The sequence below is a fragment of the Herpailurus yagouaroundi genome, unplaced genomic scaffold, assembly GCF_014898765.1.
Source record: "Herpailurus yagouaroundi ecotype Mexico unplaced genomic scaffold, PumYag 160, whole genome shotgun sequence".
In the NCBI taxonomy this organism is placed as follows: Eukaryota; Metazoa; Chordata; class Mammalia; order Carnivora; family Felidae; genus Herpailurus; species Herpailurus yagouaroundi.
In genome coordinates, this window is record NW_024412401.1 from 21,156,237 (window position 1) to 21,287,250 (window position 131,014).

The 131,014-nt window shown below is 41.8% G+C and overlaps 3 protein-coding genes across 8 annotated transcripts in view; all 3 read left to right on the forward strand.

Annotated features, from left to right (window-relative positions):
• The first annotated feature begins 1,916 nt into the window (after positions 1-1,916).
• LOC121034416 (olfactory receptor 13C7-like) lies at positions 1,917-8,991 on the forward strand. 3 transcript variants are annotated; one of them, XM_040481218.1, is made up of 2 exons: positions 1,917-1,937; positions 3,426-4,525. In XM_040481218.1, exons 1-2 carry the CDS (start codon positions 1,917-1,919, stop codon positions 4,350-4,352), a joined length of 948 nt encoding a protein of 315 aa, XP_040337152.1. In that variant the 3' UTR covers positions 4,353-4,525. The 3 variants fall into 3 exon arrangements, with proteins under 3 accessions (XP_040337152.1, XP_040337153.1, XP_040337151.1); XM_040481217.1 differs by lacking the exon at positions 1,917-1,937 and adding an exon at positions 8,974-8,991 and having other exon boundaries at positions 3,408-4,340; XM_040481219.1 differs by lacking the exon at positions 1,917-1,937 and having other exon boundaries at positions 3,402-4,525.
• An 8,590-nt stretch (positions 8,992-17,581) lies between these two features.
• On the forward strand, positions 17,582-104,764 carry RECK (reversion inducing cysteine rich protein with kazal motifs). 3 transcript variants are annotated; one of them, XM_040481670.1, is made up of 21 exons: positions 17,583-17,758; positions 30,687-30,745; positions 33,545-33,619; positions 34,656-34,692; positions 37,418-37,503; positions 38,915-38,962; positions 51,963-51,996; positions 54,399-54,596; positions 56,486-56,753; positions 58,985-59,164; positions 65,142-65,354; positions 67,476-67,612; positions 69,560-69,700; positions 71,118-71,306; positions 74,082-74,204; positions 76,493-76,664; positions 98,078-98,270; positions 99,453-99,663; positions 101,226-101,299; positions 102,112-102,267; positions 103,155-104,764. In XM_040481670.1, exons 1-21 carry the CDS (start codon positions 17,659-17,661, stop codon positions 103,374-103,376), a joined length of 2,916 nt encoding a protein of 971 aa, XP_040337604.1. In that variant the 5' UTR covers positions 17,583-17,658; the 3' UTR covers positions 103,377-104,764. The 3 variants fall into 3 exon arrangements, with proteins under 3 accessions (XP_040337605.1, XP_040337604.1, XP_040337606.1); XM_040481671.1 differs by lacking the exon at positions 65,142-65,354 and having other exon boundaries at positions 17,582-17,758; XM_040481672.1 differs by lacking the exons at positions 17,583-17,758; positions 30,687-30,745; positions 33,545-33,619; ... (1 more) ...; positions 37,418-37,503; positions 38,915-38,962 and adding an exon at positions 40,212-40,291.
• Positions 104,765-123,485: 18,721 nt separating this feature from the next.
• The window catches only part of GLIPR2 (GLI pathogenesis related 2), a 19,991-nt gene continuing 12,462 nt past the window's right edge, over positions 123,486-131,014 (forward strand). The window contains exon 1 of one of the 2 annotated variants that reach the window (XM_040481674.1): positions 123,486-123,616. In XM_040481674.1, coding sequence (XP_040337608.1) covers positions 123,604-123,616 — 13 coding nt within the window. In that variant the 5' untranslated portion in view covers positions 123,486-123,603. The remainder of the gene's footprint in view (positions 123,617-131,014) is intronic. The other variant, XM_040481673.1, reaches the window with a different exon arrangement.

Sequence of the window (131,014 nt, forward strand, 5' to 3'; positions counted from 1 at the left end):
AAAGCTGAAAGGACAGTGATTTAAATGGATGCTTGGTGAGGACTGAGGAAGAACACAGCAGGTTGCTTAATCCTATGAGTTGAAAATTTAGAGGGAAAGTATAAGTCTTCCAGTCAGGCTCCTAAAAACCACTGCCAAAGCACAGACTTAGGGTGATGGTGCTTGGCCACCGCACAGCAGAAGAGACTTGGGGATCTGAATGAGTCCTGGAATCACTGCCCAGCAGGCGGTTGGACCCTATTAATGGAATTATGATGTTCAGGGGAAAGAAGGGAGGAGGGGTGGGAGGGAAAAAGGAAGCAGGCAGCAAACTTCCTTCCGTGCCTTCAGCATAATTGGATCTTGGGGATGTTATCCCAGAAGAATACAAAGTTTCTAGACTGAGTACAACTCACTTTCCAAACTTTAAATGACTTCAGGGACTAAAATGGTCCCAAAGAACAGCCTGTAATTTAAATTATCTTCTAAAGGCGATGGCCAGTCCTTTGGAAATTGTGCCCTGAGCGCAGGAGGCAGGTGGAGGGGGAAGGACTGACTGGACATTTCACCTGCCTTGTCACACGTTCTGAACTCACCCTGGCACTTCAGACCCAGTGTTGCTATTTCTGACATGTAGCCTTTTCCCAACCCTTAGGAAACAAAGGGATCATTTGTGTTCACCATGTTTCTGATCCAGGTAAGTGCAGGTTTTGATCACACCAAAATTTTCATTAGCAAACTTCATTTCTGCCCTCAGACTTGATTGTAACGGAATAGAGGCTCAAGAGGGAGAGAAGCCCCTTCGTTGGTATGGTGTTATTCCCATGGAGTCAAATAGACCCCACAAGTTGCAAAATTTTGTAAGAGAGATCATCTGTTCTCACCCCACTTTGTGCGGAGGGAATAGGGCTTGCCCAGGACCTCACAGCTCATAGTCTTGTGTCCACATTCAGGTGTCCCTTCTTGATTAAAACCAGGGTGGGGGAGGACTCTTCTTCTTCTGTAGTTAATGATTCAAAGGACAGTAATAATCACGAGCCATGTTTCTGGATCTGGTGATGATGGCATGAAGGGAATATTTTCTTCACACAATCCAGGTTCTTGGGAGAGGACTGGTCAACTCAGGCTGGGACTGATTTACTGCCCCAGCACATATGTCACAAGTAGTAGTGTGTCCTGGGCATCCGAGCCATCCCCACGCTGGGAGCCATTCTCAGTACTGAGTGGCCTTGTAGTCAATTCCTGGATGGTACCTTTGCTTCAAAGAGATATATCACTGTTTTTAAGATGCTGGCAGAAAAAGGGAGATTGTTGTTGATCTTCATGCTAAAGCCGAGGGATTTGTAGATATTTGGAGGGCTGGCATATGGAAGAGGGATTAAGGTTGCAAAGGAGCAGATTTCAGCTCAGTATCCAAGGAGAAACTTCAAAGGGAACGATCCTCATCAGGAAGCACAGAGTCCCACATCACTCAGGCCATCAAGCACAGGCTGGAGGGCCAGGAAGAAGGTGGTAGGGCTATCTGCACTGGAAAGGGAGCACATTGCTAAATAGATCCTAGAGCCCATCGTCAGTAGCCTTGGCGTGATTATTGTGGTTGCTGCTGCTGTAATTACTTGTTTGCATGACTATTTGCATATCTACTTCCCCCGCTAGATGTTGAGCTCTTTCTTTGAGGTCATGGGCTCTGCCTTTCATTGCTGTGTTCCCACCACCTAGGATTATGCCTGCCCCCAAAGCAGGTGCTCAGTAAATGTGTCAGCCTGAACTGAATTTTGATGGCACTTAATTCGGTCACAGCTACAATGTTAAGAACCACTGGAGGAGTGTCTCTGCACTCCCCAGGTAGATGTGCCCCTGCATAATCAAGGAAGGGCCTCGATTGCTGAGAGAACTTGGCAAGATGGGTGCCTGGGAAGTTCATGAATATTTTAGATATGGAGCACATAAAACTGAATGCCCAACACCCTCAGTGTTGCCTACAAGTGGGGTGTTTTTTTTAATTGGTTCAGAATAAATCCCAGCTTGGGGAGCTCTCAGAAGTCTGAGGAGAGAGTCAAGCTTTCCAGAAAGAAGAGCTGACAGAGTGGGATGTGGGGCTTTGTGAACAGTCTCGGGGAGAAGCCAGTGCCTCTGGTGCAGGCAGCTGGAGAATGAAGAAAAGAAGGGATATACAGTCTGAACTCTCCGTCAGTGTGGCCACTGCGTGCAAGGGGCCCATTTGCTGCCCCAAATGTACAAAAGGATCGACAAGATGTTAAGACCGTGGCACTGTGGTCTGAGCTAATCCTCTCAAAAGGTGACAGCAGGGCAGAGGAGCTGGTGGCTCTCATTTGCCCCAGGAAGAGGGATGCTCGATTTCCTGGGTTTTTTCCTGTTGGTTTTAATTTATGTTGTCTTGTCTCCTGCATGCCTTCTTCTTCTTCTTCTTTTTTTTTTTTAATGTGTGCCAGATGTTGTATTTGCAAAATTCTTTGTGGGAGTGATTCAGAAGACTGGGGTGACGTTACTTCCCTTCAGCCTGCATTTATATTTGCTTCTGATATTTGGAAGCACCAAAAATCTGGGACAACCTCGATCCAATTTCAGGGAAGATCCAACTTTTTGGGAAGATTTGAAGCTGAGCTAGAGCACCTGTAAACAAATGCTTCCCTCTGATTCTTTTACTCCTGTGGTCCTGCCCTTTGGGATCCCCTACCAATGGGAGGAGGTTTCGGTAGAGGCCCTTCACGGTGAGCCGTGGACTTCAAAACCTGGTCCCCTCCTTCAGGAGGCTGGAAGTAGTGCTTCTTAGCCTCTCAGTAGCCACCTCCAGATGCTGCACATGCCTCGGCTGAAACATAGCCTCAAATGCTGGACTTCTCTGAATCCCTGTTCTTTCCCAGAATCATGACCCTGTGGCTCTTTGTTGTTTTACAACCTCGCTCATGCTTAACACAGTGTTTTATATAGTTGTCTAGGTTTTTTTTTTTTTTAAGTTTATTTACTTATTTTGAGAGAGAGCACGTGTGTGTGAGCTGGAGAGGGGCAGAGGGAGAATCCCAAGCAGGCTCGGCACTGTCAGTGCAGAGCCTGATGAAGGGCTTGATCCCATGAATTAAATTTGAGATCACGACCTGAGCCAAAATCAAGAGTTGGATGCTTAACTGACTGAGTCACCAGGTGCCCCTAGCTTTTTTTTTTTTTTAATTGTCATATGCAGGAGAGTTAGTCCAAATTATCTCTTCATTCTTACTAGAAGCAGAAGTTAAATACTCTCCTCTACTACGTTTTTCCTAGAATTCTACGAAGATGACCAAATTGTCAGAGCTATTTTCCAGTTGATCAGCAGGGTTGGGATTTTTGCCCTGCTGCCCAGATGCTTTTGGAGTCAGAGAGAGCTGAAATTGACTTCAGAGAGTTCCTGCAGGTGACAGAGGAGATGTACGATGGACAGGTTCAATCAGACCTCCCCTGTGGTGGGGTTCATTCTCCTGGGACTCTCAGCCCATCCAAGGCTGGAGAAAACATTCTTTGTGCTCATTCTACTGATGTACCTGGTGATCCTGCTGGGCAATGGGGTCCTCATCCTGGTGACCATCCTTGACTCCCACCTGCACACGCCCATGTACTTCTTCCTGGGGAACCTCTCCTTCCTGGACATCTGCTACACAACCTCCTCTGTCCCTCTCATTCTCGACAGCTTCCTGACCCCCAGGAAAACCATCTCTTTCTCAGCCTGTTTTGGGCAGATGTTTCTCTCCTTTGCCATGGGAGCTACAGAGTGTGTGCTTCTGGGCATGATGGCATTTGATCGCTATGTGGCCATCTGTAACCCCCTGAGATACTCTATGGTCATGAACAAGGCTATATACATACCCATGGCTGCTGGCTCCTGGGCAGCTGGTATCACCAACTCTGTAGTTCAGACATCCCAGGCTATGAGGCTGCCCTTCTGTGGGGACAATGTCATCAATCACTTCACCTGTGAGATCCTGGCTGTCCTGAAGTTGGCCTGTGCTGACATTTCTATGAATGTGATCAGCATGGTTGTGGCTAATGTGATTTTCCTGGGGGTCCCAGTTCTGTTCATTTTTGTCTCCTATGTATTCATCATTGCTACCATCCTGAGGATCCCCTCAGCTGAGGGGAAGAAAAAGGCCTTCTCCACCTGCTCTGCCCACCTCACAGTTGTGGTCGTCTTCTATGGAACCATCCTCTTCATGTATGGGAAGCCCAAATCCAAGGACCCCCTGGGGGAAGATAAGCAGGACCTTTCAGATAAGCTCACCTCCCTTTTCTATGGGGTGGTGACCCCCATGCTCAACCCCATCATCTACAGCCTAAGGAACAAGGATGTGAAGGCTGCCGTGAAGAACCTGGTACATCAATAATACCTGATTGAGTGACTATCAAAGAATTCCAGACTGCCAGAATGCAAGACCTCCAAACTCCTCATTGTGTTCATGGGAAAATGGTAACCCAAAGTAGAGAAGGGAGTTTTGTAAGGTCCATGTTGTAGACCATGTGACTAAGGCTAAAAAGTAAACTGGTTCTCTATCTACTCACCCACCCACCCATTGTTCCATTGACTAATGGAAGCTTCTATCTATGAACATGGAAGGAAAGCACCTTCACAGTTCTAGAAATGTTGGCTAGTTTTTGGCTTTGTGCACAACCACAGTGACATACCAGAGCTGTTTTATGCTAGTGAAATCTTAGATTCTCTGGTGCTGGTGCATATCTGTGAGGCCTCATTGGTGTGTGCAAAATTAAGAGATAGACACAGAATCTGGTTTTAGTAGAACTGGGCTCTTGGAATATGCTGTGAGGCCCTGTGTAGAATTGTTCATCACTGTACATGTTTTGATATTATCCTAGAGGCCTGTGTTCAGTAAGAATAACATGAAAAATAAACTTTGTACCATTGGCTGATAGCACCCTTGGCAAGAATTCACCATAAGTCTTGGCCCCAGTAAAAAAGGGCTCTTACCTTCAGTATGGAACACTCTGAGGAAGCACAGAGAGATGTCTGCACTCCGCTACCCATACCCCAGGTCTAATCACACACTGGTACAGTCCTGCATGGCTGGGAGTCACAGCCATGTGACTGGGAGTCACTATATGACTCACAGCATCAGACACCATGGGGGTGCCCAGACAATAAGGAGGTCCAAAAAATGTTTTGGGGAAAGCAAAGGGTTATAATAATCCTCAGTTGCATGGCTATCATCAGCCATTAGTAAGAGTTGCTCTACATTGGTTATGGCACAGGTATGACGGGCTGTGGAGCTACAGGTTTGGACTCTTTGGGTTGCAGCCCTAACAGCATGGTGGTTGGAGGTCATTTTAGGTGGGAGATCTTCAACTGCACAGAAGACAGAATTCTACTCACCCTGGTTTAAGACTAATGTGGATTTATCCAAAAGTAGGGCCAACCTCAGGCAAAGTTAATCAGGCTCTAGCTCCTTTGCTCTGAGATTCTCTTGACTCTTCACTTTTCCATGTGTCAGCTTTATTCTCAGGCTGACTCTTCTCATGGTCACAAGATGGCTGCTGTAGTCCTGGACCTGCATTTTCCACATTCGTTTATGGGATAGAAACCACTGGTGCCTACAACCCGAGAACGAGTGTCCTGAAGTTTGCTCTGACCCAACCAATGGATGCAAACTGCAAACCAATCACAGTGGCAGGTGAGATAAGATTATGCAGATTAACTTAGACCAGCAGCCCCTGCTCTGAAACAGAAGGTGGGGTCAGTCTAACCTAAGTCTATGGCTGCTACACAAAGGAAAATCTGGAGTTGTTAAGAAAGTGGTAGAGGGGCAATGGACCCTGGAAGAGCAGCTGACAAATGTCCACCGTTTTCTGGGCCCTACGTGAGGCTTATTCTGGGAAACCCCTAGGAGGGTAGAATGCCTCTTATTGAATGTTGAAGCAGAATATTCCCAGCCTGGCCAAGTGGAGGCTCAATGTCAGACTAAATCTGATTAAAGAAAATGAATACAAGAATATTCCTGTACATCTGAGTTTTTGTCCTAGATTCACATCTGTCCCTGATATGTTTGTGTCATGTCTCAACTCTGCACCTGAGAAGTCCTCCTGATGGTCTGCCCTTTGAGGTGAATCTTACTCCTCCTTGGCTTTGTAATCTTATAATTTTTCTTTTAGTTTTCCTTTGCCCCATTTTCTCACCTGTTTGGCCTTGGGTGTAGTTTGGGGCTATCTCAGTCCTTTGTGGGATGATGCCAGGCATATATTGAAAGACCAACAAGCAAACAAAACAACAAATAGGCAAGCAAACAAGTAAACAAACAAAGCCCAGATGAACTAATGACAAAACATGACAGTGGGAGGGACACTGGTCTGGCTGTTGGAGAAGCAGCCCCTCCCAGCTCTTTTCTCTGGGCCTTGCAGTCTCTCTCCCCAGCCGTGCATTAATTTGGGACTGGATGGCCTTGAGGTCCTTCCAAAGCTGACCTTCCAAGGTAGTGATTTTAACCCCAGGCTACAAGCATGAGACTAGGGATGGTGAAATGCCACTCTGTGAAAGTCACCTTCCAGTATCATGGCCCCTAGGGCATACTTGCCCTCTGCTGCTTCCTCAACCCCCAGTCCCCTGTGTTTACTATATGTGGCACACGACACATACAGGAGATGGTGATTATCAGTATTTCCACGTGTGTACTTAGATTTCCCTGAACATAAGCCCCTGTGATCAGATCTCAGGTCCTTTGTCATGGACACTCCCAAAGGTACGTCTGTGCTATTTGCAATTGCACTTGAAAGTGTCTGCTCTTTCCCAGATTCTGGGTGGTGGCAGAGGTTCCTTTCATGGAGTATTGCCTATAAAATACCAACACTGCCTGCAGAGATTAGGACTTCTGGTGGGCTTTCTCACAGGAGAGAGGAAAGAGAACAGCCGTCTCTACTGAACTTCTCTTTGGGGTTGGGGACAGTGAGAGGGGATACCGTGGAACCTCTCTCCTTGGAAATCTGTAAAATGAGGATCCTACTCTCATTGAATGGACCACAGTCCTACCCTCCTCACCACCAGAGGTGAACAGAGATGCCAGCAAGTAGAGGAAAGTGGTTGCACCCCAGGAGAGGATGGGCAAGGGGACGCAGGGAGAGTCCGGGGTCCTGTGTTGGTGTCTCTGTTGATCTCTCATTCTCCATGCTGTCCGCCTCTGCATTTTCCTTGGTTTCGTGATCTCTACTTCATCTGACTCACTGCATTAACAATGTGGTTAGAGCAAGTCTTACTAACAGTTAATAAGAGGGATGGAATTGAGCATTATTATAACCCTTTGTTCCCCCACCCCATTTAAAACATTTTCCTTATAGTCTGGGAACACAATGTTCTGGCTCAGTCAGCCCCAACTCTATAAAAACTTCTGCTCATGAATTCTAGGTGATTTCCCTAAGCAACTCAAATACATTCTTAGGGGGAAAAATGGGAAAAAATTTACTGGAGCCTACGCAAGTGAGTATTTGTTCGTATAACTAAAAGAGCAAAACTAAACAGATGGAGATGAAAGTTCACCGAAGAGTCAGTGGCTCACAGCTGGTACTGGCTGTAGACTCAGGAACCATTAAGATTCCCAAGGGACCCTCTGAGGCCCAGGGCTGGTTCTGTTTGCTCCCAATTAAGGCTGATGCTTTGTTCCCCTGGGGCTTAACTCCAGGAACCTGAGTATTGTGGAAAGTCCATTAGTATCCCAAATTGAATCATTACAACAGCTGCTGCTAGCACTCCCAAAGAAAATGAGAGAGCAGTTGAAAGAGCAACCGGGTCGGAAGGATGGAGAGGTGGGCATGGAGGCTGCTCAGGTCAGCACACCCTGGGGCTGAGCCATCCTGCCAGGCCCCTCCAGAGGTGCTGTGAGCCCAGGCCAGGGAGCCTGAGACCTGCCTTCCAATTCTGCTTCCATTCGCCACTGGTGAGTTTCTTTCCCTCTCTGGGCCTCAGTTTCTTTGCCTGTTAAATGCGAGCGTATCCTCCCATCCCTCTCACTAGACAATGTATGAGAAAACACCTAGGGAGAGCCCAGAGGGCTCACAACCTGTCACTCATGGATTAGGGGTCCCCTCTGGGTTCCCCCCTCCACAGTTCATGGGCTATGGCTCCCAATTCCCAAGGCCACTTCGGGCACTGTTTGAAGGAGGCTTGGGTGGCTGATGTGTGGCCCTGGCTACCTGTGCCTGCTGCAAACCTGCCATCTGGTGGACATTCCTGCAAGCCTCGGGGATCAGTGCTTCTGGAATCTTAACGTGCTCAAGAGTCACCTAGGGCTGTTGTGAAGATGCAGATTTGGATTCAGTGAGTCTGAGGTGGGACCCGAGACTCTACATCTCTGAAACGTTCCTGGGTGCCTATGCTGCTGCTCTGCAGGCCACACTTTGAGTAGCGGCCCTCGAAGACTTGGGACCGGGACCAAGGGAGTGAAGGAAGAGGCCGGGAAGCAGCTCCCTCGTAGAGGTCTCCTGACATGCACCAAGTCCTTTGGCCTCAGCCACCGACTCTGGTCTCTCCAGTGCCAAGGGCAGCAGTTGCCCTGTGACCTCACTTCTCTTACGGATCTGAGAATTGGTGATATATCAGTTTGTTCAGCTTTTTACTTGTCAACAGAGTGTTGACAGCCAAGCTTCTTACACGTGAGACCAGAAACTAGCCATTCCCCATTTCAAATAGCTCCAAAGTGCAGTCAAGTGCAAACAGATCTACAACGTGGTCAAGGGCAGAACAAGAGGCATAAATACAGCAGAGGAAGAAATACATACCAACTTTTGCAGAAGACACAGTTATTATATTTCTAAAAATTAACCAGAAAGCTATTAGCAGTAATATGAGTTCAGAAAAGGTAAGGAGATAGAAATAGCTTCTCAAAAATCAATTGTATTCCTACATACCATCAATATACAAAAGGGAAAAAAAACAAGAATAATGTGCTATTTGCAATAGTAACAAATATCAAATGATTGGAAACAAACATAATTCCAAACATGACAGAGTTAAGAAAAAAAAATTGAGTGTTTGGGAGCACAGAGGAAGGCAAGGTGATTGACCAGGAATAACTCTAGGGAGAAGCAAGAGAGAAGAAATACATTAAAAATGACCTTAATTTTGAGGGTGGAAGCTCTCAAATTGTATCAACAGGAGACTCTCTTTAATATGTATACCCTGGGCTCTACCTCCAAATATTTCCATTTCTCTACATGTGGGTAAGGCCAATCGGAAAGCTGGGCTCAGAAATGTAGTTATTTAGTGTTTTTAAGTCCCTCAAAGACTCCACTGAGCTACATAAATTGTTAGCGAAGAACAATTGAACAATACAAAGATGTTTTGAAGGAAACAATGTTAGATTCTTCCTACCAGATTTGAACTTCTTACAAAGTAACAATTACTGAACTATATACCATTGTGCTTTTTTAAAGTTTATTTACTTATTTATTATTTATTTATTTTGAGAGAGTGTGTGTGCATGTGTACCAGTGCGCACATGCGAGATTGAGTGGGGGAAGTAGCAAGAGAGGGAGAGAGAGAATCTCAAGCAGGCTTCACGCTCAGCATGGAGCCCCACACGGGGCTCCATCCCACTACCCTGGGATCATGACCTGAGCTGGTATCAAGAGTTGGACACCTAACCGGTTGAGCTTCCCAGGCACCCCAATACCATTGCTTTTTAAAGGTTTATAAAACCAGTGGTGTCTGAGACACCAGAAAGTTCCAACTATAAGAACTAAATACTGGGAATGCAAGCTGGTGCAGCCACTCTGGAAAACAGGATGGAGGTTCCTCAAAAAACTAAAAATAGAACTACCCTAGACCCAGCAGTTGCACTACTAGGCATTTATCCAAGGGATACAGGTGTGCTGTTTCGAAGGGACAAATGCACCCCCCTGTTTATAGCAGCACTATCAACAATAGCCAAAGTATGGAAAGAGCCCAAATGTCCATCGATGGATGAATGGATAAAGAAGAAGTGGTATATACATACACAGTGAGTATTACTCGGCAATCAAAAAGAATGACGTCTTGCCATTGGCAACTATGTGGATGGAACTGGAGGGTATTATGCTAAGCAAAATTCGTCAGAGACAGACAAAAATCATATGACTTCACTCATATGAGAACTTTAAGAGACAAAATAGATGAACATAAAGGAAGGGAAATAAAAATAATATAAAAACAGGGAGGGGGACAAAACAGAAGAGACTCTTAAATATGGAAAACAAACTGAGGGTTACTGGAGGGGTTTGGGAGGAGGGATGGGCTAGATGGGTAAGGGGCATTAAGGAATCTACTCCTGAAATCATTGTTGCACTATACGCTAATTTCGACGTAAATTTTAAAAAATAAAATTAAAAAAAAGAAATACATATATTTCAGATCAAAATTCACAGCGTGAAGAAAAAAAAAATCACTCTTTAGTAGTGGGCAGCAACAACATTCAACTGGATGAAGGTTTGCCTACGATCCACACATCACACCATTTGTTGGATTCTGATGCATTCGAATTAAACATCAAATACCATTGTGATTACAAAAATCTAAAAAAGAACAGAATAGCATATTTATTCCAGCTGTGGAAAGGACTGTGATTCATTATTTTGGAAGAGAGAAGGTATCAGAATGAAAATAGACAAGTTCAAACATGCATCGTGCAAAACTCCTGAATAATATAGACTGATCAAGCAAGTATCAAACTACAACCAAATGGAAGTTTGTCAGACTCTACAAGTATTTCTTTAAAATATATATATTCCAAATAACTTTTAGTAGGTAGTAAGACAGTGGACACATGCAAACTTGAGATGTTTTGATTTTTTTTACACACTGGGCCCCCCTATCATGTTAGCATGGGTGCCATTGAGTTGACTTCCTTTTGTATAGACAGAATATGTCTTTTCCTGTCTTCTCTGTGTGTTTATTGTATCTTCTTTAAATGTGTCCTTGATTAGAAAAAGTGTAGTTCTGCACTGATCTTTTCTTTAATCTGGGTTGATGCACATCCGCCCGTGTATATATAATTGTACCAGAGAGTACACATAAGAACTGTTCTCAATTAAGTGCCGGGCAAGGCTCAGAATCATCTGCTCCTTGCGTGTTCTCATCATGGTGTCCTAGCTGAACGCACAATAACAAATGAACACGCAACTTGTTACACAGTAATAACATCACATCATAAATAGTTTGGGGATGAACCATAAATTTGAGGCGCTATTTTTCTGACCACATTTCTTTTCATTTTTAATATAATTTATTGTCAAGTTAACTAACATACAGTGTATACACTGCACTCTTGGCTTGAAGGAATAGATTCCCATGATTCATCGCTTACATACAACACCCAGTGCTCATCCCAACAAGTGCCCTCCTCAATGCCCATCACCCATTTTCCCTTCTTTCCCGTAACCCCCGCCCCATCAACCCTCAGTTTGTTCTCTGTATTTAAGAGTCTCTTAGGGTTTGCCTCCCTCTCTGTTTGAAACTATTTTTTACCCTTCCCTTCCCCCATGTCTGACCACATTTCTGATAAGGAATTGAACAGATATCCAACCTTATTGGTGAACCACTATTTTTTTCTGAATTTTAATGTCAAACTAGCATTTTTAAAATTAATAAACTTTGTCTTTTAGAGCAGTTTCAGGTTCACAGCAAAACTGAACAGAAAGTACAGAGTTCCCATATCCCCCATCGCCCCCCCCCCATTAGCAACCTCTCCCACCAGAGCGATTATCTTTGTTACAACCGATGAACCTACATGGACAATCATCACCCAGAGTTATAATTTACATTAGGATTCATTCTTGGTGTTGTACAGTCTGTGGGGTTGGACAAATATATAATGGCATGTGTTCAGCCCTATAGTTTTGTACAAAATAGCTTCACTGCCCTGAAAATCCTCTGTACTCTGCCTCTTCATCTCTCCCTCCCCTCTAATCCCCAGAAATCCCTAATCTTTTGTTTTTTAATGTTTATCTTTGATAGAAAGAGAGAGTGGGGGAGGGGCAGAGAGAAAGGGAGACAGTGGTTCCGAAACAAGCTCTGTGGTGACAGCAGAGAGCCCAATGTGGGGCGAGATCATGTGAGGTCATGACCATAGCCAAAGTCGAAGGCTTCACAGACTGAGCCACCCAGGCACCTGAATCTTTTTACCATCTCCATAATTTTGCCTTTTCCAGAATATTATATAGTTGGAACCATGCAGTATATAACTTTTTCAGATTGGCTTATTTCACTTAATAATATGCTTTTAAATTTCCTCCATGTCTTTTCATAGCTTGATAGCTCATTTCTTTGTACTGCTGAATAGTATTCCACAGTCTGGATGGACCACAGTTTATTTATCCATTCTTCTACTGAAGGGCATCTTGGTTGCTTCCACATTTTTGACAACTATGAATAAAGTGGCTCTAAACAGCCATGTGCAGATTTAAGTGTGCACATAAATTTTCATGAATCAATAGTGAAACAAAAAAATTTTCAAGGAACCAACCTAATGTAAATACAGAGTACTTTGAGATTGCAAAGCGAGCTATTTCAAAAACCATGATCCTTTGCAAACTACTCATCTGCATGAATGAGAATTTTCTCCACAGCAAACAACCAAAACAAAACATAAATTGGAGGCTGAAACTGGTACGAAGGCACTTATCGTCTATAATTCCAGATTTCAGGTTTTTTTGTGTTCATCATAATCTCATTATCTTTGAATTTTCATACATTATCTTTGAACCAAGCAATTGTTACAAATTTAAACTGATAAAAGAAATGTAACAATAAAACAGCACTTTTTTTTTTCTATTTTACATAGCAGGACTCTAAGATTTTGTTGGAAAAAAGATTCCAGTGCTGAAAAATAAAAATAATATTTCTTAACTTTGGAAATTACTGAAATAGGCTAGAAAATAAAAATAATATTTCTAAGTTTAGAAATTACTGAAATAAACAGACAAGGAAAGTGGGGATAGGGGACAATTTCATGCTCACAGTCTCCTATCTTTAGAGGATGTATCGGAGCCTGGCATGTATTTTATGAGCCACAGATTGAGGGTCACAATGCTGAATTTTATAGTGTTGGTGTTGGATGCCCTGGGGTAGGGCTTCTCTTCCTCCTGTGACATCTCAAGATAGGGACCAATGGAGATGTCAGATACACAGGTTCTCCTTTAAGGCACAGGCATCTCCTTTGATCTCTAAAGCCATATGCCCAGTTACTAAATTAGCAGTGAACATGACAACAGAAAACGTTTTCTCTGACTGGAAAGTTGCTTGTAAGCAACAACTTCTAAAAGGGCTGATGGACAGGTAGCTGTCTCTCCAAGTCCCCTTTCTGCTAAGTGACTAAAACTTAATCTTAGTCAATTCGGTGGGATCTCGGCTCAGGCAAGGCTTCTCAACACCCTTCCTAGTTTTCAGAAGCATATATAGAGCCGAACCCACCAGCTGGGACTGGGAAAGAAGGCAGGACATCTGGTCCTCAGTTGTCATCATCAGTTTCTGCTGACACCTGCACTCCCATCTGGCATCCAATTATATAGATCACTCAAAACAACAGCCACAGCCTTTCAGCTCTGATCTTGAGGCCTCTTCAGGCTCTCGGTGTGCTCTCCACTCCTGCTTGCTCCTCTCAGAGGGCACAGAAAACATTCAGCCACTCTTCTGTGGCACTCTAACTGGAGAGCAGGGAACAAGACGTACTTGCCTCCGTTTCCCGTCCACATTCCCATCATGCAGCGTGCAGGGGAATTCAGTGAAGTGTGCCATTTCCCTGAGCTCCATGGGAAGTGAGGAGTGAGGCTCGGATCCTCTCTTATCCCATATTCTCAAGCCTTTCTGGGGCTTTAGGTCCCACCCCAGTGCATCCCTCCCCACCCCCTCAGAGTGACTTGTTGGGGGCTGACAGGGGTGGGGGGAGTCAGGACTGTGTCTATCAGAATATTCTTCCAAGTCTGTGTTCATATAAATATTTTATGCCCTCAGCCTTTGGGGCCAGGTTCTAACATCTCAAAAGCTTTTACTCCAATGACCACTGTCTCTGCCTGGAATTTCAAAGGTCTATTTTTAAAACCAAAAAGTTAGGAATTGTCCTGTCTACTTTTCTACTCTAATAATCATCTCTGATGAGGTGACTGCCTTACCTGCATGTTTTAGTTCTAGAGAAGGCATTACTAGAAATAAAAATATGTTAATATTTTTAAAATTGGTGCACTGTATACGTATAAAGCCAGATATCATCAAGTCTTAAAGAATTCAAAACAGACCTCTTCCTTATCAAGATAGATCAGTTCATGATTGTAAAATGTATTTAGGTTAAACAAACCCAGAAAAATTATTTTCATTAAGGAGTAACTTCAGAAATTTACTGGGCATAAATTCCTAAAAACAAAGTATGGGATCCTAGCTAATTAAAACCAACAGAACCTGCCCTGTTCTTTGTTTTTTGTCTGTTTTTTTAAACCTGTTGTGTTCTTAATTAAAAAGTTTCTTTCCTCCAGATACCAGAGAAAAATTTGGATCTAAAATTTGAAAGAAGAGCATCAGAAATGCTTAATATGTAAGTAAATATAAAAGACATTGTTTCTTATTTTAAAATCTCATTTTATATAACCGGCTATTTAAAGCAAAACAGGGGTGTCTGGATGGCTCAGTCGGTTGAGTGTCTGACTCTTGATTTCGGCTCAGGTCCTGATCTCGAGGTTTGGTTCGTGGGTTCAAGCCCTGCATTGGGCTTCATGCTGACAGTGTAGAGCCTGTTTGGAATTCTCTCTCTCTCCTTCTCTCTGCCACTTCCCTGATTGTTCTCTCTCTCTCTCTCTCTCTCTCTCTCAAAATAAATAAATAAATAAAACTTTTTAAAAAGGCAAAATAATAACAGCGTGTGGAAGCAAAATGTATGACAACTTTAGCACAAAAGATAAGGGGAAAATGGACTCATATTGCTGTCATGTTCATACATTTTACGTGAAGTGATAATTATTATTTGCAGATAGACTGTAATAAGGGCGTCTGGGCAGCCCAGTCATTTAAGTGTTTGACTTCGGCTTAGGTCATGATCTCGTGGTTCGTGAGTTCAAGCCCCGCATCCAGCTCTGTGCTGACAGCTCAGAGCCTGGAACCTGCTTATGATTCTGTGTCTCCCTCTCTCTCTGCCTCTCCCACGCTTGTGCTCTGTATAGGATATAGTGGCCAGTCAGCTATCTTTTGGTGTGGGAGGACCTCAGCTTTGCTGCCATATCTCATAGGAACTACCTGGAAATAAAGTCATTTCTGATTCTATAGCTAAGAGATCTCCAAGTATTCAAGCCTTCTTTTTGTGCATAGACTCCAGGTATCACCTCTGTGAGTCAACAGAGGTGCGCCCAACCACTCCTATCCTTGGGAGACTTAGGATCTTTGAACGGCAACTGACCAGTCCTTTATCCTTTTCCCCCTTCTTCAGCCTCTCCTTCAGAGCCAATGATTTCTGATAGGACGAGTAGATGGTCTTTCCTTTAGGAAGTGCTATGGGTTGAACTGTGTGTCCCTGCCTCCCCTCAAATTTGTATGTTGAAGTCCTAACCCCTAGTACCTCAAAATGTGATCTTATTTAGAAACAGGGATTATTGCAGATGTTATTAGTTAAGATGAGGTCATACTGGAGTGGGGTGGGCCCCTAAATCAACATGACTGCTTTCCTTATAAAAAGGATAAATTTGGACACACACACAAGGAAAATTCCATGTGAAGATGAAGGCAGAGATGAAGGTGATGCTTCTGTTAGCCCAGGAGTGCCAAAGACTGCCAGTAACACAGCAGAAGCTAGGAGAGAAGCATGAGTCAGATTCTCCCTCACAGCTCCCAAAAGGAACCAACTCTGCCAACACTTTGATCTCAGACTTCTAGCCTCAAGAACTCTGAGACAATAAATTTCTGTTGCTTAAGCCACCCAGTTCATAGTACTCTGTTATGGCAGCCTAGGACTCTAATACAGGGACGCAGGGGTCTAATGACCCATCTGCATGGCTTATGACAGTCTACCTGTTGCATTATCTTGGGAGTGGTATCTATTACCTAAATGACTCCATTTTCCCATATGGAAACCTCCTTACAGGTCTTTCTATTACATTTTCTGAGGTGCACAGAACTACGGAGATCGATTGTCCCGTTTTGCCTGGGACTAAGGAGATTCCTGGGATATGAGACTTTCAGTTTTAAAATCAGGACAGTCCCAAGCCAAGCAAGATGTGTTGCTCACCTTATACAGAGCCCACTACCTGCTCAGGTCCTTCCAGGGCACAGCTGGGCCTAGAGCAACCGTCTTAGTTCCCTGGGCTGAGAGGGTTACCACAGGAACTGGGGAATTGTGTGCAGAGGAGGTAGGTGTTGTGACAGAGCCGTGAAAGCACCTCAAAGGTCTTGAACTAAAGGTAAGAGGTTCTGAAAGGATGGTGGCAGAAGTGCAGGGAAGGTGTGGAGATGAAGCTGGAAAAGGTGATTGGGTCCAATTGCTAAGACCCTCTGACACCATGTTAAATAACTGTACATCATTCTATCCTGTAAGAAAGACAGGGCCTCTCAGGGTTTGAAGCCAGGGAGTTGTCATCAGAACAAATGTCTTAGAAAGATCATCATGATTTCTTTATATTTTCCCTTTGTAAACTTAGAGTAGATATAAAGGGACTTAAAACACGTATAAATTAATTTCAATATATAGATTTTGTTTGGAACTTGAAAAACTGTAAAAGGAGATGATAAGACAACAGGGGAATCTAAATACTTACTGGATATTTGATAATATTAAGGAATTTTACATTCATACCTGTGGTTATGCTTTTTTTTAAAAAACAGGGGGGAAGGGAAAACAGAAGGTATTATTTCAGTAACAGAGACAGGGGAAAAGGTGAGGGAAAGAAAGAGAAAGAGAGGCACTTTGAAAACCAGTGGACCCTCTCAAACATTCCCCAAATTAGCTGTGGGGGTAAGGGGTGGAGTGGGGACCCACCTCCAAATTATATCTTAAACGAAATCTAAACTCAACCTGAGATTCAAGGCTCTCCGTATCTAGATACACAAGCATTCCAACCCTCACCTTTTCCTAATAGGAATTGGTACTTAAACTGTACATCAAAGACATATAGGGGCTACATGTGCTACATGAGCTTTGGTGGCGAATCTGTCCCTCGGTCCCCTGTTAGGGGACCATGTCTTGGTCAGTGCCCCTCAGATTTTAAGGGAGGTCGGGTTGACCCGGGTGCCTTCTTTGGATGTGAGGCAGAAAGGATATTAAGAAGCTCATTCAGGGTAAAGAGAAGTGAAAGGGAGAGGTCCCTTTGGTTCAGGCTTGGACTTGCAAGTCTTGGAAAGGTCCGTCTCCTTTCTGAGCCTCAGTGACCCCCAGCCGCTAAGTTCGGGTGGTGTTAGAGGCGTTGTAAGAGCCCTTCCAGCTCTGACATCGTCTGATTGGGGAACGCTGGCTGCGGGACTCCGCTACACAAGCCGTCACACAGCTGTGTCCTAACAAAGAGCCGGGGTCTCGGGAATGTTCCCGCCCCCAGCAGGTTTTGGAACCTCCCAGAGGCCGAGGGGCGGGGCCTGAGCGCGCCGCAGCCAATCACTAAAGGTCCAGGGCGCCGGGGCGGGGCCTCCGCGAGCAGCCGCGGCGGCCAGGCTGGGTCCGAGCATCCCGTGGCTCCGGACCCCCTGGCCCGGACATGGCGGTCGTCCCGGCCTCCCGGCGGGGCGCGCTGCTGCTTCTCCTGGCCGTGGCGGAGGTCGCGGAGGTGGCAGGGGGCCTGGCCCCGGGCAGTGCGGGTGAGTAACTGCTGGAGCAACGGTTCGGGGCGGTCCGGGGCGGCCGCCTCAGCTCTCCAAGATGGCGCGGAGCAGGGGGCGGGGGTGCGCGCGACCCCCAGACCTGGACCTAGTGCGGTGACCCAGGGTCCGGAGGTCCCAGCGGGCGGGAGGGGGCGTCGAGACGGGACGAGCGAGGAGCCCTCCTCACTCCCGCTCTGTCCGCCGCGGTCATCCGCTGCCCTGGGAACAGTGACCCGGGTTCGAGGCCTTGCTCTGTCACCCACAGGGCAGGGGCTCCCGTCTCGGCCCTCAACCCCACACCGGGCTCAGGTCTCTGTCAGAAGAGGGTGAAATGCCTTCGCCCGGAACGGTGGCGAGGGTTGGATGGGATTTCCGAGGTGCAGGCGCCTTACCGCCGCCCTGGCCAGTTGTAACTTGACCCTCGGTTCAGTAAGGCAGACCTCGGGCGGCGAGCGTTGATGGGGCCCACAGCCTGCCAGGTTCAAGTCTCTGAAGAGAATCGGCCCGAGCCTGCTAAATCCACTTCTGCTGCCACCCGCGGTGGGTGCACTGTGTGTCCAAGGCAGCGCTGGGCTCTGGCGGGAGACAGATTAAAAATCAGTAAACTCTGCTTTCAGGGTGGGGGGTGGGGGGCGGCTAGCAGGCTTAAGGAGAGCTGTGTTCTTGCTCTTGAGGAATTAAACCAAGAATGGATAAGAAGTTGTTCAGTGCTGGTAGGGTATCTCCCACGTGCCGGGCTTTAGGAGTTGATGCCAACTCCTGCCCTCTTCGAGCTCTCTGGCCAGGAGGTGGGGTGCCGCTGGAATTCAAGGCCAGAGTGTCCAGAGGAGATGGAAGGCTGTGGGTGCACAGAGGGAGAGAGATGACATCCATCGAGGGTAGGAGGAAAATTGAGGGATCCTCCAACTGCGCACACATTGAAAGATGGCTGGGATTTATACATGCAGAGTGGTGGGGATGTGCATTGCCTACAGGCAGAGACACGTAGAAAGAGCAAAATCAATCCCAACAAGGTTTTAAGGCAGTTTACAATGTTAAAAGTTTCTTTTTTGTTTTTGTTTTAAGAAAATAAAGTATTTAAAGGTGGGCGAGAATTGTGTCAGGAACTTGGGATTAGATAGTTAATTGTAATGGGGTTCCAAATTTAGCTGTCAGTTAGAAATCAAAGGAGAGGAAGAGAGAAAATAGGAATATGCTGTGTATTCTTGGCTAAGTCAGCTTACCTTTCTGGGCCCCATTTTTTCTCATTAAGTTGATCTAAAGCATTTCAAAGTTATGGCCCATAGAATACTAGTTGTCCATTCTCATCCCACAACCAGTTGATTCTGTGGGAAATATTAGAGTGGAGTAATTAAGAATATCTAAACAAGTTACTTAGCCTTAATCTTTCTGTGTGTTAATATCCACAGTTACTATATACGGTACCTTTTGGATTTTATTGTGAGAATTAATTGAAGTAATACATGTATAGAATTTAGAATAGCGTATAGTAAGCACTGAAATGTTACCTATTACATATGTTTGGGAAACACTGCACATTGTACCCTTCTCTTATAAATTCACAAAACATGTTAGAGTCACGATAAAGGGTCCAAAGATGCTATAGTAAAGAAACTTGTTTGCTGGGGGAATGGGAAAAAGACTGCTAATAGGTATGAAGTTTCTTTTAACAAAAATGAAAATGTTCTGAAATTAAGTAGTAGTGATGGTTGCACAACTCCATGAATATACTAAAAACAACTGAATTGTACACTTTACTTTAAGTTTGCTTATTTATTTAAATTTTTTAGATGTTTATTTATTTTTGACAGAGATAGAGAGACAGAGCATGAGTGGGGGAAGGAAGGGCAGGGAGAGAGGGAGACACAGCATCTGAAGCAGGCTCTAGACTCTGAGCTGTCAGCACACAGCCCGACCCGGGGCGCGAACTCACAGACCACGAGATCATGACCTGAGCTGAAGTCGGACGCTCAACCGACTGAGCCACCCAGGCGCCCCTAGTTTGTTTATTTATTTTGAGAAAGACAGAGACAGAGTAAGCCAAGAGTGGCAGAGAGAGAGAGGGAGAGAGAGAATCCAAAGCAGGCTCCGAGCTGCCAGCTGTGGAACCTGATGTGGGGCTCGAACCCATGAACCATGAGATTATGACCTGAGTGGAAACCAAGAGACTTAACCGATTGAGCTGCTCAGGTGCCCTGAATTGTGCGCTTTAAAAGGGTGAGTTTAGGGAGAGCCTGGCTGGCTCAGCTAGTAGAGCATGTGACTCTCCATCTCCAGTTGTAAGTTCAAGACCCAGGTTGGGTGTAGAGATTACTTAAAAGGATATCTTTAAAAAATAAATAAAAGTCAAAAGGTGAATTTAGTGGTCATGATTGTTAATGTATAAACTAAGGCATATTAAAATTTTTAAGAGTTTATTTGAGCAAAAATTGATTTGAATCCAGTAGCACTGAATGGGAAGTGACAGGAGCTGGAAGAAAGATTTTCATAGAGAAGATGTGGAAGCAAAGCAAGGAAATTATTTGATTGGCTATAGGTTAAGAAGTTGCCTTATCCAGAAAGCCCAGGTGGCTGTTTGTGATTGGTTGACCTTAGGTTTCGATTTCTTAATCTTGAGGTATTATAAACTTAGGTTTTGGCCTGTATAAATAGGCTACTGAGGCATTAAAACCACCTCAGTCTAATGGCCTTCTTGTTTAATTAATGTAACCTGATTTGTATCTCAACAATTATACAAAAAAAAGAGATTCGTTTGCTTATAGAGCTCTTTTTTTGTTCATGACACCTAAAGGATGCTTTAGAAAATGCTGGGCTAGGAGTGCCTGGGTGACTCAGTCGGTTGGGCGGCCGACTTCGGCTCAGGTCATGATCTCGCAGTCGGTGAGTTCGAGCCCCGCGTCGGGCTCTGTGCTGACAGCTCAGAGCCTGGAGCCTGTTTTGGATTCTGTGTCTCCCTCTCTCTGACCCTCCCCCATTCATGCTCTGTCTCTCTCTGTCTCAAAAATAAATAAATGTTAAAAAAAAAAAATTAAAAAAAAAAAAGAAGAAAAAAAAAGAAAATGCTGGGCTAGGGGCGCCTGGGTGGCGCAGTCGGTTAAGTGTCCGACTTCAGCCAGGTCACGATCTCGCGGTCCGTGAGTTCGAGCCCCGCGTCGGGCTCTGGGCTGATGGCTCAGAGCCTGGAGCCTGTTTCCGATTCTGTGTCTCCCTCTCTCTCTGCCCCTCCCCCGTTCATGCTCTGTCTCTCCCTGTCCCAAAAAAAAAAAAACTTTAAAAAAAAAAATTAAAAAAAAAAAAAAAAAGAAAATGCTGGGCTAGATAATTTCTAAAGACCCTTCCAGCTCTAAAAGTCCATGACAGCATAGAGTTTGCATTGTTTGATTAAAAAAAAAAAAAAATTCAACTTTGAGCTAAAAGTGAGATTTGTCCCTTGTACTAAATTCTAGGAAGCATGTATTGCCTGGTCCTTACATAAAAGATATTGAATAATACGATGGACAAAAGCTTCCACTGTGGATTTCAATCCTAAATAAAAATTGAGAACAAAATATTAAATTGTATTTCACTGAAGGCCTGCCTGGCTTTTATTCCTGATCAGTCTTCTTTTTTCTCTCCAAGACTGGGTACTCGTGTATCCTCTGGTATAAGGCTTTACAAGTATTATTTGTTCTTAGAGATATTTATTGCTATTCCTGGGGGTGGAGGTGAAGGAATGATATTACTTACTCAGTGATTATTCTGTCTTGTGAAGTTTGGCCACACCTCTACATTGGAGTAGTGCCACTCTTCCTATCCCAGTGTACTTTCCAATCTCAGCCCCACACGCTGCCCCCCTACCCCTGCCCATTTCTAATGCTCTCTTTGAAAGATGGGATGGGACCCTATGCTCAGATCTCAGGCTCTGTGTGTCATGGCACCTAATAGTAGCTCTGTTTCTATTTAAGATGTTTTGTAATGGTATGAAAGAAGGAAAGATGTAACATTAAGGGCTAAATTTCAGTAAATTGACATTTAAGGAATTATGTAATAGCCTAGAATCCTGAAAAAGAATGTAATGAATTTTAAGTTAGAAAAAAGCAAACACTATCTAGAGGAAAGTAATAAAAAACAGATTCTCTTCACAAAGTCATATCTTGGCCCACATTGTGGAAAGAGCTAGGATTGGTGATAGACCAGATATAACAGTTTATTCTGGTGTGCTGAAAAAAGTTGCTGTCTCATATCCCTAGATTTAAGCAGTTTCAATAATCATACTTTTCACCAAAAGTGTGCCTCTTCTAGACAAAAAGTGGGACAATGTCAAGGAGGTGGTTATTATATACTTGAAATGTAGTGTGTTTTTTTTTGTTTTTTTGTTTTTTTAAAAAAAATTTTTTTTAACGTTTATTTATTTTTGGGACAGAGAGAGACAGAGCATGAACGGGGGAGGGGCAGAGAGAGAGGGAGACACAGAATCGGAAACAGGCTCTAGGCTCTGAGCCATCAGCCCAGAGCCTGACACGGGGCTCGAACTCACGGACCGCGAGATCGTGACCTGGCTGAAGTCGGACGCTTAACCGACTGCACCACCCAGGCGCCCCGAAATGTAGTTTTTAAAAGAACAAAGCATACTGCACGAGTTTGTCCATTTGAAAAATACTTATTGAGTGTTTGCTACATGTCAGGTGCTGTTCTAGATACAGGTTTGCTGCTGTCAAGGAGTTTCCATTCTACCAGAGGAGAGATAGACAATCAACAGATAAATAAAATGATTTTTGATAGTGATAAGTATGCTATGAAGGAAACCAGCTGATAACAGAATTGTGTGAGTAGAGGGGGGAGTTCTTTACATAGTGATGAGAAGAGAGGCCTCTTTGAAAAGGTAAAGTTCAGCAGCAAAATCTGAAGACTAAAGGTCTTAAGAAAGACAGAGACAGAGACCAGAAAGTGCAGAGGCTCTAAGGCAAGAAGGAACTGTTTGGTTGCAGCATAGGGCGCAGGAGAGTAGGCTAGAGCTAATGATGCTGAGCCTTGCAAAAAGCCACATAAGGATTATTGTGCATTATTTTATTGTGCAGAAAGAAACTGGTAGACTATTATGTAAGAGATATAAGCTTTGATTTATATTTTAGATCACTCTAGCTGCTGAATGAAAAAAAATGTGATTATGGTAGGGTAGGAGTAAAAGCAGGTTGACTAGAAGACCTCTGTAGTAGTTGAAGCAGGAGATAATGGTGACTTAGAGTGAAGTGATGGTGGGGATAGAAGAGGAGAAGTTCGAGATATATTGCTGATGGATTGGATGTGGGAAGTGAGGGAAGGAAAAATTAAAGATTATTTGTAGATTTTTTACCTTGAGCAATTTTGTAAAACATGATGCCATTTACTGAAGTTGGGAAGATGGGTAGGAGCAGATTAGAGGAGAGTTGGCAGGTGAGCCAAGAGCATCAAAAGTTCTGTTTTTGTATATGTTTAAGATAGATATTAGGAATAACTGCCCTAGGTCTATTGCTCATTAAGCTAAATTTCATACCTGTCAGTAATCCATTAAGCAAATATTTGTTAAGCTGTTAATAGTGCCAGACACTGTGATAGGCACCAGATACAAAGTGATATGCAAAAACAGACATAATCTCTGCTTTCATGGGGTTTATCGTTTAGTAGGAAATTCAGACATTAAATATCACCAATATATGTATATCTACATTGCTAACATTATGTGATTATAGTAGTATGTATCAGTTTATATTCTAAATCTGGAGAGTATTTCTGAGGAAAAATGTGATTTAGTCAAATATATAGCACATAATGTGATGGGTGCTGTAAAGCACACAGATAACATGAAGACATCAAGAAAAGTATAGTATTAAGAGAAACTTTCTCATTATGGAATATACCACTGGGAGCCAGACTTTATACTTTTAGGTTCTTTGTTTTATAGATGGGAGGCCTGCAGCATAGAATGAGCAAAGGAGTTATCCAAGAATACTGGCTATTAGCATCCGTGAGGAGGACCTTAAGGAGAGTCATTTGCTTTAGTTGTTTCGTAATGATGAATGTCTAGGTTAAGGGTTTTTTGACCCCCTAAGGGAACAGAAACCAAGGTAGCTCAGGATTGGGGGCTAGTTGTGTAGCATCTAACAGGGAGACACAGGGAAATCCAAAGGTAGGAAATTCAGCAGAGCAGCCCTGAGGGCTGCTGTGGGAACTGGAAAGCTGCCAGGAGCTAAGACTGCTGTTAGGGACAGTCTCTCTCTACCTTTCATAGCTTCTCGGTGCATCTCTTGCATTTCCCACTCACTCTCCACCAACCAGCTTCTTCTTTTTACTCATCGTTTCTGTACTACCATAAAATTTCAGCTTCCCCTGCCCCAACTCTTCTTGACCTATGGCTGCAGGGCCCATCCCCAGCTGGCTGCATACTTCTGTGCCTGCGTATGTGATTGTCCAATTTATCTTTTGTTCTAGGCCAAAACCTCTTATGATATTGCTAAATTATGGGTTAGTCACCATATGAAATGTGGTACTAAAGTGTTATGGTGGGAGAAATAAAACTTTTTGTACCTTTTGCTGGTAAAAGTCTTTGTATAACTAGGAAATTGTTACTTATTAACCAGTGAATAACATTTTTTGAGCTGAACATTATGCTAAATGGATACAAGAAGTTTACAGTCAAACTGGGGATACCATAAGTACACACATGATATGGTTAGAGAAGATTGAAATGTTAAGGTTGCAAGTTCTGACTAGAATATCAGGGCCAAAAAATCAAACAGAGCTTGGAGTTATTGGTACTAAGAGTTGAGGTAGGATTTAAAAGTTGAAAGTATTTGGGATTTTGGGATTTAGGTCAGCAGGGAAAGAGCACTAAGCATTTCAGTCAGAAGGCAGTGTTCAAGGTAACTATAGGCTTTCCTTGTTGAAAAAAAATAAAAAATAATAGAAGGGAAGGGAAGGTTAAAGGAAGATTTGCAAAGTTTAGAATTGGAATCGCAAGAGGCCATTGTGGGCCCTTTATTAGAAGAGTGACATTATGAAAGGTCTATGTGGCAGTCATATTGGTAATTGGGAGGGGGAAGGGAGTTATTACCAGAAGACTTTGGGCTGCCCTCTGTAATCCCATATTGTCAGAATTATCAGAAGGTTTTTGAAAAGACTAGAAAGAAATATGTCAAAATGTCAACATAGGTTCTGGCAAGACAGTGGGACTATAGATCATTGTTCTTTTTACTTTCCAAAGCTTGGAGTTTCTTAGTGAAAAAAAAAGAATTATTTAAAAAATTTAAATGAATATAATTGGCTGTTTGGCAGGCAATGGAGAAGGATATCTGTAACTTGCCAATAATTCAGAAAAAAATACGTGTATCTTTCTAGATAAATAAAGCAGTATGACAGAATGTTAGCAATGTTGAATGCAGATAGTGCGTATATGTGTAATCACTTTACTGTTTGGCTCTTCCTTAGGTGATAATATATTTTGTATATAAACCCAAACATACACATATCTTTAAAGGAATAAGTATAATGATTGCAAGAATGTACTTATAAGTTGAAGATGTAGTTGTCATTTAAATGCGAGATGTAGTTGTCATTTAAATGCTTTAAAAGTGTCAATTTCCAGGCTGTTTTGAAAATAAAAATATGATTAAAAGTAAGATCAGAGGCACCTGGGTGGCTCAGTCGGTGGAGTGTCCAACTCGATTTCTGCTCAGGTCAAGATTCCAGGGTTGTAAGAATGAGCCTTACATCAGGCTCTGGCCTGAGCTTGGAGCCTACTTGAGATTCTCTCTCTCCCTCTGCCCCATGCCCCAGCTTACGCACATATGCACTCTCTCTGTCTCAAATTTTTTTAAAAAATGTTAAAAAAGAAAGATCAGCTTTTAAATGTTTTATTTATTTATTGCTTTAAATGTTTATTTATTTATTTTGAGAGAGAGAGTGAAAGAGTGCACATGCAGGCGAGTGAGTGCGAGCAGGGGAGGGGCAGAGAGAGAATCCCAAGCAGGCTTCAGGCTGTCAGCACTGAGCCCAAGGCGGGGCTCTGTCCCACCAACCCAACCATGAGATCATGACCTGAGCCTAAATCAAAAGTTGGTTGCTCAAACAACTCAGCCACCCAGGCGCCCCAAGATCAGTTTTTTGGTAACATGTCTTTTTTATTTAGAATGACCTTTTCTAGTATCAGCTCAGATTTAATTTTTTTCTCAACAGTGCGGGATGTATATATATGTGTATATATATATATATATATATATATACATATATATTTATATTCTGTTTTAGTAATTCTTTAGGAAGACATTAATTAGGAGGAATCTTTATTTTCTTTAGAAAAGAAAGCAAGAATAGCTTTTAATTAACTAAATTGAATTATAGCTTTTAGGAGGTTTTTGTGGCAAAATTCCTTTTAACTTCAAAAATCCTATAATTCTATGAATATTTTAGTTTTAGATTACGGTGTGTATTTGTTGTTTTAAGTGCTGGTTGGTCTTAGAAGTTGCATTTTTCCCTTGTGGCTGGAGCATGTGCTTCCTGCTTACTTGCCTATCTTTAGTACACATGTGACCCAAACTATTAGCCAAACCTTGATGTTTCTAATTATTAGGTAATTTTGCTTGCATGTTTCTAGATTGTACCTCCTTAAAGCCAATATATATGTCTTTTAGCAATCTGTTTGGGTTTTTGTTTTATTAATTTTATAATTACAGACTCTTGGAATAAGAGTGCAAAATATGATACTTGTCCTTATGTGTCGTTAATGAGGATAACACCTGAGCTTTGTATTTTCATAATGTGAATATCAAATTTTATTTTGAACTAATTTACCTTTATCTGTTCCATTCCATTTCATGCAAATAAGCAGGTTTTAAACTATTTTTCTTGAAGAATAAGAAATTAGTTTAAAAACAAATTATAAATACAAAGTATTTTTAGAATCCATTGCCATATAAAAACATAAGGCTTTGGAGAGTTTTTTTGGATTCTAATTGTTAAATGACCCAATTAACCCATTTTAATAGCTCTAAAAAAGACAAAGACCTTTAATTACCACGTTAATTGCATTTGAATCCCTTCTCCCCATTCTTAATGAAGGCATATGAATTGATGTCTATTTGAAGACATTTATTTCTTGAAAAATATGCAGTGTTAAAGATTCTAACAAGTTTCAAAGGAAGGAAATTGTGCGCCAATGTAATAATGGCTAAGGTTAAGAAGAGGGTACGGAAAATGTGATGGAGTTTAGGTCCCCTGAGCCTGTTCATGGAGGGTGGCAGCCCTCTCAAGGGAGGAAATGCACTATTACAGAGGAATGCTCCATTGGGAGGGGGAAGGGAGTTATTACCAGAAGACTTTGGGCTGCTCTCTGTAATCCCATATTGTCAGAATTATCAGAAGGCTTTTGAGTAGAAAGAAATATGTCAAAATGTCAACATAGGTTCTGGCAAGACAGTGGGACTATAGATCATTGTTCTTTTTATTTTTCCAAAGCTTGGAGTTTCTTAGTGAAAAAAAAGAATTATTTTAAAAATTTAACTTTGGGGGTCACTACATTGTAAATTTGACCTTAACTATTAAATAGGAAAAAAATAGGCTTTTATATTTATGTTTTTAATAAAACTTTCCATTGTTATTGGACTTTTAATTATAACACATTTTGTTTCTGTTCTGAAATAGACCTTTGCTCCAAGAAACTGTTTTTCAAAAATCCCCAGGCCCAAATCAGACTCTTGTCTGCCTGATTGTTTACTTTTTGCTAAGCTTGTGCTTATTGGGACCATATGTTATCCTGAGTTATCTTTGCTCACGATCAGCTGGATTTTTTACCCTCAAATGACCTTTGTGTTAGAGGCTGGTAGAAAGTGGCAATTTCTACAGGACTTCAAAAGAGTACATCATTATCACACAGGAGAGCCTTTTTTGTGTTTTGTTTTTCTTTTTCCTACCTGCCCTCCCCATTCTAATGAGTAATGAGGCTGGGGACATAACTAAATCTTAGAAGATGGGGGTGGGGGGAAGCTTAGCATGGCATGGCAGGGAAGAAAGGGTGTTTTGAGAAAGCCTCATGAGTGATTGCCCCCCTCTCCCCTCGAATTAAAGTTTCTAAGAAAGTAACTATAGCTTTACAAACAAGGGACTTTTTCTTCTTCTGATTTAGTGACGTTTTTATATTCTTCAGAATTTGTAAGTCAAGCGTTTAGAACTTGAAGCCACTTTTTTTTTCATAGAAATAATATTGGAAAGCCAGCCCCACAATCGTCTTCTGTGGAACAAAACTATAGTAATATGCCAGTAGTATCATATACTCTGACACTGTTTTATAGAGAACAATTTCCAGTTTTGAATGTAGAAGGCTTTCCTTGTAAGATCTAAAGAGGACTTATCTTATTCATCTATTTATTCTTTCCTTCCCCTCCATACAAATCCTACCTTCACTAAAAAAGCTCTTTTTTCATCTGCTTTGTGTAATGAAATTGTATAGATTGCATTTGAAGAGATTATGTTGCAAATTTCTGTTTTAAACTATTGTATCAGATCCAGCTGTCTGAAATATTTTCATCTTCTTGTCTCTTTTGACAGCCCCGATCAGTCCAGCTAGCTGTATCTTTTTTCCAGTCAGGTCCACTCTAGAATAATAACATGTCCCTGCTGATTATCTTTATAGTCAATTTATGCATTTCCTTAGGCTTGTAATTCTGCTTGGCAACATTTCTCCTTTCCTCTAATTTCATGTTTCTCAAATTGGTATTCTGAAATTTAGTAAGTGGCATGAAAAAAATGTTCTGTGCTCTGAGAAGTCTGTCTACTTGGATCCCTTTTTGGGAGATTAATAATATATAAACATATTAAAGGCTTTGGTCCTGCAGTAAGGAATTCTCTGTAACTTTTTTTAGTCCTTATTTCCCAGTTTATTTGAACATGAAATTTTTCTCCTGAGGGATAGATATTAAAAGTCATGAGTAGAATACAAGTTTGAGGGACCTATTTATAGTTGCCTTTCGCTATTCTCTGAAGTGACTGTTCCACACTTCTACAATTTCACCTCAAGCCCCCAACCCCATCTCAACCCTTTTTGTTTTCAAACCTAATCTGTGTTTCACTAAAAAAAAAATGGAGGCTGTCAGCTTTCCTCTTAATTTATTAGTGAGTGACCTTATATCCTACCCTCTTGTCTAGACTTTGTTCTACCATCAGACCGGATAAAGTCAGAGAACATAACATTTATTCACTGTTGTATCCCTAGCCCCAAACTCAGTGCCTTTTCTTTAACCCACATCCCTTTCCGGCAATCACCTCATTTCTCGAATCTCCTATTTCATCCACAACTGTGTGTATGACAGTTCAGTTCTGACACTAACCACCCAGAGTTAGAACAGACTCTACAGGTTAAAGGGCATGATGCCGAACAACACAACACTTAGCCCAGATACGAGCCGCCCTTAGGAGTCCCCAGGCCACCCACACTTCTGAACAACTGGCTATAAATCCGGGCTTCCCACAACCACCCCAGAATCAGTAATTCACTAGAATGATGCATAGAGCTCAGGGAAGCGTGATAGTTATGATCACAGTTTTATTATCAAGGATACAAATCAGGAAGACCAGCCAAATGAAGAGACATACACAGGATGAGGTCTGGGAGGAAATGCAGAGCTTCTGTGCCTTCTCCTCATAGAATCACCCTCCTGGCACACTAGCATCTTCACCAACTAGAAAAGGTCCCCTGAGCTTTGATATCTAGTATTCATTAGAATTCCATCATATAGATAGATATGGTTGATTGGATTATTGGCCATATGGTTGAACTTGATGTCCATTTCCCTCTCCTGCTGGAGGTTGGGCTGATGTCCTGTGGCTCAAAACCCCAGCCTTCTAAACATAAGGCTAGTGTTTCTGGCTAGGCCAGTCCCCATCCTGAAGCTATCTGAGGGGGGAGTCCACCTCACTAGCATAACAAAGATACAGCTATTACTCTAGAAATTCCCAGGATTTAGAGTCTTTCTCCAAGGAATCAGGGACCAAGGCCAACTAAAAAGGGGGAGGGAGGGTTTTCTTAACTTGATCCTGCTTCCTCCTGTAACTGCTACTCTCTTTTTCCCTCCCATTTCTGCCAGACTTCTTGAGAGCCTATATTTGTTGTTTATACTTCCACACCTCTGGTTTACTCCTTAGTATCATTCACGTCTTCTCCACAGCATACCTTTTGAGGATTACTAAGTGGCCATTTCCTTTTTTGATTCTTCAATCTAACTTGTATGTTTGGGTGCATGACACTACTCCCTCTTCTTAATGCTACTCTCTCGAGGCTGACCTACCCCTCTGACTGTTGCATCTCTGTCTCTTTCCTTGTTCCTTCCCGTGTCTCAGATTTTGTGTTTTTTGAATTTGGTGCTGTGGTCACTTCTCACTAGACCTCTCCCTAGACAATGTCACCCGTTTCCATGTACTGTACCTCCTTTATACTGATGACTTCCAAATTGGATCTTTAGGCTTGACTTTACCTGCAATCCAGGCTTGAATTTTCTGATTTTACTGGAATTTCCATCTGGGTGTCCGATAGGAACCTTATATTTAACATGTCCAAAACAAAATTCACTTCCTTTTTATCGCTTAGTCTTACATTATAGGCACAATAATAGAATCTAGCCTATAGAGTAATTATAAGGATTGAATGAGGTGTAATGCATAAAGCAAATTTAGTAAAATTCTGGCACACAGAAAGTATGTATGACCATCTCCCCTGTTAGCCTGCAAGCTTCTTTAGGGCAGGGACCATGTCCTCAAACCCAGCACTGGCCTTGGCTTGTGATAGGTATGTGGTAAAAGTTTGTTGAGTTAAAATGAATAATAATCTGTTGAATAAGTGTTTTGTGTAGCCATCTGATTTAGTTTAATCATCTTTTTAAATTAACAGTGGGCAACATCTGGTGTTTATTTTTTCTCCTAGGTGCACTGTGTTGTAATCATTCAAAGGATAACCAAATGTGCCATGACGTATGTGAACAGGTAAGCTTATGTAATAATTGTTAAGGCTATTGGTTATGTAACTGTTTATGTGAAGTATAATTGTTTCGGAGAAATCTGTTGGACAGCACCTTAACCAAGTGATCACAGTTCACATCACCAGTAGTGGAACAAATTAATGTGTGTCTGCTGACATGATGCACTGAAAAGGAGCACAGCATCTTTAGTAGGATTCCTGCGAAAAATGCATAACCTGAATCATTGAGGAAACAATAGGGCAAACCAAGATTGAGGGATATTCCTCAAAACAACAGCCTGAAGTCTTCAAAGTTATCAGTGTTAAGAAACTTCAAGATTAAAGGGAACTACAGAGATATGACACTAAATGCAATATGTGATCCTGGAATTAAAAAAAAATGCTATCAATAACGTTATTGGGATAAATTGGTGAAATTTGAATATGGGCTCTAGTAATAATGTATCAATGCTGTGATCCTAAATTTGGTGATTGTATTGCAGTGACATAGGACAGTATCCTTGCTCTTGGGAGATAACATGCTGGGATTTAGGAATAAATGATCATGTCTGTAATGAATTATAAAATGTTCCAAAATAGCAATAATATCTGTGTATGTAGAGAGAGTTAAAGCAAATGTTGCAAAATGTTAATAATGAGTAATCTACATGAAGACTGTGTGGGTGTTGTACTGCTCTTCAAACTTTACTGTGAATTTGAATTTTTCTGGTTGAACCTTTTAAGTAAAATTCCACTGAGACAATACCTGGTCATAAAGTCTGCCTTTCTTTCATCCCCTTGGTTGTGTAGTGCTGGCCTTGGCACTTGAGAATGAATGGCCTCAATTGCCTTTTAAAGAGTTTTCAATAATGTAGATTTTGTCACTGCCTAAAATTTAGAGAGCTACCTAACTGGGATTAAAACTTCTCTCAAACAATATTGTGAATTTAGAAAGATTTTGCAAGATACTCTCTAATTATAAAACAAGACAGTGACTCAGCTCATCTAGGTAACTGCTAGAGACTTCATGTCAAAACAATATAGCAAATTAGGTTTTCTGCAAATTTACTGCCAGAACAGTAGCTTTTAAAAGCAGAAATGGTCCCTAGATAGTGTCACCATAAGGGAGCTTTTAAAATAGTTCTGCTGCTTTTGGAAACACTGCTTTCCTAACTTTGCTTATTTAATGAATAAGTCTGGTCATTTATCCTGTAGAGTTTCTCACAATCTGAATTATGCTGTTTGTAACCCGTGATATCATTTAATGTGTTCCTCTTTCCTCTGTATGTCTTAGTAAGTGGTAGGTAGATTTAAAGCAGGGCTATCCAGAGAGCTTTCTGCAGTGATGAAAATATTCTGTATCTGTGTGATCCAATATAGTAGCCACAGCTATATGTGCCAGGTAAACATTTGAAATGTGTTTAAAGAAGTTGAGGAAAGGTGTGCCTAGGTGGCTCAGCCAGTTAAGCATCACTTTTGGTTTGGGCTCAGATCATGATCTCATCGTGGGTTCAAGCTCTGAGTCAGGCTCCTCACTGACAGTGTGGGGCCTGCTTGAGATTCTGTCTCTCCCTCCCTCTCTCTCTGCCCTACCCCACTTGTTTGCACTTACTCTCTCTGTCTCTCAAAATAAATAAATAAACTTAAAAAAAAAGAGATTGAAGAGAAAGAGAAGTTTGAGGAACTGAGTTTAAATTTTATTTGATTTTAACTGATTTGAGTTTGAATTTAGATGGTCACACATGGCTAGCAGTTACCTAATGAGACAAGTCCAGAGGCTTGATAAGATTCAGGTTAGGTTTTTGTTTTGTTTTGTTTGTTGAGCAGATCTTACTTATAATGTTTGTGTCTGGTTGTCTCTTTTTGTAATTAACATTACAGCCATTCTTGATAATTGCCTAAATGCATTAATTCACTAGGGGTTGCAAAATGGTGATATTCTGGCTCTTGTCACTTATTAATTATAGTTGATAGTTTGGGAGAAAAATGGCTATTAAAACTAACTGGAGATAAATCCTTTTTCATTGTCCTTAGCATTCATGGATTTCACAGTCTTGACTATTTGCAGGTAACCATGAAGTTCTGTCTGATACATGTAATGGTTTATAATTTACTGAGACATCAAATTGTAATCACATTAATTAATGTTCTATTCTGGAAGAGAGCCAGTTAGCCTGGTGAACAAACTTGTCAGCTCCTCAGGATCTTTATTAAAAATGACTTTGTGCCTCCTGAAATCACTGCTGCACTATATGATAACTAACTTGGATGTAAATTAAAAAAAATAAATTAAATAAAAATGAAAAAATAAAATAAAAGCCCCTACCCCCCCACCATGACTTTGTCTCTATTTAATGCCATTTTATGGAAGTTTGTGCCATAATGCTATTCACAAATTTGTTCGTCACTAATATCAAGGTTATGACATAATCTGTTTTACATTGTCATCAGTTAACTAAAAGCAGTTTATAGAACAGTTTAGAATGAACTTTTTTTTCCTTTTCTGTTTTCTTCTTTCTTTTTCTCCTTTGTTCTCCAACAGATTTGGTAGCCGGTTTTCTCCATTTTTGGTCATTAGAAAAGGGTCTAGACTTGCATATATGGACTTTCTTGATTATTTGCCAAACTAACCAACCTTTTAAGAGATGTTAGCTCAGCTTAATTTAGATCTTTCAAAAGGTTTTCCATTTATAAAAGGAAGTTGGAAAATATTCTAGACAACTGATAACTATAGAGGACAATAAATTTTGCCCATTCTTATTTCTTACCAAAAAAAAAATGCCACAAAAACCTTTTGTTTTGTTTTGTTTTGTTTTGTCAAATAGATATTCTCCTCAAAAAGTGAATCCCGACTAAAGCATCTGTTACAGAGAGCCCCAGATTATTGCCCTGAAACAATGGTAGGTCTTGTTTAACTTAACTATGGAAGCTTTTGTCTAAGTGAAGCCATCTAATGAGTTAACTCCTTGATTCAGGAAATTTTTTAAAATGGTTTGAAGTTGTGATCAGATTAAAATGTTCGATTTAGCAAGGTACTTTTAAAAGATCATCACACAGATTGCTCGGTAGATATTATCTTTCATCTTTTATCATTTATCCTATAATGTAGGTATAAAAATAATATTAAATGTACATGTATTGCAGTCTTTAAATTTCATTATAAAGTTTATCTGGAATTTGGAATTTTACTCATTATTTTGACAATTTTATGAAAACCATAGTAACTAAATCTTATATTTATTTTGATTTTCAAAAGTTCAATTTGGGGTAAGGGGAAATGTGTGACTTCTCATTATTCCTATCTTCCCATTTTTTGGTGTACTATAGATATATTGGCTTGCCTGTCTGAATCATGTAACTTAACATGTCTCCAGTGCTGGGGCCATTCTCAGTGTTCGGGATATTCACGGGCTAGGCTCAGGAAGTCTGAGCTTACATGAGACAGCCTTCTTAGATACGGTAGCTTGCATTATGTGAGGCGGGAAATGTTGATCAAACAATTCTGACTGACACATTTGCCTTTACTCGCTCTACAGACACTTTGTCTTTTGCTTAGAAACAGTGATTCCAGTAAGCATCCTGAGAACCCAGACTCCTCATTAGTGCTCTTAGATGGGAAGATGGGAAAAGAGCAAGCAATATTTTTGCATCTCAGTTTTATTTTTTCCCCCTGAATAGCTGCTTGATACTCATGTAGTCTTAGAACATTGATTAGAGACAAACATAATCAAATTAGCTGTACATAATTTCTGTATGAATTGTCATGTTTAGGAACTGGTTATATAAAAGCCTGAATAGCTGCTTGATACTCATGTAGTCTTAGAACATTGATTAAATAGAGACAAACATAATCAAATTAGCTGTACATAATTTCTGTATGAATTGTCATATTTAGGAACTGATTATATAAAAGCCTTTTGGTGATTGCAATTTTAGGTTGAAATTTGGAGTTGTATGAATTCATCTTTGCCAGGTAAGCAATAGCTAAATAACATTTGGCATTTTATCTTTAAAAACTTATTTTGGGGGCGCCTGGGTGGCGCAGTCGGTTAAGCATCCGACTTCAGCCAGGTCACGATCTCACGGTCCGTGAGTTCGAGCCCCGCGTCAGGCTCTGGGCTGATGGCTCAGAGCCTGGAGCCTGTTTCCGATTCTGTGTCTCCCTCTCTCTCTGCCCCTCCCCGTTCATGCTCTGTCTCTCTGTGTCCCAAAAATAAATAAAAAAAAAACGTTGAAAAAAAAATTAAAAAAAAAAAACAAAAAAACTTATTTTGTGATTGTAAAATCTGTGTCTTAGTCCTGTAACCTAATGTATCCCCTTGAGTTCCTATCTTCTCTTTTTGGTAGGCATCCAAATTTTCAAATGTATAATTTATTCTCATTCGCTCAGTAATTAATTGTGCTCTTGTCTCTACTTCTACCATTCTAGTGAAACTGGTCTTTGCAAGTTCACCGGGATCTCATGGTACCTAAATCTTATGGCCTTTTCTCAGTACTTATCACCTTTGACTGCCTTGCAGCACTGTTGACCATTACCTCCTTGTGACTCCACCTTGGCTTCATGACCTTATCCTCTCTTACCTCCCCTCTCCCCCCATAAGGACTTGGGTCATTCCTTCCCTTTTCCGTCCACACTTACCCTGATAATTGCTTTCCTTCCCAGAACTGTTAACTAATCAGCCCTGGGAAGACAACCTTCAAATCCAAGTTATAGCTCATGACTTCTAGACATGTCTACCTGGATCTCTGCATCCTGGTGACAACTGAAGTGCAAACCTAAAACCAGACTCATAACGGCCTGTCTTGTGAATGACACTAGACTGGAATCCCTCAAGTTACCTTTGATTGCTTTTTCTTTTTAGCTCTATTGACTCTCCCCTGGGAAAATCTTGCATCTGTCCTTTCTACGCCTACCATTATTGTTATGCTCTTGGAGTAGACTGTTGTAACAACCTTGTAGCTGGTATTTCAACATATCATAGCTGTCCTCCCCGGCTCCTTCAAAAAGAAGAAAATCTCTCCGGGGATATCCACTTCCATCAAAATAAAGCTCAGACTCCCTAGCCTGGCATTCACAGTCTTCCAGTTCTGGTTAAAGCCAGTGCCTTAAAAGGAAAAAAGGAAGTGTATTTTATGTATCTCTGAACTCTAAAGGCTTTCACACTGTTTGAAGTTTGTATTTCAAACAAGTTGGACTATTTGCCTTTTTGGAATTGGCCATATCCTTGCTTGTTCTCTCAATTATCCCGCTACCTAATGTTCTGGAATTATTTGTATATAATATATATCTAAGATAGTATACCTCCATATGTAATCTCCATAATTGGATAAATCATATATTTTATCTATTTCATAGCCCATACAATACCTAATGGAGTCCTTTGTACATAATATTATAAATGCTTATTGGACAATTTAATAGTTTCTAAGAGGCTACCAGGTGTATGGAAGCAGCAATATACTGCAGTAGGGTATAAAAGTTCACAGAATTTATGACCTACGTTGGTTCCGTTCAAAATAATGAAAATGTGAGTGATTCTGAAAGTAAGCACCAGAGATTTAGAGGAAACTGTACTAAGCAATGGGGCCAGATGCAAGTCTCTTGCCCTTTGTACCATTAAAACATGTAGGGATACAGAAGCTTACGATACTCAGTATTTCTAGCCAATTTTAAAAATTGGGGTGGTTTATAATTTTCAGAGCTTTGTCCATCTGCAGGCCATTTGTTTACTTTTGTTTTTTAGCGGAATGTTTCTATTTGTTGTGTTAAGTCCTAATTTCATTTGGAGAACTATGTTAGCTATTGCATTGAATTCTTTATACCTTCAATTTAATATATTATTATATTAAATAATAATATAACTTAGATGTGAATTTGCAGACATATGTATTACATGGAAGCAGTGTAAAATATTTCTGAAAATAGATAAGGTGAAATTTGCCACATGCCTATGAGCATATGTCTTTTCTCTTTTCATAATTACTACTTGTGTCTCCTAATTTTATCCTAGGAGTCATTCGTTGACATTTATACTTGCAAAAGTGGATGTAAAAAATTCATTAGAACACTTTTTATAATTGCATCACCTTTTGATATCACAGTAATTTGGTTGGAGAACAGCTGCTGAGTATAAACTGCAACAGAGTAGTCATTTTGCCCCATAATTAAGTGTACCCACCAAAGTCCATTCTTACCCACAGAAGATGTATTTTTCTGTTCAATAAGTATCAATTTCTAAACAGCATCATAGGTTTTACACCATTCTAGTTACTTAATATTTTGAGTACAATAATCCTTATGCCCTTTTTGTTTGCATGTTAAGTTAAATTGGAATCTTTGCCTCTGATTCACAGTCTTTGCCTCTGATTCACTCTCCTTATTTTCTTAACCTGTGTGTCCTGTAGAGATGCTGTTTACCCAAGAGGGAGAGTGATCTAAAGAGAGTTTAGGGTGGGCAGAGGGAAGAGAGAAAAAAACAGAGCACCTGGTAATTATGCTGTAAGGGCCTCTGAGAAGACTGGCAGCATTGGGAGTAAGCAGGGGAGGAGGGCCTTAATAATTTTGAGGCCTTGTTATCTGAGCTAGTTTTCCTGTAGACACCTGCTTTGACTTTTACTGGTATCCACGAACCAATTGGGCATGCCATTTGTGTTTCTTACTCCTTATGACTGAAACATTTGAACTTTTTGTTTTTAAGGTGTGTTTAAGAAGTCTGATGGCTGGGTTGGCTTAGGCTGCTGTGAACTGGCTATTACCTTGGAGTGTCGACAGGCATGCAAGCAGGTAACATGGCAATCAGGCTCGTGAGCAGCATGGGATACAGTTTGAGTATTAGCTGCGTCTATGTCTTGGACCTTGCCCACCTCATACCTTTGGAGGGGTGACCCATAAAAACTACAAATTTAGCATTTCTTACATAGACCACTGCCTTTTAGACTTGCTGCTTTCTCATTTGTGGCTGCTGCATGTAAGACACTCAACCTTCTCTTATTCTTTCTTAACTTTTCTCTGCCCTGCAAAGAAAGAACATTACAGGAGCTGAGGCCTTTTGTACTTTCCTGTGGTCATGCTTAGTCAGTGCTGAGTGACTCCGAATGGTTGTGTAAATTTAGAGTATGCTTGGATGAGAGCAGATGACACAGCTGGCTTATTTCACTTTCATCTTCCGTTCTCTCTTTCATCATGGGTTTACCCTGGGCATGTTCTTTTATCCCTTCTCTGCTCCTGAGGTGAGCATGACTCCTACGGTGAACTGTGACTTCTCTTTGATCTGATAGATCTCTGGTCCAATTCAAGTTGAGTTCTTCCTCACTGTGTATATTTTCATAGTGGTTCCTCAGAGTGCTGTGGGAGAACTGGTCTCCTAGCTCCTCATACTCCCAAGCGGTGAGAGTAGATTTAAGTGGGAATTTAGATGGACCTGAAATCACAGCTGGAGAGCCTTCTCTTACTTTCTTCTTCTAGTGACTGGTTTCTGGACCAGAGTACATGAGACATGGTGTCACCTTTACTTTCATACAGACCACTGTGCTGTTTAGCCTGAGCAACACTCTTTGAGCAGTGTACAGTCTAGTGATCTGCTGCTGTGCTCCAGCCATTGAGGTGAAGCTGAGTTGCAGAGGCTTGAACTGTAGTGGATGGGGGGTGGGAGGGTGCATAAAGAGAATTACATAAAAATTACTTTTGTTAATTGCCTGAAAAAGCCTTTTCCTCTTTAGTTGCCCCCTCCATTGCATATGGATCTTTGCTGAGGAAATTGGCTCGTAAGTCAGTAGGAGAATTTAGAATATGAAGGGTTAAAGAAAAAGCAAAATATAAATGCCCTGGCAGAGCTTCACAAGAAAATTTGCTACAGAGTGGATTTCAACTAAGAAAAAAAATTCTCTGATTTACATTTTCTTCAAAGTCATCTAGTTTCTGAAATAACAAAAGGACCCTGTTATTATGTGAGATTAAAGCCATAAAAGAGCAAAGCTTTAGCATATCGGGTAGGTTCTGGGGCTGATGTTTACTTTAAAGAACTTGCATGAAATTTGTTTGTTGTATTTTAGGAACTTTTAAATATTAGAGCATAAGGTTTTTCTTGATGAAATAAAGAATACCAAACCAAGTAACATATATTAATTTGTGTTCTTTTTGTCCTGTGTTGAATAGTATGTGTAATAAACTAATGGAGAAATTTGTTATCTTTTAGGCATCTTCAAAAAATGATATTTCCAAAGTTTGCAGAAAAGAATATGAGGTATGCATTTGATTTAACAACTTTGGATAGACCAATTCAGATATTATCAGAATTGATAAAAATCACTTAAATTTTCAAAATGAATTCATTCTTACATAAATTACCTTTTACTTTACAGAAAATATAGCCTTATTGACAAAATGTAGCCTTATCATTTACCTTGTTTAGAAATGTCATGACTTTAATTGACTTGTCAAAATTGAACATTAATTTTAAGGAAATGCCCTGTTAACTATACATGAGTTAAAAATAAAATCTTAAAGTTAAAAAAATATTTTTCAAGAAATGTCTAAATCACATAGACAGAGGCTTTAACCTATATTGTATTCATAACAGCAACTGGTTATACCCAAGTGTAAAATAGTTTTTCTAAAGTTCCATATCCTCTTTTGCCCCCTTTCCTATGCCTTGATCCATGCAGGTATCCAGCTTTATTAACTGTCTCTAATTGGAAGAAATGAAATCACACTGCCAGTGTGAGTAGCTTCAAACTTTTGCAGCTCTCGCATTTGGTGGAAAAAAGTAGTAAATTACAAAGGCTGTATTAAATCTGAAGGATTCTTGTCTCCCAATGGTGGTATTTCAAGCACTGTGGTATGTAGATGGGTCAGTTCCTAGGGAGGAGGTAGAGGAGGTATTTCATGTCATGCAAATATGTACAGAAGATTGTCCCTGATGTGAAAAAGCTCCTCATTGGACTACTTCCTTCAGTTTCTAGAAGTCCATTGTTAAATGTGACATTATTGTTTTACATAGCGTAAGACCATGCAGTTAAGGATACTTACATGCATATTCCTCATTCATCATTTTACCTATAAACATTGGGATTCCTATTGCTTTTAATAGTCTGTATTCTCTTGGAGAAGAAAGATAGAACAGGTCTCTTAACAGCTTCTAGATTATAGTTCTTTTTTTTCTTTTCTCAATGCCTATAATTGTATCTCTTGATTAATATTTTTAAATTGGAAAAATCTTACCATTTGTCCCTTTGTACTGTTTGCTAAGTTATATCTGTTTCTCTGAAGACAAATTTCCAAATTAATTGCAACTCTCCTCTGTTCTTATGAAAAGGAGCCTTGCTGCAAAGAAATAAAAGAGCTTTCTTTTTTTTTTCTTATCTCTCTACCTTTAAAATAACTAGTATTAGTTTCTCTTGAACAAAGTGGCTAACTGTGATAATTCCTTCTTTTCTCCCACATGATGTCTGACACTGTCCATCTTCTGTAGCCTGTCCTCCATTATTTTAGTGTGCTTCCTTCTCTTGTCTGGATTTCTGCATTGCCCTAGGAAGTCTGCCAGTATGTGTTGATGAAGGACGGGACAGGAAAGGTAAGAGAGATAAGTTCTGTCCTATGAGAGAAATACTAAGGATAGTTTACTTTTCCAGTCTATCCTCCCTTACTGGCCTAGAATTAAGCAACTATTTTCAAAAAATCTATGCCGAGAGGGTTCTTTTACACAAGTATATATATATAAAACATATATATATATATACATGTGTAAAATATATATGTAAAACACATATATGTACTATAATATATATAAGAAAAGAAATATACATATGTAATATAAATCCATTAAAAACTGACCCTATAAATTATTAAAGATAATTCAAGACAATTTGATTTCTTATGTATTACTTAGAAATAAAAGAGAGACAAGAGCACTTTAATGCAGAAGGAGGGTTCTGTATTATAAACCCCAAATAACAGTCACTCTCATGATTATTAAAATCTAGCCCAAAGATAATGACTATTTGTTATAAAGTGAATTGGGTAAGTTTGGTGTAGTGCAGCCTGTTTTAACAGGATTGGTTGTTTATCACCGCAAGAATAATTTATAAAATTAGGCTTTTAATATTTTTTCCTTGACACTGGAGTGGTCCTTGGAGTGAACTTCCGGATATGTGAGCTATTCCTTTAGGCTAACAATTTTAGGAGTTAGCATTTACCCTGAAGTAGGTTGTATAGTTTGATTAGAGAGATTCAGAGAATGAGTAATTTTATTTGAGCAGATTTCCTGAGAAATTTACTGATATGCATAAAGTTAAAAAAACTTTAATGCCATTTAAAATTCTGTTTTGTTCCAACCAAGCTAAGATAAACCAGTTAAATGTAAAGCATTGTGATGTCTGATTTTATAGCATCTAGTTTCTTATGCGAAACAACATTTATTGAATACTGAGGGGTAGTGCTATATATTAGAAAGAGCATAAACTTTGGAGTTATACCTAATTCTGAATTCTAGTTAAGCTACTTACTTATTACTAAAGAATTATATCTAACTGAGTGAAAAATTAAAATATATACTGTCCACACAAATCAGAAAGCAGAGTGAGCACATTTGGTATATTTTGGTAAAAAGACTGTGGATCAAAAGCATGGTAGCAAAAATGTACATGGCTTGTGCAGGGGACAGAAAGAAAACGGGCCTATTTAGGGCTGTGAATCTGTGCTTGGATAGGCAAAAATCAGACCAGATCCTGGAAAGATGATATTTTAGGGCTCAGGTCATCATGAAGTAGAGGGGGATGATGAAGATTCTGTAATAGGCCAAAGTAACAAGTCCATATTTTAGAAAGCTAAAGCCTTAGTTGTGTGCATGCTAAGTTTTAGATCCCCCAGACCCCTCTAACTTAGCTAAAAGTAGATAAGGCACAAAACTAAGATGATAACAGTAGAACCAAGTATTCAGGAATAACTAGAGATTTGAAGGCAGGATCCATCAGTAGCATTTGTTATGGTGGGTTGAATAGAGGAGATAATATTCAGGGAAATAGTAAAAAAAAAACAAAAACAAAACAATTATTTGTGAATTGGGAGGTAAACCCAAAGAAATTGTATGGACAGGCAGCATAGAAGGACAGACTGAAAGAGAGTTTAAGGGTTGTGGGAGATAAAATGTCCTAATTGGAATACTAGAAGAAAAGAGAATATGGGGCAGAGGCAATATTTAATGAAGCCCAACAAATCCCCAGCAGGATTAAAAGGGAAAAAAATGCATATATGACAGACATACCTCATAGCCAAAGATCTTAAACGCAGTCAGAAAAAAAAAAAAAAAAGACTTTGCCTTCAAAGGAGACTAACAGCTGATTTCTCAATAGCAACAGAGGAAGCCAGATGCAGTGGAATGACACCTAAACTGTTCTGAAAGAAAGTAATTAATCAACCTAGAATTCCATATCCAGTAAAAATATTTTTCAAGAAAGAGGGCAAAATGAAGGTCTTTTCAGACAGCAAAACAAAGAATTGCTATTACTGGATCCTTTCTAGAAGTCCTTCTCTAAAGGAAGTTGTAAAATGTCTTTTTTGAGATGCAAAAGATAATGGGAGAATGATGAAAATACAAAGTGGCTAAATTAAAATACAGATTATAAAAAACAATAATAAATGATGTATTCAGTTTTTAAATAAGTAACAAGTAACAGTAACAAGAGCCTATTATGTTGGGAAAGGAGTTTAAAGAAATGGAGGGATATTGAGTGTTAGGTGTTTTTAAATGTAAAAACCCGTATCTCAGAGGTAGTGAATACAAGACTAAAGAGAGGAAGAATGATCATGCCCAAATCAACCATGACGTAACCCTTGAATCTTGAGAGTGAAAAAAACCTCAATAAAAGAGAAAGTGTTCAAAAAAGTAGAGAGCTGCTTTTTGAAAATTATTTTTTTAGGGAACTGCAAGAGAAGGATCCAGAAATCCATTAGGAGGACCCTACCTGTATTAAATAAGAGTATTGGAATGAGATGTTCCAAGAAAAAGAGAACTAACTTCCTGTCAATGGAAATGTTCAAGCAAAGGCTTACTGGATTCACACACATATCATGGAAGGGATTTCTGCAATGGATGGGAGATTTGGCTAATCTCCCAACTCTGAAGTTCTCTTTCTGACCCAAACCTAACTAAGAAAGAGTACTTCTTTCAGTAATTAAGAGTACTATTTTCAGAATCACACATTTTATTAGAGCCACCAGTATCAACCAGTGGCTTGATAACTCTGACAAAGACATGTTCAAGTGTCATGGGCATGCTTACTTCTAGGTTTTCCATGCATTTTCACAGGCCTGGGCCTTTGGCTCACCTAGAAGTATTAGGCCACGTGGATTCATAGATGTGTGATACTAGAACCAGGGCTGACATTCAAAATATTCAACAACTGGAATGACCGAGGCACCAACAGAACAGATGCTGGCTGTAACCCATCGGTACAGCCGCACTAGTGCACACTGCCTCATTAGAACCAAATTACAGACTAATTCATGCTTTCTGCGAGATGTGAGACATCTAGTATATTTTTTTTACATGGTCTCTGTCTGCAAGTTGGTTGAAAATATTTTCTTCTAGCCACCAAAATGGTAATTAAAATTTTTTTGTCGTTCATAGTTTCTTTCTGGATTAAGATAAACATTAAGGTGATGTGTGGGTGATGAATTTCCAGAGAGTTGGCAATGGCTGTAGAGTGATGAGACAAACTTTAGTTTTGGGTTCATAAATCTATTTCATACCTTTATGGCAGGCTTTACTGCCATTCTTTTAACATAATGGTCATAAATATAAATACCTTTCCATTTGCTGCATGAGCCACTGAAATACAGTGATACAAATTTGTCATCAGACTTTCACATTTTTACTTGTTTCTTCCTTTCACAGATCCTTCTTTGTACTTTTCTTTATATTCTTTTTAGAAATATCATTTTCAATTCTCTCCTTTCTTTCTAGCTTTTTTTTTTTTGTCCATTATTTGATGTTACTTCATTAAGAAGGTGAAAAACTATGAAAGAAAGTAGGAGGTATTTTTGTGAGGACTCACTTTTGTTTTTTAACCTTAAGGCATTTAAGTTTTAAACTAAACAGTTGCTAAACAAAACTAAAATAATGTTCTGTCCTGGGGCTCTGGGTATATGAGAATGTGAAGATAAAATTAAGACTCTGAGGAGATATTAAAAAGAGGCTCTAAGAATCACAAAAACAAAGATGGCCAGCCTTGTGAGTTTCAGAGCCATTTCTGTCAGCACCATCCTGTCAACACACAACTCAGTGTGTAAGAGAAAGGTGCAGATATGTGTTAATTTTTATTTTTTGAATATTCACATGTTCAAAACTAAAAATGGTGTACAATAAAAAGTCTCATTGTAACTTCCTGTACTACAGCCACTCAGTTCCTAAAGTCACTAGAAATATTTGTGCTTATAAAAGTAAATATATATAGTTTTCCTCCATCTCCGTAGCACAAATGATAGTTTGTCACATCCCTGGATGCCAGTGTTTAGTACATATTTATGTTTGCCTACACAGACTGTACAGTGTATTCTCAGGAAATGTCACAATAAAATATCCTGCTTTAAAGATTTCTATGTATTAATTTTACTTTGTTCCTTTTTCTCTCAAATTAACCTTGATTCTAGATTTACTACCAGAAGCATAAAGGAAAGGGATGAAGAAATAGCCCTAAAAATTTAGAGATAAGGCAGGGATGTCAGGGCCACCAGGATTCTCTGGACAGCTTGAGGCCTGCCACGCCTTATGTGATTGGATCTGTTCTACAGTGCTTTAAGAATAGAGTAGACCATCTTGCATGGCAGACGACAGTCTAGGCTGTTGATAGTCAGCTTTGGGGGATTTAGCAAAAAGAATGTGGTACTTTGCCCCATCAAAGCCTTCAGGACCTAAATGTAAAGCTTCTTTTAGTTAGTTCTAAGGAAACCCCAAGAATTGGCAGAATATAGTAATAGAAGACTGTGAATGGGAGGCTTGTAAATGACGGAGTGCTGTACTGATACCCTGTATCAGAGTCAACATGAGCCGTTACCTGCAGCTGATGAGCTCCAAAAAGAGCGAAACCTATTAGGTCCTGCAGTACTGGCTTAAGATATATAAAACCTTCATTATGTTCCATTTGTATGTGGGGTTTTTTTTGGTCATATTTTGTATTAGAAGGGAATAACTCCTATTCAGTCTCTGTGCTAGAATATTTCCTCTCTTGTCCTTTCTTCTCAGAAGTCACATGAATGAGATCATCCCAAAGGGAAATCAGAGTTTGATTAGATTGTGACCTGGTCTAATCTAAATGGCCAGGTTTTTCTCCCTAGGCAATCTCATCTACTTCCATAGTTTTAATTGCCCCAATATGATGACAATTCTAGAATCTTCTTTGCTAACCTCTTTCTCTGAGTTCTTGAATCACTATTGGATATGGATACTTTTGATGTTCAACTAGCATTTCAAATCAGCCGAACTGATTGTTACTTTCCATCCTTCCCTCCACCACACTGCTACATAGCACACACGTGCATGTGTGCGCCCGTGCACATACACACACACACACACACGCATCCAGAACAAAAACTTACCATTTTTTTCTTACATTTCCTGTTTGGTTATTCCAGTATAGTGCTCCCAGACACATAAACTAAAAGCCTAAGAGGTATTGTCTACTCTTTCCTCTTTCTCACCACCTCCCACAAATAATTGGTTACCAAGCCCTGAAGATTTACCTCCAAAATACATCTTAAGTCGGTCTCCTTTCCAGATCCTCAGTTACTGCCTCAGCTCAGGCCCCTATACCACTTTTCTGGACTACAGTAGCTGCCAAACTAGCTTTCCTACCTAATTTCTCCTCTTATTTACTCTCTCCACTTCTCCTAAGATGATCTCTTTAAAGACCAGATATGGTCATGTCACTCCCTTACTTAAAACCCTTCAGTGGCTCACCTATGGGATATAGTTCATGTTCCTCAGCCTGGTAAACTAAGCTTTTCTCCATCTAACTGCTGACTCTTCTCCTTTACACTTCAGTAGTATGCTACTTGTGATTTCCCAGATTGTTACTTGTAGTTGTACAACCTGTTTGTGCTACCTAGGATTCCCTCTCCCTGAATCCATCCTATTACCCCCTCCAGTGGTATGCTGGAGCCAGCTCCTACTAGCTAGGGAAAACTGCTTGTTAAATATTCAGGAATTTTGCCAGCCAGTTTTTAATCCGAAATCAGCCATGATGGGGCGTATTTTCACCACAAACATCAGTAAATACTACAAATCAGGACTTTCCCTCCACCCCAAGCCCTGCAAAAGTTGGTCCTAGCACACCAGTACTCCCGTCTAACTGGCAACAACCTTTGCCTTAAATTCTGGCTTAGACGGTTCTTTAAAAACCTTCCCTACCCAGCCTTGTTACCTCAACACACATAAAATTGACTGCTACTTCCCCTTTACTTTACATGCTTGATTATAGCATTTGTCACCTTATAGTATAATTCTTTGTTTACAGGTCACTTTTTAATACTCAACCCTTGACTTCCTGGGGCAGAATCCACCTTTCAGTTGTCTTTGCGTCTGTCATTCATTCACTCAACCTTCACTGCACTGGTACACTTAATGTGTCTCAGGCACTGTTCTCAGGGCACAAGGTGAAAGGATTTAGCCACTGTCTGCAAGAAGCTCAGAGCCTAGTCCGTGGGAAGAGACAAATAGGTCATTACAATACAGTGAGACAAGTACATTGCCAAAAGTCTGTACAAGACACATTGGAGCGTGAAGAAAACAAACAGACAATGCCCAGTGTAATGGGAAAGTCTTCACAGAGCAGGTAAGGTTTAAAGGGTGAATAGAAATTTGTTGCCTGCGGATAGGTGCTATACAGTTAGTATTTTTATAGATAGAATTTTTTAATAGACATTTTGCCATTCTGGACAGCTGAGTTACACAAGGTTCTTTGTCTCAGAGTAAATAGCAATTTTATGTGGAAACCTTGTATAAATGTCAGTGAGTTAGGCAATCTCTGAATGAGTCCAGAAAACACTGAATACTCTGTCTGTTATCGCAATAATGTGAATCACACCATCCAAAAACTCCATAGCCTGAAACAATAACAGTTTATCATTTCTTATGACTCTACAGTCCAGGTAGGCAGTTCTGACCTGGCCAAGCAAGCTTAGCTGATTTGGGCTGGGCTCACTCATGCATCTACAATCAGCTTGCAGGTCAGCGTGAGCCTAGCTGACTTACGATGCTCTTAGCTAAGTCAGCTCAGCTCTCCTCCATGTGTGTCTTCTCGCCCTCTCAGTCATGTTTCCCGTGGTGATGACAGGGGCCCAGGAGAGGGAGTGGAAAGATGCAAGTGTCTGTGCACGCCTCTGCTTGCTTCAAGCTTGCTACTATCCACTTGACCAAAAAACCACATGGCTAAGTCCAAAGTTAATGTGAGAGAGAGAGAGATAGGGGGAAATGTGAAGAACTGGGGCTATCATTACAGTCACTCTACCACAAACACTCTGTGCTGAGTTCTGTTCTAGATCTTGTGTTACACTGCAGATATTACTTGCCCTTGAATTTGCTTCCAGTTGGTTGGATGCTCTGGTGATAATGAGCAAATTTCTTTGAGCAGTCTAGACCTATTAATCTTATTTTAGTTGTGGGTGTTTGTTTTTATCCAACTCTTAAAATGATATTTACTATTTGGGAGGGTGAAGAAATTGAAGAATCACTTGTTTAGCGATATCCATATCATGCTATTAAATCCTTTACATAATCTAGTCGCTTAAACTTTTTAACTAAAAAGCCATAGTGTCCACAACAAGGAAAAAACATCTTGTAGAGGTTTAAAAACATGTTTGTTTTTAAAGGGCAATTATGGAGGGGTGCCTGCCTAGCTCAGTGTGTAGAGCATGCAACCCTTGGTCTTGGGGTTGTGAGTTCAAGTCCCACATTGGGCATAGAGCTTACTTAAAATAAAATAAAGGTCACTTATTTAATATCTCCAACTTAGCATTTGATGAGCTAGATTCCTCATACGAAATGCAAAACTTCAAAGTGGGAGAAATTTCAGTCCATTTATGAAAAAGAAACATTTTATTTTTGAGGCCTTAGGAATAAAGCAGCTCCTTTACTTTTAACTAGTAGCCTTGGGAATAGGGAACATTAAATAACAGGTTATGTGTTTTTTTTAATATTTCTTTCTTTTTTTCTTTCTTTCTTTATTTTATATATGAAATTTACTGTCAAATTGGTTTCCATACAACACCCAGTGCTCATCCCAACAGGTGCCCCCCTCAATGCCCATCACCCACTTTCCCCTCCCTCCCAGAGACTCTTAAATAACAGTTTATAAAATGTTCTCTTTTGGGTCTTTGTGCAGAAGTAACTAAAACTTCTAAAGTCAAACTTTCTTTCTTTCTTTCTTTTCTTTTTTTTTTTTACAAGATTCATGTGGTCAGTGTTTGTTTTGTTTTGTTTTCATCATCCTCATCATTGGTGAGGATGGGGAGGGAGCTGGGAGAACCAGAAGCAGAAGGGTGGTGGCCAGGGAAAGGATTGAGATGAGTGGGCAAATGGAGAAATGTTAGAAAGGAGTCCCAGAAATGGAAAAGTGTGTGTGGCCGGGACAGAAAATAGATCCACGGACCCAACTTCTGAACAAGTGATTTGACCAGGAAAGTCTACCTCCCAGATGCACCCCGATGGCTCTTCACCTAAAGGAGCGTCAGTGTGGCTTGAAGGATCACATATGGTTCCCTTTACTTTGATTTTACTTTGTATTTTAGTTTTTCTGCCGGGTTTGCCCTCTGGGCAACCCAGCGCTGGGTGGAAGGGCTTGCTGCAGTTCTCTCAAAACCAGCAAGAGTAGGGCAGAGAACTGGAAGTAGCTACCCGAGGAAAGAGTTCATGATCAAGTATCTTTAAGGGAAATAATATTACCCTCAAGAAATGATTGTTTTCCCCGCAGTTTAATGTGTTGATTCTAAAAAAGGAGACTGTTGAAAAGATATTATTCTGTGGACATAAATGCAACCTTGCATTGGCCTCATTCAAAAAAAGAATCCAGTCTTCTTACGGTATAGTGTCATGAGAGAGCAGTCTGGGTTGTAGCCCTGGCTCTGCCCTTTGTTTGCTGTGTACATCTGTCTCCAGCTGGATAGTGAAGGCTCTTGGATTTGCAGATCTCTTGGGATCCGCCTGTGTTCTTGGGTCTCTGAGGTGTGGTAGATCTTCATCTTGGTAACACTGTAATTTTTATCTATTCTAGAGTAAGATGAACGGAGCGGGGGAGCTGATCTATGGAGGCACAGTGGGTATAGTATTGGTGGCAAAAGGTCAGAAGAGGCTCCATACTTTAGTATAAAGCCTCAGTTACCTCCTTTGCCACCAGATGGCGACCAGACATTTCCAGGAGTTAAGAAATGTCTTAAGAGATGAAGAAATTATAAGTTAATGGTGTAACTCATTATGTGTGTCTTAAGACCTGTCAAACTAATCAGCAATAGTTTAAGCAGTGAAAAGGTAGAGTTGCTTATAGTTCATATAATAGATATAGTTAGCTAAGGTATCCTAAGGTTAAGAATCCTTTATTAAAGAGAGGGATATGATCAGAGTTTGAAATCATGAGTATGAAGTAAGCAACAGAGAATTGATGAATTCTTCAAAAACTGGTATATTTAAATGAAGGACCATTCTTTAAAACCTTAAAATTAGTAAAGATAAAAATAGAGATGTAAAAATGGTATCAATACCAAAGGCACTGCCGCGTTGAAATATGAATGTTTTTAGTTTGATAAGTTAAGGTAAATCTATCCTTGAAAGATCTATCAATGAACATTAAGAGAAATGAGAGGTGCTTAGGGAACATTTCTGAAGTCTGGTTGTGCCATGGAGGGAGACAGTTGTGCCCTCCTACATCAGGGGTTGGCAAACTTTTTCTGTAAAGGGTCAGATCTCAAATATTTCAGGCTTGCAGTTTGTATGGCCTCTGTCTGTTCAACTCTACCATTGTAGTATCAAGTAGCCATATACAGTATGTAAACAAATGGGTGTGACTGTTCCAATAAAACTTCATTTACAAAAGTAGGCAGCAGGCAAGATTTGGCCTGTGTGCCATAGTCTGCCAACCCATTTGTGGGTAAAAGCTAGAGTTCTCCTTTTTAGGCCTCCATCACTGGCTTTGGTCAAATAAGGGGTTGAATTAGGTGATCGCTGACATTTTTCAGGTTTTGTGTCCTTCCTTTAGTATCTCTCTAAAGTGAAGTGATCTACACGTCAACTCAGAGTGATATTTCTTTTATTTGGAAGGTCAAATTTCCAAAATTCCAGCTTGAACAAATTTGGAAGTCTTTAGAACAGGGTGTCCGAACCTTGGCACTATTGATATTTTGGGCTGTTGTTTGTTATTGTTGTCAGGGAGCTGCCATGCGCACTGTAGGATGTTTACAGCATCTCTGGACTCCTCTACCCATTAGATCCCAATAGCACACGCTGCTTCTCCAGTTATGACAACGAAAAATGTCTCCAGATATTGCCAAATGTCCCCTGGGAAGCAAATCACCCTTAGTTGAGAACCACTGCTCTGGAGACTTGTATGAGTAATTGGAAGAATATCAAAACTGGAGATCAGGCCATGCGACTCAGGATGACCACCAAGATAATAAATGTACTCCTTCAAGTACAAGGTCAAAACAGCCAAACCCAAAAGAACAACCAGTTTATTAGAAAAAGAAAGACAATGAGAATCAAAGGGGGCTGGAAAGTCAGTAGCAGATTGCTTTTTAATATTGATTTAGATCATTTTATGGAAAGTGTTCCTAAAACCACGACCAAAATAGATGGCTATCTGTAACAGGTAGTTGAAAAGTCAAACAAAGAAAAATAGATGAAGAGAGATCTAGAAATGAGTATTAAAGAACACCAAGAATGTTTATTTCACCCCTCATATTGCTTGATGAGAGCCCTAGCAGAAAGAAGTCATACTGATCCAATTCATTAGCCCTTATCTGTGAGGCCTGGGTTTTTGGTTTTTTTTTTGTTTTAAATGGATAGAGTATGGTTTATTTCTACAGTAGAATATTATTTAGTGGAGAAAATGAATGTAGTACAGCTTCACACAACTACATAGATGGATCCTTGAAGGTAGATTTTAAATGTCAGTAAAGCTGGTCCTTTTAAAAGTCCAGATCACATAGCCAGCTTATGATTTAGCTACAACTAAAAGCCAAAGTCATCTCTATTCAACTGTAAGAGCACTTGATTTCCATCTACCTTTTATTTATGCCTATATTATTTCTTTTAGGAATTCATTCTTTTACTTGTAAGAGATATTAATCATAGCCCGTAGGCTCTAAATATCCAAATGGCTTTGAACAAGGAGTTTTTTGTTTTCGTCTTGTTTTACCTCTTATTTTCCTTACGGTGACTTTAACATAGTGTGATATTTTCTGAACAGTGATCTAAGAACTCTAGAAATACTAATTCTATTCTCATTATCTGCTTTTGACTTGCTCTGTAACCTGGGGCAGTTTCCCCTCTGATGAGGAAACGGTTTGTTCATCTTTAAAATGGTAGAGAGATACCCCAACATCCCAGGGTGACTATGTAAGAATCATCTTTTTATTTTTTATTTTAATTCTAGTAAAATTAACAAACAGTGTTAATATTAGTTTCAGGAGTACAATATAGTGATTCAATAATTACATAAGAATAATCTTGGAAGCCTTAATATGTAGATTTCTGTGGTTCATTCCCAGATTCTGATTCTGTAAGTGTAGAGTAAGGCCTAGGAAGCCCAGGTGATTCTAGTGCATGGCCATGTTTGAGAACAATTAGGGATGCTCTCTAAGCACGTTTCAACTCTAAAATGCAGCAGTTACATGAAATCACTGTTTCCCTAAATACCTTTTATTATATTATCTTCTGGGAGCCCTTTTATATACTGCAAGAGATAATTGAGATTAATACATTGTAGGTTACCCCCACATACACAGGTACAGCTTTACATAAACATGGTTTGCTATAACATGATCAGCTTATGGCTCAGGATGAGGATCTTGACCCCCAGTATGTGTTAGATAGTGGTTTCTTTTTTCACCAGGATGCCATCTCAGTTTCTTCATCCTCAGCTTTGGATTTGGAGAAGAATTAAATAGTTTGATATTCTGATTTCCATGTAACCATAAAGTGGAATAAAATTAGAAATTCTGCATGGTGGTTAATTTGTTTGTTTTTCTTTAATTTGCAGAATGCTCTTTTCAGTTGCATTAGCAGAAATGAAAGTAAGTATTTTGTCAATGGTTATATGAGCAGTCCAAGGAGCAAAACACAGTTTACAGAATACGATTTAGCTGTTATAAATATTGCCAAGACCTGGCATTATGATGTGGGCTGTTAGTAAGCTGCCTAAAAGCCCATCAGGGTTCTCATAGGCTCTTTCCTCTAGGGTGTCCAGGCCATTCATGAATTACGACAATTGCCATGTCTTAAATGCAGATTTACAAAGCAGATACTGCTGTTAGATGGGAATATCATGCTCTCCTTGAATAAATAGGATTACTTACAGAAATTAAGCATTCCCAGGTCATACAATGTAGCACTTGCTGAAGGCTTCCTCTCAGTTCACTCAGCAGATGTTTACTGACTGCTTGCTCTGTGCAGACATACATGCACGTGAGGACACAATCTGTGCACAAAAAAACTCTAGAACATGGAGGATATGGGATAGTGGCACTGATAAAATTGCTGCATGAGTTTAGAGGAAGGAGGGATCACATCCTGCCGGGGTTTAAAAAAAAATTTTTTTTATGTTTATTTACCTTTGAGACAGAGTGCCAGCGGGGGTAGGGTAGAGAGAGGGGGGGGGACACAATCCGAAGCAGGCTCCAGGCTCTGAGCTGTCAGCACAGAGCCCGACGCGGGGCTCAAACGAGCCGAGCCATGAGATCATGACCCAAGCCGAAATCAGCCGCCCAACCGACAGCCACCCAGGCACCCCCTGCCAGGGTTTTAGAGGTGGCTTCATGGAGTTGGTAGCTGAGCTGGGCCTTGAAGGATGGACAAGATATGAACAGTGCAGATGGGAAGAAGGGCATCACAGGTAAAGGGAGTAGTGAGAGCAGTTACAGCTGGGAAAACACAGCTGAGGAACAGAAGAGTTGTTTGGATTAGTTTGGCAGTTTGGTTTATCAAAGTATAATAAGAAACGCTAGCTGGCTGCACTTTATCTTCTAACCCTCGCACACTAGGGCTTAATTCACAGTTTCCCAGATAGTGTCGCACATAATCTTTGTCCTCCCACACTAGTGAGGAAGCCAGCCTCATGGAGGAATCAGAAGATGGGCATCCTTGGCTTATTCTCACCTATCTCTTCTGTCCTCAGTATTCCCCCATCCTCAGTTTATCCTCACTAAGGTTAACAGTGATAAATGTAGCCATTAATTATTCTTTGTGTTGAAATCGAACAGTTCAGCAGTGAGCACAGTAAGTAGTAATTACAAGTTAAAAACAGGTGGCACAGTAATTATGAAACTGTTTCCTGGTGCAGGAAACCAAGGCCTATCCTGCCATCAGTTCAGTCCTAGTTTAATTTGCGTATAGTTTTATCATTGTCATTATTTCTGGAAGTTGCTTGGATTCCCTGCTCATTCCCTGGTCTGTGGAATTCACCAGAAACCTGATTCTCGTTCCTCCACCACCTCTAATAATTATCAGAGATTTCCTACCTGCCTTTCTCTTACCTGTTTTCCTGCCATATCTCCATCTTGGTTCCCTTAAGCCCTCCACAGACCCCCTAACCTCTCCTGTGAGGGTCTTTTTTTCTTCTCCAGTTTAAATCCCACATCTGTACCCCTAGCCACTCATCCAGCTCTCCCCAGATACCTGAGATGGTTCCTCCTTGATTTCTAAAAATACATAAATCCATAAATGTATTTCAAATGCGGGGTTTTCAGTATTAAAGCAGCTCACATCAGTTGTGAGGTAAAGACTGTTTCAACTTAGGCATGTCCTTGGAGATGTTCAAATGGAACAGAATTTTTGAGATTTCTTTCAAGATATACAGTTATATAACTGTCAAATTTATGAAATGAGCCTGATATCTCTTAGTTTTTACTCGTCCTATTTTATAACCCCCCCCCCCCCCCGGAGGGGTCTTGTTTTATTTTGGCTTTGTTTGCCTTGCTTTGTTTATAAATCTCCACAAGTCTAACATGAAAAGAAATTGTGCCCGCAGTTCTCAGCATGGGCAGTATTAGCATTTTTGGAGACAGTTTTGGCGCTGTGAGAATGCCCTGTACATTGCAGAGTAAACAGCCCTGGTCCCCATGCACTAAATATTAGCAGTAGCTCCCCAAGTCATCATGAAAGCCAAAAATACTTCCACGTGTCTCCATAGTCTCCCACAGGGGTGTGCTGCTCCTGCCGAGACTCACTGGACTATATAGATTCTAAGTTGACAAATAAGACTTCCTTGTACCAGTGAGCACCTGAATGTCCTATTCCGAAATGTCTTATTTGGAGTATACTATTCTGAAAGTAGTGCTGATTTAAAGGAATTGTCTTCTCTGGCATGGTTTTATTCTCCAATTCAAAAAGTTGCGAATTGTTCTATCAATATTATGATGCTTTATTGTTACCAAATAGCTGTTTCCATTCCAACAACCTCTCCTTGTTTCCCCCTCAGTGGGCTCAGTTTGTTGCAGTTATGCAGGCCATCACACAAACTGCCGAGAATACTGTCAAGCCATCTTTCGAACAGACTCTTCTCCTGGCCCATCTCAGATCAAAGCAGTGGAAAACTATTGTGCCTCTATTAGTCCACAGTTAATACACTGTGTGAACAATTACACCCAATCTTATCCAATGAGGAACCCAACAGATAGTAAGTAAAATTGATATATTTCTCTTGTTTCAATCTTTGGTAAAATAATTTGTAAAAAGGAAGTAAATTCTTGTAGATATCTGTAGTCTCGGTCATTTGGGAAACACCAGACTTCCTTTGGTGTTTAGATATGGCAGATTGGATATTATGGTCACAGCTGAAAAGTACCAAGAAAGATAGAGCTGTCAACGGTATGAGGAAGCAAGCACTCTTTGTTCTGAGGATGGGAGAATTCATTGGTATGGATATTTTGATAGGAAATTGAGAATTTCAAATGACCATACCTTTTAATCTAAGAATCCCATTTCTTAGAATTTCTCCTTCAAGAAAACTCATAAATTTGCAAAAATATATCTACGCACGTGAAAGATGTTTGCTACAACACTGATGGTAATGGAGAAAAATTAGAAATAACTCAAATACCCATCAATAGGGTATTGATTAAAATTGATGAAATAAATTATATATCTGTATAATAAAAATACTATGTAATCCAAATAAAGAAAAAAGTATGTTTATATAGAAAGTCCAAGACATAATAAAAAAAAAGCAAGTTGTAGAACTAACTGTATAATATGGTTAGTTATATACCTATTCTACATTTATGTGTTTTTGTGATGCTTGAATTTTTATGGTGAGCAGTTATTACTTTTATAATAAAAGCATCATAAAAATGAGAAGAAATCCTGATACTTTTGAAAATCAGGGCCTCCTAATGAACCTGCACCTTACGGGTCTTCAAAGTCCCAGCTTTGTACATCCTATAATCCATCTTCTTTATTTAGAGATGAACAAACTTTAAACAATTGACTAATTAACCAAACTGACAAAAGACAAGATTTATAAGCTGGATGCCAGTGTTTTGATTTATACTGGGATACTGAAAGACTTGTTTTTGTAAACTCAGAAGCAGTGCTATGTGCCCTGTAAGTCCAGCATCTAAAGGAGAGCTCTAAAGCTTATGACGTACTGTGGTGTGGCTGCATGGTGAATATCAGAGGATGAAGCATTTGCCACAAATGATCTTCATTCATTTTAAAGGCAGAGTTATAGAAATTGACATTTAGGCTATACAGAGGTGCTGCTGGAGCTAAGGTGGTAGCAGCTCAAAGTATAAATAAACAAACAAAAACAAAAACCAGCAAGATGTTTTAAGGGTAGAAGAACAACCATTTCAAATGTCTATACTGATACATAGGAAATCTGGAAAAGAAAGCTATCCTGAATACGTTTCTTAAAAAGTCAAAGACACCTGAGAAAACTACTTCAAAGAACCCCTTCTGAAATCTGTAATCTGATTGGAAGTGCTTTTATTTTCTGATTCTTTGTAGAAAATTAAAAGCAGAAGGAAACTGACATTTTGTCACAGTTTGCTATTGTATTATTTAAATTACAACTTAGATTGATTAACTTGTATAGATATATAAGAGCTTTATATCCCAGAATGTCATGAAACATGGTGTTTGTGGTTTTTGCTATTGAAATTATTCCTCTCTCACTCTGCCAAGAACGTAATCCCTTTTAGGCAGTTGTTTCTAGGATGAAATAATTCCAGTTTAATGTATAGTACCTTTTCCAAGAACTTAAGATACTTTACATGTAAGGGCTTCTCAGGTGGAAGACGAGTGACCTTTCATTTATGTAGAATTGATGCCAAAGGTCCCATGACTGGGACAGTGGTGAATTCTGGAAATAGATACCTAGTCCACGTAGGTATCTATTTGCTATGCTGCAAAGTAATGGAGAGAAAATTTGGTAGGCCCTGTGTACTGCAGATATTGACATGTGATTGAGTGGTATTGTTTCCAGTACACCACCATGTTCTTCTGTTCTGAGCAGTGTGTGACATAAAATCAGCTAATTAAGCCACATGTATCCTGAAAACGTAGGTTTATATTGCTGTGACAGAGCTGAAGACCATGCTTGCCAAAATGCCTGCAAGAGAATTCTGATGTCTAAGAAAACAGAAATGGAGATTGTTGATGGCCTCATCGAGGGTTGTAAAACTCAGCCTTTGCCTCAGGATCCTCTTTGGCAGTGTTTTCTTGAAAGCTCACAATCTGTTCACCCTGGAGTCACTCTACATCCTCCTCCCTCTACGGGCCTTGATGGGGCTAAATTGCATTGTTGTTCTAAAGCAAACACTTCAACATGTAGGTCAGTATCTCATTTTCCTTTATTAAAACCAATAGAAAATAGCATTTTAATTCGTGATTTTAAGTGCTAGCAAATGTATGTTACATTCTCGCAGGAGTTGAGAAGATATAAACTCTTTCATCAGGAGTTGAGAAGATATAAACTCAGGAATTGAGAAGATACAAACTCTTTCATCTAGCAAATATTTATTGAGTGTTGTTTATAGAAAACATCGTTTTTGAACATCAAGTGCTAAAAGAACTGTGTTTGGGGGTATAGAGGATTAGCATTGGAAGGATAGTAAATATTTAAAGATGGTGCAATTTGGATTCTACCCTCAAGGCTATCATTAAGTAAGCTTACAGTTTAGAAGATGTTTTGATCTGACGTCTAAGGCATATTTCTCTTTGTTAAATTATGAAACTTTGAACATTAACCAACCTTTTGCATATATTGGTGAATGATCTGGATTGGCACTCATACACAAAGGTAGATAGCAGTGTATTAGCATTCATTTGGATGATACACTTAGGTATAAAAAATTAACACAAATATAAGATGGAAGAAACAATCTAGAGACAACAATAAATGGAGATTACTAAGGTCGTGGTAGAAATAGAAGTTTGCTTTATTAGGGAGAAATAGAAGTTTGCTTTATTAGAGAGATTTTAGGTGAAAAAGAAGTATATATTACTAGAACATCCTGAAATTAATATCATCTACCAGGAATGAAACAGTCTTTTCTGTGGTTTCTAAATGGAATGGACCTTTAGCAAAAATTGTGCCTAGAGTAGCTCATCAAACTTTACCAAAGATATTTTAAAAAACTGGAAAATATCCAAAGAAAATTAACAGAAGATCTTAAAGAGAAGTTAATTTGGTCCTGTAATTAAGGAAATTGGATTGCATTAATAAATATATTTATGACAGGGATGCTGAGTAATTCTTTGAATGTCTTTAAAAGAGTTTATGCCCTAAAGCCATTGGAGATTGGAATCTCTGTGTTATCCTAGAAGAACTTCACTGAAAAACACTTTGCCCTGCCTTACCTTGATGTAAGGTTTTGTGGTTTATTTCCATCTTATTTCCTCTTCGTGAAACATTATGATTGTATCACCTTATGATGTCAGTTTATGACATCTTACGGTGTCAGTTTGTGTAATTCTTGCTTATATATAGAAAACTAATTCTGAGATGTTATTAAACAGTCTGTCCAAGGTCATAGAGAAAGTTAAGGGCTAGAGAAAGGACTGGTTCCCAGCTCAAAGTACCTAATATAACTTGATCCCACCTTCTTTATCTCTATGATGTATAAGCTCCATTGAGAGCAGGGACCCGTCTCTCTTATTTACCACTGAATATCCAATGCCTTGAACAGGGTCTAACACAAAATAGGCACTCAGTAAAAATCAGTAGAATGAATGAACAAACTTATAAACGTAAAGACATCCTCCTCAAAGGTTTAATAATGAGAGTCAAATAAAATGTGGTAGGAGTGGAGAATTTTTACTTATGACTTTGTATTTTGGTAGTATTAAATTTTATATTATGTTTTTTTACATTTTTATTACATTTATAAATTTTAAAAATTAAACTAATTTGAAGGCACTTGAGAAATGGTACTGATATTATTTTAGTTATATGCATGTAGTCAAGTTGCTTTGTAATCATCAAGTACTACAAATAAGATTGTCATGTATTAACTACAATAGTATATAGAAGCTTTGGAATTCATAAGCCTTTGCATGTAGACTATCTGGGTGTATCTTAAGGAAGATAAATGACTTTGGGATAATTTTTCAGGGAGAAACTAGTGAACCCTAAGTCTGTAAAGCTTCTTAGGTCTGAGGACCTTGTCACAGTTTTACTACACAGTTTTACTTTATTTATAGGAAGTAAATAAATATAAATATAGGGGAATCTATCTTTGTGGAGGAAAAACTGTATGCCTTATCTTACGTGAAAGGTAAAAGAGGGATCAGAAATGGAAGAGATAATTGTGCCAAGAATAAAGATGTACAAATATAATTAAACATTACCTTTAGCACTGAGCTTTGTAGCAACCATGGCATAAAGGAAAGAGATGGGTAATAAAAGAAGGCTAACACTTTCATGGAAAAGTTCTGCTTATGGCTCTAAATTCTAGGGGATAAATTTTAGTCTTTTGGTTTTTGTACTTTTTTCTTGTTCATATTCTAAACTATGTATTCACTTGGCTCACCTGTGTTTCTATATTTGTGCCTTTGTTTTAGGGAACTGTGCACTAAACTTTATAGCATGAGCTGGGGCAATACACAGAGTTGGCAAGAGTTTGATCGCTTTTGTGAATACAATCCAGTGGAAGTGTCCATGTTGACCTGTTTAGCAGATGTCCGGGAACCTTGCCAGTTGGGCTGTAGAAATCTTACTTACTGTACTAATTTTAACAACAGGTAGGAGCAAATTACTATACATGGAATAGAAGTATTTTATCATTAATTATCTTGTTTTTAAGTAATTGAAAAGACCACTTTACTCTCATTTTTACTCGGATGCTAAGTTAAAAGGAAGTAGCATTTCTTTATTTCATCTTTAAATGCTATATAACCCGGGGCGCCTGGGTGGCGCAGTCGGTTAAGCGTCCGACTTCAGCCAGGTCACGATCTCGCGGTCCGTGAGTTCGAGCCCCGCGTCGGGCTCTGGGCTGATGGCTCAGAGCCTGGAGCCTGTTTCCGATTCTGTGTCTCCCTGTCTCTCTGCCCCTCCCCCGTTCATGCTCTGTCTCTCTCTGTCCCAAAAATAAATAAACGTTGAAAAAAAAATACTTTATAAATGCTATATAACCCATCTGATACATCACCTGTAAGAAAGGAAGCACTTCAAGACTAGACTAGACTAGACTAGAGATACTTAAAGCATCTAGAGTTCAAAGAATCTTCTTTGCCTTCAGTCTACCAATCTTACCCACTCCCTTCTACTACAAAACCAGTAGAAGCAATTTATTGCAGAATAAATCACTGTGAACAGTTTGGCCATCCAAATGCCCTCTTGTGAACAGTTTACTTTGAAGGACCTCCAGGGTGGTTGGTCTCCCTCAGTGAATTCCCTATTTCATGCAAAAATGTTTTCTTACCTACTTATATTTTCTTGGGTATCAAGTATGGTCAGAAAAACAAGGGCCCAAAACTGAATGGCTGAACAAGCAGTGAAGAAAACAAAAAGGCATCCAAAAGCCTAGAGAACACCATATCAGAGAAGCCAGAGAGAGTTTCTAAGCAAGAGGGGGCTGGTTCTGTGAGCTGCAGCCTGGAGATGAGGAGGGCAAAGAGGAAAAAGTCAATCATTTGGGCCAGAAGAAGGTTCAAACTAACACAAATCCCATTCTTTTAAAAGTATTCAGAATATTATTTTGAATAAGAAAATTGAGATATCTTTACAGCCGGTAATAGAGTGTTAGCCAATAAGGACTTGGCTTAGAGATTGAGGAAATTTGAAATCTATGAAATGTTTAAATTTAAACTTAGACACATAGTTCTAGCTTGTGGGGATGGTGGAATAGTTTGCATCAGACTAATACTTCTACAAGTACCAATTGTGAGCTCTGTACAAAATATTAAAAAACTATTGTTTTGAAGTCATTAGAGAAGGACCAAAAGCAGGAGGGTTAGAAACCACACTGCATGAGAGCCACATATCCAGTTTTCCCTTCATGGGCACTCTCTGTCTCTTTGCCTGGCATAAAGAGTTCATGCAAAAAGCAGCAGTCTTGGGCAGAGGAGTTGGAGATCAGAGCTTGGGACTGCTGGGAGTAGAAAACCCCAGAAAGGTGGGAACCACAAAAGGAAATGCCCCAAAATCTCCAAACAAACTCTCCTTAAATCCTTGAATTTAACAAAGTCACAGGATACAAGGTTAACATACAAAAGCCAATTATAGGGGCGCTTGGTGGCTCAGTCGGTTGAATGTCCGACTTCACCTCAGGTCATGATCTCGCAGTTTGTGGGTTCCAGCCCTGCGTCAGGCTCTGTGCTAACAGCGCGGAGCCTGGAGCCTGCTGCAGATCCTCTGTCCCCCTCTCTCCCTGCCCCTCCCCTACTCACTCTCTCTCAAAAATAAACATTTAAGAAAAAAAAAAGCCAATTGTATTCCTGTATGTTAACAACAAACAACTGGAAAATGAAATTTATTTTAAAAATACAAATTTATACAATTGCGTCAAAAAACATGAAATACTTAGGATAAATTTGACAAAAAAATATGTAGGAACTATACATTGAAAACCAGAAAACTTTGCAGAAAGAAATTAAAGACAGTAAATAAATGGAGAGAGCTACCATGTTCATGGATTAGAATCCTCAATATTGTTAATTCTCCTGAAACTGACATCTAGATTCAGTGCAATTCCAATCAAAATTCCAACAGGCTTTTTTTTTTTTTAATTTTTTAAGTATTTTTTTTAATGTTTATTTACGTTTGAGAGAGAGACAGAGTGCTAGCAGGGGAGAAGCAGAAAGAGAGAGAGACAGAATCTGAGGCAGGCTCCAGGCTCTGAGCTGTTAGCACAGAGCCTGACATGGGGCTCATACTCGTGAACCGAAAGATCATGACCTGAGGCGATGTCAGATGCTTAACCGACTGAGCCACCCAGGTGCCCCCCAAGAGGCTTTTTAAAATAGAAATTTCCGGGCTAATTCTGAAATTCAAATAAAAATACGAAGGACCTAGAATAGCTAAAAGAAGTTTCAAAAAAATAACAGATTTGGAGAACTTATAGTACCTGACTTCAAGACTTATTATAAAGCAACAAAAATTAAAGCAATGTAAATTGGCATAAGTTTGGGCAAATAGATCAGTAGGACAAAACAGAGAATCAAGAATAGACTCACACACAGTAAATTGATTTTCAACAAAGGCAGCAAGGCAATTCAATGCAAAGAGAAACATCTCTTCAACAAACAATGCTGGAACAGTTGAATATGTTTATGAAAAAAAAAGAACCTCAACCTCTATCTCACACTGTACACAAAAATTAATTTAAGATGGGGTCATAGAATACAACATAAAAGCTGAAAATACAAAATTTCTAAAAGAAAACATAGGAGATTATTTTAACAATCTGGCTGCAGGCAAAGATTTTATAGACAGGAGACAAAATATACCAATTATAAAAGAAAAAAATTAATGAGTTAAGGTTCAACTGTAAACACTTGTTCACCAAAACACACCATTTAAAATTTGAAAAGGCAAGCCACAATCTGAGAGAAGATATTCAGTGTATCACATGTACACACTCACACACATTTGACAAAGGACTTGTAACCAAAATATATAAATAACTCCTACAACCTCATAATAAAAAATCAAATAACCCAATTTGAAAAATGGGCAAAAAAATGTCAAGGGTCTTTCACCAAAAAAGACATCAAAATAGCCATTTAAGTATATGAAAAAGTTCTTTGTCACTATTTATGCAAAATGCAAATTAAAACCTCAGTGAGATGCCTCCTCATACCCACTAGAATAGCTAAAATTAAAAGATTAACAGTTGGGGCACCTGGGTGGCAGTTAAGTGTCTGACTTCAGCTCAGGTCATGATCTCACAGTTTGTGAGTTTGAGCCCTGGGTCGGGCTCTGCCCTGTCAGCTTGGAGCCTGGAGCCTGCTTTGGATTGTGTCTCCCTTTCTCTTTGCCCCTACCCCGCTCTCTCGTTCTCTCGCTCTCTCTCAAAAATAAATAAACATTTAAAAAAAGGGGTTTTTTTGAGTGACAATATATGAAGCAGGTGGAGCTCTCATACTTCCCTGCTTGGAGTATAAGATGGTTTAAGACCTTTGAAGAGTTTCCTTGCAGTGTCAAGTCCATGACTCAGCAATCCCATTCTAAAGCATTTACCCAAGAGACATGAAAATCTAATTCCAAAAAAGACTTATATAGCAACCTTATTCATAAGAACCCAGAATTTGGGGAAAAATAAATAAAATGTACATCAGGAAGGGAATGAAAACACATGGTGTATCCGAACAATGGAATAGTACACAGCAAGGGAAAAGGCCAAACTACTGATAAACCCCAAAATATGGATGAGTCTTATGTTGAATAAAAAAAGCCCAATACAAAATAAAGACTTTATAATTCCATATATATGAAATCCAAGAATAGGTAAAAATAATCTATGAGGGTAAAGATCAGAAAGTTATTGCCTTTGGAAGAGGAAATTGGCTGGAGGTGGGCATAAGGGAACTCTATGAGGTGATAGAAATATTCTATATCTTGTTTGGGGCTTTGATTACAGGGGTGAATACAATTTTCAAAACTTACTGAACTCTCAAGATCTGTGCATTATATTCTTTGTAATTTATATACCAATAAAATATTTTAGCTAAATAAAATAAATATTTAAATTTTTAAAATTTTGCTCATCAAAAGACACCAATAAGAAGATGAAAAGGCAGGGGCGCCACAGTTGTTCAGTTGGTTAAGCATCTGACTTTGGCTCATGTCATGATATTGTGGTTTGTGAGGTCAAGCCCTGCATCGGGCTCTGTGCTGGTGGTGCAGACCCTGCTTGGGATCCTCTCTCTTTCTCTCTCTCTGCCCCTTCCCCACTTGCATGCTCTCTCTCGCTCTCTCTCAAAATAAATAAATAAACTTAAAAAAAAATTTTACAAAAAGAAAATGAAAAGGCCAACCACAAACTGGAAGAAAGTATTTGTAATACATATATTTGAAGCAGGACTTATATCCAGAATATATTAAGAACTCTTATAACTCAATAGTGAAAAGACAACTTTTTCTAAAAAGGGCAAGTAGCTGGAAAGACACTTCACAGAAGAAGATACCTGAATGGCCAGGAAGTGCATGAAAAGGTGTTTGACGTGACTGGTCATCAGCAAAATGCAATTTTTAAAACTGCATCTACAACTAAAAAGACTGACAAGCATGTAAAGCGGCTGGAACTTTCACACGTTGTGGCTTAAAGTCTAAAATGGTGTGACCACTTTGGAAAATAGTTTGGCAGTTTCTTAGAAAGTTATGACCCCAAATGCTCTTCGTTAGGCATGAAGAGACATGAAAACTGGAAACAAAACTTTTTGTCTATAAACAGGTGAATTAATAAACGAGGATTTCTCAAAGTGTGGTCCATGGTCCCCAAGCCCCATGGGATCAAAACTATTTTTATAATAACACTAAGCTGTGATCTGCTTTTTTCACTCTTGTTCTCACAAGAGTGAACAGTGGAGTTTCCCCAGTGCTGTAAGACACATGATGTAATTGGGGCGCCTGGATGGCTCAGTCGGTTAAGTGACCAACTCTTAATTTCGGCACAGGACGTGATCTCACAGTTCATGAGTTCAAGCCCCACATCAGGCTCTGCACTGACGGCGTGGAGCCTGCTTGGGATTCTCTCTCTCCTTCTCTCTGTCCCTCACATATTCTCTCTCTCCCTCCCAAAAATAAATAAGTAAACCTAAAAAAAAGAAGACATGTGATGTAAAAACAGATTGAGGTCAAGAAAAGATATGAAAATCCAGCAGTCTTCTATTAAGCCGTATATTAAAGAGATTTTCAAAGCTGTGAAATAGTCCTATTCTTCTCACTAAATTTAGTTTTGCTTTGAAAAAATATAGTTATGTTTCACAAAAACATTATTTCTTACATGTAATGGGCTTATCCTTTTAAATGAATTAAGAACTACGAATCAAAAGATCTGTTTTGATTTATAATGTCATAGATATTGGTGATTGTAACCCACATAAACAAAAGCTTTTTGAGAATGCAGTAATTTTAAGAGTGTAAATGGGTCCTGAGATCAAAAGTTTGAGAACTACTAGGATAAACAAATTGTGGTACATTTATTAACGGAATGCTACTCAACAGTAAAAGGAAACAACAACTTATGATATACATAACAAAGGTAAATCTAAAAAAATTGTTCAGCCAAAGACACCAGACCCAAAAGAGCATATACAATATGTTTCATTTATATATAAAGTTCTAGATAAGTATGAATGGAGGTGGCCTCTGGGGTATAGTCAGTGGGGAGGGCATTGACTAGACAGGGACACAAGGGAGCTTTCTGACATGATGGAAATGCTTTTTTTTTTTTTTTGTCTTTTTATAAATTATACCTCAGTTTTTAAAACCTGGACTCATTATTTTGTAATATGAAAGAAATGATACAGTCTAGAGATGATAGTCCCATACAGAGTGTTTAAGTTTTTAACTTTTGTTAAAAACGAAAGATGCAGTCAAAATCTTAATGTGTCCACGTTGAATCTCCATACATGCAAAGCTGATATCCTTTGATCCATCATAGGTACTTTCTTGAAAAAAATCAGGTTTTCCTGATGCATTAGTATGTCAGGATTTTACCCATATCTTCTCTGTAGAAAATAATTGCCTCTCGATTCTGGCCTTTTTGCTTTTCAGGCCAACAGAACTTTTTAGGAGTTGTAATGCTCAGTCAGATCAAGGAGCCATGAATGACATGAAGCTGTGGGAGAAAGGAAGCATAAAGATGCCGTTTATCAACATACCTGTTCTTGACATTAAGAAGTGCCAGCCAGAAATGTGGAAAGCAGTAGCTTGTTCACTGCAGATTAAACCTTGTCATAGGAAATCCCGGGGAAGTATTATCTGCAAGTAAGTTGACCCTCCAGTCCTGGTTCAGACCATGATCTGAACCACAGCCTATCTTTAGAGTTTTCCCTCCTGCCACTTCGTTTGCCCATCACCCCACATGTCAAGTGCTTTCCTACTTTTTCCTCCTCTGCTTGAATTACTCTTCCATCTCCACTTGCCCACTGCCTGTGTTTCTTAGCTCCTCTCAAATGCCCATCATTCCCGTGGAACCTTCCCATATTTCACCAGCTAATAGTAATTTATCCTTACTACAAATATTTATAGACCTTTATCTGAACTTTTCTTATGCAATTTAGTTCCAGAAACTTTAGTGAATACCTTCAATACACAATTCTATTTTTATATTTTAGTTTGTGTACTTGTCTTTTTTTTAATGTTTTTTTTTTAATTTTTTTTCAACGTTTTTATTTATTTATGGGACAGACAGAGACAGAGCATGAACGGGGGAGGGGCAGAGAGAGAGGGAGACACAGAATCGGAAACAGGCTCCAGGCTCCGAGCCATCAGCCCAGAGCCTGACGCGGGGCTCGAACTCACGGACCGTGAGATCGTGACCTGGCTGAAGTCGGACGCTTAACCGACTGCGCCACCCAGGCGCCCCTAATGTTTATTTTTTATTTATTTTTTTTTTTAAATTTTTTTTTCAACGTTTATTTATTTTTGGGACAGAGAGAGACAGAGCATGAACGGGGGAGGGGCAGAGAGAGAGAGGGAGACACAGAATCGGAAACAGGCTCCAGGCTCCGAGCCATCAGCCCAGAGCCTGACGCGGGGCTCGAACTCCCGGACCGCGAGATCGTGACCTGGCTGAAGTCGGACGCTCAACCGACTGCGCCACCCAGGCGCCCCCCTAATGTTTATTTTTTAAGAGAGAGAGATAGAATGAGAGTGGGGGAGGTGCAGAGAGAGAGGGAGACACAGCATCTGAAGCACGCTCCAAGGCTCTGAGCTGTCAGCAAAGAGCCGGACATAGGGTTTGAACTCACCTACCGCAAGATCATGACCTGAGCCAAAGTCAGACGCTTAACCAACTGAGCTACCCAGCCGTCCCTATACTTGTCTTATATTTAGTTAGACTTTGCTCTCCTTGAGTTTATTCTTCTTTGTGCCTCCTTTTTCTTGCTCCTCTTTCCTCTTTTTCTCCTCTTCAGTGATTAACATAATCCTGACACACAATAGGTGCTCCATAAATGTTTGATGAGTGAAGGAATTAGTGAATGTAGTCATCGAGGCCTGTTTCTAGTAAACATTTTGTGAGTGGTTTGCTTAGGAGATCTAGGATGAAGTAAAGAGGAAAGCTGCTATACTGAATGAAACCAAAAGTATTGGCCACAAAGTAATCTATGCCAGCTGATCTTCAATCATCTATTTTTCCAAAAAACTTTCCTAAAGACCAGGTTAATGTCCACCCCCTAAGATGTTGGTGTGCGTCTTGGTGCTCCTTGGAACTTGATGACTGATTGAAGATTATTTCAACCTTAAACAGAATCCAGATCAATTCTCTGGCATGACTTGGGGATCACCTGAGTAAGGGGGAAAGTGAGGGGCAACAAGCTAGAGGCAACCAGTGGGAAATTTATAGACTCTTAGTATGGAAAATTTATAGAAAAGGAATCAAATCCCTTTGGAGGATTGAGAAAATTTTAAAGTAGTGTACTTCCAGTTGTTACAGGCCAAACACCTTAATGTTGATAACTAAAAATATATTTAAAAAGAGAAAGGGAGAGAAGGAGGAAGGGAGGGAGGAAAAAGCAAGCAAGCCTAAGGTCCTAAAAGAAAGGATGGATGATTTTGCAAAAAGCCTAGTTTAATTTCCTTTCAAAGAAGGGACAAGTCACATCAATACTAGTAACTGTATGAGCGTAAAATTTGAGCAAGGCCTTTGATCTCAGATAAGAGAAAGCTACGGATGTTTTGATACTATAATACATTACTTACTACTATGCAACCTCAGGTCTTCTATGACTCCTGTTTTCTTTTGCTGTTACTTTGATCTAACCAATTGTGAAACATTGTTATGAAAACTCACCTTCTGGAAAGCTTCAGAAACAGGATTGATATTGATTAGACAATATGAGGAGGTTCTTGAACCCCAAATTTGTGTATATTTTTCTTTTTAAGATCAGATTGTGTGGAGATTCTCAAGAAATGTGGGGACCAGAACAAATTCCCCGAGGACCACACAGCTGAAAGTATTTGTGAGCTTTTGTCACCTACAGATGACCTAGAGAATTGTATACCTTTGGATACATACCTCAGTAAGTTCTTTGTTTTTTTAGATTTCAAATACTTCTCCCTTCCATCTCTGCCCTTCATGTTTGATTTGGATGAACATCTGTCTGTTGAGAATATGTGGTTTAATGATACTATCTCAATGGCAGACTCTTATCTTATTTGCTTGGCCTTTTTGGCTTGAAAAGAATTGTCATCTTAAAATATATAGGCACAAGTGATTATCTTATCAGTCTGAGGAAGTAATAAACTATTATCAATCAGGAATTCTAAGTAGTGAATTTGGGGCCAGCATTCTTAGATATGGGGCCAGCTCCATATCATTGCTGTCTCCTTACCATGATTTGTCCAGGAAGTGAAATTTCCCCAGGGAATCTTCAGCTTTTTGTCATCAGAATATTAGTGGACCAGAGCCAGGCATTGGCTGAGACTGACCCACCAAATAGGGAGTAAGAAACGATGGTCTGGGTTAGTACATAAAGGTGGAACTTTGTCTATGCCGAAATACTCCTGCCAAGAGCCAAGCCAAGAGCTAGAAGAATAAGTTGGTATCTCATTGAGGGGTCATGGTGCTGAGCTTCTTGGCAGGAGGTGACCATGGGTCGTGGAAACCAGAGGGATGATGAGTAGAACCCATAAACACACCAAAAGCGATAGTCAGGGTAAGGAAAGTGTCTGTGCTGCCGCCAGGGGGCATTCGTGTCCCGAGCTGGCTGGAAAGGCAGACTTGGATCCAGCTCCTAATTTTTTTGTTTTCCTGTGTCAGATAGGACTAAGTTCTACCGCAAATAACAGAAAAACAGGTAGAAGTAAAAGAAAACCCAGAAATAAGTAGTCCAAGGCTGTTATGGTGGCTCCACCATCCAGAGTCCAGGCTCTTTTGCTTTCCGTGCCTTCGTTAGTGCTTGGTTTCCATCATCAAGGTTACTTCAGGTACTTTATCGTCACAACATGACTCCTGGAACTCTAGCCACCATATCCTAGTGTAAGGGAAAACCACCCTCGCTGTAAGGGAAACTGAGAAAGATGATCTTTTTAGCTGTGGGCCCATTGTCATGCTAAGCAAAACTGGAATTCTATTATTAGTGAGCAGGAAGAAAAGAGTATCCAAATCTGTTAGATTTGCAGCTAATGATATCAGCCACACTTTCCTAAAGCCAATAAACTATGTCCCTCAGCCTTCGTGACCAGTATAGCGAAAAAGAGAGCCTTGGCCAGAATCTAGACCTCTGTGACTTCGAACAGATCACTTCTTTCAGCCTCAGCTTTGCTGTTTATAAAAGGATTGGGCTGGATGTGATGAACTCCAAGAACCCTGATACCTTCATTAGCTAACAGTCTGAGTCTGGCCTAAAATCAAGTAAGCAAAACTAATACCTCCACAAGCCTAGACCTTATTAGAGCAGTGAAATATATGTGCAGAAGGAAAAAGGTTAAAGAAATGGGGTTTTTTTTTTAAGTTTTAGTACTCTCTTTAAATATTACATGAGACTCTTCCTTAGTCATTATTTCACAAGTTAACAAATATAATCATGGTACAGCATCTATCTTACCATGGTGAGTTATTATAGTTTATGGTAAAATGTGCCAAGTTATTCCTCTTAGGCGTAAGCACCTGTTTGAACACCTTACCCAAAGTATACCAGTCATTTTCCATCCCTTTATACAACTTATTACCTATCAGTAGGTGCCTTTTTTATTTATACGCACGAAAACACATGTGCACAAGTGTTTAGAATCTTGTCCAGCATATTGTAGGTACCCAAAAAATAAACAAGTGAATGAATGTATGTATGTTTATGCTAAATTCACAAATTATCAGAGAATCTGTGTGTTTTAATAGTTTATTAGAATCAGGCCTCACTTTATGCTCATGAGCTCTCCATTTATTAAAGTCATAGTTAATTCAGGTAATTTACAGACCTCTGTTACCTTTTGGGGTTGGTTAAACTGATCTGTGTTTGGTTTTTCAGGGCCTAGTACTTTGGGTAACATTATAGAAGAGGTCACTCATCCCTGTAACCCAAATCCTTGCCCTGCTAATGAGCTCTGTGAGGTAAACCGGAAGGGGTGTCCATCTGGAGATCCCTGCCTTCCATACTCTTGTGTTCAAGGTAAGAGGTAGATGGGTGTGAGTGTAGGGTGGGTATGGATTTGTGCTGCTGATGTTTCTGTATAGGCATTATCTTTGGAGTGAGGTCGCAATTGACTTTATTTTCAAAATTATGTTTTTCTATAACATTTGAGGTTTTCCCAATAAACACGTTAGTTACATAGGCAGGAGAAGACAAATACAAATGTAATTTTCAATTATCATTTAGATTGTGAACTGACTCTCATAATGAGTTATAGGGTTCTTGGAAACAAAAAAATAAAAAACCTTGAGCCAATTTTTATAAATTCTCTGCCATGTTGTAACATTTGAGAAAATGTACTGCACGTTGTGATTTTGTCTTTCTTTGCTTTAGTTATAAGGAGAAATGGCATACTCATTGGGATGTACAGTTATCTCTGAAAAGCTTGATGTTTTATTGAGATGCATATGATTTTTTTAAAGTTTATTTATTTATTTTGAAGGGGGGAGAGGCAGAGAGAGGGAGAGAGAGAACCCCAAGCAGGCTCTGCACTGTCAGCACAGAGCCTAATGTAGGGTTCAATCTTACAAACCTGTGAGATCATGACCCGAGCCGAGATCAAGAGTGGGACACTTAACCAACTGAGCCACCCAGGTGCCCCAAAATACATATGATTTTAAGACTGATTTTTTTTTTGAAATGCAGGAGGCCTCTTGAATAAAAAATGTTTATCCTATAGAATAATTTTGATAGTCTTTATCTCTTTGGGCATCCCTTTAGAGTACAGTCATGGCAATATTTTGCTGCCCTTTATCTATTTCCCAATTGAAAATGTTTATCATGTTAAAATCACCATTTAAAAATTTCTGTGAAGTTAAAAGGAATAGAATATTGAATTAAGTAAGCCTGATGTCTCAAAGGATCATCTATAATATTTGTGTAATACCAGAATATATCAGTAATGCAGTCATGATAAATCTTGTTAAAATTGGAAATGTATGGGTTTCCTTAAGCCCAATCAAGTATTCAACTTTTCATTGACTTTAAGGTATGCTGGTATTCCATCGCTAAAAGTTTTCCTGACCAAGAAGAATATTCTAAAAATAATGTACATTTCCATAGTCCATTTTTAAAGTATCTGTGATTTTTAAATATCTTTGATAAGCCCAAAGCAATAAAAAAGTACATATCTTATGGCATTTTTGTACTGAGCTATAGCTGCCTTTGGAGTATAGGTCCTTAATCAGCACCTTCTCATGGAACATGGAATTTTTCATTTGAGAGAATATGTTTTGGTCAGTAAACCAAACCAATTCTTTAACTTAGTGGAATTTCTATTACATAATCTTTAATAGCCACACAGTACCTATAAGACTTGTGTAAAGTGTATATGTAATATCATAAAACAATGACATTGAACAATGCCATCTCTCTCAGCTAATTTTTGTTTGTATAGGTTGCAAATTGGGAGAAGCCTCTGATTTCATCGTCCGTCAAGGGACACTAATCCAGGTGCCATCATCTGCAGGGGAAGTTGGTTGTTACAAAATTTGCTCATGTGGACAAAGTGGACTCTTGGAAAACTGTATGGAGATGCACTGTATAGATCTCCAGAAGTCATGTATTGTTGGAGGAAAAAGAAAAAGTGAGTCTTGGACTGTATTTATTTGCTTTTTGTTTTTAATATGAGATTATTTATTTTAATTTTGTAGGATGGACATTGGATAGATTCCCACCAAAGAGTAAGGTCTATACATCAGATCTCCAGGGAAGTATTTTTCAAACTGTACTCTATAGGACACTAGGACTTCTAAGGAACCCTCTTAGGAGCCTCCTCACAAAGAGACTAATGACTAATAATAATTAATTAGTACTTACTGAGCTTTTAGTTGTGTGCCAAGCACTATGCTAAGTCTTGGCCTGTGTTATCTCATGTGAGCCTCCCAATTGCTCTTTGATTTCAGTACTCTTATGAAGAAGCTGATGCTCAGAGAGATCACCCAGCTAGTCAGTGACAAAACAGAATTCAGTCCCAGGCCTATCTGACTCTAGAGCCCGTGTACTCCACAGGCAAGGACACAGGTGTGCTCCTTCTTCTCAAGTGTGTGTCTTTAACGGAAGTAAAAGTCAGAGTTTGACGTCATGGAAAGCGAACTGGAGGATGGAAACTACACTGTTGACTAAGCATTGGGAGAGAGCAGATTATGAAGTGCCACCCTTTTATATACATACAATGGAATATTACTCAGCCATCAAAAAGATTGGAGTCTTTCCATTTGCAATGATGGGGATGGAACTAGAGCATATTATGCTGTGAAATAAGCCAATCAGAGAAAGAAATACCATGAGGTCATTCATATGTGGAATTTTAGAAACCAAAGAGATGAACATAGGGGAAGGAAAAATAAAATAAAAACAGAGAGAGACAAACCATAAGAGACTCTTAACAATAGAGAACAAACTGAGGGTTGCTGGAGGCAGATGGATGGGAGGTGGGCTAAATGGGTGATGGGCATTAAGGAGGGCACTTGTTGTGGCAAACACTGGGTGTTATATGTAAGTGATGAGTCACTAAATTCTACTCCTGAAACAAACACTACACTATATGTTAACTAACTTGAATTTAAGTAAAATCTTTGGGACACCTGGGTAGCTCAGCCATAAGTGTCCAACTCTTTTTTTTTATGTTTATTTATTTTTGAGAGAGAGAGAGAGAGAGAGAGCACAAGTGGGGGAGGGGCAGAGACAGAGAGGGAAACACAGAATCTGAAACAGGTTCCAGGCTCTGAGCTGTCAGCACAGAGCCCAATGCAGGGCTAGAACTCGGGAACGATGAGATTATAACCTGAGCCGAAGTTGGATGCTTAACCACCTGAGCCACCCAGGCGCCCCTTAAGTGTCCAACTCTCAATTTCGGCTCAGGTCCTGACCTCACAGTCATGAGATCCAGCCCGCATTGGGCTCCACACTGGGCATGGAGACTGCTTAAGATTCTCTCTTTCCTCTGTCTCCCTCCTCATCTGCCCCTCCCTAACGCTTGCTCCAAATAAATAAATAAAGTCTTGGAAGAAAAAAAAAAACCACCCTTTGATGCCCTCTCTAAAAGTCTGAGGGTATTGCATTCTCACTGCTACTTTAATCATCTTTTGCTTATAGCCCTAACAACTGATATATGACCTTAAAAATTGTGGGGAAAAAAATTGCTACTTTTGAGAATGTACTCCCCCACAGCTGTTCACTCTGCTACCCTCATCCCTATCTCCACCCCCATCCCCATCGATCAGAGTAGTTCAGCTTTTATATAACTCCTGGTTTTACTCTTCTGCGTGAGATCTTATTAGAAAGAAGGGTGCTTTTGGCTAAAAAGGGACTGCAAGTGTCTGCCCTAGAACAAGTCAGGTATTCTTTTTTTTTAACTTTAGTTTTTTGAGAGAGAGAGAGAGAGTGAGTGGGGCAGGGGCAGAAAGAAAGGGAGAATGAGAATCCCAAGCAGACTCTATGTTGTCAGCACAGAGCCTGACTTGGACTCGATCTCACAAACCATGAGATCGTGACCTGAGCCAAGATCAAGAGTTGGACACTTAATCGACCCAGGCACCCCCAAGTATTCATTTTTTAATCCATATTCTACTTAGGCAAAGTGTAGGGTAGGTACCTTGTATCACAGAATATTTCTGAGGGTAAACATTCCTTCCATAGATTTCCACTGATTAAATGCATATTTTTTACAGGAGAACATACTAGTGCCTTTTGGGGCTAAAATCGCATGAGGGACTGAGGTCATACCGTACATGATCAGATGAGGGAGAATGTGATCCACAGAAGGGAGCAAACCAAGTGGTGCTCTTCAAGGACCTAGTCACTCCTGCCAGGGCATCAGGAGAGTCTTTGATTCAAAGATGGCCTCAGGGCTGGTTCGGGAAAGTTGAGCAAAGTTCCAGAAGGAGGAGAGGACCATTTGAGGCAGAAGGGACAGCCAAAAGCATTCTCAGAGAATAGGGAGCCGTCTAGTTAGACTAGCACATTAGGGGTTTGGAGGGATATGGTGGGAGTTAAATATTAAAATATAAATATTACAGATTTAACTCCCCTGTTTGTGTATTCAGAAGTGATCTTTCAAGAATTTGTTTTAAATTTTTATTTAGGGGCGCCTGGGTTAAGCGGCCGACTTCGGCTCAGGTCATGATCTCACAGTCCGTGAGTTCAAGCCCCGCGTCGGGCTCTGTGCTGACAGCTCAGAGCCTGGAGCCTGTTTCATATTCTGTGTCTCCCTCTCTCTGACCCTCACCGGTTCATGCTCTGTCTCTCTCTGTCTCAAAAATAAATGTTAAAAAAAAAAATTTAAACTATTACATTTTTAATTTATGATTTATTTATAAATGCATGAAATAGATCAACATTTTATGTCTCTTTTTCTCAGGTCATGGGACATCCTTTAACATTGACTGCAATATCTGTTCTTGTTTTGCTGGCAATTTGGTGTGTTCTACCCGCCTGTGCCTCAGTGAGCACAGTTCAGAAGATGACCGTCGCACCTTCACAGGTAACCATGGTCACCCAGAACCTATCCCCAGCAGCCATCATCTCTTTGTACCCGTTTCCCTTCAAGGCAGCTTTGATGGTCTTGCCATAACCTTGTACCTAGTAAGATAAATACATAATCCGAGAGCAAGGTACTTTTCCTCTCTGGATCTGTTTCCTCCTCTATGAACTGAAGGCATTAAACTAAATGTTTTCTTAGGACCCTTCCAGCTCTAATATTCTTGAATTCTATGAGTCAAAATGAACAGGGTCCGTGATTGGGATGGTTTTGGTTAAATGGGACTTTTCTACCTGCCAAAATACCTCATCTCCCCCTACCATTGTGTGTGTGTGTGTGTGTGTGTGTGTGTGTGTGTGTGTGTGTGTGTTTTACTGCTAATTTTTAAAAATTAGTTAATTTGTTTATTGTTTAATTTACATTCAAGTTAGTTGGCACATGATGCAACAATGAATTCAGGAGTAATGCCTCTACCATTATGTTATAAAATGTCCATGTATTTTCTAAGTTTATTTCTGTTCTAATGTTTTTCTCATCACCTTCTTCCCTGAACTGCCTTAGCTTACTGGTTCATTAGGTAGAGACCCCTATAAAGCTATAGGTAGAAAAAGAAGAATCCTCCTTCCAATGTAGTGTATAAAATCTAGAATTATGGCATGCCTGGGTGGCTCAGTCGGTTGAGCGTCTGACTTCAGCTCAGGTCACGATCTCACGCTCTGTGAGTTGGAGCCCCATGTTGGGCTCTGTGCTGACAGCTCAGAGCCTGGAGCCTGCTTCAGATTCTGTGTCTCCCTTTCTCTCTGCCCCTCCCCTGTTCATGCTCTGTCTCTCTGTCTCAAAAATAAATAAAAACATTAAAAATTTTTTTCTTTTTAATCTAGAATTTAGATGTTTGAAGTCTAGCTTAGGGGATTTCTGGAATGTCAAAAGGTAATTAATACCGAAAACAAGACAAAGAAAGATTGTAAACTCTTCATGTAGGCTCCTTCCACTCTCATCTCATTAGGGAAGAGGAAGAACAAGAAAGTAACTTGCAAATTATTGTAATTTTGAGACTTAAGCATTTTTATGAACGTCTTGTTGGGCTGGGACAATATCTGAGTCCCAAGAAATGTGGTACACTTTGTGGCCAGTAAAATCTCCTTAGAATCTGCTAGCTAAACAGTCACTAACTTAATTTACTCCAGAACATGAGGGACTGTGCACTACAGGGAAAAGGGTCCTGCTAGTTGTAAAGTTCATCTTCCAAAAACATTTAGATATAAATAAGTAAGTAGTCTTCTGTGTAAGTCTTTAGTTCACTCTTCATTCCCACATGGTTTTATGGTCTCTCTAAGCAGAATGAACTGCTCTCATCAAAGCAGAGCAGATAGAGGATAATAATAAGAATAACAATGATGACAATAAAGCATCAAGATTGACACTCAAGGTGGAGAGAGGGTGGGGTGGAGTTAGTCCTGCCTTTACTTCCCCAGCAGCCTGCTGTTCACTTCTTACTTCTGATTTCCTTTTTATTTCCAGTGGGCTGGAGGTACAGGTTGGCAAATCCCTAATCTATCCTCCTCCCACCCCACTCCACGTGTAACTAAGTTCAGGGAAAGAAGAATCAACTTGCTGCTGCAATGGCATGAAATGGGGTAAAGGAGGCTACCTGGTTTCTCTTTACCTGGAATCAAAGGTATTCCAGATCTGGAGAAAAGCATCTACCAATAGATACCCAGAGACTGTGCTGTTGCTGTTAACAACTATAGCTGTCTCTCAAGAAAAAAGCATCGCTTCTCAGTAGCCTTTTTACTTACTGGAGCATAATCCCAGCAGCATAAAGCATAGGAATGTTAAGAAAGTACTATTCTTGATTGATTACTCATAAAAATTTTTAAGTCTCAAAATTTAAGTAATTTCCCAAGTTACCTTCCTGTTCTTTTGGTATTACCCTTTAACATTCCAGAGATCCCGCAAGCCATACTTTATACATATTTTATACATACTAAATTGAGAGGAGCATTCTTCTCCTACCTATAGCTTTTTTTTTACATGGGTTTCTACCCCTGGGATCAAGGCCAGGAAACCCTCAATTAGGTGGTAATAAATGGAACAAAGGAAAGCCATTATGCAGACAAATGGCTTTTCAGAGCCTCACCACCTGTAAAAACAGTCAGGGATTGGAGTGATGCTTTTTCCTGACTCAATTCACAATTCTGTTTTAATTTGAGACCTCCATGTTAATTAGGAAATATGAGGGGCAAGGGAATGTACAAGTGCCCATCAGTGAGTCTGTATCCTCTCCACAGGTCTGCCCTGTAACTGTGCAGATCAGTTTGTCCCCGTGTGTGGGCAGAATGGACGCACTTACCCCAGCGCCTGCATTGCTCGTTGTGTGGGCCTCCAAGACCATCAGTTTGAGTTTGGATCGTGCATCTCAAAGGATCCATGTAATCCTAATCCCTGCCCCAAAAACCAAAGGTAAACTAAATGGCTCCTTATCTTTTTCTTTTTTTTTTTTTGTAAGTTTTTATTTTAATCCCGCAGTGCTCATCACCTATTTTACCCATCCCCACCCACCCACCTCCCCTCTGAAAACCATCAGTTTGTTCTCTATAATTAAGAGTCTGTTTCTTGGTTTGTGTGTGTGTGTCTCTCTCTTTTCCCTTCCTTGTTTGTTTTGTTTCTTAAATTCCACATCTGAGTGAAATCATATAGTATTTGTTTCTCTCCAACTGACTTATTTCACTTATTTAGCATTGTGCTCTCTATCTCCATCCATGTTGTTGCAAATGGCAAGCTTTTATTCTATTTTATGGCTGAGTAATATTCCATTGTATATGTATACCACCTCTTTATCCATTCATCACTTGATGGACATTGGACTGCTTCCATAGTTTGGCTATCGTAAATAATGCTGCTATAAACATAGAGGTACATGTATCCCTTTGAATTAGTGTTTTTATATTTTTTGGGTAAATACCCAGGAGTGCAATTGCTGTATCATAGGGTAGTTCTATTTTTGTAGAACTTCCATATTGTTTTCCAGAGTAACTGCACCAGTTTGCATTCCCACCAGCAGTGCAAGAGGGTTCCTTTTTCTCTGCATGCTCACCAACACCTGTTGTTTCTTGTGTTGTGGTTTTAGCCATTCTGATAGGTGTGAGATGATATTTCAGTGTAGCTTTGATTTGCATTTCCCTGATGATAAGTGATGAGCATCTTTTCATATAGATTGGCCATCTGTACGTCTTATTTAGAGAAATGTCTGTTCATGTCTTTTGCTCATTTTTTAATTGGATTATTTGCTTTTTGGGGGGTGTTGACTTTTATAATTTCTTTATGTATTTTAGATACTAACCCTTTAGTCAGATATGTCATTTGCAAAAACCTTCTCTCACCATGTAGATTCCCTTTTAATTTTGTTGATTGTTTCCTTTGCTGTGCTGAAGCTTTTTATTTTGATGTAGTCCCTCTAGTTTATTTTTGTTTTTATTTCCCTTGCCTCAGGGGACCCATCTAGAAAAAAGTTGCTATTGCCAACATCAGAGAAATTACAGCCTGTGCTCTCTTCTAGGATTTTTATGGTTTCAGGTTTCATATTTAAGTCTCTAATCCATTTTGAATTTAGTTTTGTGTATGGTGTAAGAAATGGTCCAGTGTCTTCCTCTGGCATGCTGTCTAGTTTCCCCAAAACCATTTGTTGAAGAGACTATCTTTTTCCCACTGGATATTCTTTCCTGCATTGTCAAAGATTAATTGACCGTATAATTGTGGGTTCATTTCTAGATTTTCTATTCTGTTCAGTTGATCTATGTGTCTATTGTTGTGCCAGTACTATACGGTTTTGATTACTACAGCTTTGTAAAATAACGTGAAGTCTAGAATTATAATGCCTGTGGCTTGGCTTGGCTTTTTCAAGATTGTTTTGGCTGTTCGGGGTCCTTTGTGGTTCGAAACAGATTTTAAGATTATTTGTTCTGGTTCTGTGAAAAATGCTATTGGTATTTTGACAGAGACTACATTAAATGTGTAGGTTGCCTTGGGCGATACAGACATTTAAACAATATTTGTTCTTCCAATCCATGAGCATGGAATGTCTTTCCATTTCTTTGTGTCATCTTTAATTTCATACATCAGTGTTTTATGGTTTTTAGAGTACAGGTCTTTCACCCCTTTGGTTAGGTTTATTCATAGGTATCTTATTATTTTTGGTACAATTGTAAATGGAATTGTTTCCTTAATTGCTCTTGGTGCTGCTTCATTATTGGTGTATAGAATTGCAACAGATATCTGTAGATTGATTTTATGTCTTGTGACTTTACTGAATTCATTTATCAGTTCTAGCAGTTTGTTGGTGGAGTCCTTTGGGTCTTCTATATATAGTGTCATGTCTTCTGCAAATAGTGAAAGTCTTAACTTCTTACTTACTGATTTGAATGCCTTTTATTTCTTTTTGTTGTGTGATTGCTGTGGCTAGGACTTCTAGTACTATGTTGAATAAAAGTAGTGAGAGTAAACATCCTTGTCTTGTTCCTGACCTTAGGGAAAAGGCTCTCAGTTGATCCCCATTGAGGAGGATGTTAGCTGTCAGTTTTGCATATACGATCTTTATTATTTTGAGTTATGTTCCCTCTAAACCTACCTTGTTGAGGGTTTTTATCATGAATGAATGTTGCACGTTGTCAATTTTTTTTTCTGCATCTGTTGGAATGATCACATGGTTCTTACCCTTTCTCTTACTGATGTGATATGTAACATTGATTTGCAAGTATTGCAGCCCAGGAATAAATCCCACTTAATCATGGTATATGATTGTTTTTTTAAATGTATTATTGGATTCAATTTGCTAACATTTTATTGAGGATTTTTGCATCTGTGTTGATCACACATATTGGCCTGCAGTTCTCTTTTTGTGGTGTCTTTATATGGTTTTGATATCAGGGTAATGCTGGCCTCAAAGAATGAATTTAGGTTTCCTTCCTTTTCAATTTTTTTGAATAGTTTGAGAAGAAGAGATATTAACTCCTTTTTATTTTTATTTTATTTATTTCTTTATTTTAAAAAAAAATTTTTTTTAATGTTTATTTATTTTTGAGACAGAGACACAGCATGAGCAGGGAAGGGGCAGAGAGAGAGGGAGACACAGAATGTGAAGCAGGCTCCAGGCTCCGAGCTGTCAGCCCAGAGCCCGACACGGGGCTCAAACTCACGAACTGTGAGATTGTGGCCTGAGCCGAAGTCGGACGCTTAACCGACTGAGCCACCCAGGCACCCTTAACTCCTTTTTAAATGTTTAGTAGAATTCACCTGGTCCTGAACTTTTGTTTGTTGGAAGTTTTTTGATTATTGATTCAGTTTCTTTGCTGATGATCAGTCTGTTCAAATTTTCCGTTTCTTCCTATTTTTGTTTTGGTAGGTATGTCTTTCTAGGTTGTCTAATTTGTTGGCATATAGTTTTCTAAAATTCTCTTACAATTGTATTTCTGTGGTGTTTGTTGTTATTTCTCCTCTTTCATTTGTGATTTTATTTATTTGGATCCTTTCCCTTTTTTTTTTTCTTGATAAGTCTGGCTGGAGTTTTATCAATTTTATTGATTTTTTTCAAAGAACCAGCTCCTAGTGTCATTAATATGCTTTATTGTTTTTGTTTTGTTTTGTTTACATATCATTTATTTGTGTTCTAATCCTTATTATTTCCTTCCTTCTGCTGGTTTTAGATTTTGTATGTTCTTTTTCTAGCTCTTTTAGGTATAAGGTTAGGTTGTTTATTTGAGATTTTTGTTGCTTCTTGAGATAGGCCTGTATTGCTATAAACTTTCCTCCTAAAACCACTTCTGCTGTATCCCAAAGGTTGTGAACTGTTGTGTTTTCATTTTCATTTGTTTCCATGTACTTTATTTATTTCCTGGTTGACCCATTTACTGTTTAGTAGTATGTTATTTAACCTCCATGTATTTGTGGTCTTTCCAGATTTTTTCTTATGGTTGACATCTAGTTTCATAGTGTTGGGCTCAGAAAAGAGGCATGGTATGACTTTGATCTTTTTAAATTTTTTGAGGCTTCTTTTGTGCCTTAATATGTGATCTATTCTGGAGAATGTTCCATCTGCACTTGAAAAGATTGTATATTCTGCTGTTTTATTTAGGACGGAATGTTCTCAATATATCTGTTAAATTCACCTGCTCCAGTGTGTCATTCAGAGCCGTTGTTTCCTTGTTGATTTTCTGTTTAGATGATCTGTCCATTAATGTAAGTGGGGTGTTAAAGTCCCCTACTATTATTGTATCATTATCCATTATTACTTGTACATTTATATTAACCATTTTATGTATCTGGGTGCTTGTATCTGGGTGCTTCCAAGTCGGGTATATAAATATTTACAATTGTTATAACTTCTTGTTGGATTGTCCCCTTTGTTATTATATAGTGTTCTTCTTTGTCTCTTGTTACAGTCTTTGTTTTAAAGTCTAATTTGCTGATACAAGTATTGCTACTCTAGCTTTCTTTTGACATGAATTTGGATGATAAATGTTTCTCCATCCCCCCACTTTCAGTCTGCAGGTGTTGTTAGGTCTAAAATGAGTCTCTTGTAGGCAGCATATAGATAGGTTTTGTTTTCTTATCCATTCTGTCACCCTTTGTCTTTTGATTGGGCCATTTAGTCCATTTACAGTCAAAGTAATTATTGATAGATATGTATTTATTGCCATTTTATTGCCTGTGTAGTGGTGCTTTCTGGAAATTTTCTCTGATCCTTTCTTGTTTTTCTCTCTTTCATGGTTTGCTGATTTTCTTTAGTGATGTATTTTAATTTTTTTCTTTTTATTCTGTGCATATTTATTAGTGGTTTTGATTTGTGGTTACCATTAGGTTTGTATATAACCCCTTCTGCATATAGCAGTCTATATTAAGTTGATGTTTGTTTAAATTTGAACAAATTCTTTATTCCTCTCCTCCCCACATTTTAGGTGTATGGTATCATATTTTATATCATTTTATTTTATGAGTTCCTTGACTGAGTTTTTACAGAAATACTCATTTTTATTGCTCTTGTGTTTCCTATCTTTATAAGCCATTTTGGTCTTTCCTTTTCACTCAAACACTACCCTTAAATAATTACTTCAGGGCTGGTTTAGTTGTCATGAATTGCTTTAGTTTTGTTTGTCTGGGAAGCTCTTTATCTCTCCTTCTATTCTGAATGATAGCCTTGCTGGGTAGAGTGTTCTAGGCTGCAGGTCTTTCCCATTAAGCACTTTGAATATATCCTTTCTGGCTGGGAAAGTTTCTGCTGAAAAATCATCTGATAGCTTTATGGAGTTTCCTTTGTATGTAACTGTCTTCTTTTGTCTTGTGGCTTTTTTAAAACTTATTTGTTTTGAGAGAGAGAGAGAGAGAGAGAAGCAGAGAGAGAGGGAGAAAGAGAATCCCAAGCAGGCTCTGCACTGTCAGCACAGAACCCGACATAGGGCTCAATCCCACAACCTTAGGATCATGACCTGAGCCAACCAAGAGTCGTATGCTCAACCAGCTGAGCCACCCAGGTGCTCCAGTATTTTTTTATTTATCACCATATCTTGCCATTTTAATTACAATATATCTTGGTGTGGATCTTTCTGTTGATTTTGTTGGGGGTTCTCTGTGCCTCCTGGATCTGGATATCTATTTCCTTCCCCAGATTAGAGAAATTTTCAGCTATTGTTTCTTCAAATAAATTCTCTACCCACTTTTTCTCTCTTCTTCTTTGGGATTCCTATAATACAAATACTATTACATTTGATGGAATCACTGAATTCCCTAGGTCTATTTTCATTTTGCATAATTCTTTTTACTCTCTTTTGTTTAGCTTGATTACTTTCCATTACTCTGTCTCCTAGATCATTAATTCATTCCTCTGCTTCTTCCAACCTGCTGTTCATTCCACTAGGCATGTTTTTTGTTTCATTTATTGAGCACTTTATCTCTACTATGTTATTCCTTATCTCTGTGTTAAGGGTCTCACTGATGTCTTCCACTCTTTTCTCAATTCTAATGAGTATCCACATGATCATTGCTTTAAATTCTCCATCAGCATGTTAATTCTATCGTACTTCAATCTCTGGCCATGCCCGTGTCCTGTTCTTTCATTTGGGATAAATTCATCTGTCTTCTCATGTTGTCTAAGTCTCTATGCCTGTTTCTGGGTGTTAGGAAAGTCAGCTATGTCTCCTGTTCTTAAGGATGGTGGCTTTATGAAGAGGTCCTGTAGTGCCCTGCAGTATAATGTCCCCTATTCTCCAGGGCCTGCTTCTGGGAGTGTCTCCAATGTGTGCTGCAGGTGCTCTGCTGTTTTATCCTGGCTACTTTATCCTTCAGGCCAGTTGTATGCAGAGGCTCTTTGCCTGTTGTGGGCACTGTTTGCTCCTGGTCTGAAAGTGGAGCATTTTAACTAGCTGTGCTCTGGTCTGTTTGTGAAATGAGACATGTTGCCACTGCTACTGGAACCAAGTCTCTGCAAAATTCCCACATGGGAAGATGCATCATGAGCAGGGGTTTGGGCCAGTCTTCTGCAGGAGGGGGCTCACCACACTGGGACTCAGGCAAGTGTGACTGGGAAGAATGATTCCACCAGAGCATGATGGGGCGGGGCTTGGTGTAAGCAAGTTAAGTTGCAGGTATTGGTGCTGCATTGGTTCCCAAAGGTGGTCCTGTGCTTATGTTGAGGGGTGGAGGAGGAAAATGGCACCTGTGAATTCCTTTTTTTCATGGAGATTCCTCCATGAAATGTTGTCTCTCTGGGACATACTCTGAGATGAGTGAATAACCTCCCTACTGTGTGCTCCACGTGCTCTTCAGTTTGCTGTTTCCATGCTGTCTGTCCATAGGCTTTTTGCCCTCCTTTTCTTCCAGAACAGCCCCAATGTCCTCTGAGCTCTCCCAGAACCAACCACACTAATCTTTAAAACTCCAGGCTTTAAGCCCCACTGGTTGCAAGAACTCATGAAATTTGAGCCCTCTCATTTTCCAAGCCAATTGCTGCAGGGATTTGTCTTCCCCAAGCACTCCCCTGTGTGCTAGTTTGTTTCTTACCTTTCTCTGTGACCATGGCTGCCACAGGTCCACAATCTATTTCTCTCCCAAGCTGTGTCTGAGTGGTAGGATATATTCAACATGCTGAACTGGAAAAAATATGCAGCCAAAAAGTCTTTATTCAGGAAGGCTGTCATTCAAAATAGAAGTGGAGATAAAGAGTTTCCCAGACAAACAAAAATTAAAGGGGTTCATAACAACTAAACCAGCCCTGCAAGAAATTTTAAAGGGGGACTCTCTGAGAGGAGAAAGATGAAACAAAACAAAAAAAACCCAAAAGCAACAAAGACTAGAAAGGACCCAGAGAACACCACCAGAAATTCCAACTCTACAGGCAGCACAATGGCAATAAATTTATCTTTCAGTACTCACTCTAAATGTCAATGGACTAAATGCCCCAATTAAAAGATATAAAGGGGCGCCTGGGTGGCTCAGTCGGTTGAGCGTCCGACTTCAGCTCAGGTCGCAATCTCGCAGTCCGTGAGTTCGAGACCGCATCGGGCTCTGGGCTGATGGCTCAGAGCCTGGAGCCTGCTTCCGATTCTGTGTCTCCCTCTCTCTCTGCCCCTCCCCCGTTCATGCTGTCTCTCTCTGTCTCAAAAATAAATAAATGTTAAAAAAAATTTTTTTTAAAGATATAGGGTAACAGAATGGATAAGAAAACAAGATCCATCTATTTGCTGTTTACAAGAGACCTATTTTAGACCTAAAGATACCTTCAGATTGAAAGTAAGGGGATGGAGAAACATATACCATGTTAATGGATACCAAAAGAAAGCCAGAGTAGCCATACTTATATCAGACAATCTAGATTTTAAAATAGACTGTAACAAGAGATGAAAAGGGGCATTATATCATAATTAAGGGGTCTATCCACCAAGAAGATCTAACAATTATAAACATTAATGTTCCAAATGTAGAGGCACCCAAATATATAAGTCAATTAATCACAAACATAAAGAAACTCATTGATACTAATGCCATAATAGTAGGGGACTTCAACACCCCACTTATAGCAATGGACAGATCATCTAAACAGAAAGTCAACAAGGAAACAGATATATTCAGAACATTTCATCCTAGAGCAGCAGAATACATATTCTTCTAGAGTGCACATAGAACATTCTCCCGAGTAGATCACATACTAGGATGCAAATCAGCCCTCAACAAGTATAAAAAGATCGAGATCATACTGTGCATATTTTCAGACCACAACGCTATGAAACTCTAAATCAACCCCAAGAAAAAATTTGGAAAGACAATGAACACTTGGAAATTAAAGAACATCCTACTAAAGAATGAATGGGTTAACCAAGAAGTTGAAGAGGAAGTTAAGAAGTACATGGAAGCCAGTGAAAATAATAACACCACAGCCCAAAACCTCTGGGATGCAACAAAGATGGTCATAAGAGGGAAGTATATAGCAACCCAGGCCTTCCTAAAGAAGGAAGAAAGGTCTCAGAATCACAACCTAACCTTACACCTTAAAGAGCTGGGAAAAGAACATCAAATAAATCCCAAAACCAGCAGAGGAATAAAGATTAGAGCAGAAATCAATGCCGTCAAAATAAAAAAACAGTAGAACAGATCAATGAAACCGGGAGTTGTTTCTTTAAAAAAATTAACAAAATTGATAAATCCCTAGCCAGTTTGATCAAAAAGAAAAAGGAAAGGACCCAAGTAAGTAAAATCAAGAATGAAAGAGGAGAGATCACAACCAACACTGCAGAAATACAAACAATAATGAGAGAATATTATGAGCAATTATATGCCAATAAATTGGGCAATCTGGAAGAAACGGACAAATTTCTAGAAACATATAAACTACGAAAACTTAAACAGGAAGAAATAGAAAATTTGAACAGACCCATAACCAATAAAGAAATTGAATTAATAATTTTAAAAACCTCCCCAAAAACAAGAGTCCAGGGCTGAAAGTCTTTCCAGGAGAATTCTACCAAACATTTAAAGAAGAGTTAACAACACCTATTCTTTTTAAGCTGGTCCAAAAAAAAAAAAAAAAAAACGGAAGGAAAACGTCCAAACTCGTTCTATGAGGCCAGCATTACCTTGATTCCAAAACCAGACAAATATCCCACTAAAAAGGATAACTATAGACCAATTTCCATGATGAACATGGATGCAAAAATTCTCAAGATACTAGCCAACTGGATCCAACAATACATTAAAGAAAGTATTCACCATGACCAAGTGGGATTTATACCTGGGATGCAGGGCAGTCAGTGCAAAAACAATCAATGTGATACATCACATCAATAAAAGGAAGGACAAGAACCACATGATCCTCTCAATAGATGCAGAGAAAGCATTTGACAAAATACAGCATCTTTTCATAATAAAAACCCTCAAGAAAGTAGGGATAGAAGGATCATACCTCAAGATCATAAAAACCATCTATGAAAGACCCACAACTAATATCATCCTCAATGGGGAAAAACTGAGACCTTTCCCCCTAAGGTTAGAAACATGACAGGGATGTCCACTCTACCACTGTTATTCAATATAGTATTGGAAGTCTTAGCCTCAGCAATCAGACAATGCAAAGAAATAAGACACATCCAAATCGGCACAGATGACATGATACTCTATATGGAAAACCCAAATGATTCCACCAAAAAACTGCGAGAAATGATCCATGAATTCAACAAAGTTGCAGGATATAAAACCAATGCACAGAAATCAGTTGCATTTCTATTCACCAATAATGAAGCAGCAGAGAGAAATCAAAGAATCGATCCCATTTACAATTGCACCAAAAACCAAAAAAAGCCTAGGAATAAAACTAACCAAAGGGGTGAAAAATCTATACACTGAAAACTATAGAAAGCTTATGAAAGAAATTAAAGAAGACACACAAAAAAATGGAAAAATATTCTATGCTCATGGATTAGAACAAATATTGTTAAAATGTCAATACTACACAAAGCAATCTACATATTCAATGCAATCCCTATCAAAATAACACCAGCAATCTTCACAGAGCTAGAACAAACAATCCTAAAATTTGTATGGAACCAGAAAATACCCCGAATAGCCTAAGCAATCCTGAAAAAGAAAACCAAAGCTGGAGGCATCACAATTCCAGACTTCAATATGTATTACAAAGCTGTAATCATCAAAACAGTATGATACTGGCACAAAAACAGACACTCAGATCAATGGAACAGAATAGAGAACTGAGAAATTGACCCACAAACATATGGCCATCTAATCTTTGACAAAGCAGGAAAGAATATCCAATGGAATAAAGACAGTCTCTTCAGCAAATGGTGTTGGGAAAACTGGACAGCGACATGCAGAAGAATGAACCTGGACCACTTTCTTACACCATACACAAAAATAAACTCAAATGGATGAAAGACCTAAATGTAAGACACGAATCCATCAAAATCCTCAAGGAGAAAGCAGGCAAAAACCTCTTTGACCTCAGCTGCAGCAACTTCTTACTCAACATGTCTCCAGAGGCAAGGGAAACAAAAGCAAAAATGAGCTATTGGAGCCTCATCAAGATAAAAAGCTTCTGCAAGGCAAAGGAAACAGTCAGCAAAACTAAGAGGCAACTGATGGAATGGGAGAAGATATTTACAAATGATATATCAGATAAAGGGGTAAATATCCAAAATCTATAAAGAACTTACCAAACTCAACAGCCAAAAAACAAATAATCCAGTGACAAAATGGGCAAAAGACATGAATAGACACTTTTCCAAAGAAGACTTCCAGATGACTAACAGACACATGAAAAAATGCTCAACATCACTCATTATCAGGGAGATACAAATCAAAACCACAATGAGATACCACCTCACACCAGTCAGAATGGCTAAAATTAACAACTCAGGCAACACATGTTGGTGAGGATGCAGAGAAAGAGGAACCCTTTTGTACTGTGGGTGGGAATGCAAACTGGTGCAGCCACTCTGGAAAACAGTATGGAGGTTCCTCAAGAAGTTACAAATAGAACGACCCTACAATCCAGCAGTTGCACTACTAGGTATTTATCCAAAGGATACAGGTATGCTGTTTTATTTTTATTTATTTTTTTTTTTAATTTTTTTTTCAACGTTTATTTATTTTTGGGACAGAGAGAGACAGAGCATGAACGGGGGAGGGGCAGAGAGAGAGGGAGACACAGAATCGGAAACAGGCTCCAGGCTCTGAGCCATCAGCCCAGAGCCCGACGCGGGGCTCGAACTCACGGACCGCGAGATCGTGACCTGGCTGAAGTCGGACGCCTAACCGACTGCGCCACCCAGGCGCCCCTGGGTATGCTGTTTTAAAGGGGCATGTGTACCCCAGTGTTTATAGCAGCTCTATCAGCAATAGCCAAAGTATGGAAAGAGCCCAAACGTTCCTCGACAGATGAATGGATAAAAAATATGTGGTATGTGGGGCACCTGAGTGACTCGGTTGAGCGTCCAACTTCAGCTCAGGTAATGATTTCATGGTTTGCGAGTTCGAGCCCCACGTCAGGCTCTGTGCTAACTGCTCGGAGCCTGGAGCCTGCCTCAGATTCTGTGTCTCTCTCGCTCTCTGCCCCTCCCCCACTTGTACTCTGTCTCTGTCTCTCTCTCTCTCAAAAATAAATTAAAAAAAAAATTTAAAAAAAGATGTGGTATGTACATACAACGGAGTATTAACTCAGCCATCAAAAAGAATGAAATCTTGCCATTTGCAACAATGGATGAAACTGGAGGGTATTATGCTAAGCAAAATTAATCAATCAGAGAAAGACAAATATCATATGACTTCATTCATATGTGGAATTTAAGATACAAAACAGATGAATCTAAGGGAAGAGAATCAAAAATAGTATGAAAACAGGGAGGGGACAAAACCTAAGAGACTCTTAAATATGGAGAACAAACTGAGGGTTGCTGAAGGGGTTATGGGTGGGGAGATGTGCTAAATGGGCAAGGGGTATTAAGAAAGACACTTGGGATGAGCACTGGATGTTATATGTAGGGGATGAATCACTGGATTCTACTCCTGAAATCATTATTGCACTCTATGCTAACTAACTTGAATGTAAATTTAAAAATACATACATACATATATACATACATACATACATACATACATACATACATACATACATAAGATGGGGAGATTGCCAGCAGGGTTGACAGTGAAAGAAAGGTGGTGTTGGTGAAGGCAGAGAGAACAACAGGAGCAAAGATCTTGGCTGCTAGAAATGAGGAAATAGCGTGGTATCTCCTGGGAGCTATAGCAGTTCTGTAAGACTAAAATGGAAAGTGCGAGGCACGGAATGGTAGCAGACAAGACGAGAGAAATGAATGTATTTTTATTATTAGCTGTTTGTGCCTGATAGTAATGGAAATTTCCTCCCACTTATCTACCTCCATTTTAGGGATTGGACATGAGAAATCTCTGGAAATGCAAGTTCAGTATTGTGTGAAGTTATTTTTGTAGGGGCTCCTTTCTCTGCAGGTTCCTCATGAGCTCAGAGTATAGTTGACCTAGCCTTAATGATGGATTTCTGTATGTGTTGGCCATAGGGCAAGGGTCCTGCTGACTCTTTAAGCCTCTAGAAAAGGAGTTTTCACTGGCTGCCTCGGAGACCAGAACAGAACACACATTTTCCTTGTGAAGGATTTTATGGGGAATAAGCAATTTCTTCTCCATCCTAAAAACCGTGATGCAGTATAGAAGGAGGGGAAAATTCTCACATATGTTAAAAGAAATAGCAAAGAGAATTGGTCACCCATCTGGCAAAGTTTATACCATGAAAACTAAGCCCAAAAAGTTCCTATGGAAATAAGACAGGGTACTGGGCGTAAGGAATAAGAAATAAGCTGATAGGATAAGATAGTTGTATTGGGAGGTGACTTGAGGGTTGTTTTGGTGTTTGTTCATTTTCCTCTATTTGTTAACCCTTTTGAATAGGGCTGTTTTGCTTTTATAATGAAACAAAATCTCAAAATAGAAAGGTCTTGCTGGGTATACTACAAAACCAATGTAAAAAGAATAGATTGAAAAATGCAGCTACATGAAAATGAAAATTTTCTGCATAGTAACAAATTACAAATTGGAAGGAATATTATGGGAAATCAAATAGCTCTGTCCTGGTTAAGGAGATTATAGGGGACACATTACGTGCTTTCTGGCCCTGCTGAAAACAGTGGACCAGTATCCAGTTAATGTGTATATAGGGATTGGGCCCTGCCTATTCTCATGAATTCCTTAGACCATGTTATCTATTGAATATCTTATCTTGTTTTCCACTCTGCTTTTTTTTTTTTCCATCTGCTCTTTTGTAGTTTTGGGAATGCCTTGTTTTGCTTTTTTGCATGCTTTCTATACTTTCTTACTGGCACGTAGCCACTGACACATTGTGCAATGTTTTCCCTATAATGTATGCCTAATACAGGAACTTGAGAGCAGCTGGGGAGACTTCCCTTAGCCTCCCTCTCACCTCTCTTGACTGGTGGAGTCTTGAATAATCGTTTCTGCCATCCTCAGCTTTGCTGGACAAAGCCAAAGCCAAACCCACAATTGGTGATCCCAATGTGATAAGCCAAACCCACAGAATATCACAGAGAAAGGGCTGATTTCCTTATACTATAAAGAGTTCCGAGATTACTGGGAAGATGGCGGCATAGGAGGACGCTGGGCTCACCGCGCGTCCTGCTGATCACTTAGATTCCACCTACATCTGCCTAAATAACCCAGAAAACCGCCAGAGGATTAGCAGAACGGAGTCTCCGGAGCCAAGCGCAGACGAGAGGCCCATGGAAGAGGGTAGGAAGGGCAGCGAGGCGGTGCGTGCTCCACAGACTGGCAGGAGGGAGCCGGGGCAGAGGGGCAGCCTGCCGGCCACCCAGAGCCCCCAAGTCTGGCTGGCAAAAGTGGAGGGGCCGGATGGACTGTGTTCCGATAGCAAGCGCGACTTAGCATCTGGGAGGTCATAAGTTAACAGCTCTGCTCGGAAAGCGGGAAGGCTGGAGGACAAAGGGAGGGAGAGCTGCTGAGCCCCCGGACGACAGAGCTCAGTTTGGTGGGGAACAAAGGTGCTCGCCGGCGCCATCTCCCTCGCCCATCCCCCAGCCAAAATCCCAAAGGGAACCAGTTCCTGCCAGGGAACTTGCTCGCTCCGCGCACCCAACTCTGTGCTTCTGCGGAGCCAAACCTCCGGCAGCAGATCTGACTCCCTCCCGCTGCCAGGGGGCCCCTCCTGAAGAGGATCACCTAAGGAGAAGCGAGCTAAGCCTGCCCCTCCTGCCCCCGTGCACCTTGCCTACCCACCCCAGCTAATACGCCAGATCCCCAGCATCACAAGCCTGGCAGTGTGCAAGTAGCCCAGTCAGGCCATGCCACCCCACTGTGAATCCCACCCCTAGGAGAGGGGAAAAGAAGGCACACACGAGTCTGACTGTGGCCCCAGTGGTGGGCTGGGGGCAGACATCAGGTCTGACTGTGGCCCCGCCCACCAACTCCAGTTATACACCACAGCACAGGGGAAGTGCCCTGCAGGTCCTCACCACGCCAGGGACTATCCAAAATGACCAAGCGGAAGAATTCCCCTCAGAAGAATCTCCAGGAAATAATGACAGCTAATGAACTGATCAAAAAGGATTTAAATAATATAACAGAAAGTGAATTTAGAATAATAGTCATAAAATTAATCGCTGGGCTTGAAAACAGTATAGCTGACAGCAGAGAATCTCTTGCTACAGAGATCAAGGGACTAAGGAACAGTCACGAGGAGCTGAAAAACGCTTTAAATGAAATGCATAACAAAATGGAAACCACGACAGCTCGGATTGAAGAGGCAGAGGAGAGAATAGGTGAACTAGAAGATAAAGTTATGGAAAAAGAGGAAGCTGAGAAAAAGAGAGATAAAAAAATCCAGGAGTATGAGGGGAAAATTAGAGAATTAAATGATACACTAAAAAGAAATAATATACGCATCATTGGTATCCCAGAGGAGGAAGAGAGAGGGAAAGGTGCTGAAGGGGTACTTGAAGAAATAATAGCTGAGAACTTCCCTGAACTGGGGAAGGAAAAAGGCATTGAAATCCAAGAGGCACAGAGAACTCCCTTCAGACATAACTTGAATCGATCTTCTGCACGACATATCATAGTGAAACTGGCAAAATACAAGGATAAAGAGAAAATTCTGAAAGCAGCAAGGGATAAACGTGCCCTCTCATATAAAGGGAGACCTATAAGACTCGTGACTGATCTCTCTTTTGAAACTTGGCAGTCCAGAAAGCCTTGGCACGAGATCTTCAGTGTGCTAAACAGAAAAAATATGCAGCCGAGAATCCTTTATCCAGCAAGTCTGTCATTTAGAATAGGAGAGATAAAGGTCTTCCCAAACAAACAAAAACTGAAGGAATTTGTCACCACTAAACCAGCCCTCCAAGAGATCCTAAGGGGGATCCTGTGGGACAAAGTACCAGAGACATCACTACAAGCATAAAACATACAGACATCACAATGACTCTAAAACCGTATCTTTCTATAATAACACTGAATGTAAATGGATTAAATGCGCCAACCAAAGACATAGGGTATCAGAATGGATAAAAAAAACAAGACCCATCTATTTGCTGTCTACAAGAGACTCATTTTAGATCTGAGGACACCTTTAGATTGAGAGTGAGGGGATGGAGAACTATTTATCATGCTACTGGAAGCCAAAAGAAAGCTGGAGTAGCCATACTTATATCAGACAAACTAGACTTTAAATTAAAGGCTGTAACAAGAGGTGAAGAAGGGCATTATATAATAATTACAGGGTCTATCCATCAGGAAGAGCTAACAATTATAAATGTCTATGCGCCGAATACCGGAGCCCCCAAATATATAAAACAATTACTCATAAACATAAGCAACCTTATTGATAAGAATGTGGTAATTGCAGGAGACTTTAACACTCCACTTACAGAAATGGATAGATCATCTAGACACACGGTCAATAAAGAAACAAGGGCCCTGAATGATCCATTGGATCAGATGGACTTGACAGATATATTTAGAACTCTGCATCCCAAAGCAACAGAATATACTTTCTTCTCGAGTGCACATGGAACATTCTCCAAGATAGATCATATACTGGGTCACAAAACAGCCCATCATAAGTATACAAGAATTGAAATTATACCATGCATACTTTCAGACCACAATGCTATGAAGCTTGAAATCAACCACAGGAAAAAGTCTGGAAAACCTCCAAAAGCATGGAGGTTAAAGAACACCCTACTAAAGAATGAGTGGGTCAACCAGGCAATTAGAGAAGAAATTAAAAAATATATGGAAACAAACGAAAATGAAAATACAACAATCCAGACGCTTTGGGATACAGCGAAGGCAGTCCTGAGAGGAAAATACATCGCAATCCAGGCCTATCTCAAGAAACCAGAAAAATCCCAAATACAAAATCTAACAGCACACCTAAAGGAAATAGAAGCAGAACAGCAAAGGCATCCTAAACCCAGCAGAAGAAGAGAAATAATAAAGATCAGAGCAGAAATAAACAATATAGAATCTAAAAAAACTGTAGAGCATATCAACGTAACCAAGAGTTGGTTTTTTGAAAAAATAAACAAAATTGACAAACCTCTAGCCAGGCTTCTCAAAAAGAACAGGGAGATGACCCAAATAGATAAAATCATGAATGAAAATGGAATTATTACAACCAATCCCTCAGAGATACAAACCATTATCAGGGAATACTATGAAAAATTATATGCCAACAAATTGGACAACCTGGAAGAAATGGACAAGTTCCTAAACACCCACACTCTTCCAAAACTCAATCAGGAGGAAAGAGAAAGCTTGCACAGACCCATAACCAGCGAAGAAATTGAATCGGTTATCAAAAATCTCCCAACAAATAAGTCCAGGACCAGATGGCTTCCCAGGGGAGTTCTACCAGACGTTTAAAGCAGAGATAATACCTATCCTTCTCAAGCTATTCCAAGAAATAGAAAGGGAAGGAAAACTTCCAGACTCATTCTATGAAGCCAGTATTACTTTGATTCCTAAACCAGACAGAGACCCAGTAAAAAAAGAGAACTACAGGCCAATATCCCTGATGAATATGGATGCAAAAATTCTCAATAAGATACTAGCAAATCGAATTCAACAGCATATAAAAAGAATTATTCACCATGATCAAGTGGGATTCATTCCTGGGATGCAGGGCTGGTTCAACATTCGCAAATCAATCAACGTGATACATCACATTAATAAAAAAAAAGAGAAGAACCATATGATCCTGTCAATCGATGCAGAAAAGGCCTTTGACAAAATCCAGCACCCTTTCTTAATAAAAACCCTTGAGAAAGTCGGGATAGAAGGAACATACTTACACATCATAAAAGCCATTTATGAAAAGCCCACAGCTAACATCATCCTCAATGGGGAAAAACTGAGAGCTTTTTCCATGAGATCAGGAACACGACAGGGATGCCCACTCTCACCGCTGTTGTTTAACATAGTGCTGGAAGTTCTAGCATCAGCAATCAGACAACAAAAGGAAATCAAAGGCATCCAAATTGGCAAAGATGAAGTCAAGCCTTTGCTTTTTGCAGATGACATGATATTATACATGGAAAATCCGATAGACTCCACCAAAAGTCTGCTGGAACTGATACATGAATTCAGCAAAGTTGCAGGATACAAAATCAATGTACAGAAATCAATTGCATTCTTATACACTAACAGTGAAGCAACAGAAAGACAAATAAAGAAACTGATCCCATTCACAATTGCACCAAGAAGCATAAAATACCTAGGAATAAATCTAACCAAAGATATAAAAGATCTCTATGTTGAAAACTATAGAAAGCTTATGAAGGTAGTTGAAGAAGATATAAAGAAATGGAAATACATTCCCTGCTCATGGATTGGAAGAATAAATATTGTCAAAATGTCAATACTACCCAAAGCTATCTACACATTCAATGCAATCCCAATCAAAATTGCACCAGCATTCTTCTCGAAGCTAGAACAAGCAATCCTAAAATTCATATGGAACCACAAAAGGCCCCGAATAGCCAAAGTAATTTTGAAGAAGAAGACCAAAGCAGGAGGCATCACAATCCCAGACTTTAGCCTCTACTACAAAGCTGTCATCATCAAGACAGCATGGTATTGGCACAAAAACAGACACATAGACCAATGGAATAGAATAGAAACCCCAGAACTAGGCCCACAAATGTATGGCCAACTCATCTTTGACAAAGCAGGAAAGAATATCCAGTGGAAAAAAAGACGGTCTCTTTAACAAATGGTGCTGGGAGAACTGGACAGCAACATGCAGAAGGTTGAAACTAGACCACTTTCTCACACCATTCACAAAAATAAATTCAAAATGGATAAAGGACCTAAATGTGAGGCAGGAAACCATCAAAACCCTAGAGGAGAAAGCAGGAAAAGACCTCTCTGACCTCAGCCATAGCAATCTCTTACTCAGCACATCCCCAAAGGCAAGGGAATTAAAAGCAAAAATGAATTACTGGGACCTTATGAAGATAAAAAGCTTCTGCACAGCAAAGGAAACAACCAACAAAACTAAAAGGCAACCAACGGAATGGGAAAAGATATTTGCAAATGACATATCGGACAAAGGGCTAGTATCCAAAATCTATAAAGAGCTCACCAAACTCCACACCCAAAAAACAAATAACCCAGTGAAGAAATGTGCAGAAAACATGAATAGACACTTCTCTAAAGAAGATATCCTGATGGCCAACAGGCACAAGAAAAGATGCTCAACGTCGCTCCTTATCAGGGAAATACAAATCAAAACCACACTCAGGTATCACCTCACGCCAGTCAGAGTGGCCAAAATGAACAAATCAGGAGACTATAGATGCTGGAGAGGATGTGGAGAAACGGGAACCCTCTTGCACTGTTGGTGGGAATGCAAATTGGTGCAGCCACTCTGGAAAGCAGTGTGGAGGTTCCTCAGAAAATTAAAAATAGACCTACCCTATGACCCAGCAATAGCACTGCTAGGAATTTACCCAAGGGATACAGGAGTACTGATGCATAGGGGCACTTGTACCCCAATGTTTATAGCAGCACTCTCAACAATAGCCAAATTGTGGAAAGAGCCTAAATGTCCATCAACTGATGAATGGATAAAGAAATTGTGGTTTATATACACAATGGAATACTATGTGGCAATGAGAAAGAATGAAATATGGCCTTTTGTAGCAACGTGGATGGAAGTGGAGAGTGTGATGCTAAGTGAAATAAGCCATACAGAGAAAGACAGATACCATATGGTTTCACTCTTACGTGGATCTTGAGAAACTTACCAGAAACCCATGGGGGAGGGGAAGGGAAAAAAAAAAAAAAAGAGGTTAAACTGGGAGAGAGCCAAAGCATAAGAGACTCTTGAAAACTGAGAACAAACTAAGGGTTGATGGGGGGTGGGAGGGAGGGCAGGGTGGGTGATGGGTATTGAGGAGGGCACCTTTTGGGATGAGCACTGGGTGTTGTATGGAAACCAATTTGACAATAAATTTCATATAAAAAAAAAAGAGTTCCTACAAATCATCATGTAAAAGAACAACCTAATATAAAAATGGGCAAAAATCAAAAACCTAATAGAAAAATGGACCAAGGATATAAACAGAAAAATACAAATAGTTATTAAGCACTTGAAAAGAGGCTTTTATTGGAGTAATTCTAGCTAGTGTATACAAACCCAAAAATACCAGTACTTAAACATAGTAGAAATTCAAATACAATCCATTTGGATGTTCAGCAGGTGGCTTTCCACATGGTGATTCAGAAATTTAAGTTCCTTTCATCTAGTGATGCCCAGCTCCTGCAGACTCATAGTCCTTCTCCATATCTTCTCTATCTGGCCAGCAATTAAGAGAAGGAAGATGGTGAAGGTTGCTCTTGAGAAGCTTTTCTAGACCAGGTTTAGAAGGAACATTCACGTCTACTTCCAGACACGTTCCACTGTCTAGAACTCAATCACTTGGCCACAATTACTGCCAGGGAGACCGGGAAATATGATCTAGATGTGTGCCCAAGAAGAAAATTAAATGAATTTGATGAGCATCCAATCAATCTACCATGATGCTTAACCTTTCTCATATTAAGGGAAATGTAAATTAAAGGTACAATTATGCACCATTTTCCATCTATCAGATTGGCAAAGATAAAAAGTTTGATAACATAATATAAGGAAACAGGCACTCCCATACAAGAAGGGGGTTGAAGGGAGGGTTGGTACATCCTCTGTGGAGGGCAATTTGACCAAGCCTATCAAAATTTTAAATGCAAATACTCTTGAATCAGCATATATAATGCTTCTACTTACCTAAAGGATCTCTGCAATTAATAAGCAAGAAATTGATAATATCATTTGTCTCTGGGGAAGGGTTCAGGTGGCTGGGATATAAGAGTAGGAGGCAGACTAATTTTTTTCACTGTGTACAATTTTGTATCTTTTCAGTTTCACCATGGGCTCGAATTATCTATTCAAAAAATAATTGTTAAAGAATACAAAGTTGTATTCATTCATCAAATGTCTACTGATGTACCAGGCATCTTTCTAAACACTAGGGCACAACACTAAGCAAGACAAAGTACCTGCCCTGGTCATGTGTAATTTAGCCCCTGGATTTTCAGCGTTTCCACTGATCCTATTTTTCAGTACTCAAAATCCTTCCTTCCAAAACTACCAAATGTCTCCTGATAGTCTTGGTTCTCATCCCTTCCGTGTTAATAGATAATGAAGTTCTAAATATGCTTTTCCATTATTTCTTTTCAAATGTCTTAAATTTCCAAAGAGCCATATCACGCTGTGCGTTCCAACTTTAAATCCCATCGGAAAAGGTGACCACAGGCGTTAGTAGTGATGATGGTGGTGGTCATTTCAGAGCAGTAGGCTTCTCGTCGAAAAGAGCAGAGGCAATTTCCTTGGAAATAAAATGATGCTAGCTGCTATACTCTTCTCCTTTTATTTTGCAGACTAACATTTGTATATCCTGTTATTTCAAATGCCCAGTGAAAGGTGAACATTTTAATAGGCCTTCTTATAGAAAGTTATAAATGACCTGTGTAGAAACAAAATAGCAGAAAAGTCTAAAGAAGAGCCACCATCCCCAACCCCTCTGAAGAAGTTCAGGAATTGAGAATGAAGCAGGGCCCTGATGTTACCAGGAAAACCCAGCTTCGTGGGGTAGCAATCTGTCTGTGATCTGCAACCAGCAAGCGGCAGGTCCTCAGCCTGTAAGCACAGAAGCCTGATTTTTTCAATGCACACTGTGAAGCCTTCTCTTAAGACAGACTCCTGTGTATTAGCGAGCTGAAGATTAAACCCCAGAAAATGCTTCATTTATTATTGACTAAAAGGCCTCTAGCATCGGATGCCAACCCACCTGATGGCCTCCTATCGTGACACTTCAACCCCTGCGACCTTGACTCTTGCCCTCAGAGTCAGCTCCCCTGTCCCCCAGCACTGTAGTCTCTAGCACCACACCTTTGCTTGTATGGCCCCCTTGGCCTGGCACGCCTGTGTGACCCTCCTTATCCTCCACGTGGCGGCCAGGACACCTCCTCCTCCCCATGCTTTCTCTTGGCTCCTGAATCAGAATGACTCATTCCCACGACCATTTTGTGTGTCATTTACTAGCTTACTTCATATGCCTGCTTGACCCTCCCGCTCTACATACGCTCTTGGGGGCAGGGGCTGTTTCTGATTCCTCTCTTGCTTTCTCCCCACCCTCTTGTGCCTTGTCAATGCCGTACTGGCCTCACCATCTCCCCTACCAGCCTTGGCCCACGGTGCCGCACTTGTTTTTCAGATGCATACCCAAACCACAGGTCTGCCTGACAACGTTTGATAAATTTGGATGTAGCCAACACGAGTGTTTGCCGAGACAGCTTACCTGTGACCAGGTTCGCGATCCTGTTTGTGACACACACCACATGGAGCACAGCAGTCTCTGCGCCTTGTACCAGAGGGGGCAAAGCCTCTTATACAAAGGCCCGTGCCAGGTACAGTTGTTTGGCTGACAAACCCAAGTACACTGAGCTTAAAACCGGTTTATGATCTTTTACAGATGAAGCAGCAGTAAGATCACTTGGGGGTCTTCTGTGAATCCTGTCAAATCCAGAGAATTAAGACGAACCATCCCAAGTTGGGTTGTTTCTGCTAACTCTGGAGTCTCCCTTGCTAGTGTACCGACCTTTGTGCATCTAGTGCCCAGGCAAGGATAGAGCGGCTTCCTGCCACCGCCATTAGGAAAAGAATGTGACGTTACACACCCTTGGCGAGCGGTAGCACCACTGTCACTTCCCACAGTTGCGCGGGCCCTCATTAGAGGACGGCCGGGAAGTTTGTGAGTTAAGACCTCCAAGAATAGAGTCCTTTCCCACTCTTTCCTCCAGAGTCCCACTCGCACTACTGAAGAGTGAGTGAAAATTTCTTGAAGAACTTAATGTCTTTTTACATCAGTTTATCTTTCAGCCTTGCAGGGTTCATGTAAAAAAAAAACGCCCCCAAGGACAACTCCACTGAAGCTTCCCACACGCACCACATCCCCCACCCACAGCTGGCTAGCACCTGACGACAGGGTTGCTTCTCTTGCTTCTCATTTCCTGGTCTTCGCTGGCAGGAAAATGCCTTTGCCTTGTCCCCCCTAGGCCTGTTTTCCCTCAGAGCTTGTGTTCCAAGTGCACTGATGCCTTCTATTCTGAATTCCCAGTCTTTTCCTACTTGTTCCCTCTTCCTGGCTACAGGTTTTGTCTTATTCCTAACCTACCTGGTGGATCCTGGGTCTTTGCCCCACTGATCTCTCCACTCTTCCCTCTACTTATCCCATACCTGGCAGGAAATGATAAGGCTTCTGAATGTGCATGAAGATTGATCTTGTTTTCTTCAAACAGGCACTTCTGGAATCACAGAAGTCTGGAATGGAGGGGGGCGGCATCTTATATCAGGTCACATGGAATGAGCACCCAAGTCCCAGAGAGGCTGAGAAAAGTAATCATTTCAGTTGATCTTGGGACAACCCTATTGACCTCTCCCCCAACCCAAAGTTTAGCCAACTTTAGGAGCTTAATTAAGAGGGTCCAGGAATTTATACCTGTGTCTCTTCCCCTTCCTATTCTGTGCTCTTGGTTAGAAAAAATGCACCATACAGGTTTCTAGGCTAAATGCGCTTTGTTTGTCGTCAGCCCTTCTGCAGAACCACAGAGCCCGTCTGCGGGCACAATGGCGAGACCTATAGTAGCGTGTGTGCTGCCTACTCGGACCGTGTGGCTATTGATTACTATGGGCCCTGCCAGGCCGTCGGGGTCCTCTCAGAGTACAGTTCTGTCGCTGAGTGTGCTGCTGTGAAGTGTCCTTCACTCTCTGCAACTGAGTGCAAACCCATCATCCCACCCGGTAGGCTGGCAGTGCTTGGGGTGGGGCAGGGGTGGGATTGGGAAGGCTTACTTAGCACCTCTAGAGAATGAGTCACTCAGAAGAGAGTTGACTCGTTTATTTAAATTTTTCAAAAAGTCTTGGCTCTACCTGATGCTGAATAGATGCATCATTCTGAGTCCACCTTAATAAAAAGCTGTAGATTACCTTAGATATCGTCTTGTCCATTGGATTGAGAACAACATGGTAGGAGTGCCTGGCTGGCTCAGTCGGAACATGTGACTCTTGATCTCAGAGATTACTTAAATAAAAAGTAAATAAACTTGGGGCATCTGGGTGGCTCATTCACTTAAGCCTCCAATTTTGGCTCAGGTCATGATCTCATGGTCTGTGAGTTCAAGCCCCATGTTGGGCTCTGTGCTGACAGCTCAGAGCCTGGAGCCTGCTACAGATTCTGTGTCTCCCTCTCTTTCTGTCCCTCTCCCGCTCACACTCTGTCTCTCTTTCTCTCTTAAAAATAGACAAGCATTAAAAATTTTTTTAATAAATAAACTTTTATAAATAAATAAATAAAGCAATATGGCAAGCTTTTTCAGGCAAAATCCTACCAAACACCAATATATAAATAGAAAAGGCAATATTTAATTACTAAAATTATGATTATGTATTCAAATGCATAAATTTACTCATAAAGTTAATAAAGAATTAGTAGTTAATGAATATAGAATAAATAATGAATGAATGAATAATTGAAGTAGTTTCAATGAACACAAACATTTGAAATTGGGAGAAATATAAGATTGTGGTCTTAGATTGGCCTTGGCATCTTAATTTAATTGTTTTAGTTGCATATAATCGAGAAAGTCTGTTTCATACAGACCATTACAAGTGGTAACAGTTTTCTTAAACTACTTACCTTCCAGTGTCATACTTTCCACCTAAACAGAGGTAGCAGGAAAGACTTTATCCCATGTCTGCATGGAACAGGTTAACCTGGAGTCTAACAAGTTCATTCCTCCATCCTTGGATTCATCAAATATTTCTTGAGCTTCCACTGTGTGCCAGAGACTAGGCACTGGGACATAGCCGTGAGCAAAACAAAGCCTCTTTCCTCTTGGAAACCATGTTCTGATATCTTGTTATAATTTTTAACTGCTTCAAATAATGTTTAAAATTAAATTTGAATCAAAAACTCATGGAACCCCTAAAACACCTGCTCCCTTGTTTTGTAGACAGGAAATCAAAGGCCCAGGAGAGCCCTTTCCCAGGATCACACTGAGTTTTGAGGCAGAACAGGGTCCAGGCCCCACATCTCTTGAAGGGCCAGCTCTCTCTGCTGTCTTGTACTATAACTGCCTCACCCTGAGAAGCGGTAAAGGATGAAAGCAGGGTGGAGGAAGGATTCGGGTAAACGTATAGATAGTAAGACCGGGTTGGTCAGGGAACGTATCTAAACTTACAGTCACCAGGAAGGACAGCTACAACTCTCCTAGCACAAAATGAAGGGTGGGTAATTTCACCAACTACTTTGAATTTCTCATTTTCTAATTCTGAACACACGTAAAATGGTTTTTGTTATACAGGTGCTTGTTGCCCATTATGTGCTGGAATGTTAAGAGTTTTATTTGACAAAGAAAAACTGGATACTATTGCTAAGGTAAATTGCTTTCTGTGCCAGATACTGTTGAAACCGTATTGATAAGCCTCTCAGTAATGCCATAGAGGAGAATGTGTCGTCCCATTTATAGAAAAAGAAAGTGATTCACGGAAAAGCAACTTGCCCAGGGCTGTGCAGCTCATCACCAGTAGAACTAGGCTGTCTGGCACCCGATCCCGTGCTCCTTTCCTCTGCACCCTGGCTGTTTGGTGACCTTGCTCTACACGTCACAGTTGGCCTGAGCCTTGCTTAGAAAAGCCTTCCCCTGCTTGCACCGTATGCAGAGTTAGGGCTGGAGGCAGAACCAAGCAGCCAGAGACTGGCAGAGGCCCGGTGGTTTGAAGGCCGCCTGCCCGTTCAGTCCCCATTCCTCCTGAGGGTGCTTCCGGAGTGTGCCACCTTCCCGTGGTGGTTTTGCCCTTTTCCCTTTCCTGCACCATTGCTGATGATCCACTTTTGTGGACACAGGGCTCCCACCTGCCACTCCCTGGAAGTTAATCCCCACTTGGATTCAAACACTTGTGTTTTTACAGGAAGACTTTAATCATTTTCCTGTGGCCCCTAATTCAGAACACTTAAAAGGGGGTGGGGGGGGGGCTTCTGGTGAGAGTGTTTATCTTAGCTACAAAGCTCAGCAGTCAGACAGAAGCCCTTTGGAATGGACCCTGGAGATTTAGAATTCAGCCAGCAGGGCCCCTACTGAGTTGAGGCCCCACACTTAGGGGTTCCAGTAGGCAAGGTAGCAAGGTAACCTAGGCAGCAGTAAGGAATTCCTCTTTTATTCAGGTAATAGCAATTTTTTCTCTTTGCAGGTAACAAACAAAAAGCCAATAACGGTTCTGGAAATACTTCAGAAAATCCGCATGCACGTGTCTGTCCCACAGTGTGACGTATTTGGATACTTCAGCATCGAATCAGAAATTGTGATCCTGATCATTCCTGTTGATCATTACCCGAAAGCTTTGCAGGTGTGTTCTGCATGCTTTGTGCAGCCTCCTTGTCACTTTCACATTTGGAGGACTTTGTGGGGTAGGGAATGGAGGCATTTGGAAAGTTAGGCAGGGCAGGAAGGAGAAAAGCAAGGCAGCCTCTGAAGGACAGAACCGTACCGGTGAGCGTTTTCCCGGTGGCTGAGGCCGAGCACACGTTCGACGACTGAACGTGAAGGAGTGGGAGAGCGGAGAGGCCGGGAGGCCGTGGCCCAGAGTGTGCAGACGTGGAAGGCGTCTGCTTACACACAGAGCAGGCAGCCGAGGCCCAGGGAGGGAAGGGGCTGACACGGGTCACGCAGTGACACAGCCAGAGTAGACACCTGTCTCCTCAAGGCTGTGCTCCTACTGGGGAGGAGGAGCCCACCAGGACTAGTCTAATGGACCCCATTTTTCTTCCTCAGACTCTAGAGGTGAGCCTCACCCACTGGGGCCAAGTGTTGGCATCAGAACAGTGGGAGCTCAAGTGAAGGGGGTGAATACAAGCAGTTTGTAAACTGCCACAGTCAGGAAGTTTAGTAAAGCCTGATTGCTTTCCTCCGGGCTGGGTAAGGAAGCATTGAACGTCCCTTCCCTATGACGGTGTCTAACCATGTAAAGATGGTATCTAAATGTGGATAAGTGGTGAACAGGATTGTGGGAAAAGTAAGGGCAGTGGCATTGTGGATCATTTCTGCTAATTTCCATTGACGCTGTTACTATTTGTGTAATAAAGTAAGACTATATTAAAATGTGACTTTGGCCAAGAAAAGAAAGACAGAGAAAGCATATTCTCTGTGTTGGGATATATTTGGATTTTGTCTGACTTGACCTTTTCCTAGGTTCTGTGGTTTTAGATTTTTAAAAATCTGATTATCCTCTCCCAGATTGAGGCCTGCAATAAAGAAGCAGAGAAGATCGAATCCCTCATCAACTCCGACAGCCCCACTCTGGCATCCCACGTCCCTCTCTCTGCTCTCATCATTTCCCAGGTACAGGTCTCAAACAGTGTGCCATCAGCTGGCATCGAGGCCAGAGCCCCCTGTCCCCCCTTCCTCCTCCTCCTCAGCCTGGGCCCTGCCTTGCACATGGTCTGGACACGTAACTGACTGCCCGGGAAAAGTGCAAAATGTTCCTCCATAGAGTTTTTCTACATTGTGAGGGACATGCAGGACGGCTGGTTTCTAGTTGAATAGTGGCCAAGTAAAAGCACTTGTCACCTCTATTCACCACACGGTATTTTTTTTAATCTGCCAATATTAGGGTTTTTGTTTTGTTCTTACAAATGTTAAAATATGTCCTTCCAAATACTAATGAGAAGAGGATGTCTTCTTTTGGTGGATTCCTGCCTTACAGTTTGCTCCTTAGATGGGTCCCCCCCACTCTCGAACAAATTTGATATCACTGATAAGTGACGTGATCACTTTTTAGAAAGGTAACTGTAACTCACTTTACTATAAGCTTCGTGTCTGGAAACTTCATTTCAGAGGTCCTTTAAGTATTAAGGTGCCCCTAGGGTATGTGTGCTTGTTTACAGATAATTATCTGCTCTGTCTAGAAGCTAGGGGTCGCAGTGAAGAGACTATCAGAGTATGAAACAAAGAGAAAGCATCTTTGGAATTATCATATACATCATCAGGCAAATTTAATTTACAGAAATTTACTTCAGGAACCCATCTATTATGTTAAGCAGAGCAAGCTATGGAAATGGCATTCACGTGACACGTTGTAAGCAATAGGCTCAGTGGTTACTAACGTGCGTGTGACTTTTGTGAAAGGGAGAAGTTATATCACATCAAAGCATATTGCATTATGCATTTTTATATTAACCAGATGTATATTCTTCGGTATTCATCCGAGTTAAACTTAGAGTTTTTAAACATCAATCTTTAAACCGATTGCTGCTACTTATATACTTGCCAAAAAGTGAAATAATTAGTATTTCGTGTAAATAATACGTGATATTTTTATTTTATTATGAAGAAGGTGAATAGCCATATTTGTAAAGTGACAATCATGTGTGTTAACCCAGTACTTTCCGTTCATGAAGACACATTGCTTTTTGTGATATGCACAGTGTGGATAAGTGTTCTGTCTGACTTTCTTTTTTTGATATAGAATTATAAAGAATTGTGGTTTAAATATTTAAAAATGTCAATCTAAGTATTAAAATGTCTGCATGTTGTCTGAGAAATTGAATACTTTGAATGTGTTTCACAGTTTGAAATAAGCTATTCAGTGTAATACTTCTTGTTTGTATGCACCTAAACTTAGATTTTACATGAAGTATTTTTTTCAGTGTTATATGTACCCTTTGAAATATATAGGGCTATGCTCATTATACCAAAATATTGTTTAAAAGTGGGCACTTAAAGCTTTCAGAATATCTCAGTGCTGATGTAGCGTGTTTGTTGCAATTGCTTTTTCTATATAAATGTCTTCAATGCAATATACTGGAAAGCTTTTCTATTTTAATAAAAATAATTTTATATGATTATGTGTACTTCCAAGCAGTGTGAACATTTAAAGTGAAACCACCGATCACTCCTGGGTGAGCTATGCCCTTTGCTCTGAAAGAAGAAGCTATAGGAGTTTTATTACTCCAAGCCAAGGGCCCTGGGAAAACGAGGCAGCTGGAACAGAGCTGGTCAGATCAGACCCAGGCAGGACCAGAGGGCATACTGTGGCAGGAAGTCAAGTACAAAAACCCCAGCTTTAGGAGCTCCTGGGTGGTGCAGTCGGTTAAGCGTTTGACTCTTGATTTTGACTCATGATCTCACAGTTGGTGAGATCGAGCCCCAAGTCGGTCTCTGTGCTGACAGCATGAAGACTGCTTGGGATCCTCTCTCTCCCTCCTTCTCTCTCTCTCTCTCTCTGCCCCTCCCCCCCTTTCAAAATAAACAAATAAACGTTAAAAAACAAAAACAAAGACCCCAGCTTTAGGCCCTCCAAGACCCAGGAACAGAGTAGGCCGTCCTCCTCCCACTGCCTCGGCCCGATGTTGCTGCTCTAGGGTTCATTGTGAGGCAGAGAGAACTCTGAGCTGTGGAGACAGAGGGCCTATTCTTGATTAGAGCCAGAGAGCTTCCATCAATCACTGACGCTAAGGCCCCCAAACCTCCATGGCTGACAACAGAGGCTCACCCCCTTACTTCCATCACGTGTTCACCGCGGGTCAGCTGCACTTTGCTCTACACCGTCTTTGCTCCGGGACCCTTCCAGCGTTCTCACAAAGGGGGAGGAAAGAGGCTAGAGTTCTGTGGGAGCTACTCAGACCTTGCCCATGGGCTGCTGGTCCTAGCATAGTCAACGGCAGAGGTGCTGCTGAGGCCCAGGGGGACGATGGACACCCGCCCAGTCCCTGGACCGGCTGCTGAGGTCACCACTTCTGCCACCATGGATTTACACCCGGCTGTGGTGGTCTCTTCTGCAGGAACTGGAAGACCCATTGGTGTTTTACCTGGAGGCATGGCTGGCTGACTCGATCTTCAGCCCAGATCAAGTCATAATTCTGGAAATGGAGCGGATGAGCCAGGTCCTGCTGACAGTGGACATAGTTAACTCCAGAGATTTAGTTGAAATTGTCATCTTCGGTCAGCCGTATATACAAAATCAGGTGAAGGGCATGCCTTGAGCCTGGCTTGGTGGCACCAGGAACATGGTGCCCAAGATATGTGCCTGCACAGAGGAGAGACCATGTGAGGACAAAGCAAGATGGCAGCCATCTGCAAGTTAACGAGAGGCCTCAGAAGAAACCAGCCTTGCTGACATCTTGATCTTGGACTTCCAGCCTTCAGATCTTTGAGAAAATAAATATCTGTTGTTTAAGTAAAAAAATAAAACAACAACAACAACAACAACAAAAGAGAGTGGGGGGGCGGTGTGTGAAGAGGTAGAGAGAACCACAACTATCCCTTAGGTCTCTGCTTAGAGTGACACTGTCATTTCTGCTTATACCTTACTGGCCCAAGCAAGTCACGTGGCCACTCCTAACTTCAAAAGGTAGGGATGGTATAATCTTCTGGGGTGTGTGTGTGTGTGTGTGTGTGTGTGTGTTGGGTGGGGAGGGGCTGCAGGGAAGGAGCTGGGGCAGGAACCAGAAGCATTTGGAATGACAATACAGTCCACCACCCAGGTCATTTCTCATCAGGCTAGGCAGGACTGACTAAAAATTTTTATTAAAAAATCAGTAGATGTTTTGTGGTCAGGGAAGGAACTAGAGAAATGAGAGAGGTGCTTGGGTTTGGGGGAAGGGGAGTATTAAGGGAGAGAAAGGTTGGTCCTGCTCTGAGGACACAGTCATGAGAACCCCAAAGACGAGCAAAACGAGCTCACGTCAGGTCATTCTGGGGAGATAACGCTTCTCCCCCGAAAGCTGCTATGCCGGACACTCCCAGATGGCCACGCAGACTGATCGTCAGTGACTTTCCAACACCAGTGCGGGCTGCAGCCCTGCTGTTGGCTCTCCAGCGTTCTGCCCAAGGTCAAGTGTGTCGGGCTGGTAGAGGCCTTGAATCGAGATTCTGTAGGAGACAGCTGGGCTGTGGGGGGAGAGAGACGAAGTTCTTGTGCCCCAATAATATCAGCAGGGAGGACCTGGAAGTTCAGGAGGAAGCAGTTCTGCAGGAGGAGGACAATTTAAAAGGTGAGATACCCACATGAAAAGTAGCTTCCAGAGAAAGATTCAGAAGCTCCTATGGCCATAGGTAATGAAACCGAGATGCTAGAAAAGCAAATGAAATCGCTCCCCGCCCAGTCTACAGAAAGTGATTGAGCAGGAATGGACCCCAAGAGAGTCATAGGCCCAGCCTGGGTCACATGCCCACTGCTGTGGCAGAGGAGGGAAGGTAGGGGAGTTCGGCCCCACCTAAACCTGATGGAATGGATTTCTCTCAGGAAATGACTCTTTTTCTAGAAGAAGCCTTCTTGCCGGATGTATCCTCTGGGGAGTGTGCATCTCTCTAGCAGGCCGTTAACCCCGACACCTGTTCAACCCGTGAGCACTCGGCAGGGCCTGGCGCTCCGGCCAGGCACACGCCCACCGGTTTTGTACCGTCAACCAGCAGAGCCCAGTAACAGGGGAGTGCTTTGGAGGCTGACCTATTGGAAGAGGGAGTTATCCAAAGCGACTAACAATAAAACAGTTGTTATACCAAGAGCAAAAATGGGAACAAAGAGGAGACCCTGTGACGAGTGCAGAAAATTTAAATCCAACAGAAGCAAATAGAAGCAGGCCAACCAGGGGAAGATCCTGCTTGCTTCCTGGATGCCTCACTTCCGAACCAGCTCTATCAGGGAGCTTCCAACGGCTCCAGGACAGACGAGCCGGGTGTAAGGCCAGTCACTGGATGACTCTAAATGGTTGATCTCTCCAAAGTTACCATTTTTCTACAGAGCATGGACAGCAGATAAATATGTCACTCATGGCACCACATCCTTGTTTTAGGTCCATGGTGAAGAGATCGTCATGGTGAAGAGAGCCCCGTCATGGTCTCCTGGTGCTTGTCTCAGCTCCAAGCTAAGCTTCAAGCACAGCGTTCTGAGCAAGAAGAAAGACAAGAGTCACAAGTGCCTTCTCAAGACGCCTGGGTGGCTCAGTCGGTTAAGCGTCTGACTCTTGCTTTCAGCTCAGGTCATGATCTCATGGTTCATGAGTCTGAGCCCTGCATCAGGCTGTGTGCTGACAGTGCAGAGCCTGCTTGAGATTCTCTCTCTCTCTCTCTCTCTCTCTCTGCCCCTCCCGCATCTCTCTCTCTCTCAAAATAAATAAACTTAAAAAAAGAGTCACAAGTGTCTTTTCCTTTTGCTGCCAGTGCCTCTTATGACTAAGAAGAATATTTCTCAGAAATCCCTCGGCAGTTGTCCCTTGTATCTCCTTGGCCAGGATCAGGTCGTATTCCTGCCATAGACAACTGGCCAAGGGGAACAGCATTTTTATAGCTAGACAGTCAGGGACTGAACATTCCGCTGCCCGAGGGGAGTCAGTGCAGGAAGGCAAGTAAGAAGGCAAAGGCCACCAACAGCATTTGCCTCCAGGTAAAGCCAGTTTTTTGGCAGTCTCAACTTGTTAGAGTGTAAACATGGAAATAGTTTTATTTTCCCAGTAACTGGCCCCAGCTGTGCTAGGTGGACCCCTGTTTGCAACTAGGTAGTAGAACCCCATCATCAACGTTCTCTGACTCCATATCTTCAGTACTTACCTCCAGTTATTTAAACAGCCTCATTTCATTTCTCAGGCCTCTTCCCTGGTTATTTTAAAACGCCAATCCCACATCTAATGCAAAGGCCTCTTAGGCCTCCTCCAGCCTAGGTTCCCTTCTCAGTGAGCTGGTGAGCTTGGCATGGGGCCACTATTGGCATCAGTCACAGTCATTAGGACAGCTACAGTACAAGCCTTGGGACATTTGTTTCTAGTAAGAAAGTTTGTCAACTAAGCGCTCCTGAGTGGCATTGCCATTAGTAATGGTTTGCCTGGAGAGACAGGAGTAGGTAATCTAACTGTACAAAGTGACTCGGGAAGAGTTAGAAGGAGGAGAGAAAGAAGAAGACAGAAGGCTTCTTATAGAGGGTTTGATTTGAGCTGGGCCTGAGAGAAACAGGAGGGCCTTGCCAGGTGACTTCAGGAGATGCATTCTAGGTAGGAGGTACAGTTTGAGCGAAGGTACAGAGGCAGGAGAGTCTGGGTTGGTCCCCGGGACAGAATGGTGGAGCTGACAAGTTAGGAAGGGGCAGTGTCAGGCAGATCAGTCCTGCCGGCCTCGAATGCCAGGCCAGAATGGCATCCAGAGCCTCTGCCCTTGCCCCCCTGGCTGTGCTGGTGGACCCGGATGACTGTGGAGCCCATCGAGCTTCAGTGTCGCAAGAGACCTTTGAGATCATCCGCTGATCTCGCTGTCAGGCTGTGCTTCCTCTTCCTCTGTCCTGTGAACATCCTAGACTCTACTGAGGAAACATTAACTGAGCCAGGCCGGGTGCCAGGCTTCCCCTGGGCCCCCATTCTCAGGGTTCGGCCTTGTCCTGTTTCAGTTCCACCACGGGAGGAAAGTGAAGCCTGCCAGCAATGCTGATGGCCTTGACACAAAATCCATAGAAGACATTTTATTTTCCTTCATGTGAATTGATGATTTTCCCTCAGCCCTGGACTGGTGGGAGTCAAACCCACACACCCCACAGGGGGCACTCCATTTCCCAAAGGGACCGGAGGCCCTGCTCCAGGATACTCTCCTCCCCCTCTCTCCCGGCTGTGGAAGAGGCCCGAGTTGTGAGCTCTGCCAGCTGAGGGGAAGGGACAGCAGAGGCATCATTCCTAGGGAAATTCCTTTCCCCAGTCCAGCAATCTTGAAGCTGGGGGGTAGATTTCCACTTTGTACATACAAGGAAATAGGCCCAGAGAGCAGAAGTACAAGCCCAGGGTCACACAGCAAGTCAGGGCAAAGCCAAGGCCCGAGGCCAGGTCTGGGCCTTCCCTGGCACAGGCAACAGGGCAGGATTTGTGCTGCTCAGAGATGGAGCCAGCCACATGGGAGAACGCCACGAGGGTGGACACCAGGGGATGGGCAGAGTGAGCTAAGTTCAGTGTCAGGTCAGACCGACAAGGCGAGCACACTAGCTGGTGTCTGATAGACGAGTCCAAGGAGCAACGGGAATCATAAGAGTGACTGATACAGCTCTCCAGCACTTTCTTTTTTAACGTTTATTTATTTAGTTTGAGGGGAGGGGCAGAGAGGGAGGGAGAGAGAGAATCCCAAGCAGGCTCCCCACTGTCAGCATAGAGCACGGGGTTCCATCTGCCCGACCGTGAGATCATGACCTGAGCTGAAATCAAGAGTTGGACACTCAACAGACTGAGCCACCCGGGCACCCCTGTCCAGCACTTTGAATGATAGTTTATACAGTGCTTTTCACCTTGTTCTCTCACTGGCCCACAGCAAAATGGTGCACATAGACACCACTTGCGAAGTCTAAGGTCTAGTTAGGTTCTCAGGAAGTCAGGCTGGTGGGGGCAAGGGTAAGGCAGGAAGCCTTCACGTGGGGAAGCATGATGACACCCCTGCCCCCAGCTCCAAACACTTTCATTTTTCCAAAGTGAAGTTCGCAGTATTGTTTTCTCATTATAAAAAATAACATGCATTCCCCCAAGATACCTGGAAATATAAACAAAGTTACCCACAATGCACCTTCCTCTCCCTGCTTTTACCAGCGAGTGCAGAATCCTTCTAGAGTTTTCTCTGTACCAAGATCTCTCTGTATCTAATTACGACAGGATCCTTCTTCTGTCCACATGGGGGCAGAGGTGGTTACCCCACAAGGCTGTGAGGAGAAGTTCAAGACCATGGTTTCATACTTGGGGCGTTTCTACTATCTCTGCTGGTTGGCACGTTCCTGCCAGATGGAAGCCCCATCTTGACCAGAACCCCACCAGGTAATCAGGTGACATGCTACCCTCTTCCTGAGTACCACCTCACCTGTCTTCCCCCTACCAATCTGGCACTGAGCTCTGCTGGAGATGTGACTAGTTGCTTTCCTGAGCCAGCAGGTAAGATTTCATGCTGATCCCGGCCCAGCAGGAAAACAGGTGCCCCCCACCCCCCATTAGGATAACTTAACGAAGGCTTGATAAGGGGACTATTCACAAAGGTGTGAGCAGAGTGTAAGAAACCAGAGGGAGAGTGCAGGCGTGAGCTAGAATATGGGGCCCCTAGGGCCCCGAAGCCCAAAGCAGCGGGGTGGTTACCAGAACACAAGGAGAGCGCTGCATGGACCGCCATTGCCTGCGCCCGTCCGTCCATTTCCTACCATTGCTGAACCCAGTCAGAAACCTGAAGATAAGGAAGCCTGTCGCCATAACTGTAAGTTCAGCCTCCCCGACCGAGAGCAGAGCCAAGTCAATTTAGGGAAGGAAGTGGAGGGAAAAAAAAAAAGTGCCAGCCCAGGAGGCCAGGACAACGCCAAGTAAGAGGATGAGGAGATGTGACAGTATCTGCCACTCACTCCAGCACACCACGCAAGATGGGGAAGGCCTCTCGGCTCAGCCCTCTGGAGGTGTCTCCCTGCACATGCCTTCCTTCCTGACGCCGCTCCCCTCCTTGTTCCTCTCTCAGCCCTTCACAGCATCATTTTCCAGCAGCTCTCCCCAGTTCCAAGACTCCCCACCCTCCCTGATCTAGAAAGCCTCCAGGCCCCCTGCACCTTCTTTAGTCACACAAATGCTGCCTTCAGGCAGGAGCGCTTGGGATCGTTTGCTGGCTCTGAAGTGTTGGGTGAGCCCTGGCCTGAGCTCTGAGCTGTGGAACCGGCTCACCTTCCCCACCAGCCACTTAGCAGCCACTGAGAGTAATCACCCCTCATAAGAGTGAGAGTATTCATTTTCTTGCTAAAACAGCCCAGGCTGTTCTCGGGAGGAAAGGATATCATCCTCAAAGCAAGATGCTTGTGGTCATCTGTCTAGTGAAGCACGTCTATACCGGGGGCTTTAAAATGCAGTACTTTTGTCGCTGCTATTCTCAACGTGCCCCTATGATAAAGTCTCACTGGCTACTGGTGCTGTGTGCATCGGTTCTTTAAAAACATTTTTTTGGACGTGGCTATCATTTTTTAAATTTTAGATTAATTTAATGGATTTTCTTAGGTTTTTCCAAGGGGAAGCCCTGTTCTCTCTTCCTTTCCCAACATCTATACCTCTTACATCTTTTTCTTGCCCCGGTATTGGCTAGAACCCCCAGAACAAAGTTGAATAACAGTGGTGATTGCTGGAAACCTTGCTATGTTCTTGATTTTAATGGGAATGTCACATTGTTTTCCTGGTAAGCGTGACATGTTCAAGTATGGCATTTTTTTTAACGTGTATCTGTTTTTGAGAGAGACAGAGACAGACAGTGAGTGGGGGAGGGGCAGAAAGAGAGGGAAACAGAATTCAAAGCAGGCTCCAGGCTCTGTGCTGTCAGCACAGAGCCCGATGCGGGGCTCAAACCCATGAACTGCAAGATCATGACCTGAGCCGAAGTCGGAAGCTTAGCCAGCTCAGCCACCGAAGCTCCCCCAGGTATGACATGTTTTACTGTTTGTTTCAGGGGGCTTCCCTTTATTCTGCTAAGGAAAAAATAAGAGTTTTTTTTTTTTTAACTCAGTAATGAATATTGAATTATATCAAAGATATATTTGGCATCTGCTTACATTTTTTCCTTGACTTGTGAGTATAACTTGTAAATATACTTCTTAATATGAAATCATCCTATACCCTTGAAATAAATTTTATTTGGTCATAATGTACTATTCACATAATACACTACTAGATTCAATTTGCTGAATCTGGCACTTATAGTCATAAATGATGTTGCACTATGTTTTTGTGATTTTTTTTTTTTTTTTTTTTTTTTTTGCTATACTTTGTAGGTTTTGGAATCAAGATCATTCTAATCATTAGAATGAACAGGGCAGGTTTTCTACCTTGGAATCATCTCTCAAAGGTTTGATGGAACTTGGCTGCAAACCCATTTTGGGTCCATCTCTGTTTGGGTAAGGAGTGGTATTTTCCCTTTTTAAAAATAGCTCTATTGGCTCATTTAGATTTCTCTCTCTCTCTCTCTCTCTCTCTCTCTCTCTTTATGTAAATGCTTATTCATTTTTGACAGAGCATGAACAGGGGAGGGGCACAGAGAGAGGGGGACAGAGGATCTGAAGCCGGCCTTGTGCTGTCAGCACAGAGCCTGAGGCAGGGCTTGATCTCACGAACTGTGAGATCATGACCTGAGCTGACGTAGAATGCTTTACGAACTGAGCCACCCAGGTGCCCCAGATTTTTTTCTTTTTTAAATATATCTTAGTAATTTGTATTTTCCTAGAAAATTGCCCAATTCAGAAAAACTACTAGTGGAGAGGGTTGACAATATTATTTTTCTGACCACTTCTGAAAAAAGATTATATCCCCTTTTTTTATTACTAATGTAGTACATTTGAGTTTTCTCTCCTTTTTTAGACTTTTTAAATTTGATTTCGTAAAGTTTTATCCAGTTGATAGGTTTCCCAGCTCTAGGATGTATTTTCAATTCTCTTTTTCTTTGTTCTAAGGCATAATTTTCTGTTCTTAACTATATTAATTTCTATATCAATTAATTTTTAAGCACTTTATAATGGAAGATTTCAAACTTGCAATTTGAAAGGGAAAATCCATATACTCACCACCTAGGTTCTACAACAGACACTTTACTATATTTGCTTTATCGCTATTTATCCATATATCCACCCATCTTTTTTTTAATTTTTTTTTTACGTTTTTATTTATTTTTGAGACAGAGAGAGACAGAGCATGAGCAGGGGAGGGGCAGACACAGAATCAGAAGCGGGCTCCAGGCTCTGAGCTGTTGGCACAGAGCCCGACGCGGGGTTCGAACTCACAGACTGCGAGATCATGACCCGTGCCGAAGTCGGACGCTCAACAGACTGAGCCACCCAGGCGCTCCCCATCTTATTTTTTTTTTATGTGTTTCAAAGTAAGTTGCAATCACTGGTACATTTTGCCCCCAAAGACTTCAGCATTCATTCAGTAACTATAGTTCAATATTTGTTTATGGTACTTTTCTTTATTTTTTGTAATTTGTCTAGCTGCTTTCATCCACACCTAGTTTGTTATTTTTCTTTTAAAATAACTAGTACAATAATATTTATATTATCAGTCATGTTTCAGGCCACTTTAGGGGCATTTTTCTTTTGTTTTTCCTTTTTTTTAAATGTTTATTTTCTTTTGAGAGAGAGGGAGAGAGAGACAAAAAGCATGAGGGGGGGAGGGGCAGAAAGAGAGAGACACAGAATCCGAAGGAGGTTCCAGGCTTTGAGCTGTTAGCACAGAGCCCGAAGTCCGGCTCGAACTCACGAACCACGAGATCATGACCTCAGATGAAGTCAGATGCTTAACCGACTGAGCCACCCAAGTGCTCCTCGGGGCATTTTTCAAAGGTCAAGGGACAGCCTTCTCTCTTCAGGCCCGAAATTAGGTAATTGATTGCTTTTATAATTTAGTAAGGGTAAGGTTCAGAATTCTAAGATACATTATCTGAGTCACCTTGGGCTGCTGTAACTACCATAGACTGGGTGGCTTATAAATGACAGAAACTTATTTCTCACAGGTCTGTATGCTGGAAGTCTAAGGTCAGGATGCCAGCAGGTGGGGTTCTGATGAGGGCCCTCTTCTGAGTTGCAGTCTGACTTCTAGTTGTGTGTTCACATGGCAAAAAGGAAGAGGGAACTCTCTCAGATCTCTTATAAGGGCACTAGTTCTGCGGCGCCTGGGTGGCTCAGTTGGTTGAGTGTCCACCTCTTGATTTAAGCTCAGGTCATGATGCCAGGGTCATGGGAGTGAGCCCTGAGTCGGGCTCTGTGCTGATCATGGAGCCTGCTGAAGATTCCCTCTCTCTCTCTCTCTCTCTCTCTCACCCGCTCCCTCTCTCTCTTTCCCTCCCCATCTCCCCTTCTGCTCCTGAGTTCTCTCTCTCTAAAATTAAATCAAATCATGGGTGCCTGGGTGGCTCAGTCAGTTAAGCGGTTAAACGTCCAACTTCGGCTCAGGTCATGATCTCACAGCTCGTGAGTTCAAGCCCTGCATCATGCTCTGTGCAGATGTGCTGACAGCTCGGAGCCTGGAACCTGCTTCAGATTCTGTGTCTCCCTCTCTCTGCCCCTCCCCTGCTCACGTTCTATCTCTGTCAAAAATAAATAAACATTAAAAATAATAATAATAAACAAATAAAGGCACAGGTCCCATTCGTGAGGACTCCACCCCCATGATTTAATCACCACTCAAAGGCCCACCTCCAAATACCATCACATTGGGGATTAGGTTTCAACACATGAATTTTATTTTTTAAAAATTTTTTTTTAACGTTTCTTTATTTTTCAACGTTTTCAACGTTTATTTATTTTTGGGACAGAGAGAGACAGAGCATGAACGGGGGAGGGGCAGAGAGAGAGGGAGACACAGAATCGGAAACAGGCTCCAGGCTCTGAGCCATCAGCCCAGAGCCTGAAGCAGGGCTCGAACTCACGGACCGCGAGATCGTGACCTGGCTGAAGTCGGACGCTTAACCGGCTGCGCCACCCAGGCGCCCCAAACGTTTCTTTATTTTTGAGACAGAGAGAGACAGAGCATGAACGGGGGAGGGTCAGAGAGAGAGGGAGACACAGCATCTGAAACAGGCTCCAGGCTCTGAGCAGTCAGCACAGAGCCCGACGCAGGACTCGAACTCACGGACCGCGAGATCGTGACTTGAGCCGAAGTCGGACACTTAACCGACTGAGCCACCCAGGCGCCCCTCAACACTTGAATTTTAGAGGGACGCAAGCACCAGGTCTGTAACAATACAAATGTCAATAGTAAGGGATTTTCATTATAGTCCCTTTATTTTCAAATCAAAGGATTAAGTAAGTCACTATACATTTTCCTCAGCCCTTTGATGGCGAAGCTTCTCTCCTTACCGGTTTTCAGAAGAGCTCCCTCTCTTAGGAGGGGAGGACAATCAGAGGCTCATCTGCAGTTTAGCTCTATGGATCTGATGTGGCAACGACTTCCTTCCCTTCTACCTTCCTACCTTCCAGTTGCTTATCCAAGATTGACGGTGACATCATCTAACTACAGCTTATTGTTCTCATTGGGAGCACTGAGAGATAAACTTGACCTATGTGTTGTCAGGAATACTACACTGCAAATCAGCAAAATGTAAAGTCTAAGAAAACACTCCACACTCAGTTGTATCTTACCTCTATTTTTGAAGCTTACTTACTTTGAGAGAGAGAGAGAACCAATGGGGGAGGGGCAGAGAGGGAGGGGTACAGAGAATCCAAAGCGGTCTCTGTGCCAACAGCAGAGAGCCTGGTGTGGGACTCAAACTCACGAACCGTGAGATCATGACCTGAGCCAAAGTTGGACGTTGAACCAACTGAACCACCCAAGCGCCTCTGTATCTTACATCTATTACCTCATGGAACCAAAACAGCTTGAGCCTTGTGTATCACACTCTTCTACTGAAAGTTTCCACTGGAAGAATGGTCATGTGACAAGTGGCCAAGAATGACCAAAAAGTCTCTTGGACCACTTTCTCAAGTTTATCCAAGAATTCCTTTCACACAGGCATAGTATTAAGTACTTTAAAGGAATTATCTCATTCAATTCTCACAACCTCTTTATGAAGCAAATACAGTTTACCTTGAACAACACGGGTTTGAACTGAGTGGGTTCGCTTTTACATGGATTTTTTTTTCAATAAATAGGGTACAGTACTGTAAATGTATTTCCTTTACGATTTTCTCAATAACATTTTCTTTTCTCTAGCTTGCTTTATTGTAAGAATACAGTATATAATACACAACATACAAACTGTGTGTTAATCGACTGTTTTAAGCTATTGGTAAGACTTCTGGTCAACAGTAGTTAAGTTTTTGGAGAGTAAAAAGTTATACGCAGATTTTTGGCTGCATGGGGGTAGTCAGTGCCCCTAACCACCACGTTGTTCAGGGATAAACTGTAATATTATTGACACCATTATGCAACTAAGCCTTGATAGTTAAAGAATTTCTGCAAGGTCACATGGATGGTAAGCAGCAGAGCAGGGATATTTTGAACCCTGGTCTAACTTAAAGTTGGTGCTCATATTTATTATACTGTGTATTTTTCTCTAAGTACAGCTTTGGCTGCATCCCATATATTTTCTAACAACGATAATAAGGACAGCGTAAGAGGATAAAATGAGATTTTCTGCCAAGGTATTAAATTTCTAGCTGCCCTGGCTTTCTACTCATTGAGCTATTACAGTGAATTATTTGTTCTAAAAACCTCTGCAGAATGGAGCCAAAACCTGAAGGGCTTAACACATAGTGTGAATCTTAAACTATAGTTTGGGGAAGAGTTTATAACAATATAAGAGCTTCGACTGAGAAGGACTGAGTCATGGGACGCAGCACATTCTGGGGAAACAGTATTTAAGACAGAAACAAAATTCCTCTTTCTGAAAAGGGAGATCTTATCCACATTTGCTGGGTTTGGGCCGCTCGGCGTGTGGAGAAATCTTTATTGGCGTGTAAAAGATCTTGCACCTAACTAACTATTGAAGCTGCAGGAGGGTAGATATTCATCCTTTGTTCTCCTTCCCAAAGCATGTGGTCCCAGCTCCGCCAAACAGATGTTCCTGCCCAGGAATCCGAGTCTGGAGAAGTTGACCCAGAGATGTGGAGAGAGCCAGGAAAGAGTGTGGATTGCTTGAGTATTAATCCCCAAGAGACTAAAGTAAGAAGTGACTGAGTTTCCCTCAGTGCTCAAGTTTAAGTTTCTACCATCAGTAGAATTGGGGCTGGATCCAGACAGAGAAACAGAGTTCCCTTTTCACATATCTAAACTGTGACTGGGAAATGTCTCACACACACACACACACACACACACACACACACATCAGTGACATTTAAAGAGTGCTAAGTGTCATCTATTTAGTCAGAAAAAAATCCTCCAAGATAGGTATTGCTATCTTCGTATCAACACCTGGATGAGAGTCACAGAGAGCGGGCAGCAGCAGAGCCAGAACTCGGGTGAGGTACACATGGCTTCAGGCCCATGCTGCACGCGCTTAAACATTCCAGTTCGTATTCTAATTGTCATTCGTCTCTGAACATCCGCTTTGATTTTGCCTTTCAGTGGAGGGATTTTAAAAAATTTATAAATGGTTCAGAATTTGTCAGTTAACCTTCTGTTACTAAGTTTTAGTTTCATTACGTTGTGCCCAGAAAATGTGACTAAATGGTTCGACTGTCAGGAATTTATCATGGTTTGCTTTAAAGACTAATACTGGGGTATTGGTATTGGTTCCCTAGAAATTTGAAAATAAAGTTATCAAGTTTATATGGTCTTAACGCAAATTAAAAGACAAGATATTGCCAGACTGGATAAAAGGAAGGACCCAACTACATCTTGTCAACTACAGCTGCTCATTTGTAATGTAATGAAACAGATCAGTTAGAAGTTAAAGCGTGGAGTGGTCGTAAACACTTGCATAGCGCTTACTCCATGTCAAGAACTGTTCTGAGAGGGGCACCCCGGTGGCTCAGTTGGTTGAGCATCCAACTTCAGCTCAGGTTACGATCCCACAGTTCTTGAGTTCGAGTCCCACATCAAGGTCACTGCTGTCAGTCTGCCATCACAGAGCCCACCTCAGATCCTCTGTGCTCCTCCCTGCTTGCACTAGACCAAAATTAATAATTATTTTTTTATTTATTTTTTATTTTTATTTTTTAACGTTTATTTACTTTTGAGACAGAGAGAGACAGAGCATGAATGGGGGAGGGTCAGAGAGAGGAGACACAGAATCAGAAGCAGGCTCCAGGCTCTGAGCTGTCAGCACTGAGCCCGACGCGGGGCTCGAACTCACGGACTGCGAGATCATGACCTGAGCCGAAGTCGGACGCTTAGCCGACTGAGCCACCCAAGTGCACCGATAATTATTTTTTTAAAAGAACTGTTCTACGTACTTCCCATGTATTAGCTCATTTATCTTCACAACCATTGTATGAGGGAGGTACTATTACTATCCCCATTTTACAGAGGAGAAAAATGAGTCAGGGAACTTATCCAAGGCCACACATCATTCACACGAAGTCTGCATTTTTATATTTACAGAGCATTCAGTTGCAAGGGGCTTAGTGTGAACAATGTTGCAGTAAAGCAAAAAAGTATACATTTCTGCATATTTGTACACATTTTTGTTTTCTATATTTCTATACCACTCAATACATATAACCTTCAAAATACATCAAAATCAAGTTATGCCACTAAAACTACATAAAGAAACATAAAGGCAAATGGCATTCTTCTATGGGAACAGTAGTCTCCCAAGCTGCTGAAACAAGGAAAAAAGTTAAAGGGTTGAAATTAGATAAACCTACTAATACTAATGAAAAGAAAGCTAAAAAACAAAACAAAACAAAACAAAACAAAAAAACAAACTATAATGACTATATTAATATCAGACACAGTAGATTTCACAGGAAGCATTGTTACCAGAGATAGTCCTTTCAGAATAGTAAGCTAATTTATCAAAATGATATAAGAATTACCAATGTTTATGCTTCAAATAAAAAGGTTCAAAGTACACAAAGCAGAACTGGTTATAATATCAGGAGATATATACATAGAATGTTTACTAAGATAAAGTCACATTCGGGGCCATAAAACAATTCTCAGTAAACGTATGAAAGGATTGAAGTCATACAAAGTATATTCTCTGTCCACACAGAACTAAAGTGAGAATCAATAACAGAAAGATATCTGGAACTTTCCCAGATATTTGGAAAGCAAATAACACTTAAAATAAACTATAAGTCAAGAGAGAATACATCACAAGGGAAATTAGAAATTATTTTGAGCTGAATAAAAATGAAAACACAACATATCAAATTTAGTGACAAGCAGCTAAAAACAGTCTTTGAGGGAAATTAATAGCACTAAATGCTTATGCTAGAAAGGAAGGAAGGCTTACAGTGAATGACCTGAGCTTCTACCTTTAAAAACTGGAAAAAGAGGGGTGCCTGGGTGGCGCAGTCGGTTGAGCGTCCGACTTCAGCCAGGTCACGATCTCGTGCTCCGTGAGTTCGAGCCCCGCGTCGGGCTCTGGGCTGATGGCTCAGAGCCTGGAGCCTGTTTCCAATTCTGTGTCTCCCTCTCTCTCTGCCCCTCCCCCGTTCATGCTCTGTCTCTCTCTGTCCCAAAAATAAATAAACGTTGAAAAAAATTAAAAAAAAAAAAACAACTGGAAAAAGAAGAGCAAATTAAACCCAGTGTAAGCAGGAAAAAAAAGTAATAAACACAAAAATCAATGAAATAGTAAATGGAAAAACAATAGAGAAAATCAATGAAACAAGAAGCTGGATTGTTGAGATCAATAGTACAATTGCTTCTCATTATTTGCAGGAGTTATGTTCTATAAAGTTGTGGGGGACACTGAATTAGAGAACACTGAGCCACTGCTGCTAGGGAGAATACAGGGTTAGGTTGCGCCAGCCTCTGGCCACAACATTTTGTCAGCAGATCAGTAATAGCCTGGTTTTATGTGTGTCTCTCTTTAAAGACACCTAATTTAATCCATATTGTTGATTCATGAACATGGGACTCATGGCCCACGGCACTCTAACTCAGGCCCAAACAAACTTTATCTAACGCATACATATTCCCCATAAGGCACACCACAGCCTTCTTGCATTTAAACAACGCTTCAGCACTGCTCGTGGGGACCATTTTAAACAGCAAAACCACCAACAAAAACGACAAAAATGCCCCAGATCTGGCATTAAATAGACGACGAAAAGGGCATTTGTTTACAGTGTGAGAGCCATCTCATGGCGACTCCTCTCGACCTTAGCTGGGAACTTGTGCGTTGGGCACCTCAATTTCTTTTCAGTGTCTGTGCGTGTTTTCCAACATCTGAAAGTGTTGCAGGTATTGATTTGAGGGTTACAAAAAAATCTTAGCAAGTAGGTGAATTCATAAATACAGAGTCCACAAATAATGAATTTCAACTGCATTGATAAGCCTTTAGAAGACACCAATTACAAATATCAGAAATGATAAAGGGTCACCATCAGACATCATTCAGTCAAAGGATAACAATATTGGCAACTTTAGGCATATAAATTCCACTACTTAGGTGAATGAAATACACAAATTCTTAAAAGGTACGAGTCACCAAAACTCACTCAAGAAGAAAGGGGCAATTTGGATGATTTTACATGTATTAACAAAGCTGAATTTGTGATTTAAAACCTTTCCTCCCCCCCAAAAGAAAAACACCTCCATGCCTAGATGGCTTCACCGATGATGTGTAGCAAATACTTAAGAAAGAAATATACTAATTCTATACAAACTCTTCCAAAAAATAGTAGAGAGAACCCTTTCCAGTGTTTAATAAGGCCAGTGTTGATCCCCAAATCTGAAAAAGACATTACAAGAAGAGAAAACTAAATACAGAGCAACACCCCACAAAACATACTGAGAGAGCTTAAAGAGGATATAAATAAACAGAAAGTTACACCATGGTGATGGAACAGCAACTCAATTTTCTTAAGGGGTCAGTTTATCTGTGTATTCATGGCAATCCCAATCAAAATCCCAGCAAGTTTTTTGTTTGTTTTACAGTAATTGATGAGCTGATTCTAAAATCTGTATGGAAATGCAAAAAACTTAAAATGAACAAAACAACTTTGAAAAGAAAAAGAAAGAGAGGATTTACACTACTTGATTTCAAAATTTATTATAAGGCTGCAGCAAACTAGACAGTGTGGTGTTAATGTAAAACTACGTGTATAGATCACTGGAACAGAATAGAGGGCCCACATATATATGGCCAATTGGGAAAGAAAGATCTTTCTAAGAAATGATGCTGGATCAAGTGGGGATTCATATGCCAGATAAGGAGAGAGTTATAATCCTGACTTCATACTACACACCCTAATTAGAATGAAGGTAAGAGCTAAAACTAAATTTAAGAGCTAAAGCTTTAAAACTTCTAGAAGAAAACAGAAACATTTCATGATCTTGGAATAGGTAAGGAGTTCTTAAATAGGACATAAGACAGAAAAGAAGTCCTAGCTTGGGTCAAGCATTTCTTGTGTCTGACCTTTGTTGCCATTGCTCTGTCTCTGTTGCCTAAGTACCCACTGGAACCAGCTGGGCAGTGGCTCCCCCTCCAGCCCTTGGAAGGGGGCAACTTTGGCACTGCCCTGACCCCACTCGGCACACTTGCCCTTCCACGTGCCTGCTGCTAAGGCCGGCTCTACAGTCCACAACGTCCCACCCCACACAGACTCCAAAGACGCCGCTAAGTTGGGATTTTGTCCTCCGCCCCACCCCCACTCCAAGACCACCCTCATCTCCATACAAGGAAATGGGAGTGAAACTTGGTGGTCCCCCTCAACAGGCAGTGAGTGGCTCCACTGTGCTCAGCTATCTCCACTCCTGGCCTTGAACTTTTGGTTAAGATGGAGACGCTTTTCTCCAGATTCTAGAGGTGATGTGGAATTCTTCCTACTGGGTTCATTTGGTCATTTCAAGGGGGACGTAGGCAACATGGGACAGGGCATTGGACATAAAAGGTTGGATCTCCACCTAGTACCAAAAGTCCCTTTGAGTCAGGGTGGGCCACTCTTTCTAACCCTCCACCACTGTTTGAAAGCCTGACACAGGGCGAGGCAGTAGAGAGGACCCTTGCCCTACTGGACATTTGAAGCCCTTGGAATTGCAAATCAGCAAATCAGTTCACTCCAGTGCCCATTTATTGAAAGGTCCTACTTAAATTTAGCTTCCTTTAATTAGGAGTTACTCTGGGGAGTCACTCAGGTGACTCAGGCTGTGTCTTCCTGCAAGTCCTCTACTCACACAGGGGTGGGGCCGTGACTGAGACCCTGTCTCCCCAGTGCCAGGTGTGTACTGACCACTGCCCCCAAGGTCAAGAAAGGAGGTTACAAGGACCCAAAGGCCCTGAGGGATGAGTAGGACTTGAATGGGCAGAGATGAGCCAGCACCAGCAAAAACAAGGAGGTAAGAAGTCTCCTGCATGTTTGGGGAATATAAAGTTTAGTTTGACTGGAGCATGGGATGAAGTTAAGGATTTGAAGAGACAAGTCTGGAGCCAGACTTCAGGGCTGGGGGATTCGGCTTGGTTTGATAGGAATGAGGGACAGGCCCACCGGTCAGAGCAGGGCAGCGGCAGCCTCCCCGGGAGGGTCGACGCAGGGCGTTACGGGGTGCGTGCCGGAACTCCAACTCGGACTCGCACCAGAGGCCATGTCCTGGGAAGCCCAGTGTCGCTGGGGAGGGAAAGGCGGCGCACCCGGAGCCTGAAGTGTCTCTGGTGGCCAGGCCGAGGTGGGGAGAGCCCCGAACCCCTGGTGATGCGCGACAGTGAGCACCACGGTCCTCAAAGCGCCTTAGCGGTTGCCCTACCCCCGTTCCGCGTCCCGAGAGGGGCAGCTCGGGGCTGAAAGATCCGGGAGGTCCCGGGCTCCCAGGCCGCACCTGGAGAGCCCTGGACAGCCGCTGGGGTCCCTTGGCTACAAGAGTTCTCTGAAGCCGGGCGGGGAGGCTCGCGGAGTGGGGGGCCCGCGGAGCCTCCTCCTCCGGGCAGCCGGCGGGGTGGCCCCGGGCTCCTCCGCCTGCAGCTGTCGCTGCCTTATAAGGCGGGGGCCGGGCGGCGCCGGGGGAGGGGCTGCGGCCGCCGGGCCACCTCCGAGGCTCTCCAGCGGCGCGGGGAGGGCGAGAGAGCGCAGCGCAGCGCAGCGGCAGCTGGAGCCGGGGAGCGCGCCGAGCGGGCCATGGGCAAGTCAGGTGAGCCCGCGGGCCGGCCGGGCGGGCTGCGGGGACGGCTCGCGAGCCTCGGCTCGGGGATCCCCGCCTTCACCGTCCCCCGCGGCGGGCTGGTTCCCCGGGGAGCGGGACCGCCGCGGCCACGCGGGACCGGGGCTCCGGCTGCGCCGCGAGACCCCCGGCTGCGGGATGGGGCGGCGTGCGGGGCGAAGCGCCCGCGGGCTCGGCGCCGGCGGTTTCCGGGGCAGCCAGGAAGCCGGGGTGGCCTTCGGGCCACCGCGAGAGAGGGAGGGAAGGCGAGACCGAGGGAGGGTCCCCCTGTCTGCGAGCCAGAGATTGCGTCAGGGAGGGCTTCCAGGCGCTGGGGATTAGCGCTCAGCGTCCGGCCAAGGCGTGGCTTTGCTTTGTTTCTGGAGCAGAGTTAGAATCGGCAAAAGCCTCCAAACTATGACAGCATCTCTGGCTGCAAAACAGCTCGCCCCAACCAACCCTCAGGACAGCTCTGAGCATCCTTTTCTTCTGTCGTTGTCCCTCCTCCCCTGAGGGCCCCTCGGTGCCAGGCTCTGTGCCAGGCTCTGTCTGGCTCCACTCGGGCATATACACTCGCGCTTCCCCCTTACGTCGGACCTGTGGCTGCGCATCCTCATCACTGTGGCTGTCGGGGTGAACTTTCTAAAATGCAGATCTGTCCTGTCGCTCCCTAACGCTTTCCATCCCACTGTCCACAGGTGAGAGAGTACACACTCTTCCGCGGGGCTTGGAACCCCCTGAGAGTTGGTCGTCACCCGTTAACTCCCCTACATTCAGCTGTTAGGAGGCTGGCACGCTGCTCCCTCCCCGGGGTTCCTTTTCCAGTGCTCGCCGCCACCACCTTGACTCTCCCACTTCGCTGAGGTGGCAAATCCTCCCCATCTTTCTAGGCTCAACTCGGGGCTGGGACCCCCTCCCTGATTTCCCCATTCCCCCAGAGGGACGGCCCCACTCTGGGTCTTCTTGGTTGCAGCCCTCCCAGCAGTCAGCTTGGGACACTACCCCAGCCATGGACCTGTTTCCCACAGATTCCTCACTGCTGGTGGCCAGGGGCCATGTCTGTCCCAGCATAGTTCCTGCCTCACAGGAGGCTCTCAGTGAACAGCAGTCCAGCAGAGTTCAGGAGTCCTGCTTAATGGGAAGCTGGGGTTGTCATCCTCAGGTGGGTGAGGCTGGGTCGCTTCTTGAATCTCTTCTCAAGATCCAGACTCACGAGGTACCCATGCTGGGAGTAAGTGGCCTTCCCTGGCGTTGTTCCTGCCCTGCCCTGACGGGTCTGGCCTTCAGCCCTGGCTCTGCTAATCGCTTGCTGTGTGATCTTGAACAAGGCTCTTTCCTTCTCTGTGCTTCAGTTTCCCCATCTGTACAGTGAGGGTGGCCCCTATGATCTCCAGTATGGAAAGGTGACATAGGGAGTTGTCATGTAGTAAAAGAACAGGATGATAGGTGATGATGGGGCAAGAATGCGGCAGATGTGAAAAAGCATTTTGAAAATCAACTCCTTTCTCTGTACCTTAGGAGAAAATCCGCAAATTCTCTAACGTTACATTTTTATCAGTTGTTTCTGGCTTCTTCTTTAAGCCGCAGACCCACTGCTGTGGAGGGCCTGGCCTCTGTCCTCAGGAGTATTCATTTGGATCATGAAATGAATCACAAAGCTAATTGAGGAGGAGGGTGGATAGGCTCCAAGCTGCAGGGCAGGTGCCGGTGGAGAGCGGTAGGAGCTCAAGGGAGGGGGACATCTGTGCGGAGGGGACCTTTGCAGCCTCCTGGAGAGTCTTGGGGATTTGGACTTTACCCATGGGCCTTAGGGTGCCATTGAAAGACATTGATCTAAACACAGCAAGACCAGAGTTGTGCCAGGGTGGACCAGACGGGGAGGGTAGAGTTGGGGGTCAGGGGGAGTTGCTGCAGTTACTCAGGAGAGAGAGATGGAGGCATCTAGGACTGCAGAGGAGGAGGAGAAGGGTTTTTGAGATAGTAGCCAAAAGTGGACTTGGTGACCAACTTACTGTGAATGTGAAGAAGGGCCAGCCTTGTGAGTCTGGGTGCGGGATGGCGGTGACACCTTGTGGGACTAGAGATGCACAGTCAGGCCAGTTCAGAGGAGGAGGGCAGTGCAGAAGGCAGGTAAGAGCTGGTCCTACCACGTACCCGGGGACCTTCCAGAATGCTGGTCCAGGCGTATCTCCCTCATAGCCACATGCATTTTATTTGGCTGTCCCAAAGACCATGAGCCCCCAGGTAGTGTCTGGCCCCCCTAAGGGTCTCCAAGAGAAAGTGGCTTTTCTGGGCCCCACGGGCCTTCAGCACAGGGCCAGCCTTGAGGTTCCAGGCCACCAGCCTGAGGTTACCTGCGCCTGCCGTCCGATAGCACTCACAGATACCTATCCATACAGGGGCTTTACGTGGTTCCAAAAAGACCGGGGTAAAGAGCCAGCCCCTGCCTCTTCTGGGCCTCAGTTTCCTCATCACTGCCTAGGGGCCAATCTCTTTTTAATATTTAACCTCAGATATATTCCAGAGCTGCCTGGGGTTGTGGGCATTGCCGAAAAAGTATCAAACAACCGTCACAGCTTAAATTCCAGAAGACACTCAGCCCAGCACTTAGAGTTTCCCAGGAGGACCTGCTCCTCGCCCTGGTCTCCCTGCTGGCCTTCAGTTTGCTGCACGTGTTATGGAGGCAGAGAAAAGCAATGACCTTGGGCTCTGTAGAAGCCTCTAGCCCCTAATAATTGTGATTACCAATTATTAAGGTCCTACTACGTGCCACACCTGAAACTAGGTATTTCATTACCAACGTCTGTAACAGCGCTACAAGGCAGTTATTATCAATTTTACAGATTTACGGAGGTTGACTCACCTTGTCCAAGTTCACACCTTGACCAGTAAGTGGACAGACTGGGATTTGAACCCAAGTTTCTGACTTCCCAGCTGTGTGCTTGCCCCTCAGACACACTGACCACTTTTCTACCTGCTCCCCAGATGCTTCTCACCCGAGATGCCAGCCCCACAGGGAACTTACACACCCTGCAATTATTGCTAAGTATCTTAGTGTCCCTCCGCCCACATCTCCCAGCACCCAGGGAAGTCAGAGCAGAGGGCCTTTGGGGACTGACTAGCCCAGGAACTTTCTACCAAGTGGAGCTGTCACACCTCTGCTCGGGGAGGCTGTGTGGGCTGGGTCACTCCCAGCTGTGTCATTGCCATCAGTTGATTTTATTGAAAAAAAAAAAAAAAAGGTGGGGGGGAGTAGTTCAAAGAAAGGGTTTCCTGCTTTGAAGATATTTTGAAAACCACAGATGTCATCCTTCCTTCACACGGATGGGGAACCAGGGCCCAGAGAGGCAGGGACTTGCCCGGTGCCTGTGGCAGGCCCAAGGGGCCACAAGCGGGGCTGGAACGGGGACAGCCACTTTGTAGGCGGAGCAAGCACTCTCCCGGCCCTGGCTCCTTCAGTCCTTCAAGGAGTATTGTCCTCCCGCAAAGGGGCAGCTGGGCCCAGTGCTCCGGGACATCCTTGTTCCAGTAAGCAATTGAGCAACTCTTCAGTGACCATCATTTTTGTCATTAGGGAGAGGAAGACGTATATGAAGTGGAAAGTGTGTGAGATTTGAGGGAGGGAAGAGGGCGAAGGGAGGGACATTCTTACATTTGGCTTTATTGTGGACTTATTGGGTGACTTTGGGCAGTTCACATGTTCAGCCGTTCCTGTTCTACGGTTTCCTCATCTGCAGTGAGAAGGCTCCCATCCTACTGCCTTCTCTGTGCTAGTGTGGGACTTTCATTTATTTGTTTGTGTACTCGTCCATTCAGTAAATGTCTAAGCCCAGAGGTACCGAAAGAAGTCATCAAAGACCAATTTAAATACCAGCAGCCCCGCTTTCTCTAGAATCCGGGAGGGGCGGGACCCCTGGCTGGCAGTGTCAAAGGAGCCAGCACACTCTTGATCTGTGAGTCATGAGTTCAAGACCCCTGTTGGGTATAGAGATAACTAATAAAAATAAATAAATAAATAAACTTAAAAATTTTTGTTTTAATCTAGGAAGGGCTTTGACAGGGCAGTTTCTCCGAAGGCCAGAGGCCAAAGGATCTCTGCCCAATAGTGATGATGATAATTATAGTTGACATTTAGTAACTGTTCATTATGTCCCAGAACTGTTCTAACGCATTTACATAGACCAATTCATTGAATTTTCACAACAACCCTGTGAGGTAGAAACTGTTATCCCCATTTTATATATGGGAGAAATGTGGCACAGAGTGTGATTAAGCAACTTGTCCTAGAATCTACGGTGAGTAAAAGCTGGGATTTGCCTCTTGAATTTCCTGGAAGCCAGGCTGAAAGAGCAAGAGCTACCCATCTGGAACTCATTCTTTTTTTTGTTTTGTTTTTTGGTGTTTTTTTTTTTTTTTCTCAACTTATAATTTTTCTTCCTGATAAACTAGCACAACCAGCTTTGCCCCAAACGCGGGACTAGGTCGCTTTCCAGCCTCTTGCCAAGGGGACAGAAGGGGCTCGTTCACAATTCTTGCCCTGACCCCTGATGGGCCTCTTTGGTGGGGATTCTGGAGAGGGCACAGAAATGAGTCAGGCCCTGGGAGGCCTCAGAGGACATTCAACGCTGAGGGAGGAGCCTGTCCCAGCCCAAGGGCAGGGAGAGGGGGAGGGGCACGACCTGAGTCTATCTGGCAGTTAGAAGCTTGGACCCCAAGTTCAGACCTTCAAGAGCCCCCATCCCAGGTCAGTGTCCTCTACCCTAGCAGAGACAGCCCAGTCCTGCCACCCTCTTTCAGCCCCAGAGAGCCATGCCCAGGCAGCTCCTTCCACCTTCCAGAAGCTCTGAATTCAAGCCTCACACCTGCCCCCTGGAGCTTCTACTCCTGAAGCCCCTGATTTTCATCTGGGGCCCCTCAGGCAGGTCGTTCATAAACGGCTTGGCATGGAGGAGGCTCTTGAGAAAGTTCTTTTCTCCTCCTCATACTTCCTCCTCCTCGGGATCTAAAGACTCAGCCTCCCTGGACCTGATCCTCCTCCTGGATCTGGAAACCCTGCTGTCTCTTCTATGCGCTGTCCTCTGTGTCGTGGCCCTCGGGCGTGGTGTGGGGTTAAGGACAGGGTTTCCCCCTTCGTGGGCCTACTACCCCTGGACCAGTTGTGAGAACGTGGGCAGGTTACTTCCCTTGTGGAAGTAGCCTCAGTTTCCTCATCAAAACAAACAAGCAAACACACAAATAAAACCAGGGGCTCCCACAAAAGGTGGTGATAAGGGTGATAAGTAAATAAGATCGTGCACCGGCCTGGCACCTAGAAATAGTTGGTCAGCAAGCAGAAGAAACGATACCTTCTTCATTCTGGGCTGGCACCCTGAGCCTGTATGACCTCTCTGAGCCTTGGTTTACCCTCCTACAAAATAAGGACATAATCACTGCCCTCCCCCATTGTGGGGTGGCTGTGAGGGCTCTCCCTGCCTGATGTGGGGATGGGGAGATTTTCTTTGACTTTTAATCTTTATGTGCAGATGTGTTCTTGGGTTTTCCTACAGAGCGAGGTGTGCCTTTTGCTGGGTGTGGTCACAAGTGGTATCTTGCCTCCCGGAGGCCCTGCTCTGTAGAGCCACCTGGGCGGGGACTGGCCTCCGAGGTGGGAGGGACTCTGGGGCCAGTGGGAGATGTGGCCTTGGGGCCCCCATGCCTTCCAGCCAGGGGTGGGGAGAGAAGGTTCCCCTACCAAAAAGTCTTCCTGACCCCTTTCTAGAAACCCTGGCCTAGGAAACTGGCCCTGCTGGAGACAGTGACTAGCTTTGGCTTCTGGGCACCAAGCTTAGATTGGGCACAGGAACTTTCACTTTTGTTTCTTTTTACTTCCCACATTCTGGGAGTGCAGTGACCTAGTTTCTAGCAGCCTTATATGTCCCTCTCTGCCAAAAAGACTGCAGGACCTCCAGCACTACTGGGTCCCCTGCAACCTGAGCCTGGCACTCAGGGCTGCTTGTAAACAAACTGAGCTTCATCTAAGCTACCCACTCCTCCCCTGCCTCCCCTTCCTCCCCATAGCCCCGGATACACCAGATTCCCGGTGGCCCTGGCTTTCTCTGTGCCTCTCCACCTCCTCACTACCTCCTCCCGGAAGCCTTCCCCATTCATTGATGGTCCGCATTGCCATGCCACTCAATCCCTTGCACCTCCTGTGGTGTCCCACTGTGGCCTCCCCAGGACATAGGAGCTGGAACGGACATTAGTGTGGGCCTCGCCAAGCCTGTCCCTCAGATAGGGATCCTCTGCCACCTTGACCGCGTGCACCCACACCTGCCCCTGCACGTACACATACACTTACCTTGATCACTCCCTCTCCTCAGAGAAGCTCAGAACTCCTTGGAAGTCTGAGGTGGTCATTCAGTTGTCTCCTCTCACCCCACCCTGATGGGACCTTATGAGATCTCAGGATTTGAAGGGACTCGAAAGTCATCTGACTGGCCTCCAGTGCCTGAATCCTTTTGAGAGAAATCACTTTGCTTGTATTCCCCCAGTGCCGGAGAGCTCATTACCTTGTGAGGTTGTCAGTTTTTAGAAAGCTTTGACTGAGAGAAAGATCTTTCTTAGGCTGAGCTGAACTCTATCATCCTGCCTTTTCTACCCATTGACCCCGACTTTGCCCTGTGGATCCCAGAATCCATCAGAGGCCTCCACTGTGTCTTCCAAAGTCTGATCTGCAGGATGAACATACCCAGCATTGTACCCATTCTTTATAAGACCCCCATTTCCGGCCCCGTCTCCACCTTGTCACCACTTCTGGACACACTACAGATGGTCGCCACCTGCAGACAAGGCTGGGGCCAGGCTGCGTGAAGCACACCAGCTGGACACCGGCTCGTGCAGGACAAGCAGTGCGCTGCCCGGGAGCTGATGGGTTACTGGCCGCCGAGTCGCCCTGCTGACTCCTTTGCACGTCACCAACAGGAACCCCTTCTGGTCCCCTTGAGTTGCTATGGCTTCCACCCGAGAGATTCTTTAAGAACCTCTGTGACTCCGTTATCCCAAATACCACATTAACATGCTAAACCCCAAATCTTTTTTATTATTGTGGTAAAAAAAAAAACAACAAAAAACAAAAACCACACATGACATAACATTTACCATGTTAACCATTTTGGAGTATACTGTTCAGTAGTGTTAAGTATACTCACGTTATCGTACAACAGATCTCCAAACAGTACCTTCCTTCCCTTTTCTTCCTCCCTCCCATAAACCTGAAATCTTTACCTTTCATACCAACGAGGGGTTGGCCCCTTTCTTGGCCACAAAGACCTGAAGAGTTCAGATCGCAGCTCCGCCTCTGCCTTGTGCCCAGCTACCATCACCCCTTTGTTCAGTGTCCCCATGTCTGGG

Coding starts and splice junctions, on each gene's coding strand:
- RECK (XM_040481670.1), top strand. CDS start 17,659: ATGGCGGTCGTCCCGGCCTCCCGGCGGGGCGCGCTGCTGCTTCTCCTG. Junction 37,504..38,914: donor GTCGACAGGCATGCAAGCAG/GTAACATGGCAA, acceptor GTTATCTTTTAG/GCATCTTCAAAAAATGATAT. Junction 76,665..98,077: donor CCCTGCCCCAAAAACCAAAG/GTAAACTAAATG, acceptor CTTGTTTTTCAG/ATGCATACCCAAACCACAGG.
- LOC121034416 (XM_040481217.1), top strand. CDS start 3,408: ATGGACAGGTTCAATCAGACCTCCCCTGTGGTGGGGTTCATTCTCCTG.